Below are 103,742 nucleotides of genomic sequence, written 5' to 3'. Positions count from 1 at the left end.
AGGCCTGTGTTATGTTGCAGCTGTAGCATACCTAACGGCATACTTCACGTGCGTCCGTAGATTATGCTAGAATTATGACTCAAACACTCAGGGTGGAGACCCTTTATCTTCGCGCTTCCTGGTATCAATGCACTTAAAAAAAATTTCACAATAAAAATTTCAATGTCAAAATGGCTGATGGCCTCTAATTTTCAACCGGGTATCGTCTTTCGGGATATAGTGTATATAAATAAATGAAGGTGTACATATATCGCCATATACGTGACCCGGCATAAGGCCGAGGATCTCGTTTCTCGGGGAGTACCACCCTATATGAATGATTCATAAGGCCCAACGATAGCCCCGTGCCAAGAACCATTCTCTTCTCGGTCCCAAGATCAAAACCAACTCCAAGACGCCGTTACTGGTTCACAGTTACCGACAAATGAATTCAGCCGATAATTCTGTTTTTTTCATTATCGATAGAATTCAATCTACATAGACCCATATACGCATGTCTGTAGTATTCGAACTATATTCGTTGTCTGGGACTTTTAAATGGCACATATGCCAATTGAAGGAATAATATTTTGAGCTGGAACGGAAATAAAGGGGGACTTTTAAATGGATACCGGTCGGTGTTGAGACTTGTGCGGTCATGGAAGAATTTTATCCCTGAGATTTTTCTTTCCCTCTTCATTGAATGGCTTTTCACTAGAAGAGATTGCTGACTTTTTTTTTAAATTGCCCTTTTTGTGCTTTCGTCCTAGCGTACCCTCATTACATGACAACAATCCCGCCGCTCTTTTGGAATTCTGTACTACGTTTTAATCAATGGACAGTTAATTTATGACAAGGCTTGTTTTATGATCTTCACCAAATCGTTCATTCAGTTCCCTTGATCTGATTGGAAGGAGTATAGTGGATTCTCTTCAAGGAAGGTAAGATGCTAGATGCTATTGATTTTTTTAGGGTCATGATCAGGGATTTTCTATTGCAAATGCGTAAAAATACCGAAGTATTTTATCTTTATGCACTTAAAAACAGTTTTATTGATCGGGAATTTTCTAATGCTGTGGCTTTTATCTGATATAAACAAACGATTATGACTGCATGTATCAATTTAAATTTGTAATATGCCAGAAATCCAAAACCCTATAATCCGCGTTGCAATATCTGTTTGATATCGCGAGAAATGTCTGAAAGATATGTTTGGGGCATACTTGTACTGAAATTGTTGACCTTTTTATAGAATGTGTATTCAACAGGTGTGTAAATAGATCACACAAACCAGCAAGTGTAAAGATAAAAAGGGTAAATAGTCCACTATTGAAATGGGCGTGTACCTGCGTTCCCACATATGGAGTAAGCCATTTTAGAGGACACTACATGTAATTAAGTTTGCCTGGTCCATATTTAAAAACTAGGTGCTCTAATACCCTTTTTATCTTCCAAATCCACTTGAAATGAAAATTTGGAAGCCAGCCTATCCTCAAAGTTTTGAAAAATCTACATTTGTAGCTGAACTCTAGTAGAAATAGTTTGACACGGTTATCACTGCACGAAATATTTGACCAATTTTTCTTCCTTTTTATGAAAATTGAAAAAGCTCTTCCTGGTGCTATTGTTTAAGGGTATAAAAGGTTGGAAAAATACTCCAACACCCTGTAATTTTAAACCAAAATTTTGATGACTTGGGGATATTTGATATATTTAGACTAGCGCTATTCCTTAAATTATTGGTTAGTGTAAGATAAAGATGGCGACTTTTTTTTTTAAGGAATGCCCCTCCCTTTTTGTGTATGTCGTTAACAAAAATTCATAAATCAGAGTCACGGGTCTAAAAATCACCCATGTATCAAATTAAGTTTTAAGAAACCTTTCAACCGTGAACGGAATTTGAGAAGGGGGCACAGTCAGCTAATAGCGGGAAGAATATAAGATTTCCGCTCTACATACTTCGCACAATAGAAAAGAAAAAGATAATTTTATAAGAACTCTGTGACAAAAACGAAACAGAAATAAAGAATTTGGAATGTGGGCGCAGCACGTTCCTTATTACGAAAATTGAAAAAGTTTTAGTCATTTGTAAACAATATAAGTAATTCATTCTATTACTATCTGTTTGTCATACGGGAATGGTTGTTAAATAGTATTTACCTGGCCAACATTCAATTCATCAATGAAACATTCAGGATCACGTTTTATCTTATAAAGAAGGGACTTTTAGATTGTTACCACAAAACTTCATGACAGACTGAACATAAAACAGTCAAAATTTTAATAAAGAATGAAAACACGCGTCAGCTATTGATCATCTAATGCTATACTAAGAAAAATACATCAGGTACAGTTAAAATTTTTATATTATTTGTATTATTTATTTCTTAAACTACATGTAATAGTGTCAAATTCATTTTGAGTCCCGGGCCCTCTGCCCTATCTAAAATTTATTTTTTACAAGTGCTAATGTCTGAAATTTCATGGTATTCTCTTGGTGGATATTAATAAATGAAAAAAATCCAGACAGTAAGGTTTAAAATGTTTAGCGTGTAAATGGATGACAATAAAATTATCTTAAGATCCTTAAACTTGCCATTTCACAGGAAAAACATGACTGATGTCTGATGTAATAAGAAAAAATCCCATTAACATAGTTTTAATAAACATATAACTTTAACGTTTTTTAAATGGCTTCTAAAAATATTTTACTAAGAAATGTCTTACATGTACAATTAGCTATGTCAGAGAACTGTTCTTCGTTCTACGTATACCCCCCCCCCCCTTTTTGACTTCTACAATACGGCCGCAACTTTAAATTAATACATGGTTGATTAACTTTGTTTTTCAATTATACGTTATTTTTGTAATCATCTATTTGTAATTAAAACTTCTTGATTAATTTTGTTATTTTGAGATACAATATGAATAAAAAAAATCAAATCAGAGAGAGAGAGAGAGAGAGAGAGAGAGAGAGAGAGAGAGAGAGAGAGAGAGAGAGAGAGAGAGAGAGAGAGAGAATATGTTAGAGTGTTTTAGTTGGACTTGGTCTATTCTTTAATCAATTTATCATTAAATATTGAAGATATTGAACGTATTTTTTAAAACCAATATCAAAAAATTGAAAGGCCACTTTAAAATCCTCACACAATGGCCACAGAAACTCCCTTCTAATTTTGTTATTGGATCTGCAATAATGCCATAATCCCCAGGAATAATTCTAGATTAATGGGGAAATCTTACAAACCCTGCTGATGTTCACTGAAGTAAACTTATTAAACCCGTATAAGTATATTTAATGACATTACGATCCGCCATAACGCGTTTGAACATGATGTCAGTTTAAAACATTTTGTAGTGAGAATGTTTAAAACCTTTCTCGCCTGCATAGCAGGTCTCTCTTTTGACGAATTATTACTTAATAAGGAACTTTAAAAATAAAATACTTAAAAGTCAGAAGGCAAAAAAGCCACTTTGGGGTTATGTAACTTGGTCTACAAAGGAATCTGGGTTTATACAAAATGACGAATTAAGCAAGTAAGGTTGTTCCCTTATTGATTGAATTCTTATTGTCTAGTGATTTAAAAGAAGACTTTTGCAGCTTTGTATTGTGATTAACAGTGAGTAAAGTAAATAAACTTATGTTATAGAAATATATATATTTTTTTGATAATCATATTTAATAAGTTTGAACGACAATTGCCTTTATGGCCACCTTTATTTCCACCATAAACAAATTGCAAAGGTGTGTCAGTGATTAAAATGTTGTAAAATTTTCAATCGAAGAGGTTTTGAAATGAGTATCAAGATTAGCACAATGATAATATAGATTATACCATGCTTTATGAACCTTTAGACCGTGGGTATTAATTGGCCCGGGAGGGGCAAAGGGTGGTTCAAGTTTCGGTCAGTGACATCACGTTGATAATGGCTGAATCCATTAGCGGTGACATTTGACCTCGAAAATTACCACGTAAAATGAAATTAAGGACATTCTAAAATAGAGAAGAATAATTAGGGGCGCCGATTCAACCCATTTAATACACCATTTCGGTGACTTGGGTTGAGTAATCGAGAGCTGAAAAATAATCAACCGAACTATTCCTGTTAACATATTTGAACGCAGATTAAATTCTAGAGCAACAATATAAAATAGGTCCAGTTCTCAAGAACCAAAATACCTATCAAGTAGATGACGAGGGAAAGAGAGAGAGAGAGAGAGAGAGAGAGAGAGAGAGAGAGAGAGAGAGAGAGAGAGAACAACGATTTGTAGCTGCCAAAACAATAGCCACTCGCGCGTGAATCACGCGTAATCGTATGCATGTACAGAGCTTTTGATCCTTTGGCGGTATTGTTTACCTTTTATCGAGGGTGATTGCAATAAAAACCTTGCGATGTCGCGGAAAAGGCTTCAATACAACCATGAAGGTCGTTTATCAGATCAAATATTTCAATTATAAAAAATTCATGCGTGTTAATATTTATTCTTGTGAACACAACTTTCATTGATGTTTTGGTTTTCTTTTCTTCCTTAATTCTCTGTATTAAATTAGACTAGAGAGCCATTACAGCAATCTATCGGTAATAGAATCTTGTTGTTCAAGTTAATGGAAAGCTTGTAAAATCTGAGTGAATATTCGTCAAGCTAGTCAGTTTTAAAACTTGTACAAAATGTTTATTTGGACAAAATGTATATCATAATACAACGCGACACACAAACGGGAAAAAAAATCATTATTCCAGCAGTTTGGGCCAAAACGTCGGATATCAATTAATATTTATCCGCCACGCCCAAACTACAAACACGGATCGGTTTTTATGGACCATAATCGATTACACTCGCGGATTGGGGTTAGATGGCCGATCTATAAAAGATCCGTGGGGTACCTGAAGGGTGAATAGGTGAACCATCCAGCCAACCCAGATATAGTCGTTGTTAGGATGCTAAAACACATAACCCCATAAACATTAGTTCCTTAATTCTTCAAGTTGGCCAAGTTAAAGAAAAGGACAAGCGAGTTATATGTATACATGTACATATAGACTGCCATACCATAGGGTGGAAAATCCATAGCATGCAATCTGTTGTTGTTACGCATTCGCAACCCGAGAAAGAGGAAGATGTGGGGTTTCCAATTCATTTGAATATCGATTTTTTTATTGTTCTTTAATGAATTAGAGCTCGATTTTGATCTGGAATGACTTTGCAGATTTTACTGCTCCGCCATATGCTGCGGGTGGTTTTATTCTACATTTGTATTTGGTTTTAGTTTTCTGCTCGGTTTACTTCGGGTGTGATGTACGACTCTCTTTTATGATAACCATAGAAACAGTGAGTAGAAAACAGTCTAACCAACGGTTAGTTTTGGATCAACAACCTATGGAAATGATTATTTTGTTCATGCAGTTTTAAGAAGAAGATACTGGTTGTTAAGAATTCGCAAGTAGTTAACCAATCGAATCATCCGTTACATATTCTTAAAGAGATAACACGCTGCTCTTTGAGAACAGGAAATATATTACAATACTGTACAGACATTAGGTCCAGTCACATGTTTGCTTTTATCAGTAATGAATTTCAAAATTACATTAAAAGACACATAGCATGCCTGTTGATATATGTTTATCAAAATGAATACGTTGTCAATAAATAGTTTAAGATTTTAAAAGGGAAAGCAATTGCACAAAGCATTTCGTTCATTGTTCAATCCTAGTTTTGCATTTCACTTCAAAATGTTTCTTAATCAAGCTGTAATTTTACTAAGATCTTGTTGCCACCCCAAAAATGCAAATATTATTTTTTTGACTTCCAGTAAAATCAAACTCTATGTGTATTGCGATCCAAAATCCCTCTTTTTAAGATCAGAAGGATAACCTCTTCACTATAAATGATTTAGGCATGGGGAAGGCGTCTTGTATTCCTGGAATAGTACATATATACATGTATGTATAGATTATACTGTTATCATTTACAAATCATCAACGGATTGACCCCCCTCAAAATTTGAAACCCACACCCTCATCTTCATCCCTCCCCAAGCATCTGCATCTTATAATAAGTATATTTTTAAAAAGAAATTTTGGCGTGCAGGGTATTGAAATATTCTATTTATTCATATAACAAGTTAAAATAATTGCTACAAAAAATATATATAAACAAAGCTGATTAGCATATTCAGGTATGATGCACCTTAAAGTAGAAATATACAGTGCAGGTCAATATACTCTGGGTCACGAAAATAACCAAAACTTAGATCGTGAAATCAGGCATAAAGTTTTATCGTCTAAACTGCGAGGATAATCCGAACGTATCAATATATTGTATGTTATTTCCCTATGGATACACAACCTTTCTATCTCCGATTACTGGTACTTCGTTCAAGTCCCCAAAGTCATAAACATGGATTTGATGAGATCCTATATAGTACAAGTCGTTGCAATTTTTATGAATATTCATGCATTACTAAAATGCCATCTCATAAAAAACTATACACAGTTTGGTTTCAGTTCTGGTTATTGGCGGTTTTTGTGGTTGCAGTGGTTTTGCATTTGCATTTATGTGTATGGGTTTTTTCGGGGATGAGGCTGTTTTGGTCAGTTTTAGTGAGGATAAAATCAAAATACTACAAAATAGAAATATTATTTCTGAAACCTTTTTAAATTTTCTTTAATGCATTATGAGTTTATGGCTAGATTGTTCCCCCAACAGCGGCCTTTAATCCATTTTTGGACAGATGTCAAAAAGTCAGTCGGTCAGAAGTGAATTTACTTCGATTTGGCTCATCAGGTAGTTCAGGAATTTCGGTATCGAAGGTTTAGAGTAATAAATCGAACGTTGTACACTTACTTTTCAATATGTTTTTATCTATGTTTGATAACATTGGAATGAATTTGAAATAAATCACCGGTAAACAGAGATCTTTGTCTCTCCCTTCGAAATTTGATTAAGCACGCAATATATTTTAAGCGTCATCTTTAATATTATACATGTATCTACTATATGTATTGGAAAAATTAGCTGAAAGTGATTTATTTGCGTCGCATTTTTTCGCTATTTTATTCGGTTGCATTGTAATACCTAATACTAAAGGACTCGGGCGTTCTTAAATTCTATTATATGAAAATAGATAGTGTGTAACATTTCCTCCTTCTTAACAAGTAATATGATCTGAATGAAACTGATCACAATTATTTTATTATATGGTAAGGCGAAAGGGCGTTGGCTTTCGAACAAGCAATTTTATTTAGAACTCTGAGATGAACAGTATTGTTTCGCTAGGCTTTTGCAACACAGCGCCAACATATTGGTGAAAACATCTTTGTATTTACTAAGTCCATATATTATTATATTATTAAAGAATCTGCTAAATCATTGACCCGGCCTTTTATTTTTCATTAATAACAACATGTTCCGGATAACGTTTATAATCAATGTAAACAAATTCCATATATTTGGTCAATGAATGCTTTCATTAATACCATGCATGTGAATGCAAGATTTAATTAACAACACGATTGTATACAATTTTAAAGCTCTACGTACAACTCTGCAAAACGCCATCTTCCCGCTAGAAGCTATGCGAGTCGCGGTTTTGGTCGAGTACGCATGGTTAAATCCTTGTGTTTTTGAATTAGGTTACCAGGTAAATTGCCCTTCTCAGGCAAAGGTGTAAGAGGGCTTTTTGAATTCGGACCCCGCGTGTGTTAGTGTGAGAGCTCGTATTGTAACAGTCCGATAGGGTCAATTACAGATACTAAGGCCTGGACATATTAACTCAGAGGTGGATGAAAATTAACTAGCTTTGTAATCCTTCAGGTGATTCTTACCTGGTTTGTACATGTCCTGTACATCTGTTGCTGTGAAGTTATATTGCACGGAGTAGTTTACATATTTGTATGGAATATCTAGTCACAGGAATAGTGTTTCTGACAAAAAGTGTGGAATTATTCATTCATTGCTTGTAAGTCTCTCTCTCTCTCTCTCTCTCTCTCTCTCTCTGGGTTTTTTTGGTTTTGTTGTTGTTATTTGCATTATGATTGAGTGAAAAGCTATTTTAATCGATTATTCAATTCATGTTTTATCTATGATTACGCTAATTATAATGTTGACGTCATAGTGTTTATTTGTATACATATTGTTAGGACAATACAATTTATCTATGATATGACAATGACAAAGATCCTTTGGCCTTCATCGCCATGATAAGAATATTTGCTGAAATACAATCATTCATATGGCTATCATTTTGAAAACAACTGTCATAAACATGCCAAGGTAAGTTTTGAGTAGACCTATAGGAGGCTAATTACATCTAATTAATGCATTTAATTGCCCCTTTATAGCATTTGGTGTCCTGAATCGATTTCCTAAAGTGCATTTGCATTTCGTCCTTGTCAGGTCATTAAGAGAATTGTCTCTTAAAGTAAATTGGTACAAGTCTGTTATTGGGAAAGTCTTGCTTCACAAAATGTTTGAGTGAAGGGATATTCTAAGTGGTGTTTGTGTTTTAACTTTTCAATGCAATAAAAAAGGAGCCATCTTTAATCCTTTTTGCTTCGATGATCATGGACACACACTAAACGTATTCGACCCTTAGAGAGAAAAAAAAAACATGTCTGCTTAATTTAACAATAAATATATTTTTGTTAACGATTTGTATCCTGAAACAGCGAGATTAAGGACAGGGCTTAAGTTCGATCATACCTGGCAAAGGCTTATCGTCTGTGATAATATTTTCATTATGCCTGAATGAGAAATTAAATTGTTTTTGGGAAATAAATCGTTCGAAAGTTTTAAAGTACAAATATATAAGACATGTGTTTAGAAAGACCCATTCATCCAATGCAAATTTCCACGTTGACATAAAATGCAAATACTGCAAAGGTCTAAATGCCTTTAGAATGTGGTCTTTATAAATGATGTAAACCACTGCCAAAAACATTCAACGAATAATTCAGATGATAATTTTGCTTACGTAAGGGCATTAAATAAAAGAATAAATACCGATTGATTGAAGTGTCAATAACAAATGACTTGAGTGACATTTTTCCGTGCCCCCGTTGAGTGAATCGCTTCCCCCCTTGATTGTGTACTTAGACCAAGAGCCTTAAGTCTCCTCACCTTTATCTATTTTATTTGTTTATTTTAATTAAAGTAGCAAAGATGTGGTGAATTGAGGCAACCATAAAGTAAATATTTGTGTGAGGTGCGTCCCTTCATTTCTATATGCGAGCTAATGCGTCTATAAACATTTCGTGTACCGCCGGGTTAAATGTTGGCCGTGTCGGACATAAATAGATGTAATACCTAGGTAATATACATGGCCCCCAACATTCTTGGCCAATTCTGTCTCTAGGGGTAAGGCACTTTCCGTACTTTAAAAATATTATTTATTCTGTTCAGAACAGTGTATTGAAGATGAAAAACATTTTCTTTTATATTGCACTGTGTATAAAAATAAACAACAGAAATACATGTATTTCTATATGGTGAATTTCAAAGAATTTGATATTAGTCAATAATTATTTGTTTCATTGACCAACAATTATCCATAACAAGCTGCTAGATTTATAAACTCTGCCTTCCAACTCAGGAATAATAATATCCATATGTAAATGTGTTAAAATACTTTATATCCGAAGTGTAATTTATCAATGTCCAAAAATTAATATAATATAAATTTGAAATCATGCATATATAAAGTTACGATTGTATAAAGTGACTTATAGGCCCAAGGGGCCGGGTGCAAATTACGATTATTCGACATATACTTTGAAAAATATAAATGTCATGCACAATGTCACTATAATAAACAATAACCTACTTACTTATTACCGTTTAAATATTACTAACATACTTGGGTTTTATTTTTTTTTTTTCATTACATTGACTTCTTAGTTCGCTCAATTTTAAATTTCAAAATATAAAAAAAATGTACACGAATTATGCAATTAAATAAAAAAAATAAAAAATCAATTTATCAAGTCTCCGTGCATTGGGAAATGATAACTTCTTCCATTGTTTGTAACAATTGAAAATTTATTTTTTAAAAATCAATTCACCCCTACTGCGTGCATTGTGCAATCATGACCATTCCTTCTTGTTTGTCAAAATATTAAAGTATAACAGATAAAAATCGAACCCTCTCCCAATTGAGGACTTATAAAGGGGTGTAGAGTTTACATAAATCGTACAGGTAAATAGGCACGCCTTTCATCTGACGTGTGGGATGAGGTCCCCATTTTACATGTAACGGCGATCGTTGGATCTAAGATGAAAATTATGTTTGCAAAGCCATTAATTTTATTCTAGCGATTTCCATGTGATAAATTTTCTTACTTGCAGTGTTTCGAAGAAAACGATCGAAATTTATTGAAACGATGTACAAATGAATAATTATATTAAAATTTAATATTTTTACATTGCGAGTTTTAATTGCAATGAAAAAATGCATAATACTCAGGATATATTGCAATGGAATGGATAAATGTAGAAAAACTCGTTTGTACACGTAAACATAAGACCGCATGCTGGTATTTTTAAGGCGATTCTGTATTATGCAAGACAATGAATGTCAAAATCATCTTGTAAACAATTACTCACTATACCATCTCTCACTGGAATGCAGACGATGAGCCGAGCTGCGTTCGATTTCTTTGATCAACTCCAGTACTACACTTGTTTTTCATACCATAGGCGGGAAAAAATTGCTAAATCGAAAAAAAAGAATCGACGTTATAGACCAAAGGTGACAAATTTTTGATAATAGAGACATGTTTTAGACACAAAAAATAAAACCACATCATGTCTTTATTATAATTCGCTATGTGTGGCACATATATCAACATTCTTCATGCTTGCATTGCCTTAGCTATACGTGCTATGCATTCTAAATAAGACGAGCAAAGTGCGTCTATATTATGTCTACCAAATGTACCAGATTCTCTTTTTTGGGTCAAATGAAATAAATTAGGTGTTAAATTGATAAATGTCGGTAAATATACAGAGGCAGAAAGTGAGACACGATATACTCGAACTGCGATAATACGAGGTTTTATCATAACTGGTTATTCGGCCTATTGTCATCCTTTAATAGCAGTAATATCTTCGCATGCATGACGCACTATCAGCGTCCCTTATTGATTACATACAATGTCTATCAATAAAAAAAAAAACCCGTCTCCCCATTACATCTGTGACCACAGTATTGAAATATGTATCTTCTGAAATGCGACCGGGGAATACACGAAACAAATTAATCATCAATAACTGACATCGCAGTCTGAAAATTGTTTTCTTCTTTTGACAGAGAGAAGCGAAGTACACTAGATAATGGAAACGAATGAACTAATAGCCATTGTCGGTGGTTCCTTAGCGGGACTGGTGGTCATCTTGATTGTGTTGGCGGTCATAATCTACTGTACATGTGGGTGAGTACAAAGCTACAAGTTTATACTAAAGTGATGTTTCTAAGGTACTTATCTTCATGTATATGTAATTCAAGCTTTTAGATATGACATCATACGTTAAGTCTCGACGCACCTAGAAGAAATTTCTCTTATTACATTTGAATAAAAATAATGTATAATTTTTAAAGGGCATCTTATTGATAGAAATTAAAGCACACTAATATAATTGACTAATTATTCCACAACGTTCCTCGCTGTTCATCATTGTACTCGCCTTCACATAAGTTTTGCACGCTTTCTTGATCAGCTGAAGTGTAAATTTTCGAGACATTAGTAATCCTTAAAAGTGATCAAAAGAAAGGATCCTTACAATTCTTTGACCCTCCATTCTTATCCGAGATCTCTTCTGTGCGCTTTCAATGCCATTTGCAATCTAAATCTCCCCGCATACAAAGGACAGACAAGAAAAGCTACGACCTTATAATCTTTATCCTTATAAGGTCTACTTTTGTCTCTTTAGGCCTCTGCGACAGGAAATGACATTGGCATGAAATTTGTGAATATAATGAAAATGACATTTGAGTAATGTTAGAAATATACACCGTCAGAGAATGCAGAACATGTCATGTGAATTACACAGTGGGTTTCCAAATAGCACGATCTTTCTAGGTCTCTACGCCAGGCAGTGCTTATGTTCTGCAGGACTAGGTTACAGATTTGGGGCGTCTTGTTGCCCATTGCTACATCAAGGCATTGTTGTCTACAACGATACAAAAAATAAACATGTCTTTAATCAGGAAATACCGGCAAATAATTTCATGTGAGCTAAAGTCTAATTACCAGGAATCACATATTTAGTCAAATTAAAGTTTTAAAACTCCTGTATCTAAACAAAGAAAAAAAAATCCACCACGCAATTCATCAAATACAAACGACAGAATATCTTTTTTATCAGTGTTGACAGGGATTTTTACTTGTAATTTTATGTACTGACGAAGACTAACATGAATGGCCCCGGGTTACATATCTGTAGCAAAGATGTAAATTTTTTCACCTGGATATCGTAAAAAAAGCGAAGGTTCTTGTTTTCCGAATGGGTGATAATCAAATTTGTTCAGCTGACTTCGTCGTTTGCCCGAAGGAACAAGGTTGTGGCAACACACGTAGACGCCTGATTTCTTACATATTACTGTGAATTATTACAGTCACAGCGCTTCCCCTTGTTGAACTCCCAACGTAAGATAAAATCAGTGTAAACCCAGAGCTTTTAAAGATGACACGAACGATATTGGATCAAGAACAGTTGTTAGTGTCTATCTGCCTTATCCACCATTACACTGAGTAAAGAATTAAAATCTTTGATAAATAACACAGGTGACAGATAAACTTGAAATAAATTAAATAGACGTGTACTTTGTAGCAAGCCCTTTTCTCAAAAAATTCATGTCTAATTTAAATACATATTTGAGATCGATGACAACAGGTAATATTAAACAATAATCATTTTAGTTTTTAATCTATTTCATTTATCATATTCTTGCAATTTAGAAAAAGAAAAAGACGCGATGACAAACACAGACGCCTTACTCATAACCAAAGCCAAGATACAAGTCTCGGCAAAAGCAGCAAGTATGGCAACGGGATTGACCCGCGAATGGAGCATCCCCCCTCTTTGCCAAAAGTTGGGAGTAATGGTCTGTGGATGGGAGCAAACCCCGCTATGTATGCCCCTGGAAAACCCTACTACAACGACAATCGAAGGCCTCAGAACTCCATGATGAGGGTCACATCGGAGGATAGACTTTCTCCACGTAAGTCAGCAAATCTGAAGAGATAATAGTCATTAAAATGAAAGAGCCAACTTCGCATACATGTACCTGTTTGTTTAACAAAAGAGTTGTCTATTATGATAGAAGCTTTCTTCTTGCTCTATAGTATAATATCTTGATCTAACATGTATATCTTCTGTGCTTTACAGGTTAAAAATGATATGAATTAAAACCATGAATATTTAATACTACTCATATTTGATATTCTTTTTCATGTAATCACACTATTATATCAAATCCTGTGTTTGAACTTGACACCAGGAATTTACATACATGACTCACATTTCCTTATACTTATCTATACCTATATAGTGTGGTGTTTAACAAATCACGTCTACCTTTACCATATATATACATGTACATATATAAGTATTTGTATAATATGTATCACTATCGGGGAGTTTCTCTTCTCTCCCTACTGCTGTGGTAATTTTTTCACTTAGCAGGTCTCTAGTAGACCTTTGTGACATAAGCTTGTCAGGTTGAGTGGGTCTTACGACCTGTTACCGACCGTCAGTCGATCGGCCCGTCCTTGGGCCCATCACTCACGGTCCTTTTACTGTCCGGTACTAATTAACTAATAGCAATGGGACTGCGCCCATCGTGAGAGAAAAAAATGTCCTTGTTACAGTATCCCACTACACACGGCTGAGTTACATAATAAGAGACCAAGTTTATTACGATCTAAAATATTTATCACGATTTCCTTGTTTTATTCATTGTCCTTGAGAATTCACGGAGATCAAAGATTAAGGAAATCATGTTTGCCTGTCTACAACTTCAATTTGGTCCCGCTTTCATGTTTACGTTGTATATTAGATGGAATAAAAGAGCGATATTTCTAAATATTGAGTCGATGGAATAGGAAATACAAATATTTTGATGGAAGTGGGTTAAAGGTATTGTTATTTATAGCGGTCAAAAGCTAAACATAGTACAATGAATGTCTAGCTAAACGTCCCCTTGGGTCTGAAATAAACGCACAAAAGCATCAACTGAAAATATTATAACTCCACACTCAATACTAGCTATGTATTTCGTGGTATACAATTACATATACCAAATAGAAATAGACTGAATTGCTGTCTCCCGTTGTCTATAAGCCTGCAACGTTTCTCTGAAATAAAGCTATCTAGATACACAAAATATAATTTTTTAAGCATTTTGCTGGATTTCTATAAGCAAATCACGTTTTCTCACGCCACATGTAAGAAAAATGAACCCAGTTTATAATTCTATTTCTATGCAGAAAAATAGACCATGATCAATTGCCTTTGAATAGCTTCCATTCAGTTATATTTATTTCTCGACAGGTTTATGTCCAACAAGATCAATTACAGTGATTTATGAATTTTTAAAGAACCGCAAAGTGTTTTTTACATTTGCACGTTGTTTTTATTAATCCTCACACAAAGCAAGAAATTGTGGTGAATATTTTGAACGAATATTGACCTACCAGAATACATTCAAATGTTTTTCCATCTTTTAAAAGCATTTTAGAGAGGTTGAATATTTGGTATTTATATGACGTGTTTGTATAAAACATTGATAATATGCTAGCTACTATGCATTTGAATGAATCGTAAGCCACTTTGTATTAATTAAATTCTTTATTAGACAAAACATAAACACTTACAAGTGCGACCAAAAGGTTAACTAATAAAAAAAGCGTTGTAATCGCCTTTTAAGGGTAATTTGGTCCAGGCCCCTAAAACCGCGTTGACACAGCGAAATAGGGCAAATGTATTGCATGCCTCATGTTTCTGTGCAATTAGAAATCCTATATTCTTATTTGTGTAAAATGAAACAGGTTACAATCGACAGCTGTACAGATTGAACAATAAGGACCGAGAAATCCGAAGTGGTTCGCTACAAAGATACCCGTATTATCATGACAGCTACAAATTTTATTATCGTATGTACCTAACTGCATGGAAAGTGTATATTATAGACTTGGTTTTTGTGGCTTCATACACTCAATAAATGTACTTTATTTTTGCAAGCATTGTAATCTTATATATAGCAATGTAACACATATATATGTAGTCCTTTAGTTGTTAAGTATTTGTGAGTACTCACCGGCAAAGCCGCCATTTTTACGCTGCTTTTTGTGTAGCACGTGTTAGATGTCACTGTGACAGTGTCTTGATGTGAGTTAAAAACCGGTCACTTTTTTTTTAAAAATTTGTTTAATCGCAGATTGTAAAAAATGTGAAGATTGTGTTTTGAAATAGCACTTAATTTCAATTAATACCATGCACGGATTTTTTTTTCGTTGCAGTAACTATACTCATGTTGTTTTCTTTTATTTATTTTTCTCTTTTGTGATTCTTGAGATTATATTTTTTTAAACAAATATTTCACAGTCACTGAGTATCAAACGTGTTATGTTGACTTGTAACATCCTTTTGAAATGATATTTCATGATATGATTTAAGATAATTTTATTAAAAGTAAACTAGTCTAAGAGTATGCATGATGTGCACTAGTAATAAGTAAACAAATTCAAGATTTTGCATGATGTGCACCAATTATGAATGCTGGCTAGTCACTTAACCCCCAAAAATTATATATAAGTAAAAATGGGAATTATGGGACAGGGTTATGATACCCTTATGGTGCGTGCTGAATTATTAATGTTGTATCAACTATAATATACCGGTATTTCCGTAGACCCGCAGTTTTTGGTGCAATGAAATACACTATATAAGTTATATATAGATGTGGTAAGGTATACGAATCCTTAGTTTAATGAATTAATATAATGCAAGACCTGAAATAAAGACATGGTTTAAAAGCACGTGTTATACCATTCTCATACTTTTATTGACCAATAGATTTATCATGAATGATTTTACAAATATCAAGTAAACGCACAACAAAATATTTTATCAAGTGGGAAAAAAATTGTTTCTAATTAAGATCTAATTTGTATATTTGAAAGTGTATTTGAAAACTTAAATTTTATTACAATTCCATTCATGTTATTTTTAGCCTACATGGTCTACCAGGGGAATCCCCACATCTATCACAGTCAGCAGGTGCCCTCGACCTATGAAGCCTTCGGCCGCCTCCCCCGCAGCAATAGCTACATGGAGCTGTACCCCTCGTCACCTTACGCCGGCTACCCGTCAAGTGGATATGGAGGCGTTCGAGGTGCGATTCTTGAAAAAATTTAAAATTCTTTGAACATTTTTTAGTAGCAATTCTATCTGATCTTTCTAAAAATGATACATGTTTATACAAGGTTATGCATATCTTTTTCTACCATTTTTAGAATCTTTAAAACATTATGTTACATCTCATTTTCATAACACAACTTTTTAAATTATATATGTATGTATTTGTTTGTTTATATATATATATTTACATTTATATTTATACACTCGACTCGTCTATATTTCTTTTCCTTGTTTCATAATTATGATAATTTGTTTTGTTTCCTCGTTTGTTACGTCAAAATAATTAGAACTTATTTGAGAGTTTCCACAACAGAATTCGAACGCATTGAATATATATGAACTTAATATAGTAAGTTGTTCTTTCTTTAAGTTTTAATTTACTAAATATACCGGTATTTACAATAATGTAATTTATATAAGAAGTAATGACGAAATATATTTTCCATAAAAGACTTTTATCCGCTGAGGACGTTTCGTAAGTTTAAAACCTGTGTTATTTTCTTCTTTCTTTCTCTCCTATAACACCTGTTTCTGTTACCTTTGAGATCTTTTTTCATTGTGTGTGCGGTTTTTTTTGGTAACAAATCTAATATTTCTAAAGAGTGAGGTGTGGACTACATGTAGATGTCACTGTCTGATTTTCGTAGTTATCTCTACTTCTGAACTTCAGAGGATATATCTAACTTTAAGGAATGGTTAACAAAGATGAAGAATTAACCCAAAAAATAAGAAAGCACGGTTTGATTAAATTAAAAAAAAAAGATAATGGAAACACCAAATTTGTCTTGGCTAGTTTGTCAGTACGTCACCGAGTCAAGGGGAAGAACTCGATTTAATAGCTGTTTACGGATGTAAGTTCTTGAAAACAATCTAAATTCACAATTTATGAGTTTCCGCTGTATTTTCAATAGAGTATTCTTGATTTATTTTCAGGATGGTAATAAAACACATGACTAATGAGTCTGGTCAATTTTTGTGAATTTTAACCACAAATTGTGCAATATGTGAAATTTGTCCATATTCATTTCAATTAAAAGCGTCGATAAAAAGTTAAATTATGCACAATAAATTATCATAAGTGACGAACTGCGTCACAGTCTGTCTGTAAAAAAGGCTTTTGTCATTGCATCTATAGACGCACGTCTGCATGTCAGTTGATTTAATAACAACATAGAAGTGCTCCATTGTTTCCTTTATACGTAAAGTAACGATTTGGTTTATTTATTATTGTTTAGATTCGCGAGCAGTTTTGGTGGAGTATCCGGACGATTCTGACCACGTATACGATCCATATCGGGACGTTTTTGACGACAGAAAACGTGGTGGCAAAAAGGTCCAGAGAACACACAGCGATTTAACGGGAACAAAGCGCAAAAAGAGGGAACGGAAATACGATTCTCCGTACGATTTGGAAAGTCGCCCCTCCAATAGGGATAAAAAGGAAGGAAGCGACCATCGCCAAAAAGGATCCGTCGACGGTCGTCTGCCGCGAACAACTTCCGCGGAGATTCACGAAAAACATCAGTCACGTGATCATAAACATCGTGAGATGCGGCAGAGCATGAATGGTGTCCGAAACGATAATAATAAGGAGACCAAAACGGAAGTGAGCGAACAAGAGTTATCGCAGACAGACAGTGCTAAGTTGAGAGCGATGCAAGATAAAAGCAAGGACCACGTGGATGGTAAACCCGTATCGACTCAGTGGAATAACAATAAGGAGGACTTGAAGCTAAACTTGCCCAAAGACAGTGACGAAGAAGAGGTGGTGGTGAAACATTACGAGTACAATGGACATATTAGGAGGGACAATTCTAGTGACAGGAGGGATTACCCGGGCGGTAAGGTGAACGGTAGCACCTTTGTTAGTGTGACTGTCAGGCCGGAAATGCACGACAGGAACGGTTACGACAATCCAGTGTTCAGTGAGGAAGAACCGGTCTCTTCTAGGGTGTCAGGCAAAGGGAGAGCTAGAAGCGACAGCAACACTGATGGTGAGGCATTCTCTTCGTTTGTTACCTTTAGTCAGGAAAGATATACCTTTTTTTTTAATCTTCTATCATGTGCGCAATTTCTAACTTTTGTCTGTATTTCCATGAATTTTTTTCCCAATACGATCTGTGTGATTGATGATACATGTAAATGAAGTAGGTTAATTCATACAAAAGAAGGGGGATATTGATGTGGAGTAATGCCCTGTGTAGAGAATTGAATAAAGGAAACATCGATACCACAACGTCCTGAACATAGTCAGACTGAGCAAGACAATTTATTCGGTCATGAAGCAATACACGAGCTGCTTATTTGATACAATGTAGACAAATCAAGAAAAAATTATTAAAAATACGAAGTTTTAAGTAAATGAAAATACAAATCTATATTATCCATAAAGATTGCAAATTGCAACAATTGCAAATACCAGATACATATAAAGAAAGGTTGTGTAGACTAAATTTTCAAAGCACTAAAATATCTTGTTTTCTGAGATAAATGAATTACAAAAAGGTTAAAAAAAAATAAGACTGGCATAAGAATTTGATCTGTGAAAAATGGGGTTAATCTGAAAAGCAAGGAAGACGGGGAAAATGTTAAATTAGAAAAATAACAACATTTTGGCTCATGCAATACATTTGACAACTCAAATCAAACAAGCAAAAATAAGGTAGAGCAAACCAACGTGTTCCGGTGGTTAATACCCACAGCAGATGTTGAAAATATACATGTACGTAAACATGTAGATGCTTTACAAATTGAAACAACTCGACACCTATGACGATGGTAGAGTAGATGAAGGGAGTGGATAAGAAAAGGAAACAAACAACTCAAGTGGCTTTATAGGTCATCAGGATTTTGCGTATACATATCATATCAGCAATATACATGTACACTCGGATAATGAGTATTACATTAAGCATGCTGGTTGCATTCTCCCCTTTTCTAGAGTGAAATTTATCTTCATGTGATTTGAAACCAATCCAAAACGACATAAACTGAGTCAAGAGGTTTTAATGTAGGTCTAAACGGGCATTAAACAGAATTAGTGTTAAGAAGAGGAAATCGTGTAGATTTTACAATTGTAGATGTTTAGAAAAGACAGAAGTGCATGTATTTGTGATCCCAAGAGAGAGTGGGCGAGTTCAGAAGTAGATACACTTAGTTAAAAGAGAGTACTAGTATTTATCAGTATGTGATAACAGGATCTGCTGACTGTTTGACCCCTTATGGTTAATAGAGTATATTTATATTTATAGAAAAAATTGTTTTATAGAAATATGGAAATGTATCGAACGTATCAATTTTCCAAAAACGACCGTTTTAGTATTAATTTTTTTTTAAAAAGTCTACCTTGGGGGATTTTTTTTAACCTCATTTGATGGAGATGCAAGTTTAGGCGTTGATTAAATAAAGTTATCAATGATAAATGCAAAGAAGATTTAAGATATTCACATGTAATTTTTTTCCCAATTTTAACAAATTAGATGTATTTGTATATCCAGGTAAACAAGTTTCAGCAGCTTTCGACTTTCTAAACAACTACCTGTCAGATGACGAAGGCACGGAATACCTGGGAAGTCGCTCCCACTCACCTGTACCTCTATAACACAGGTAAGTCATATACTGTAAAGGTATTACATTTGGCTGTGTATTCTTTTTAGTGATTTTTTGCAGAAAGCCGATTCCACTAAATCAAGTACACTGCCAAATGCCATTCTTATATGTATAAAAATAGGCACATTCAGAAATACGCTAATTCAAATCCACGCTAACTTGTTGAAAAATAATTTTCCGCTAAATATCGTACACGCTAAATAAAATACCATATGGCTTCATATATAAAACAATATCTGAACTTAAAAGGATTGACTTTTTTAAATAGGACTATAATTTTCAATTACCATCATTTTACAATATCATACATGTAATTAGTAAGTAATGAGAATAATTAAAGTCATAATTTAGAATGTCTATAATTAATTTATACTGTTGTTCCTTTAAAACATTTCGACAAGTAATGATTGTTTTTATAACAGCAGCTACATTACCGTCTGCTATATAGTTGAAGTTTTGAGACTGTTCAGAACGTTTTTAAGTAGACTTTTCATTGCAAAACCGAGATAATGACTATTAAATCACATTTCAAAACTTTTTAGAGAAAATTATACTGTTATTACATCGGTTCTAAATATTATGTATTCATCTTTTTCAGAATTTGTAAGTAGAGAGTTTTGAAAAAAAATGCGCAGATTGACTTGAAACCTAACCTGTGAACGTGATCTCTGCAGAAGGAACTAAAAATCACAAACCGCAAAACATTGTGAAAAAGGATATATACAGCAATGTGCCAAATGCAGTGGTGTGGATTTGTTTACCTATTTTACAATGGCGACACAAAAAGAGAGATATTTTCTACAAAGTCATGATATAGATCAGATCTTGTTTAGGTTTACAAGCACTCAATTATTACAATTTTTGCCATAAGACAACTCAATTTTCCTTTTTACCTTTTTTTTTTTTACTCTTTTCAATACAGTTAAATGTTCATGCGATTAAAATATGAAGTAAGGATGAGATTTATGAAGTTTAATTTAATTTTTTGGGTTGTTGTTTCGACTTTGGTTTTATAAGTACATTGTATTAGTATGTTGTTTCGGGTGATGAGAAAATAGCTTCCAGTTGTCGTCAAGTAATACTCAAACTGACACAAATCAAAAATAAAATGTGTTATATTCATCTTGATCAAATGCTTTTTTTTGAAATTTTTATTGGTTTTTTTTTGTGTGTATGAGAATTGAATATTCTTTCCATTTGCAACCGTGTTTAAATGGATTTTGTACACAGATTTGAGAGAGAGAGAGAGAGAGAGAGAGAGAGAGAGAGAGAGAGAGAGAGAGAGAGAGAGAGAGAGATGCGCCCCTGTTTCACATTTCGTGAAATAAAATTAACATTTTTATTCAATTTTATTCAAATTGCATTGTATATTTCTCATTATTTCAAATTATTACCATTGTAATAGTTTAGGGATTTCCCCCTTATTCAATATTCCTTCATTTAATCAGTTGTTTATAAGTATTCGAGAGTAATATACAGCAGGACAATTTTTAAAAAAAACATTTCATAAAATTCAGTAGCCATTTTTGACGACTTTTCATACATCATATTGACAATATAAATTTGATTTAATAGTTAATATGATTATTAAGATATATAGAAGTAACATTTACACAGTCATATTATGTCATATTCAAATATATATAAATCATTGTATATTTTGTACTATCAAAAGTTTGCCATATTTGTATTTATTTTTCAAATAAACATGACTAAAATAACTTGGGTGTTTTGATGTTTTTTTCCGTTTAATTTTATTGATTGATAGTTACGTTAAATACTTTGATTAGCATAAACTAACAATTAAATGTTGAATTATCGCAATCAAAATTTTGAAATGAAATCTAATTCCATTTTTCAAGTAATCACCTTTTCATGAAAAGACGTGGTCATGATTTGAGCTTACAATATTCAAATTTTATTTTTGAGTTTTAATGTTTACAATTTTCAATGGTCATCTAATGTGTCGGGGTTCGATTAACAAGCAAGATACAAAGTTTACCAATTGTCGCATGTTCATTTGCTACATAGAAAAAAAACATTTTAAGTGACTATTTCCATAAAATGTTAATAACTCTTTATTATATAATTAATCTTATTGTAATTGAATATACCAGTTGTCATGATGTATTTAATTTGTTTTATACATGCCACCAGGTAAATTTAAAATTCACATGACATTAGGCCTAACTTACAGAAAGTAGAAACCTCAATGACTGCTGAAACCAGAATAAACATTCAGCTTAAGTTTGTATTTTGTTAGAAAAAAATTGGCACGAACATTGTTTATAAAAAAACAAAACAACAGTCTAGTATGAAATGTATCACGTTGTTAACTGACAACTCGCATATACAGTATATGTTTAGCCTAACCATAAGAAACACCATAGCTTATATATTAAGTATTGTCATAATCAAGAATCGAAACACAAATCTCAATATTTTCATCTCAAAAAGAGACCATGGATAACACTTCAATAAGCGTATGTTTTTAGAATTAAATCAATTGAAAATTTCAATAATTCATAAGATTATAATACATCAATAAACAGCCCCTAAAGTTTGAAACTTTCAAGGTGATATTGAGACACATTTTAATAGCATTTCAATTTTTCGGTGTTTTCAATCGAAAGACAATAAGACAGTGTACAAATTTTGACTTTATAGTCTAAGACTGATTCCTGATCCTGGGACTTGAGCTTATTGTCACGACTTTTTTATATTGTAATCGGTATATAATGTTATACATTACCTGTATTGTTTTATAGGGCCAGATTTACAAAAAGCATCATAAAGTAAAGTCATCACTCAGAAAAATAAAAAAGTACAATCAGACATTTTCATTCTGTCGACATCATATCTAAATAAACACTAACCTATCCAATATACATTCAAAATACGTGCACTATTTATGATTAATAGAAAGACGTTGATTTCAAAGTAAATGAAACCATGTAATAATGCAGTATAATAGAAAAATGTATCCAATGATGTTGATGTAAGTATGTTAATGATATACAAGAAAGTACTGTGGAAGCTGTACAGAGAAAATGAGTATTTTTTATAAAGAAAAGACTCTAACAAGATTTAAGAAAACGCCTAAGTTTTCAAGTTATATAAGCGAATTGTGTAAAAAAAACATTCTTGTTGATCCATTTTAAATAGCCAGTGTTAACACTTACAGATATGCTTATTCCTAAATAAAGAATGCTAGTTACACTAACAGATATGCTTACTCCTAAATTAAAAATGTTAGTTAAGAATTCCAAATTTTATGTTTTTCTATATCATACGGTATATTCCAAATGGAATACAACAGTCACATGCAGTGGCAAGTAGGATTTAGAATGAAGAAATGTGGAACTTTTGAACTAATTTCAGTGGAACTTGTGTTTTCTTAAAAATCTCGGCGGACAGAAGAAGCGATGATAAAGGCAAAAATTTCTGAATGAACTACAACAATCCCATTAAGGATTGAGCATCGTCATTCCTAAACCACTTCCCGGTCATCCATACCCGCCCCCCCCCCCCCTCAACAAATGCTTGTTGGGGGGGGGGAACCCACCCATCTACCACACCCTTTACTAAGAAACCACTTAAACTATCTTGCGAAAAGAAACTTAATTCGTGGAGGGATAGGACAAATCATCCAGTCATTCTTTTCACGTGATAAACTTATAAACTGATGATTGATGGATAGTTCATGGCTTTCATATTTCATATTTTCAGTCCGGATCGGACAGTCCGGAAATTATATTCAATACTTTTAAATGCGTTTGAATTAAAATTCATAAGTTGCAGAAAGTTTATGCAGCTTAATAAAAAACACAAACATTTCTATATTTATAAACATTTATTGAATACGGCATATATAGAGCACAGAAACAAAAAATTCTTCATTTTTAATGCAGTTCAAAGTTCAAAGACTTTGTCCGTAATAATAGAAATTCTCGTCATAAAAGGAAATAAATTTAATTTAATAGCTTCGCTCAATTTTAAGACCTCAAATCAATTCAATTCAATTTATTTCACTCAAACCGTCAACATGACCGTACATGAGGTGCGTGTATATATATATATATATATATATATATATATATATATATATATATATATATATATATATATATATATATATATATATATATACACACACACACAAATGTAGGTATAGAGTCAGAGGTACATGAGAAAAAAGTACAAATGTTCAAAGAGGACAGACTGATTCAAAAATTTCATGTATAAATAAACAGTTTTTTTTTTGTTTTTTTAAGTATTCACAAAATTTTAAAGTGTAATTGGTCTTTCACAAAATCTAGATTCCAAAGTATTTTTGTCTCATACATGAAAGAGCATTACATTCTAATATAAAGTGCATTTCATCAGCAACTTGATTGTTATTACATAATGTGCAGCATCTTTTTTTTCTTCTTTTTTTTCCCCATGCTTTTTTTCTATTATTACCATTCAATACAATGTGCAGCATCTTTCTTTTAGAGGAATGCCTAACAATCTATCAGTTTCTACAGGAAGTCGATGATTCGACGTTCGAAATTTTACAAGTATTTAACAAGTGTTTTTCGAAGTTTTGATGGAAGAATACTCAAATATTTTGCATATCCAAAAGTTAATTTGAGAGTTTTACATATATGACCTTTTGAAGAATTTGCAATATCAGCCGACCACTTCTGCACATACTGGTATTTAAGCCTTTGCTTGGCAGCATTTATAATCCAATTAACATTTACAATACATTGTTCATTCCAAATGTTTGAAAAACCAAAATTATCAAAAATAGAATGTATACAATCAATCCATGGGTTCTTAGAAATGTCATTATTACTTTGAATCAATAAGTATTTGTAAAGTATATGAACAATTTTATTTTCTGTCCCGGTGAACAATTTTGCCCAGTATGAAACCATTGTAGTATATATATTAACAGATAACGGAAACCTTCCGATTTCTCCATAAACCATGTACAATGGGGTACAGCTTTTTAAATTCAGTATATGTTTCAAAAAGTTCGAATGAATACGTTCTATAATTTCTATGTTTTCAAAGCCCCATACTTCACAACCGTATAATAATACCGGCATTACTACTTTATCGAAAAGGTTTAACTGACAATCGACAGGTAAATTAAATTGCCTTATTTTCCTAATGACCCCATACATAGCCTTCTGTGCCTGTTCACATAGATGTGTTTTTGCTTTCCTGAAAGACCCTGAACGTGAAAAAATAATTCTAAGGTATTTAAACTCTTTTACATTTTCAATTATTTCATTTCTGAAGTAAAAATCCCTTTTTATCATTGGACCTTTAGAAAATACTTATATTTTTGTCTTATTTATATTAATCGTTAACTGCCATTGCTCACAATATAAATAAAATTCGTTCAGAGCATGTTGTAAATTATCAGGCGTTTCAGCAAGAATTACAGTGTCGTCAGCATAAAAAATAATACATAGTTTAAAATACATAAACGGTTCATCCTCTATAGTTTTGGTAACACTGTGTAACCCAATTATGTTTTTAACAATCAAGAACTTTTCTAAGTCATTAATATATATAACGAAAATAAAAATGGCGACAAATTTTCACCTTAGGGTACTCCAACATTACAGCTAAAAAATTCGGAAGATAAGCCATTCATACTGATTTTTGATTTAACTTCCATATACATGTTTTTGATATAATGAAAACATTTCCCGTCTATTCCATTTTTGATTAACTTGCTCCAAAGAGCATTTCTCCAGACAGTGTCGAATGCCTGTTTAAAATCAACAAAAGCACAAAAAAGTTTTTTTCTTCATTGACATAAGAGTATGGGATAAAAATTGTAGCATTATTATATGGTCTAGAGTTGAATATTTTTCTCTAAAACCTGCCTGGCTTTCGCTGATAACGTCAATCTCTGATGCATATATCTCTAATCTATTGCTTAATATACAAGTAAAAAGTTTTCCTAGGCAACTTAATAATGTTATCGGTCTATAGTTCTCAGGATGTTTTGGGTCGCCTTTGTTTTTTTTTTTATACCTTATCTTATAGGTTATGAAGTGTCCCGACGCAATAATTGATAGTACAAATAATTTGGTAGCTATTAAATTCATTCTAACCAAGTATTTATTATAGTAAATAATTTGGTATAATTTTTCTTTTGATAACATTTGTCAACACCACATTTTGAAATAATAGAAAAAAACAACACACAAACGAAAATAAGGAATAAGGAATCATTCTTTGAGTATTATGAGGTGATAATTTTAGTCGGGGTGTGATCAAATCCAATAAAGCCCGAAGGGCTTTATGATAGATTTGATCACGCCCCGACCAAAATTATCACCTCATAATATTCAAAGAATGATTGCTTATTACTTATATTTAAATAATTTTGTGCCATTGTACGATGAAATATTTTAAAAATATATATAAGCAAACCCCGCTGGCGCCTCAATTTGGCGTCATTTGAAGTTATTGGTTTTATAGTACAAAATCGATACGTAGTGTTATCACAGGCAATGACACTGGAAAATGTAAATATATTAATTTATATAGCATCCTAAGATTATAAAAATGCACTAAAATTTTTACTAAAAGAACACTGCTCATGATAGTTTTAATTAGATGTAATTAATTCTAAAAATAAAAAAAAGTCAACAAAGATGCCAGTGATTCCATTAAAACTACCATTGACAAAAAACAAGAATATAGCTCATTCTTTTCAGACTGTACACACTTTTCTATAAGTTATCTCAATTTACACAGGAAAAGATTGAGCCATTCAGATAACTGAAAGGGATATAAATGATTGAAAGTTAGCGTGATTAAGGTCAGACATGACTTAGGTAGCAAGGGACAGTTTCGAATAAAGTAAAATTGAGAGTTGCTGTACTTGAAGGCTTATGAGTGTTGCTAAAATTCATGAAATGATTTTAAATGATTATCATTAGTTAGAGGGGTGTCTCTTGTTGAAATTAATATGCAATATGTAGGCCCCTTATGTAAGGTACATGAGAATCAGAAGTAAAATGCGAAACCTGCGGCTATGACTGTTGTGCTGACTTTACACAGTGAAATTGCAAGTTACAGACGGGAGGTAAAATAACACGAAAAGTAGGTGGATGGGACATTGTAAACTATACACCGGTAAGTTTGTGACATGTGATAGTGCAACATGCACGCGGTACGGAAGGTCAACCCTCTGCAGGGAATTAGCTGGGGGTGGTCTAAAAAGCTGAAAAATCATGAAAAATTAGCAAAATATGAAAGGGTCAAAATCTCATAAAAACCAGTATGTAGAGGATTTTACAGGTTTTGATTAGTAATTTTCTTCAGAAATTGGTGATTGGCCTTATAAAGAGTGAATTAAAGGTATTTGTGCTAAATGGGAACCGAGGAAATTCTAGTTACAGAGTTCCAAAGACATGCATCCCTTGGCTACAATGAATTGTATAAAAAAAAACTGTCCCCTTAGTTTCAATTATTTTCCAATTTCTACCTTCGCTAGGCAACATTTTTCACTACGCAATTTCGTAATATAAGACACTTTTTAATATTTAGTTTCATTGGAAAATATATACTATTAATTTTTTTATAAGAGTTCTATTGTATTTGCTTGCTATTACAAAGAAACTTCAACATATTCTCGCTACAAAATAGCCTGATAATTTGCAATAGATATGTTTAAATGCAAATAAATAAGGAATAAATTTTCGTGAAAATTTATCTAAAATTGATAAACGTCTCATGTGTCATTGAATGACAAAACACTGCCATTAAGTCACTATTCAAGACCCTCCAGTAAGCAGCCACTAATCTATGGCAACATTTCAGCTTGTTTGTTTCTATATTTCATCCTGGAATATAAATGGAGAATTTCCAAAAAGAGTTTCAATATACTTCTTAGAGTTCATATTTCCAGATATTGGTACTAGTGTCCCAACTCCTTAGTATGTCGAACTTAATCAAAACAAAGCACTTATCCTCACATTGTGGCCATGTTGCCTAACTCAGGTCGGTATGCTTACTCATGAGTTCTCCATACATATTTTTAAAAGGTTTTTATTTGATATTTGTAACTAACTGAGTTTCATAAGAAATAAATCATTTTCTCCAATAATTATAAACTTGATCCCCTACATAAAGCTCGGTTAGTACTTGAATGGGTGACAGCCTGGGGATACTAGGTGTCAAAGACTTTCTCTGTTTCAAATCAATATAAACTGTCATTAATTTTTTTCTTAAAATGAAAAAATGACAATAACAAACCGTGAACCATCTCAAAAATCCATAAAACGAAATACAAATTCAAAGCAGAGCAACACGGACCTCCAAATAGATAGAGGTACATTGTAGGTGCCTAGAAGGAGTGAGCATCCTCTGCTGAACGGTCACACCCGCCTTGTGCTCTTTGTCAAAAAAAATAAATAAATAAATTCATAATTCGGCCTCATGATTTTTCATATTCTTACACTACTTAATACGGCGTTTCCTATTCACTTCTGACACACTGAGGATCTTCCTTACTTTGTGTCTGTTGATTCCATAAGAATAAGGTCTCCTTTGAATAGTACTTATATGTAATTTTTTTTTTGGGGGGGGGGGCGGGTTGTTTGACTTTATCCATTTCTACTCACTGTCAAATCAAAATTTTGTCACCCCTCTCATTAATAAAACTTTTTCTTCCACCGTTAGAGCTCTTTTTCATACTTCCTCCATCATTATATTTATCACAAGCCTAGAAATTGTAGACTGGGAGGGGGGGGGGGGTAAGTGTAGTATACATATAACTAAAAAAAAAACAACCCACCTACCAAAAAAAATTCCTAGCTCCAATTTTCAATATCACTATTAATACCTGAAATAAGGGGGGGGGGGGCAGCTTCCTGATACTTCAATTTTATGTAAAATTAGGAACAATTATGTTTGATGCGAGAAAAAGCCGAGGGAGGAGGAGAGGCTGGCCCCTCCCTGATGCTATGTGCCTGATGGTTAGGTCTAACTTTGCAAAAAAGTGGGGGGAGGACAGAGGGGCTAAGCCCTTCCCCGGTTCCGACGCCTATGCATCTTACGATTACTAAAGTATATTTAATGTGATTCTATCCAGTTGGTCAGAATGAATTCCCGCTATTGACTAAATGTCCAATATATACTGCACCTTTTAATGATGCATCTGTGTAAAATGTCATGACACGATTTTTTGCAAAATATTTTCTCACAGCATTTTGGACGATGTCACTCTCCGATAATAGTCCAGTCAAAAGAATGGCTTCCACATCTGACATTTCAGATGCAAGCAGTGCCCTGATTTGTCCTATTATTTTTCCAATGACTTTATCAGCGAATTGAACAAACTTGTCTTTTTTCCAGCATAATTTGTCACCTATCAATATTATATTATTTGCATGTTTTGACAATTTGATAGCCTTTCTAAGAGTTGTAAATGAATTTTCTGAAACACAATCCATCATTGAAACTGGAATAGAGGTTTTAACATCATCATAATTACTGCTTTGTAAAGTTAGAAACTTTCGTTTAACCGTTTCTACAAGGTCTAAGTAGTCAAACCAATATTTAGATTTAAACATTTGCATTTGTTTAATGCCAATGATTTCTGTTAGGCAAGTTTCAAATTCATTAAATGTAGTTTGCAATCCCCATGGTCCAGTGCTAATTTTCAACAACTGGATCGAAGATTCGTTTTCAGAAATACAATGAACTGAGACAGTTGAAAGTTCATCTGAAATATGAAATAGTTTATACATTAGTGCATTGTATACGCATATGAAAAGAAACATTCGGCACTGAATCAGGAATTTGGAATCATTCTTGGACTTTTATGGGGAGATCCTTACGGTCGGACACGTGAACAAATCCAAAAAAGCACAAAGGCTATATATGTTAATTTATTCACACACTGTATTTTTTAAATTTGCAAAAACATTTACTTACCCCCTAAATTAGCGACAAGATACTTTTTCCCAACGGTCATTTTCGTTTGCTCATATTTTCTTGCAAAGCACTGGTAACCAAAGAAAGCCGCCTCTGATTCCAAAACAATTGATATGGATGATTTAGGAATACCATTCTGAAACAAATTGTTTTATTATTTAACTGTAATGCAATTAATTTACAATGCCATTTAAATTAACTTATATTTTCCCTACCATAACGCAAGCTTTACCTTGAAACATATGTTTTTACCATATTTGTTCGTTCAAAAATAAAATAGTATGAGCCATAACCTTTTTAAACAAGAGGCAATGGGTCACATCGCTTACCTTTTTTTTTGTATCATTCTATTTCAAAATGTTAAAAAGAGCTCGATGGTTGTGGCCATGTTTTGACTTATTGATTTCCATAGAAAGAAGAGCTCCATATCAAATAGGAAAATACCCACATTTTAAAACTAAAATATTTCTTTCTATAGCTTAAAATTATCTGAAAATTCTAGAAAGATCTGATGGTTAATTTGTTGACCACCTAGTATCCTTAATTGTGAAACTTTCTGAAAATATTGCAAAACTCACATATATTCTAAGTTTTAACAATACATTAAAGAAGCATACTTTTCTTAAGATCTAAGGTGCATTATTATTATTATCCTAGGCCTCAATGTATTTAAGATAACACAATTCTAAAATGAGCAATAAATAATTATAACAAAAGGCATATGGGTCACATTGCTCACCTGAGCAACAATTATGGGCATGATAAAATCAGCTTAATGGTGTCATAATACAAATATCTGGACATTGTAGAATGATACATATAGATCCTGTATAAATAAACATCTATTTTCCCCTTGGATATTTTTATGTTACAATCAAGACCTAACAGGATAATTTAATGATTTTATAGTTATATTACATGTTAAGCTTTGCATTTCTCAACAAGATCCTAATTAATTGTATATCTATGGGATATAAACCTACATCAAACTCTGAACCCTTTGTAGGGCCAAAGAATCGTTGGGGCCAAAGTTTAAAGAATTTAACAATTTAGAATCTACACTATTTGAAGATGTTTGCATAGATATCTCACAAATTGTAGCATCGTAGTTCTTGAGAAGAAGATTTCTAAACATTTTCGCTAGATATTTCCATGTTAAACTCTCTTGGGGCCTCAGTATTGGTCCGAGGATCATAATTTTAACAATTTAGAATATATACTATCTGATGATGCTTGCATAGATATCTTAAAACTTGTAGCATTGTAGTTTTTTAGAAGAAAATTTCTTAAACATTTCCCTATATATTTCTATGTTAAAATTTGAACCCCTAATGGGGCCTCAGTATTGGTCTGTGTGTCACGGTTTTAACAATTAAGAATCTAACCTATCTGAGAATGCTTGTATAGTAACCTCACAAATTGTAGCATTGTACATGTAGTTCTTGAGAAGGAGATTTTTAAACTTTTTCCCAAAATATTTCCATGTTAAACTTTGAACCCTTCTTTAGGACCCAGTATTGGTCTCGGGATCACGATCCAAACCATTTCTAATCTACACTATCTGAGAATGGTTGCATAGTAATCTTACACATTGTAGCTTTGTAGTTCTCGGAAGAAAATTTCTAAAACATTTCCCTATATATTTCTATGTTAAATTTTGATCCTTTCATGGGACCTCAGTATTGGTCTGAGTGTCACGGTATTAACATTTTAGAATCTAAACTATCTAAAGATGCTTGCATAGATATCCCACAATTTGTAGCATTGTAGTTCTTTTATTGCATTGTATATTGTAGATTCTTCTACCCCTTTTGTGACCCAGTATATGTCTGGGGGTCACGATTTGAACAATCTAAAAATTTCACTATATATACAAGTTTTGATGTAAATATTGACATTTCTGGTGCAGCGGTTCTTGAGATGAAAATTTTTAAAGACACACACACACACCATATTTTTACTGTTTCGTAATTATCTCCATTTTAAAAGGGTCCCGCCCTTTATTTTAATAATTTCAATCCATTTCCCATAGTATGCTTTGTACCAAGTTAAGTTAAATTTGACCAAGTGGTTTTAGAGAAGAAGTAAAGAATGTGAAAAGTTTACAGACGGACGACGGACAACAGGTAATCAGAAAAGTGCGCATGAACCTTTGGTTCATGTGAGTTAACAAAAGGGTTATTTCTCTCGATCTTCGTCCAAGTTAAACAGGGGATTGGATGGGGTGGGAAAAGGTTTAGTCATGTTGCCTAAGAGTTTTATCTCCATCTGCTAGTCCATTTTGTCCCACTTGGTTTTTCCGCACCTTTTTTTTTCAATAGGGCTTTGAGAATTGATTAAAAGACTGTGGTGCTTCATTTTGAGAAACTATATATCTATAAAATTTGAAGTTGTTAATGTAATAAAGTATTTGATTTTGAACAACTTAATTTCTGAAAAGACTTTACCTTCACTTAGTTATTCCGCGAGAAGTATGATTATTATCCATTAGCTTTTTGGACCTCCCACAGCTACTTGTAATATTAAAGCATTTGAGAGACTAACGGTACAGTTTGGACTGTGAATTTTCCTTGCAAAGTAGTCTTGTCACATTGACTTGATAGTTTATTTAGACCAACTAGACTTTGACACGTGCGTGCACGGTTTGACTTTGCATATTGGACATTTACAAAATAGATACATCGACACACCGTATTGTTGACATTTACATAACAAAGTTATAAGCCTACAATAATGCTCTTAATTTCACTACACTTTCCTTAGTTAGAATACTCTCATTGTGTCATCGGGAAAGGCCCTCACCACAGTTAGAATGTTTCTCATATACCCGTAATGTAACAGAAAATTGCAGAATCACTCAGAAACAATTTTGGAAAAAAATAATGAAGCTGCATTGAATATAACAGTCAAATTAATCATAATTAACCTTTTTGAGACTGTAAATACCTTTTATCTAAAAATTTAATCCATATAATGGAAGAATTCAACACTTTCAACAATTCTCCTAAGAAATATAATGTGATTTTTTTGCATTGAATCAAATATTTTTTTTTTTGCCATCACGAAGATAAAAGTTAGAACTAAGTTGATATGTATATTTGTTATTTTATAATTTCTCTCATAAGAAATCATAAATATATATAAACAGAATATATAGCAAATTTCCAATGAAAATTTACACGTATTTGTATTATCGTTTCTGAGTTTATTCATACAAATATGATATTGAAGAAACATAAACTAACGATCACGTTAGCGTAAATGTATTGCGCACGCGCAAGATTGTAAAATCCAAAAAATTCAGATGATTTTCGGGATATTTTGAAAAATTTTCGTTGATTATTAATTAGCGAAGCTTAATTGAGAAAATTTTTAAACAAATCGGTAATCTTCAAATACCAATGATGTTTAAAATATATAAAACAAAAGACAGTACTCTTCCAATTCATTGATATTAAAGCCCAAAAATTCGAGGCTATTATTTTAACATAGTAGTTTAGAGTATATTTACAGTTTGGTTGGTGGATTGTCTTGCAACGATGGCTTGACACACTGAGCTGGTAGTTTATTTAGACCTACTATGATATTAATAACGGTTAGGTAGCCAGGTGGTTTGCCTTGAACGTAGGCTTGTCATATTTACCTTATAGTTTAATTAGACCGTCTGTATTTAGAGGCCGACTTAGTTATTTTAAGTTTACTTTAAGTTTATTTGAATATGAATTATACTTTCTGTTACTTTCTGTAAACTGCAGTAAAATTACAATATTGTAAAGTGTATTTCATTAATAATAACAAGAGGCCCACATCGCTCACCTGAGCAACACTGGCTTTATATGGGCGTTCAAAGGAGATTGTGCCATGTTTCCCCTCGGTAGATTAACCAAAAAGGAATATCCGAATTTAACACTTATTTTTGCATATACTTAATCTTTGACATATTTACCTTTATGAGAAAACCATTATTACCGAAAATAAGATTATATGCAATATAAATAACTAAATTTTCAGTTGGTGTTCACGGTTAACTCCCAGTTCCCTTTATTTTAGCCTCCCAATCACTTTATAAAACAAACGATTAAAATACATGGGAGCATAAAGGTACATTTTCTTCCTTTCACTTACTACTACTTAATTCTAGTTATTGTATTTTTAAAAAAAAAAGAGAAAAAGTGTACCTCAATGCACCAGAATGAATGCACTCAACTCCTCAAATTAAAAACATTGAAAAATTTAATTGGTCTTCTCAATTATAAACGATTGTCGTTTACCAGGCATGAATTCATTTCGTATGACGTTTCATATACTTACTCACTTGATTGAAGAATAAACTTAACTGAAAAATGGTGTCACATGTGTTAAAGAGCTATAACTCAAATTTATGCATTGGCAGGCATGTCACTCTATTGTACCAATTATTTTCATTTTTATTAAAAACAACAAATGTCCATAAACAAAGATGATTTTCCGTCGGAATAAATTTTCAAGAACACCGATAATGCCTTTATCATCATAATAATAATGTGTCAGGACTATGAAAACTGTTTAAAAGACGTCGTTTTCATTTACTTGTGTCCGAAAAACTATCAAAAATTTGTGTAGATTTTATGCAATTCATCGTTGAAAAAGGGCACCACAACTAGTTTAGCATATCATCCTTTTAGCTAGACATTTCTATTGATCAACCAAAATTTCAGCGTCAATCGTAGAATTATAAGCAAGATGCATAACTTAGTTTGAGTCATGTTTTTTGATCACATGAGTTTATTACTTTCAACTTAAGATTTTTAAAGTTGGTATTTCCTATTCAGCATAGCTGCATTTAAAATATAATCGAACTAAAGCATGACCTCAGCTTTGTGTACAAACATACAGTAGCATTGTGCGCAAAGCTCTGTATCTTGCTTATAACTCGAAGCTTGACCTCAGGTTAGTAAATAGAAGTTTGTAAATAATTAAAACAAGAGAAAAATGCACTAAAACAAAGAAAAACTCAATTTTTTTTTCATCATATATATACTTATATATTTTTAGCAGCGGAATAATCTCCGTTAACGTTTAGATTGAAATTGCTGAGTATCTTAATAAAACAAGTTGCATTAATCAACCATTACCTAGAGATCGTACCGAATTACATGTACCTGTCCGATATAGTGAATAGTATTCCATAAAATGTTAATAGTGCATCAGATTTTGCGCAAGTACATGGAAACAATCAGCTGTTTGATTTACCGGTCTACACGTAAACATTTTAAATTCTAAAATAAAGACGATGGTCCCTCTCAAGTTAAAATAAAAAGAAACCAAACATGCTAAACGAAAATCAAAACGAGCTAAAACCACCGTCACAAATGAAAATGTCAACGCATTGAGATATTTACCCTCAATTTATTTCACATAAACGGCACAAACATATTTTGGATGTTAAAGATATTCCCTTCGCACGTAAACTGTTGCACACCAACCAAATTAAATTCATCTCCGTTCAACTTCAAGATGGCTGCTTCTAACATAGACTGGTCCTCTAAACTGGTTTTCGATATATGAAATATCAAGCCCGAAGTTAAACTTATTGACCCCCATTTGCTATGTCTTATTATTATTTTCGTAAAACACTCAAATTTGAAACAGAATTAGACCTTAATTTTTGCAATTTATATTTTCCTTCCCATGAGGATGATTTACGCTAAATAACGTTGAATTTGACTCAGTAGTTCTTGAGAAGAAGATTTTTAAAAATGCACCCCTTTTCCTACAGTTTCGAGGTTTTCTCCGCTGTGAATAAAGATCAGCCTTTTATTTCTGCAATTTATATTCGCCTTTCAGGTGAGCTAAAAATTATACTGAACAACTTTAATCTAAAAGGGCATCGAAATTTTTTATACAAGGGTCACTTTTCTTCATGCAGGGTATGCTCATTTTTATGAAAATGACACTTATTCTTCTGGCAAAAAGGTCATTTGTCTACGTACAATAATGCCCGGGGGGGGGGTCATTTTTCTACGTCGAAAAATGACCCCTAGTCATTATTCTACGGGGTCATTATTCTACTTCACACCTGCACAATAGTTACTTTTTTCTCTTTTGATAATTCAAGACTTCTGAGATGATGTCCGTAAACAAGGTTGAATTTTATCTGATCAGTAATCATTTTGAAATTCATTAAAAACATCCTTCATTTTCGATTTACTGCCCAGAAATAACAAAAATGAGAGTAAGGAGGTGGACACGTTTGGTGGATCTGTCAGTGGAAGTTTTTATCAGAATATGTACTTGCAATGATATAATATTAAATAATTACCGAAGAGTGAATAAAGTTTTTAAATAGAAAATTTATTTCAAGAATACATTGGTATTAAGATTTGACAAATGTTAAATTCACGATTTTAGCTTTTGATACAAAGAACTTTCCAGATGATGCTCTGTGAGAACGAGATAACCATGCAAGAACGCTGAATGACCAATACACATTATAGAAAAAAGTGCAGGGCGAGTTCATCAGGCATTGGGGAGATACTAGTATCTTGGATTAGACAACTTTGATTTAAAATATACAAATAAATATGCATACACTGTGTTTAGATTACATACACTTTTTAGACTAATGATAGATTAGAAGTAAATCTTATATATTTATAAACAGATTGTGTCGAAAACTCTACGGTATATTACATGTACATATTATATGTATATGAAATCTTTCTGAATAAACAATATACGCTTTAAAACGGGGACGTTGCATCAAGAGGAGGCTTGACCCCACCCCTTTTTTAATATTAGAATTTTATCTGAAATTTGTATATAGACAACTTATTTGGGACAGTGTTAAAAACTATCTTGAAATTTGACATAACGAACAACATTAGAAAAGAAAAACTAGGCACTACACCCACCACCCCCGTTTTGAAATAAAATCCTTATGCATACATAATTACATATGCAAACGAGTGTTGACATTTAATACGATAGATAATGCAAAAAAGTGAAAACATTTCCAGTTGCAACAATAAACTGCATACGGAAAACACCCAAAAGCTGACGTTTTTTGTGAATTTTCAGTCAGCTGCAACAAAAAGAATTTAGGCCACATATAATAATTTTAATTTAGATTTTCATCCCTGACCAGTCTTAAAAATATCCAGCCAGTTGCTTTGTTATTTAAATTTTTTCAACATACAAAGCTCAATAAATGTAAAGAGTTATTTCTCGCGCTTCTAGTACAAAATATGATTTTAAAAATACTTACCCTCAGAGCTGCATCAATGACCAGTTGATGTACAGTCTCGTTGGAATGTGTGGGCACTGTGAACACAAATTGTACGTCAGATTCTTTTCTGCATTGTATTCGCTTGTTTACAATGCTCGAAAACTCTTCCACTTGAGACCTTATAGACTGTTCAAAAACCTCTATGGCCTTCATTTCTTTATCAGTATTGTCCTTTAGTACAGTGTGTTGAGTTATTGCCTAAAATATGGATAGATTACTCAATCTCACGACGTAATATTACTTTAACTAAAACTTGGGATCGTCAAAGACCCTTGCTCACATAAAGGACATCAAGATGAAAAGCATTTATGAGAACTTGACCAACTTATGACTATGAAATTTTCCAGATTGTAAAGAACTTAATTCAAGCTCATTGCAAACCTCTAAGGCATTCGTCTGGTTCTATTCTAAACAAGATTAAGCCGAGCAAGTGGGTAAAATTTTCAGTCCAAAACTGGAATTTAAAGTATAAACTATGACATTCGCATTGACCTAAAACGGTGTTCAAGGTCACTGCAAACTCTTCACATACAAGCTCTGTTTATATGAGCCATATATGACCATGTTTACACCAGATGTAACAACACTATTACCAACCAAATGCTTCGACAAAGCGCTACCTTTGATGTATTGTGATTTCTTAAATTTAGATTTCTTTGATGTGTGACTGTACAAATTTTGTGGAAGAAGAATGATAAATTTTCTTTAAAGATTCAAATTCTAAATCATCCTTATTTAGTGAAGATCAGTTTTTACGCAGCAAGCATTAACACGACAGATACTAGTATATATATATATATAAATGTAGGGCGAAAGCGCCATAGCATATGTTAAGAATACTAATTAGTATTTCTTAACCAAGAAAATCACCAAAGTCAAAGGTTTAACTGAAATTGCCTTAGTATTCCGCGCGTTCATGTAAGAAATAATTTCAAATAAACAGGAATTTAAAAAGTTCATCGGGATAATAACTTGGTTGGTCACGTGATCAAATCCTCTGAAGCCCGATAGGTAACATTTGATCACATACCAACCAAGTTCATATCCCAGTGAACTTTTTCACATTGCTGTTTACATATATTTACGTTTGAAAATGACAAATAGTTAAAATAGCGAGATTTTATGTTCATAATAATCCAACCGATAAGTGTGTGCTATGGTCATCGTGACGTCATGAAAAAGTTCATACAGAATTGAACGTTTTCACTATTCCATAGGTTCATATATATTTATAATTGTAAATATATAGAATTGATTTTTCAAAACTGAATGGCATATTTTTAATTCTGCAATTGACCTTTAAATTGAACAATAGTTTGTCACTTGAGTTTTTTTTTCAATGAAAATCGTGTAAAATTACTTGCAATGGAAGAGCTGAATACTAGTTTACGAGTGCATTTCGAATGACTTACCAAATTTAAACGGTAAAAGTCAAGATACAAGCAAGATACAGAGTAGAGAAATCATTGTTATGTAAACAAAGTTCGAGTCTTAGGCCTATATTTGTTAAAAAATAAAATGTTAAGTAGACTTAACTACCATTTTTTGACAAAAGACTCGTGGAAAACAAGATAAACCGATTCAATGTGTTCATAAGTAATATATTATAAACAAAAGAAATCAACGTTTGTTTAAAATTTATACCAATAACAACACATACATGTATGTAAACAATAACAAGATTCTAGCTTTGTTTACATAACAATTTATGATATAATTTAACCTCTTAATCTATGCTGTAACTTGATATTTGACTTCCAACATTCGACAAAACATTAAAGGGACTTAAACACGATTCAAGATCAAACATTTTCTTTTTCTTTTTTATGTATTAAATGGTTAATTGGTGCATTTTAAATGATTGACCAAAAAATTGAATGTTAAAGTCAAGTTACAGGCGAGATACAGAGTTAAGAATTGATTATTATGTAAACAAAGCTCGAGTCTTATGGTTGTTTACAAAAATGTAATGTAGAAAATTACCATTTTTTGAGACAAAATGACATGTAAAAAACAATTAAAACTAATTCAATATCTTCATTAATACTATTATCAACAAAAAAAAAGATAAATTTGATTGAAACTTGCACCAATACAACATGTATGTAAAAAATGAAAACATTGAGCTTTGTTTACAAAACAAAGAATTATGAACTCTGTATCTTGCTTATAATTTGATATTTGACTTTCAAATTTTGACATAGCATTTTAAACTTCTGTATTTATCAGTATAAACATTGAAAATGGAAAAATGAAATTTGAAAATTTTAAGTCAAATCGTGTCCAAGTCCCTTTAAAATACCAATATTAACTATTCTAGATGTTAAAAATGTATGAAAACTTAAAAGTATAAAATTTACAGATTAAAGTGTGAATTTTACAGATTAAAGTGTAACATTTACAGATTAAAGTGTTATATTTACAGATTAAAGTGTAAAAATAAAAAAAATGTGAAGTGCATATGTTGCACTTAACAAGTTTGAATCATTTTAATTAAACTAGTTAAATATGTATTGCTCGATTACCAATGAAAAGAACATGAACCAATTCACCTGACTGAAAACATATAAGAAGCCGGTCATTGTAAACAATAACATGATTTTAGCTTTGTTTACATAACAATTCTATAATTTAATTTAAACTCTTAATCTATGCTGTAACTTGATATTTGACTTCCAACTTTTGACAGAACATTAAAATACAAATATTAACTATTCTAGATGTGAAAAATGTTTAAAAACTTAAAATAGTAAAATGTACAGATTAAAGTGTGAATTTTACAGATTAAAGTGTGGAAAATAAAAAAAAATGTGAAGTGCATATGTGGCACTAAACAAGTTTGAATCATTTTAATTTAAACATGTTAAATTTGTATTGCTAGATTAACAATGAAAGTAAAACGAACCAAATTCACATGATTGAAAACATATAAGAAGCCGGTCATTTTCATATTGTCAAAATATCAAAAAAATCATTCATTTTACACTGTATTTTATATTTTGATAGAGAGAAAGTTTATAAATGTAATAACAAAGAGAGTTTTACGAATTTTAAGTTACTTTTACGATATCTTGATAATAGATAAGTTGCCCATAGACTTCATTGCATAATTTGGACCATAATCAAAATTGTTGTTAATATATCATAGTTTATAGGACTCGATCTCGAGCCTCAATATTATCGGATTATCGATTCTTCGCGTTATCGACTAATTTGCTTGTTGATTCTTTTCAAACACGTAAATTGTTGACATCAGCAACTGGTTTACAATCATCAATGGCTACTTACACCGGCAAATTTTATATTTAAATTAGATATTTTGTTTTGAAAATTTTAAAAATTGGCGACACGCCCATTTTATTTCACCTGAGCTGAAAGCTCAAGTGAGCTTTTCTAATCAAAATTTGTCCGTTGTCTGTCGTCGTTGGTGTTGGCGTTGTCGTTGTTGTAAACTTTTCACATTTTCATCTTCTTCTCCAAAACCACTGGGCAGATTTCAACCAAACTAGGCACAAGGCATCACTGGGTAAAGGGGATTAAATTTTGTTCAAAGGAAGGGCCACACCCTCTTTAAAGGGGAGATATTTTATAATTATTGAAAATTCGTTGCTATTTTTCAAAAATCTTCTTCTCAAAAACTATTAGGCCAGAAAAGCTGTAACTTGTTTAAACACATCGTCAGGTAGTGTAGATTTAAGTTTGTTCAAATCATGGCCCACGGGGGTAGGACGGGGCCACAATGGGAGATAATTTTTTTTACATAGGAACATATAGAGAAAATCTTCTCAAAAACTATTTGGCCAGAAAAGCTTAAACTTGTGTGGAGGCATCCTCAGGTAGGGAAGATTCAAATATGTTGAAATCATGGCCCACGGGGGTAGGACGGGGCCACAATGGGAGATAATTTTTTTTACATAGGAATATATAGAGAAAATCTTCTCAAAAACTATTTGGCCAGAAAAGCTTAAACTTGTGTGGAGGCATCCACAGGTAGTGTAGAGTAGGCCACAATGGAGGGATCAAGTTTTACATGGGAATTAAAGAGAAAATCTTTAAAATTCTTCTTCTCTTAAACTATTTGGCCAGAAAGGCTTAAACTTGTGTGGAGGCATCCTCAGGTAGTGTAGATTCAAATTCGTTCAAATCATGGTCCACGGGGGAAGGGTGGGGCCACAATGGGAGGATCAAGTTTTACATAGGGATATAAAGAAAACATCTTTATAAATCTTTTTCTGAAAAATTTTTGGCCAGAAAAGCTTAAACTTGTGTGGAAGCATTTTCAGATAGTGTAGATTCAAGTTTGTTCAAATCATGGTCCCTGGGGGTAGGACAGGGCCACAATGGGGGGATGAATTTTTATATTGGAATATATAGAAAAAATCTTTTAAAATCTTCTTCTTAAAACAATTAGGCAAGAGAAGCTCCAATTGAAATGGAAGCATCCTAAGTTAGTGTATTTTTTTAAAATCATGGTCCCTGGGGGTAGGACGGGCCACAGTGGGAGGTGAATTTATACATAGGAATACATGTATATAGAGAAACTCTTTAAAAATATTCTGGGAATGTTCTCAGTCCAAAAAGCTGTAACTTGTGTGAAAGCACGGGTTGTGCAGAATAAAGTTTGATCAAACCATGATTCCTTAGAGAGAAGTGGGGCCATAAAGTTGGGGGGTATATAGGAATGAAGAAAAATCTTCTTACTGGTACAACAACAAAAGGGGCTTGATATTTACCATAAAAATATGGATAAAAAAAGATTTTTCAAACTTTTGGAACAAGATCTAGTGTGTACTTAGTTGTCAAAATATTTTGATTTGGATACTGTAATGCTTATTTGATCAGAGTTAAGGCAATTGTTGCTCAGGTTAGCAATGTGGCCCATGAGATTCTTGTTCCATTCTGTTTGACCATCACAATATTGTACATATATTAATATGTTTTTTTGTTTATGAACCTCACATACCATTTCATGATTTTAAGTGGCATGAACTGAATCGAACTGACACTTCCGAGAGACATGCGCGATGGTTCGAAATACTCTTAATTACTGTACATTTAATAGAATTATCTTTCAAGTCAGTTCACTTAGAAGGTAGGGATACCTCATAATACAGTTTTCCCGCTATACGTTATTTACGTGAAAAGAAACGCAAGTGACAAAACAATTTTCAATTCAAAATAGAAGTCAACTGCACAATAAAAAATGCCATACATCCTGAAATTTCCCTTCCATTTGAACGCGCACAACACTCAGGTAATTGCGCATAGTGTTATAATACTTACATTCGGTGTTCATTTCTCCTGATGTTTGCATTAGAAATCTGCGATGTTCAATTTCCTATGAATACACTTTGCTAATTCACGCGCCATGAGCACATATTCAAACTTCTTCACGTGTTTTGAGAATATTTATTTTTGTAAGATTAAATGTAACTTTCAATCTTACAAAACCAATTTGATATATACTTTTGAAAAACAATCATTAATCAAAGTACTGAATAACTGACGGGAGTTGATTTTATCGATTAATATTTATTTTAGAATCAACGATATATTATTTTGCATGGCAAGTAGTTTCCTATATGTATTTGAATTATGCACATTTTTTAAAATAAGAATTATTCTCCGACAAGAATTTCGCGAAAACCCCACATGAATCATGTTGGGTAGTATTCAAAGAATTAATTCGATCAAACTACGTATCAGTAATCGATATTTCAAAGAAATAGTATGGATCCAAGCAATATTAAACTCTAGTCTCGTTCAACCAGACGCTCGACTGTCTCCGTTAATCTACGATAAGCAAGAGAGACTCTCTGCTTGTTGGAGATTTACGGATATATTGAACTCTGGCGTAGGAATACATATAATGTACGACTACAGAAAATATCTGAATTGTTTGTACCATTTAAAATTTGACTATTTACAAGGCATCTATAAATAAGTTTCCTTGAAAAACAATGTTTTAGAATACATTACATCGAATTTATCGATTATTTTCAAGGACTAAATGTTATCAGCGGTATTGGTTTGTGCTTTGGTCCAAACACTGTTTCCCTTTCGGCTTGCCTGAGTAAATGCATAGGAGAGTTGATTTAAAATCAACTCCCAATACATATCTACTCATTAATAAAAAAAGATTTTTCTCAACAAAGTCCTTAACTATATTTTTTGTCGCGGAAGCTACTGAATAACATGTTAATATGTCTGTTCCATGTATGTTTCACATTTCTGACTAATAGCGCAAATATTGGCTTTACAGCGGCGATACACAATATTTTATACAATAGACATCAGTAGGAAAATATAAATATAAGCATTAAATGCTTATTTTTGGCTGTCGTCGGTCCTATCATATGACACACCAAGCGGTGCAGACAATTTATCATAACACGCTAATGCGCGTTATTAAATTTGTCTGCACCGCTTGGTATGTCATAGGACCGACGACATCCAAAAAATGTGCATTCAATGCTTAAATGTAGGTGGACCGTTCGTCTTCACTTTGGGTGACATAGTTGAAAAGATAAGAAATAATACCTAGGATTCTTGCGATGAAATCTGGTATGTATCATTGGCATTGCATATTTTCATTAAAATGACCGACATTTTCATATCTAGTTAACTACCTGGGACGAAGTCTTTACAATGTACTATGATACTGTGAGTTCATCAATATTCGTTAGTTACCAATTTTCGTGGATTTTCTTCTTCTTTTTTTTAAATTTGATCCACGAAGAAATTAAATGTTCATTCAAGTGCAACTTCAAATAAAGCATTGTAATGCTAGAATCATTGCACACAACTTTACGTATCTATGAAACTGTGAATTTCATTACATGAATGCCCAAGAATCTTGATGAAACGGCAGTACCACTGATTCAAGGAAATGATCAAATTAATACCATAAATGTAGACTGCCTCTTCATTATCAATCACAGTAAATTTTTTTCATGCGCTCTGCGTTATAAAGAACAATCACTAAATAAAGATGATTCAGTGTGAATCTTTAAAGTGATTTTTTAATCTTGTTCCTCAAAAGTTACACCGAAAAAGTCCGTATTTTAGTACTATCCATATTATGATTCATCATATATAGCGCTTTGACAAAGCACTTGGTTGCGTACTAGTTTTGGTTACATTTAAACATGCGTTTAGTGCATACGCTCCTCAACAAAAATTTCTACGTTCGCAAGCACTTTTTAACGCTTATAAAACTAATATACTGACCTTTTCAAAGTCAAAGACATTCGACATTTGTTGGAAGAAGTAACAATCTTCAAGGTCCCCTGTGCTGAATTCATATATTGCCTTATCTCCAAACGCTCGGACTGATTTGTCCGCATTTAATAGTAATGATGCGGTGAAATCGTCTCTTAAGACAGAGTGTTTAGGGGTGAAAACCTCAAACCAATCACTACGCAGTGAGAAGGCGTAACGCCATTTGGAATATCCTATCATGAAAGCTGCTACAATGTCCTTATCGCAAGTGGAATTGTCATCTTGTTGTTAAAAATGTAAAAAAAAAGAAAACATGTGATAAAGCATAGCGAAGTTTGATGTATAGGGATAAGCTAATTCAACAGAATTACCATTACATAATAGGACTCTCAAGTAATTGTTTTGGGCTAAAAACAAATATTTTATACGATTTTCTCAAAACATAATTAGAATAAAAGTAAACATATTAACTCAATCATCAACAAAATATATTTCAGATAAATTAAACATTGGTTAAGAGTTCATAAAATCAATAATTTAGATGTTTGCTAGCTAGTCACCTCCAGACAGTTTGTAAGCGCCGCTTCTCTTCAACCGATGCATAAGCATTTTAACAGGAAGTTCCGATTCCATAATTTTTCGAGAAATATTGGCCTTTGAACATAGCATTTTTTTATGCGATGTTGCAACCACTATTGAAATAAAACCACTATTGAAATAAATTATTTCAATAGTGGTTGGGAATGTATTTCATTAGAAAAATCACTTTGCAACCACTATTGAAATAAAACCACTATTGAAATAAATTATTTCAATTCTGGTTGGGAATATATTTCATTTGAAAAAAAACACTTTGCAACCACTATTGAAATTCAACCACTATTAAAATAAAATATTTAAATAGTGTTCCGGGGTGTATTCCATTTTGAAAATCAATTTACAGACTCTGTTGAAGTACAACTACAATTAAAATTAGTTTTTCAATCGTAGCTTAGAATGAATTTCTTTATTAATATTTCTTTGAAAATTTAAAATTTCCTTTATTTAGATTTCTCATTCTACAAACATATCATGTCCTATGATATTATTGTGAACATCTTGTAAATTGCCAGAACTATTATTTAAACCCCCTGTATATTGAATAATTATTTATTGATAAATATTATTATAAATATCACTATTAATATAAATTATTTCAATAGGGGTTTGGGGTGTACTTCACTACGACCACTATTGAAATAAATTATTTCAATAGTGGTTAAGAATGCGATTTATTTTAACCACTATTGAAATAATTTATTTCAATAGTGGTTGGGGATACCTTTCATTTCAACCACTATTGAAATAAAGTATTTCAGTAGTGGTTCATGATTCATTTCAGTTTTATGTCTGTTTGTAACACTTTCCATTCTGCTAGGGGAGAAGTATGTCTTATGAGATGATGAATTCCTTTTTGATTATGATGTTCTTTGATTTACCTCTATATGGTCATGTTTCCCATACCACATGTCATCTGGAACCGAAAGTGTTATACACAGTCGGAATAATAGGCATTAAATTACATCCTACAACTATTGAACTATTTTATTTCAATAATGGTTGTAATGAACCGCATCCTTAACCACAATTGAAATAAATTATTCCAATAGTGGTTGTAATGAAATGCATACCTAACCACTATTGAAATAATTTATTTCATTCAATATTGGTCTTAATGAAGTACATCCCCAACTATTATTGAAATTATTTATCTTAATAGTGATATTCATTATTACATAAATCTATAATTTTATATAAGTTATAAATTATTTTTTAAATATGCAGGGGTTTTGAATAGAAGTTCTGGCAATTTACAACGCTGTCTTATAGTACAAATAATTTACAATTTCCATAAAACATAATATATCTATAGAAAGAGAAAGGTAAAGAAAAAATGTGTAAAGAATTCTATATGTTAATCTGCGATGATTGGTTATTTCTGCACAACAGTGAAAATCCTAAAATAAGTACATTTTTATCATAGTCTTGATTACTATTACCGTAAAATATGCAAGTCTTTAGTACCTTAATTGTGTATTTGAAATTGTTTGTTAGATAAAAACAAATGTATATGCATGTTTATCTGCGAGAATTGGTCACAGCAGTGAAAATTGAAACATAATTGTGTATTTGATATTATTCGTTAGATTTCTTGCATTTCAAAATAGTTTGCAAATATGATATACAACTTCTTTCTTTCCAAATGTGTTACATAATATTGATTACATAGTTATGATTATAAGTAATGCATTCCCATCTACGATTAAAAAAAATAAATTTAAAAGTAGTTGAACTTTAATTGTGTCTGTAAAGTAGTTTTTTATCATGAAATACATCCCCAACCTCTATTAAAATCATAACTTCAATAGAGGTTGTGTTTCAATAGTGGTTGCAAAGTGATTTTTCTAATGAAATACGTCCCCAACTACTATTGAAATAATTTATTTCAATAGTGGTTTTATTTCAATAGTGGTTGCAAGGTGATTTTTCTAATGAAATACATTCCCAACCACTATTGAAATAATTTATTTCAATAGTGGTTTTATTTCAATACACCACGCTTACAGTAAAATTTAGATGGTTTTGCGCTACGCGTACAATATGAAATAATCAAAGCTCATGGATTCTATGGAATTTTCACACTTCTATTTGCAAACGCAATAAACACCAGGTCAAACTATTTTCTTGATATATATATATATATATATATATATATATATATATATATATATATATATATATATATATATATATATCAACCTCTATTTATCATCAATTTGATCATTATAATTGTATTTTTTACGTAAGAAAAATTTGACATTGATTATAAAAAATTTCACATGAAAATTATATTACAAAAAAAAACATACAACTTTTCATACTGAAGCCATTGTTTTACCAAAACGTATTTAATTGTTCCAGAAGCTTTTTAAATCCATTGATCATTTAATTTTATTGTAATTACGCTGACTCTGTCTTCGACTGTACGCAGAGCTACGTGTTCAATTTGTTTACTCGCTTCCACGAACAGCGCTACCCTAATCGGTAAGCATCCGTTCCTACATTGTGAAAGTGGTATATATAATTATTTTTTAATTTCTTTTCAAAAACTAAAAACGTAAGATGGATTTTTAAATTTTAGGGAAAATGTTACTAATATCATAGCGTACCATTCAAAATTTATCAGAAATTAACGCAGTTTGGTGCATTAAAAATGTCCCTCATTCAGTTTTGAAAAAAAAATCCTTTTCAGTGCATAATATCAAACTAAATGTACGTATTAAGACCTCTCTCCCCCCCCCCTCTCTCTCTCTCTCTCTCTCTCTCTCTCTCTCTCTCTCTCTCTCTCTCTCTCTCTCTATATATATATATATAATGTATGTATATTCTTATGTTTTCCCTTTGTTAACATGACAACAGATAAGATATTACATTGTAATAAGGTTTATTTGCAACTGCAGAGGAATGTGAAATACAGGTCTCAGTAATGCCAATCTTTGATATATGTATCCTGATAGAAAATATATTTATTCAATATCCAATTATGACATAGAATATAACAATTTTTAAAAAATTTTTATTGGGCTTAAGCATTTACATACAATCTCCGTAGACGTTTTACTCCGCCCCACATTTTAAAGCCCTCAAACTTGTACAAAGGCGCAATGGTAGTTTTTTTTACCTTCAGCTTGTCCATGTATTTATCAAACAAATTTACATGTGAAAGGAGAAAATGAGTGATCTTTGGATTTTCCAAATCTGTAGATATTGCATGATCTATTATCCGTTGAAGTTAACATTGAAGTATAAGCATATTCCATACAAACATTTAAAAAAAATGAATGTGATTTCCTTACACTTCTCTAAATGAATAAATTTCTTTTTCTCTTTAAAAAAAAATGCCAAACAATACGACCCTTGTAAATTGACCAAAAAAAAACCCCCAAAATTTTTGAAATTTCTGTTTCGTTTTGCATAGTTTGCATGTACTTAATCTTTCATATATGTAACCTTATGAAATTAAAATACAATGTTTACGTGCAATCTCCTTACAATAAACGATTTGCATTGGCGAACACATGATACATGGACCACAGCTCATTTACTCACGTGACATTGTTTTATGCCAAAATTTCATCTCCCGATCGAACATTTTGCAATTAGAAATGACATAATATGTCTAAAAACAACTTAAATATAATGTATTCGAATAAATGAAGAAAAATAGAATAATTAAAAAGTTATGTCGAACATGCTTATCATGTAAGACGCTTGATACAGACGAGTAATTTTTTTTTTATCATATAACAGGTTAATCAAGTTTACAGAACGTAAACATCCCATTTTATACGGAGTTTGCCATATTGTGAAAATTTACATAATTATAAGCGCAATGGGGCACAGTTTCTTCCTTCTGAATACATTTATTGTTTTTTAAATACATTGACCAGCTGAAGAATATTGCGCTCATGCTTAAAGGGTTTCTAACTATGGACCGGAGCTTAAAGTCTATACAGAGATTGTATGTAAACAGTGTTTTGCTACCATTAATAAAGGTATATTTATGTGATTGTTTTATACTGAATAAAAGATGCCGTCTTTGAGGGGAAAGATGTAAGAGAATTTGCATATTTCAAATGAATAAGAAATTCTGATATTCATTTTTGTCGATTTAATGGGGGCCGTATTTACCAACTTTCAAATGATCAAATCATGGTCATTTGTCAATTTTCTTCTATTTAAACAGTTCTTATTTTGCAATTTATAGCATTTTAGTTTTTTCATGAATAAACGTTCTTTTTAGAAAAAATATTCTAAATTACACGAGAATGAAATGAAAGTTTTGGTATCAAGAATAGATAAAATTTAAAAAATGAATAACTTAAGTTAATACTCACCAGTTGAAATCCCTCTTATTTTTCTATCAGAAAATACCATGTTTATCATTTGAGCGCCTGATTCTGCAAGATAATTTTTAAGTAAACTTTGAATATGTCTTAACAACAAGCTATTCATATTTAATTACCTATTATGCGTAAATGTCATAGATTATAGGATTAAATGATACTTTTAAAGAGATCTAAAGTATCCTAAATGTGTTTGATATTACAACAACGTATTTTTTAATAACATCGATTCTTTGTTTATTAATATAAAGTAATCCTGCATAGTTATTGATGTTTATACTGCTTATATTGATACACAATAAAAGAAAAGCAAGGCAAAATAAATTAATAAATAAGGGTATCCGTTGTCGTGGTACTGATGATTGAAGCCAGAAAATTTAAATTCAAGCTACTTAAAACTTGTATACAATAAAAATACATACATGTTGACACGTAAAATCTGAAAAATATAAAACTGTCTTTTTTCTAATTGTCAATGGTTCAAATTTAAGAAAAAAGTAACTGAACATTTTAATAATAACATCATGGAGGGTACTCGCAATTTTCAATTATTATTTTTTTTGGGGGGGGGGGGGTGTTTTATTTTTCAGCTATATCTTGCTTCTTGATATAACAAAACATATCAATTTTTATTTACATTTTAATTGTCTTTGTGTTTGATAGAGCTACAAATCATATTTCGTTTCCAATTGAAATTGGCGCGTTTTTTAATACGTGGCAATGCTTGTCTTGCGTGGTTATACAGTCAGCATTACTTGAAAGAATCGATATGAGTCAATGACGTTAACAGTAATGGGGCAAGGACGATGTTTGTATGATCAAAATGATGTAAAAAAGTCACTAATTTTAACTGTATTAAAATACTGTAAATATAAGTAATAAGGAATCATTCTTTGAACTTAAAAACGAGATCAATGATAAAGTCCTAATTTTATTTCATTTGATTACAACCCTGACCGTAATTGATTTCCTCAAAAAAGTCAAAGGTAGATTCTTTATTATTTAAATGAAATTCAATAAAATTACATGTAGATAACTATCCATAGCAATCGCATGTTAGTATTTACAGTTACTTTATCCTAAATGTATGAAATACATCTATCTATACTACTATATTAAAATAATAGATTCGAATTTTTGGGCTTTGATACCGAGAAATCGGAAGAGTACTGTCTTTTGTTTTATATATTTTAAACATCATTGGTACTTGACAATTACCAATTTGTTTTTATTCTTGTTCAATCAAGCTTCACCAATTAATAATCAACGGAAATTCCTTTTAATAATTCGGAAATCATCTGGATTTTTGGGATTTTACAATATTGCGCATGCGCATTACATTAACGCTAACTCTTTAGGCTCCTTAGCTTTACACAGACTTTTGTATTAATTTGAACACATGAAAATAGTTTGAGATTAGCGAAACATTAGCGAAACATCGATATAATAGTATATATACAGCAAACATTATTTAAAAGCAGATGAATATTAAATACCTGATTCTGTGTCTTGTCGAACATTTTCTATGGCAATGTAATGTGTTTCTATTGATGTTACAATGTCAAAATTCTCGACGATGTACTCAAAATCACCTAGTTTTGTCAAAGTATTCAATTTGTTTACTGCATCAGCCAGTGTCCATCTTAGTAATGACCTCTTCATTTGTTTCCTCTTTCTTTTCATATTTCTTACGTGGTCATATATTTGCTGTTTAATTTTTTCCGTTGCAATGAACATGTTTTTTCTGTCTCTTTTTCCAGTAACAGAAGACACAATGTTCTGTCTTTGTTCAAGAGTCGCATTAAAATCTTCGAGTGTTTTCAAGACAATAGTCAAATCAGATGTTTCCTTTTCGTGGGAACGTCTCAAAGAATGCCTAAACTCTGAATGTAAGGAATCTAGTCGTTGTTTTATGTGTTCGATGGTTTCTTCAACGTTTTTAAGAATTTCGACGTTTTGATGATTGAGTTCTGCTATATTTTTCTTTGTGTCTTTAATAGTCCTGGTGGTCAAATCACTCATATATTTTGTTTCTTTAATAAAACTCTTCGTTACGTTTTCTAAATTATTATCAGCAATTTCATCCAATGATAGCACAATTTTGCACTCTTTGTGCACTGTGGTCAAACAGAAGCAGCAACCAAGTTGTTCGTGATCAAAGCAATACAATTCTATTGGTTTATCTATATGAACTCCGCAATTTCCGGGCACGTCTTTTGGATCGACTTTTGTATTTTCTGCTCCTAATTCAACAATCGCATGTGATGCAAATGCCTTCACCCTGTTGTGAATAAACTTACAGCAAGTCTTGCATAGGTTATTGCCACATTGTTTGCATCGAAATTTTGCAATAATCTGCTCGCCATTTTGTTTACAAGAATCACATAAAACTCCACGTCCTGAAACGATTTCTTTTTTATGCGAATCCATAATGGCCAATAGCTGATAGTTTTTCGGCAATTGTTTTGCCCATTCTTTGGCTGAGATGTTTTGAACTGGTGGAGAATTGACACGTCGACACACTGGGCAATCGAACGATATTGTTTTATGGTTTTTAGCACAGTCCGATATTGATGAATCAATAAATGATTGTATACACAACTGACAAAACGTATGCAGACAAGGTAGGTATTTCGGTTCCCTTAATTTTTCCAAACAAATTGGACAATCATAAACACTTCCGCCTTCACTTGAAGCAGCCATCTTTATACCTCGTACCCAAGAAAATTCGTAGCCTGGTTAAATTGTACCCTTGCTTATATCAAGGAACGCTCTCTTCGCGAGAATTACTATGACTTTACAGTAAGAATTGTCCTGTGTACAAACACCTCTGATTCCCTCTGTACCTTCTTACTAGAAATCTCAGTCATGGTTTCTGAACGCATGCAATACTGCACAGCATATGATATTTCTTTCCAAAAAATACAATGATATTATCTTTTATGATTTAAACTCCTTGTCTGTAAAGGCAAGCATTGGATTTCGAAAACTTTTGATATATAATCATATATACAAATGTTTATTGTAATTGGCAGCTTAAATAAAGATTTCTACATAAAAAATTGTATATAAACAATATTCGCAGTCCGATAAATAAGGCACACTCAAATGCTTGGGCGATATTTTCATAACACTCGGAACCTGATACGAAAGGTATTTAAACACCAGTCTGACAAAGGTGATATACTGGTCCTCTGTCTCTAATGTAAGATGTATATAGTGCATATCAGACAGGCATTGTCAGTCAACCAAAGGTGAATGATCCGATAAAAAAAAAACTTAATACTTTATAATTCTGATAAGATTTCAGTTGTGTTTTACGATTGTTTAAATGTAAAAATTATTTAAAATTTCTACAACACAAAGGAAAGATGTCTTCATAGTTTTTACAATCAAATAATACGTTCACTCACGATGACTCACATGGAAGTTGAGTATAACATGCATATGACTTTGAGTCATTAAAAAATTCATCCATAATTGCTAGTTTAAACTAAAGAATATTATCAGTTAATACCTAATTAAACAAAGAAACAGAGATGTATCAGCATCCATGGTCAATTGTGGTATGAAGCAAAAATGCTAATACGGGGTATTTATACTAGTGGCAGAGCATGGCATATTGAAGCTTAGTAATCGTGCAATGATGCTGAAACGTTGCAAGATTACATGAGACACGTTGATCAAATGTCTCATGGTATGAAAACACATGCATAGACAGTTGAGGGTCATCTTACGACCTTTTAAAATCGTGCATCACCCTTGCGAGTACACAAAACGTTGTAAGACGTTCATACAAATGTTCGTGCGCTGCATTGCGATAATTTGGATCGCATTCGGTGGGGGTCGCGTCAGAATAGTTTGCATATTCACTATTTTGAGGAGACTTGAGGCAACCACTAAAACGCATGCATTTCATTGACTTTTTGAAATAGGGGAGAGGGTTTCGGCTCTAAAATTGACACTGAGCTACACAAATTCTATTTTTTAGATTTTATATTGCTGCAAATACCTACTATAATGATAATTCTGCATGTAACTAAATATCTTTATAATGAATTATTAAATTTTATTAAAAACTAGACGTTATACCCAAATCGTTCCTTCGTGTTTTTTTTTACTTTGGCAAATAGTTGATCTGTATTGATATGAAGAAGATCTTAAAATTGCAAAAATATAAAATAATAATAATTAATTGTACCAATCATTGAGAATATTTTTTGATCAGCCCTGAAAGCATCAATTATCTAATAGTGTTTGTGTTTCTGATTGATATACTATATATATTGTTGAATAGAAGTTATCTTTTACAGCAAATGAAATCGTATTAGACTAGCGACACTTTTGATTGTGGAAAGTACACGATATAAATAATGCACTACTCTCTGCATCCACCCAGCTAATTCCGTTTATTTAACGACAGTTTCCGGATGTTGGTGGACGGATTTACATGTAGTCTACGACCATTGTTGCACAAAGTCGTGTTTAATAAGTTAAACAGATTTCATGTTAAGAGATGGGCTTTGTTTTAAAGATTGAGAAATGTATTTCAGGTGGATTCTAATCTTTATCGTCATAGTTGAGGAAATCTGCCATGTATTTGTTCAAGGTTAGTGAACAATTGCATAAAATGAAAATTATCAATTAATCAACACTTTTTTTAACATTCTAATGAACACGGTTAAAATTGTAATTATTGTAAATCTACAGATAGAGAAATATTGTCTGTCAATGCTGCAGTTTAAGACAGCAACGCAATTATTAATAATAGCCCTTATAAGAAATTACTCGAGATTTAACATTTCCGTAACAGCCATAAATATTACAACTACTTTTGTTTCCTTTGATTAAGATTTTTATAAATCAGGGGTTTATTTTCTTCCTATTATTTTAAGAAACAAGGGTGAGTTTAGAAATACCTAGTGAAACATCGACATGGAGCCAGGCTGTGACCAATCAAAGCAGTGCTTGTTCTGTTTTCGGTGGAGCTATCCTTCAAAATATAAGTGACGCACGCGCATCAGTCCATTCCACAGAACTAAACCGCCCAGCCTGGGTCGGTGCATATGTTCGCTACACACCATGGATAAAAATCATAGGTAAGTTGAGCATTCCGAATTTTAATGATTATAATCATATGGGCACAATCACAGTGATGAAACCAAAATTAAATTACACTAGACAAGTATAAGATTTTGAGTTTCCTCTTGGAAGCATAGTCGATTTGAACAGCCAACATGAGAGTTTGATAATTTTTGGTCGGAATTTATCCATGAATAAATATTTTTTTTTAAATCTCAAATTAAAAACGGACATATTTTCAAAAAGAAAACTAAATTTTCCAAAGAACATACTTTGTATTCATATTTTGTCACTGTTTGTTTAGAATCATTGATTTGTGCATAGGATGTAGACTAGTAAAACCAAGTGATCTGCAGACAGTTTCCAGAGCAGTACATACAAAAGATCAAGATAACAGCGTGGTATCATGTGAAAGTAAATGCCAGACTTTGTTTGCTCTTAGTGTAAGTTGACAATGACTTATTTATTGCTACCTTATTATTATATGTGTACCAAGCATCAATCTTATTTTTAGCTTCGTAATATATTGGCTGATTAAACATTTTGGTGTGTGATTCAAAGCACCGATTTTAAAGAATTCTTTGATTCGTTAACCAATAGCAAACAAAATCAAAACTTAAACAGAGGCACCAAATTTACCCTTTTCATGGTTTTCTGTAAGACTGGTTTTGACAATGCAAAGATAATGATTCATGTTATCCAATCAAGAAAAAAGGAAAAAAATATATCGGCTTTTGCTTGCAAGGATTTGATTATTTTCCCAGGAGTTTCACTGTTTCTGTCTGTCCAATTTTCCTGTTTCCACGGGGAACTGTATTCCAACACATTGCCCTGGAAACCTGAATGATTTCTGTGGTAGCAATGGTGACAACTATCTGAGCAATGGAGTAACTGACGTCATGATTTATGAAACAGGTAAAAAATTATCCTTTCACAATCTTTTAAAGTTTAAAAAGGATATTAAACATATCATTTAAAAAATAAATGAAAAAAAAAACATTTTTTTTTGCATCGTACACAATCTAATATAAAGCACACAACGGTAGTGGTGTCGCTTTTCTGTTAGGTTGGCCGTTGACTTGTATGATTTTTTATTTAGAATTTCAAAGGATAAACGTGTACTTGGAAGTCTTGCAGTATAACGTGGCACCTATATGACCCGTTTAACTGCCTAACTTATAATACTAGTACATAAGTCTAACTGGCTACGAAGGTTTTTAGTTGTTTTCATTCTAGATGCTAGCATCCCACCTAACACAACAGGAGCGGAAGAATGCCTTGTCCTGGAGTACACACGGGATGTTGTATTGGGTGCTTACAATAAAATAGTCCGAGGCTTCCAGAACCCAAACGATATGTCATGCAGTACCGAGAATGGCTTCATCTGTAAACTAGGTACTATCACAGATCCACTCATTAAAGCCTCTTCAGATAGTTCATATTAATCATTTCATCAAGATTTGCTCATATCTCTATAACTACTTTATAAGTATTCTTTCTGGAATGAGAAAAATCACAATTCCTTAATTATTTCATCCTAAAGATTAAACGTAACACATTTTAAAAGCATATCAATGCGGCTTTAAGAAACACGAGTGTCTTAAATTAATCGTGATGTAACCAATCCGTCAATGAGCTCATCAAACATTGTCCAATTTATATAACAGAAGGGGCGGTCATCGTTGACCTGTCAAGGCAGCACTATAATCGCCCTACACGGACATGGAACGACGCTGTTCGCCAGTGTTATAAACAGAATGGGTACCAAATTTCCACAGATGTCGACAGCGTTGTGCAGCACAACAGTGAACTAAGTTATTTTGAAAAAGCTTGGATAGGGGCATTTCGCAGACACCATGGTTTCACCATATCAACAAAAACAGGTGTGTTGATCATGTTAACAAGCAATGATATTGACAAAGTTTTACGGTCTTCAACCAAAAATTGTGTTTAAATCACATTCACAAGTAATGGTATTATATTTTTTTGAAAAGTGTTTATTTCTAGTGCAATAGTGATAATAATAACAGCAAAGGCAAGGATGATAAAAATAAAAGTGATTCTTTTTAAGGTTTATCAAGAATTTCTTTATTTTTTAGTAAATACAATAAAATCAAAGCAAGCAGTTTTAAATTTTCCCTTTTCTTTTTCAAATATAGATAGCTCATCGAATATTCACTGTGTGGCTGCTACTGTCGATGTTTCTGGAGGAATAACATTGAGTTACCGTAACTGTAACGACAAACTCCCAGTTTGGTGTTTAGAGTCCAATCAATCTTCTGCAATACCCGTTACCTCTCTCATCACGACGGAGACTACATCATCATTGATATCATCAAAATCGACGTCATATTCGAAACTGCTAACTACTGAATCGAACTCAGCCAGTATTAAAACTGCAATAGGTATTATTCACCATAACAGTATTATTAATGGACTTATTTTGACCTATTGCTTATTAATAAATTACTAAAAGATCAACATTATTTGATATATCATTGCTTTTATAAAACTCGCCATTAACCAACACTAATTCGCAACGACTTTATTTCGCGATCAAACGACACACTGCTTTCGGTAACTGTTCTTTTTTAATTTTAATTGATCGTATTTCATTTTACTGTTTGCGACAACACAGCTATCACTAACCTTATAAAATTTTCTTGCTTGCGAGTAAATATTTTCAAATAGTTTCTCTTATAAGATTTTGGACTTTTATATGCATTTTCAGTTGGAGCAACCAGTGATGAGGATTTGGTCATCACCACAAGCATTTTGGCCACGTTACTTGGTTTAGGGATTCTTATTACAATTGCTATCTTCCTAAGGTATATGAGGCTTTCTCGTCATGATCATGCAAGATCTTGAATAAAAACATTTTACCTTTGAGAGATACGTCGAATCTTTTATCTTAAACCTTCGTACCTTAATCATATTTTTATTTTACCTTTTTTTAAACACAGGAAAGTTTACATCAAAGCAATAGAAAAAAAGAATGGAAGATCTTACCGACCATCTAGGTCAAATCGAAAGGTGAAACATGATCACTTACATTACGAACAACAACTTTCAACAATAGGCGATGAACCAGTTTATTCTGTTATATTCGACAAAAACTTAGAGGCACCAAGATATTCAGAGGTGGTAGAGAGTGACATTTTGAGAGCAAAGAGGTCAAATGATTCTCCATATGCGTATGTTAACACACGAAATTTGAGCGAATCATCTACCACACAAACCCAACAAAGACGTTCGGTCTATTTTGAAATGCGTCCAAAGAAAACATCTAGAAACCGTATCGAACTGTCCTGGTTGAAATTCCTTGAAAGGGAACAAGAAAGGCTGAACAGGATGTCTGTCGGAAGGTTATCAACGACGACTGAACGCCAGAGTTACGTTGATATGTCACTAGAGAATCCAACTCTTAGAAAAAGTCAAGCTAGCATGAGAGCATTAATGGTCGATTTATCAAATAGAAACAGTGTAACTGGTATAGAAAAGTCATCAAATAAAGCATCACTCAGAAAAAGTACTGATTACATAGAGATACCACCAGATATTTCACTATCTACGAAAAATCAAACTTATAATGAAATATTATTAGACATATTACCTAGAAAGAGCTTGGGTTATACAGATATGTCATTCGACAATGTAGGTTTTTCAGCAATGAAATCAAAAGGTCATTCAAAAATTTCACTAGATGATCTATCGGAAAGGCAAAATCAAGGTTATTCAAGTATTGTGATGTCATCAGGAGAAGCATCACATTCAGAAATGCTGCATGGTACAAACGAGATCACTTCAAATCAACTTCCAGTTGAACAAGGAGAGCATTGTAAAGATTTTCAATAAGACGATATTAATATTATGTGGATTTACCATGTAGAATTGTACAGAAGACTTCAAAGGAGGTCACTCAAGACAATATGCCATTGCCAATTATTATAGAAGAAAGAATAGATTGTCAGTGATGAGAAAATTTTCACGTAATATTATAATAAAGCAATTGAAATGTCAGTAACTTCATCAGATATTGAAAGAAGAATAAACTAGCTATAGTTTGAAACATAAAGAAAAAATATTTGATATTTTATCTGATTGTTCTAAATTGATCACTGTTGATTGACAGATGAAGAATAATGCTGGTGCTCAATGTTTAAACGATATTTTTAATTAAAATTTTATATTTTAGTAAACTTTTGTATTAAATCCCTAGTGGGTTGTGCAAACATAAGTACGGTTACATATTCAAGATTGTGGAACTTTTGGTCTCTTGTTATGTTTGGAGGGGGGGTGTCAACTAGGTACAATTTGGTATCTTGTTCAGTTTTGAAATACACTAAGAAACTAATGAACTATAGCTGCTGAAATGCATTGAATTTGAGTTTTAACCACCTAAGAAATAAAATTAAAGATGATTTGACTAATGATCGAATAAACCTTCTTATTTATAAAATTATTGTCATTACCTAGAAAAATATTCAAGTATTATCGTTAAAAGATCAGAAATGTATTAATGTCTGTATAAGAGAAAACCCTTTTTTAAACCCGCCGACTTACTGCTGCAAACGTAGAAAGGGAAATAACTCTTAATGGGTTTAAGTATCTTAAAGGGGCATAGTTATGATTTTGGTCAAAAATCGTTTTTCCAATTTTAATGTTTACAATGCTTCAGTAAGGTATTTTAAATAGTCAACAAAATTTTGATTGTCATTTGTAGGGAGTTACAGAGCTTACAATTTTTGCTATGTAAACAAAGCCTTTGTTTACCTTTTGAATGTTGAAGTAAAATTTCCAGTTTAAGACCTAAAATGAATGTGTTATATGTTAGGAACTGTTTATTCATGCTTAAAATGAATAAGAAGTTTGAAAAATTGGCTAGAAATTTTTTTTACTGGTGTATTGAACCTATGTAAACAAAAACAAAAACATGGCACGAGCTTTGTTCACAAAACAAAGAATTGGGAGCCCTGAATCTTGCTTATAACTCTACGACTGACTCTCAAATTTCATTTGATCATTAGATATGCCTTCTTAAAGTAATCTAAATGATAAAAACAGAAAAATAGAATTTGACTAAAATCGTGACCGTGACCCTTTAATCTCAATTATGCAAAATGGATGGTCAGATAAATTATTAATGTAAATTAAACAACAGAAACAGTATTTTGAACGTAAAGGAACTTAACTTAGACACGTTTGAGTTAAAACATTTAATTTTTTTCTTCTCATTTTGTAATCTAGAACATTTAAATGAAGAATTTGTATTTTTTAACAAAATATATACTTACACGTGAAACATAGAGCAAAGAATTATTTGTTATGTAAATAATGCACGAAAATAACTTTACACTGCCTTACGTGTACAAACTTTAAAAAAAATCATCCGTTATGACATATTGAAAACGCTTCACAAATTTACATCAGGGTTATTTTTCTATATCATTAGCTAATTACAAATAAAAAAAGAGGTAAACTTTCAAGGTTTATGCTTTTGTACGAATGTGAAAATTTTTTTGCTGCAACTGAATTAAAAAAAACCCAATGTTACTGATATCGTACCTACAAAATAAAAAAAATCTTACAACTTGAATACAATTATGCATACAAACTTTTAAAAGCTCAAACTCCATTTGACAATAACATACCAATTTGAAACCAAAAATAATCAATACAGTAATCTTCAAAGATGATATTACATCGACGGGGAGACATTCTTTATTAAAAAGTACAAATTATGGGGTGCAGAGGAATTTTAATCAAGTTCTAAATGGCGTATTCGCAATCAGACTTAGAAATTAAATTGTCAGCTGATGTCATTTGTTCATCCATATTAATTGGAAGTACAAATAAATAAGGAAATAAACAAATTTTGCACCTTGTATTGTCAAAGAAAGTCTTCAGGAATCAGATTTTGAAATTTTTAAATAAATTGATTTATGTGGTGAAGATTTAGTTTTTCCATAAAGAAAAAGTTCAAAATATTTGAAAATACTGGTACATTGTATGATAGAGTTTTCTTTACATCCTTTGCAATTTATATCTTAATCAATACAAATAAATGAAATAATATCATGAAATAACAGTTATATAGCAAGCACTTTATCCAGTGTTCTTGTTCTGGTAACTCTGACTAATATCACTAATCAGAAGGTCCCCGTCAATCTGCAATACAGTGTCGGGGTTCGTCGTTGCAGTTTCATGAATCCATTGAAGACGTCCTCTGACTTCAGGGTAATAGTGTATTTTGCTGAAATTACGTACAGTTCTATTGTAAAGTCATAAGTCACAGGTTGATACCATGTAATTGAACATTTTTCCTACAAGCAAAATAGAATTAAACATGAATTAAAGTTATGTCAAAATAAGATAATTTTGACTCCACCCGAGAAAACTTTCTTTAACCTCAAGAAACAAATCTTTAAATTACTTACTAATGCCAGTATCTGCCATCTACATGTCAATTCAAGATGGATAAAAATTATGTTGACTTGCGATTTTCTCATGTCAACACGCAGGCTACTTCCCAGTGGGCACACAACGTTGTTTCAACGTTGAGAAATGGTTGAAATCAAGTTGCAACGTTGATCAACCATTATTCAACATTGAATCAACGTTGAGGTTTAAACGTTGAAACCCAAACCATAACTCAACGTTGATTCCACGTTGAAGACCCAACTTAGTTTCAACGTTGAAGACATCAACCACTTTTCAACGTTGAAGCAACGTTTTAATATATTAATGAAACTGAACACATATTTTCAAATTTAAACCTCTTTATCATTTGTTTAATTTAGGTTTTACTTATATTTTGAAAAGTGGAAGCATTAAATGACGTGTTTTTACAAATATTAAATGTTAATTTGAATACAATTTTATCTTATATATATTCCAATAAAATTAACATTTTATTGTCTTATCCAATTAAAATATCAATTTTCTTTTAAATGAAAATTTAAATTAATATTTCACATTTCATTTTTAGACGGTGGCTGTTCAACAGACTCCGTATATTGTGATTGTCTTGTCCGTGACGTCAAATAATGAGGATTCCTTAAGCACCATCTAGCGGTGGTCGAAATAATGAATAATTATGAGATTCAATGAATAAACATGGTGTGCTTCTTTGTCTCTGTCGTATTTCGTTCGCATATTATCAATTAATCTCCCGCGGAGACGTATCTCTCTTTACAGCTGCCCCCTCCCCGCAAGTGATTTGGGAAGTCGGTGTATTTAAAAAAAAAAAAAAAAAAAAAAAAAAAAATATATATATATATATATATATATATATATATATATATATATATATATATATATATATATATATATATCATTAAAACTGGAACCATACTACTGAACTTGAGTTCTCTGCAAATTCAAAATAAATAGCAAAATTAAGTTCATGTGTTTATTGTGTCCATAGGCTTAATGAGAGAGAGAGAGAGAGAGAGAGAGAGAGAGATTTCTTTTGAGAAAAAAGAAGTATACGAACTTCACAAACACTGTCACAGTATATCATTCTTTAAATTAAACATCACAAACAGTGTATAATACTTCATTGTTAAGTATGCTTCCTTTCTCTTTACTTAAAATCACACATCACAAACAGTGTAGAATACATGTACTTCATTGTTAGACATATTTTTTTTCTCTTTACTAGAAATCAAAACATCACAAACAGTGTATAATACTTCATTGTTAAGTATGCTTCCTTTCTCTTTCCTTGAAATCAAACATCACAAACAGTGTAAAATACATGTACTTCTTTGTTAGACATACTTTTTTTCTCTTAGCTAGAAATCAAAACATCACAAACAGTGTAGAATACTTTATTGTTAGGCATAATTCAGTTCTCCTCACTTGAAACGAAACGTTTTTCCTTTATCTTGGAAGGAGCACGTGGTGACCTCGCGCGTTGATTTGATTAACAGGGGTAACACGTGGACTTTGACTGAAAATGCATGCTGGATTCAATCACAATGTACTATATTCTTTTGTGGATACTAATTTTATAAATATATAATATTAGTATATATTTTAAATGAATGTACGTAAAATTACGCCTAAAACGCTCTCTCTCTCTCTCTCTCTCTCTCTCTCTCTCTCCGATCGTAATACGAGAATATCTGGATCGACGACACTCATTAATGAAGAAACTCCTTTTGCAAGATAGAAAGGGGGGGGGGGTGTTGTACAGTTAGACAAAGTAGTTTGCAATTTAGAGGTTATCTTTTGTCTTGAGCAGGTGTGGAAACCTCTAAAATATACCGTTTTCAACCTTTCGTTTGCAAATCACTATACACAGGAAATAATATCAACTTAAACTAAATATACACAAGAAAAGAAATGTGTACATAAATAGTTTGCGTTGTATTTTTTGAGTTCGAGTTGTATGCATTTAATAACATGTACAGTAAAATGAGTTTCCAATGTTGTTTTGTGATGCAAAATAATTTCCTCCTTCCTTTTTTGTAAAGATTAAACACATTTAAGTAGTAATATATTAGCAAGCTTATAAGGTTAAGATAAGAGAACAACACAATTTTTTTTAATATTATCTACCTAACTCTGATGTCAACCTGAAAAATATCCTCGCGACCTTAAAATGCCATAATAATAAACCGCTTTGCGATTATCCTAACATGATAAGGGTAAGCGCGCTGTTTTTCCTTAAATAAAAAAAATCATATATTGTCATTAGTATAATTTCCTCCGAAATGATGCCTCCGTCTATCAGTACTTTCAGTATTTTGAATATAAAAAAGATTGTTTTCATACAAGAAATTTGAGATTGAGCTGTGAGCACTGCAAGTGGCTAATTGCATTTTAACTGGGTCAGTGAGAAGGGGATGCGCGGACCTATCACTACTGCAAGCACTGCTGATCAAGGGAGTTATGCAATTTACCAGGCTGCTCTATGTCAGCTTGACCGCTAAAGACGCTATTGGTGAACAAAGTCAGTTCTTAGGTACACCTCGTGCAGTCACTACACATATTTTATGTACAGTAAAATGCCGGGATTTTAGCTTTTGGACGATTAATTTGTGACTATTTTATATTTTACTCTGGAGTATCTTGGGAGTTATTTTTTAAATCAGTCTGCAGAATGCATATGATGAACTGACTATTGTGGATTCTACGTTTTTGTGTTGACATCCTTTGTTTCATGTCATGGAAAACAAGCATGGCTACCATTTGGCGGAATGTACGTGGTTTCTCCTACAGCCTTATTTAAAACATTTTGAAATGCCAAGTTCAACTTTTTAACGAGGACTTAATACACAAGTTGTTTAGCAAAGGATATACTCAAATACTTCTAGGATTTAAATAAAGGTCGACTTTATACATTTGGATTTTTTAAATAAATTGTCAAAACACATAAAACAGCACAACGTATTAAAAGACGATATGTTTATAAACAACTTTTTACATAAATCACTTAATTTTAACTTTTTTTCATTGTCATATCTATATATTTTAAACCAGATTTCAACACATTTTCTACGTTGAATCAACGTTGAATTTTGACGTTGAAACAACGTTACATTTTCAACGTTGCCTCAACTTTCATATGCAACCTTATTTCAACGTTGATTCAACGTTGATGCCTGACGTTGAAACAACGTTGTTTCAACGTTGAAATGCCCGCTGGGTTAGTTTAAATGCAAAATATTTCTGTCAATTGTTACTGTATGTTGCAACGTGCTCGTATGATGTCAGATACTGGCATTAGTCAATTAAAAAAATTATACATTGGGGTATCTATACATATTATTTTGTAACTTGCTTGTTAAAAATGTAATTATCTTGCACGTATATAGAATATCCTGTCAACATACATTTTGCATACTGATATATTTTATCTTGCATGTAGGTAGCAGAAAAAATCCACAACATTAAACAAAATAACCAATGTATTTTTGTGTAAGAACATTTAATGCAATAACTATAAGCCGAAAACATTCTAACATTGTACATGTAGTCCGAGGCGTGCAGCGCCAAGGACAGTACACTATCTAACAGAATGGGCAGCTTGAGGCTTATCACTAGCTAAACACATCTTTTTGCCTGGTTGCTTGTGAACAGATTTTTCTATCGGTCTCCTTCATTTTATTTACATATCAAATAAGTTAATAACAAAAAGCATTAGGCAAAAAAACAGATCATTTTGCGTTTAGACAAGTAAAATAAAACCTTAATATTGAATAAAGAAACACTTGTTAAAACACACAATCATATTTAGAATAGATAAACAAAATGTTTTTTTTTTTTGCATTGGTCATTTTAGTCCATATTGTATCATTAAAACACACTAGCAAAGGTGAGCATATTTCGAAATTTCTGCACATTGGACATTTTTGTAAAACAACACACAGATGATGATGTGATTCTGGAGGGGTCAAATTTTAAAACATTGACACATGAATGCCTATTTCATTTAAAATTCTTTTCAAACTTAAATTCATATAAAAGAACGATCTCAATCGAGCGCTTCCAACTCTTTTAAAATTCGTGCAATAAAATTTTGATTTTGCTACAATTTTCTCTTCGTTTTTTGGATCTAGAAATTCATTTCTTGTGGATATTCTGTGCAGTTTGCACGTGAAAGCTAATACATTCCCGTGAGATTAGAAGAACCAGTAGTTGTGGTTTTTTTTATCTACTATTTTTTTTAGTGTTTCCGAGAGTTTGTGTTCACCCCAATTATCTGCAGGAGTCTAATACATGTAATACATGACATGGCGCCATCTATTAAGTAGACACTTATAGGACCGCTATATGGAGCTTACTGGCGGGTTGCAGGACAATAAGAGATTTACTAGACTCGGTTTAACAAAAGATGCCGTCACAAAATGTTTTAAGTCATGAAATAAAAAAAGTTTTTGTTTTGTATAATTTTATCAACTTGTTGTGTTTTGAAGTAACTTGGCTTTTTTAATATTGCATATTTTTTTAGCAACTCCACCAAAATGTCCTGAATTAGTATTGATTGAGTTGCATTAACATATCAGATACTTCACTGTAGTAGCAGAACAGTCCTTCTATCGTGTAAATCTAATTTTGCGTATTTCTGACCCTAGTCGATACTGCAGTATATGATCATAAATCCCTACAAGAAGAATACCAACGGGTTGCGTATATACTATAGTATTTTATTCCAGGGATACTAAGTATTACTTTACAGAATGCGGAAATTAAAAATCAGATTTTTATTTAAAACAGCAATAAACGACACCATTTTTCTTCTGACGCAGATTTTTGACTTCCACAAACTGTACAGCACTGTAACATTTCATATCAAAGATATTACCATATGCTTTCCTGTTGCTGTGTTAACTGTTAAAAATTTATCATTTTGAATATCAGGATAAAAAAAATATACGCCAATTAAATCAATTAAATCAATGACACCCACTTTAAAATGAATGATATGCATAGATAAACCTTTTATTTTTTAATAAGATTTTTATTGGGAAAAACAAAAATTTTCACAAATTTTTTTTTTATACTATATTAATCTCCACCAAGTCTGATTTCATCTATTTCTTACGAAAATTTATTGTAGAAACTGACAGAACTGAAATCTATCAAGTGGTAAAAACCTTCATCGGCCTAAAAAGAATTAACGGACTGCACGAAGTAATCATGATGATGTCAGACTCAAATTCCCACAGTAGTTGATTTGACTGTTTCTTAAAGCTAAATTACTGATGTTTATAAGCAGTAATTCATTTTACTTACTTTTCCCTATCTATTTATTAATTTGTAAAAAGAAAGATGTTGATACAAGCAATAAAATGCTCTCTTTGATGACGCATGCGTGTTATGAAGGTAGCGACAATTGCATTAGTGGGTTTATGTATTTTTTCTGAATAATATCCGCCTTCATATTCCGTAAACAAATCAATAAAGAAAGTGTTTTATCATTTATATAATGCAGTCACTGTTTTAGGATTCGTGCATGTGTTTCCGATTCCGGTTGTACCCAAATTCTCCTATTTCTTATCCTTGTGATATAAAGAAAAGAGATCAGTAAATAATGGAATGGCGTCTTTTTATTTGTGCATCGTATATTGTTGCAGTTGGTTTTGTTGAAATTGGACTTTGCAATGGAAACGGTCAGTATAATTAACTTTATTTACTAAACAGGTTAATTTTATCGGTGACACTATTTAAGTTATTTATACAATAGATTTATATATTAGTTGGAGAAAACCACAATATAAATGTTTTTGACAAAGTCCTTTACAAAATCAAAATCAATAACAATACATAGAATTATAAACGTCCGACAATTAGGTAATATTAATGCATTTGATCCTACGTTCAATGTTTTAGTTATCCTGGCGAATATCAGCCAATCCGAAGGTGACTGGCAATCCGCTATGCAGTTTTGTGGATCGCCATTTGGATCAAGGAATTCACTGAACACGTCTTCCGACATCAGCGTAAACGTGTCGTCGTCCGGCGAAGTTAACCAGTCATCATGGATTGCAGCCTATGCCTTGTATACCCCGTGGATTAAAATGCTAGGTGTGTATGTCTTTCATTGCTAGAAGTGGGTAACATCAATCATTCAAACAATCGTTAAATGTTTTTATCGGTAATGCAAAATAAACCTTTATCGTCAGGAGAGTATTTGATATTGTAGTTATCATTATAGGATGTGTCAATATCACTGGTGAAACACTTTCGGGCCTCATCGAAAGGCAGGTCACTTTGGAGCAAGTTAATATCTTCAATTGTTTTCAGTTTTGTGATGGACTGAAATACTTTTCACTTAGTGTAAGTACTATATTTTAAAAAAAACTTGAACTTCAAGATAGACTCCTCAACAACTTAAGAAATGTGAAAGCCTCATAAACTAATTTTGATTAGTCAAGATCATAATTGTAACTTCGATTAACATTTTTACCTGTAAATTTATATTCATGTGTATCATAAAAGTAATTTCAATAAATATCAAACACATTGAATATTTACTATTTCCTAACTACAATCTCTCTTTTTTTTCAATTCAGCAAACTGAATGCTACTGCTTTAATCTCTCGGTTTCATCCGTAAGCGCCGAAAAATGTTATCCTCAGAGATGCTTAGGAAATAATGAAGATTTTTGTGGAGAAAATTTAACAAGCAGTACGGTATCCATAATGAATTATCAAATAGGTACTGTTGAATGATTACAGACGCTTGATCTACATTTCTTTTATTAGTTTCTTTCCTACCGCTAATGGTAGTAATCTTCGACAATATATTTTCTTTTATTCATAATCATATGCACATTTGAATTTTAAAATGTTCAATATATTTTGCTGTATATCTTTAGATAATATCTCATATTTTAATATTTCTATTTGTGGATTTTTTCTAATCCTGAGATAGTCACTTCAGAGTTTGTGGGTGAAGAGGAATGTCTAGCTTCCATGTTTACGGGAATCTTCACCGAAAACAACACAAGCTACTATGGTTTTCGAGCACCCGTTGTTTTACCTTGCAGTACTCCAAACTTGGGGTATACTTATCGAACACGTGAGAACATGTCCGCATCATAAAATAGTTATATTTCATTCACATTATTATGATCAAGTTTAAGAAAATGTCAAGCTTTGTTATGATGACCAATTGATAATTGTATAGTATATATTTAATTCGTTTCTAAAGTAGAGATACAATTCAAAGTCAATTACAGGCACATGTATATAGGTAATAATGTGTAAGTATAGATTAAGCAAAACAAATTTTTACGAATCCAACTTTTAATTTTAATATTTCTCTGTAGATGAACGTAGAAAAAAAAACAATCGAATTTTTATTCAACTAGGTCTGGCATTTCCAGCTTCTCATAGTTTTCGCTTGAATACAGTACCTGTTGATTCGTGGCAGGAAGCTGTAGAAAATAGCTATGGAAATCAGTCTGATGGAAATCAGTCTGGACTGCTTGAATTTGTTATTTTTCGAGTTCCATTGACGGACCTTGATCAACCTTTAGAAGGAGATCGTTACTGGGTTGGATTTCTTCGCAGACACAAGATTGAATTTTCGTCAGGTATATGTAATAAACGTTTCAACATATATTTCGATGCGTTGATCTGCAGAACTTTTTTGTATTCTTAATTATTTGTCTTTTTTCTTAGAAATTCCACCAGGAAGTGACGTACACTGTGTGGCCGGAAGGATAAGCAACAAAGGACAACTGGTTCTGTCATATCGCAACTGCAGTGAGAGTTTACCGGTTCTCTGTGACGAAACCTTGACGAAAACAACGACACGAAATTTAATAGACAATGATGGTATGATGGTAATGATAATTTATGAATGCCAATTAAGCTCATTTCCGTAAAAAAATTCGTGAATAAACGAGAAACTTTCGCGATATGCAACGTTTGCGAAAAAAGCAAGACCCCCGAGAATTGAGGTATCCCACTCCTCAAAGTTCTTGTATCAAGAATTTCTTGAGCAGTATATTATTGAAATCTGTAGACAAAGCATACTTGAAAAATACAAATATATTGGGAGGTCAGTGTTCATCCCTCTGAGTTATGGCCAATTTAATTTGACCTTTTTATACCTTAAATGCGATTTCAGCCTGATTATAATGTGCTGTCAGTATCTTTGATTAAGCAAACTTTTTTCTTGAAATATCGTTATTATACGCAAAAGTCACACTGAATAGAGGGATTAATTACGAAAAAAAATTGTACAAAACTGCATACATTTTTGGTGACATTTTTGCAATTGAAATAGAAAATTTCTATAATGCATGTAGTTACCATTTGATTAGAAATAAAAACATTTTGAATATCAAGAATTTTATAAAATTATCCACTTTGCCTAGATATGTATTCAGTATCATTTTGACATAATAAAACATGCTGGTCAGTGATGTCAAATTTTATATATATGGATTCAAAGGTAAAAATCTCGCAAAATTTGACCTAAAAAAATTCAGACGTTTTCTGTATATTTGCATGAATTTTTGCGTAACGTCTATCATTTTCTCAAAATTAAGTTTTGTACAAGTCACACAGGACCTGTAGAACATGCCACAAACGTATCAAATGTTAAAAATGTGAATAATGTGATTGCTTGTATCTGTCATTTTCGTCTAAAACCCTTCTGCACGAGAAAATAGTTGCCAAAAAAAACTTGTTTGTTTCTTGAATTCAAATGTATTTTCTGAATGAATGTTTTGTTATAATGTAATGATGATCTTTCTGTGAGAATTAGATTAATAAAATCATATTTATATAAAATATAACGAACACATGCGCAATAAAAACAAAACATTAGAAGTGAGATACCTCTATAAGAAACTTTTGCACATAAATGCGTAGTTTTCGTGAATAAACGCGCATTTAGTAGCGTTTATAGTAAACATTTGCAAATTGCATACGGCACGGGTTCATTTAGCACATTTTCAAACAATACCAGTTCGATGATACGGTCACTGATTCATTTCGCTGGTACTTTATTTTTTTCACAGTATATATAAATAAATTATTTAACTATTTATACTTTTAAGTATAGATATTCCAAAGTAATGATATCTAAATATGTTAATCTATGAAATAGAACGTATACCGGTATGTATTCGACTTTTATTTACCAATATGTAAATGTCATGCATATATAAGATGTAATGTTCATATTTTTAAATTCACATTAAGAATTACGTTTACTCAGAATGAAAAAAATTCCACTGATGATAATGAAAAACCAATTATTTTGTTAAAGACCTTACATGGTAGTGTTATTCTTTACTTTCAAAAAAGTAGGTCAATGACCTACTTTTTGAGTTAATTGAATATTTTTTAAAAATTTAAGAAAAATCCATAAAAAATTTACATTATGATTGAGATTTTCTTAATTGTGAAAATGATACAAATTGCTTAACCCTTTAACAAATGAAATACAGTTTATGAATGGTAGTGCCATTAAATAGATACAAAGCATTGAGTTTTCATTCACAATTTTTATGGATATTCTAGTCCGAATTTCCTTTATCAGTTTTCAAATTACAACCCACATTTTATTCAATATAACAAAAAACTGAATGATGATAATGCTAAAAACAATTATAGTATTAAACTAAGTATATTGACCTTTCTCTGCTGGCATAAAATTTTTATGAGGTCAATGATCAAAATTTTGAGATATGGTGTCTTTTATTTTTAAGCATTTTTCAATATTTTTGAAGTGTGTGCCATACGATTATCTAAACGAAAAAGCAAGAGAAAACCAACAGAAAATATGCAAAATTATGTTGACTAACAAATAAAATCTTAACTTTAAATATTATAGTACTACCAAAAATCTTTCAGTGGAAAACAAAATTTGAAAAATTTAGTTCAAATTTCCTCAGTTTTGCTAAAAGTCAAACTTTGTCAGAGCTTATTCCATAATTTAAGACAAATATCGATTATTATGCCAATAATAATTCATTTCATAAATACTTTTTGTATTCAAAACAAATTTTACTCTTAAAATTAAACTTTTTGACAATCCGGATTTGAGAACTCAAACCCTGAGTAAACGACGTCCTTAATACTAAACTAATTAATTCAAAAGTTATGTCACATAATGTATTGCGATTGTCATGAACTGATCTTTTCTCAATATACGAAAAAAAAAATCTTCCTTCAGTGAGATATATAAGTGATGACACGCACTTCGTGAAATTTTTTGGCCGCAAATAAAAATTGGTGTCGAGTATGCTGTGAAAAATTTGGACTTTAATATATTTTCAGTTGGAACGTCAAGTGACAAGGAATTGATCATCACCACAAGTACACTGGCCACGCTACTGGGTTTAGGGAGTATTGTTGCAATTGTTTTCTTCATAAGGTAAATGAGAATTTCTCGTCATGATTATGCTAAATTTTTGGAAAAGTATACAAAAATCTAAAAAGGTATATTAACCATTTCTATAAAAACATGATTTTTTTTATTTAAGCAAAGGGATTTTTCCGTCATGATTTTTAAACTTTTTAAAAAGTATGCAAAATCTAAAAAGGTATGTTTTACCTTCTCTTTAAAAGCCAGTTTTTCCAATTTTCTAGGTCAACTCGAAAGCAAAAATTACAACATGATTATTCACATTATGAACAGCAACCATCAACAATCAACGATAAACCAGTCTATTCTGTATTATTTAACAAAAACGTGGAGGCATCCATATATTCAGAGGTGCTAGCGAGTGACATTACACCAAATTTAACTGAAATACCTTCCACGGATACCCAACAAAGGATATCGGGCTATTTTGAAATGCGTCCAAAGGCCTGGTTGAAATCCCCTAAAAGGGACCAAGAGAAGAGGCTGAATAGGATGTCTGTTGAAATGTTATCAACGACGACTGAACGCCAGAGTTATGTTGATATGTCACTAGAGAATCCAACTCCCGATCCATAATAGCCCAGCTTCAATGAATCTGGATGCATGACATATATGTATGGACCTAATGCTCAGTTACTTTGACGTCATTTTCATGTTTAAGTAACAATGTGTTTAAGTATCAGCGTGAGTTTCCACTTTGCTTTTAATCTATAAAATTCAATGCTAAAAATTTATATTTGGTATAAAATTTGTTTCAAATAGTTTTTCCATTTCAAATGATAAATCACATCTTTCCACCTGAGCATGTATTGATATTCTTAGTATTTACATGTACTTCTTTCAAATGCGCTTGTCCCCATAGACCCTTATTCTCTACAATAATTTATTACTGCTTTGTTAATAATATTCATGAACATTTCTCTCAGTAAATCTTTTCCTACTCTAAAATGCTTTGAATTAATTTAAGAGGATTTAATTAATACCTGATGTTCAAGGTTAAATAAAATTAGGACTTAATATGGATTGGATACCCTATAGGTCAATTTATCAGAGAGAAACAGTGAAAGTGGTATCAAAACTTCATAAAGTAACACATCAGTGAGAAAAGATCAGGGTTATATTGGAACAATTCCTTGTAAATTTCTGAAAGAAATAATCAGCTTCGTGTAGAAATGCCACTTTATGATATATCAACCAGAAAAAAAATAGAGATTGTAAAGAGATGCCACCAAATATTTCCCGATCCACGAACTTTTAATGAAATATTAATAGACATATTACCAAGAAAGAGCTTGGGTTATACAGATATGTCATTCGACAATGTAGGTTTTTCAGCAATGAAATCAAAAGGTCATTCAAAAATTTCACTAGATGATCTATCGGAAAGACAAAATAAAGGTTATTCAAGTATTGTGCTGTCATCAGGAGAAGCATTACAGTCAGAAAGGCTGCATGGTACATGTATAGACGAAGTCACGTCAAAACAGCTTCCGGTTGAACAAGGAGAGCATTGTAAAGACGATACAGAATAATCAATGATTTCGTAGATACTCCATCCTTAGAATAACAAATTTATGACGGTTCATGGCAAATAATCTGTTAAATAACATTAATTTATTCTAGAATATTAAAGAGAAGAAGGAAATACTTTTGATATACCGTTTTGGTCGAGAGAAATTGACGCTAGCTCATTTAAAAAAAGATGAAGAAAAAACATTATGTGGATGTACCATGTAGAATTGTACACAAGAATGTTAAAAGGAAGTCACTCATGGCAATGCATTATTGCTAATGACCTGTATTATAGAAGAAAGAATAAATCGTCAATAATGGAGACAATTCTTGCGTGATCGTACAATAAAACAATTGACATGTCAATCAATTTGTCCGATATTAAAAGTAGAATAAGCAATTTTAAAACAAAAAAGAGAGAATATTAGATATTCATTTGATTGTCCTTAATCCATCATTTTTGAATGACGGAGGAAGAACAATGCATGTGCGCAATGTTTCAACTATATTTTTATTAGAAAATTTTCATTTTAGGAAACTTTGTAAAGTAAAATCCTAAATGTTTGTGCACATATAAGTTGGGTAACAATTTAAAGATTATGGCACTGCTTTTTATGTTTAAGAGGATTTTTTTGGAAGGGGGTAACTAGGTAAAATTTTATATCTTTGTTTAGTTTTGAAATACTCACAGTATATTTAGAAACTAATTAGCTATAACTGCAAAAATGGATTGAAATTGAGTTCCAGCCATGTAAGAAACAAAAGTAAAGATGATTTAACCAAGGAGGGAATAAACCTTCATATTTATAAAAAAGTGTTGGTATTACCAAGGAGAATATTCAAGTATTTTCTTTTAAAGATCAGATATGGCTAAACGTCTGTATAGGAAAAAAAGCCAACTTTAACTCGTAGGCTAACTGCTACATATGAAGGGAAATAACTCTTAGTCGATATAAGCACCTTAATCTTTATGCAAATCGGATGGTCAAATAGATAATTGATGTACATTATACAACAGAAACAGTATTTTAACTTGCAGGAATTTACACACGATTTGAGATTAAACTTTTTTAATTTTTTCTTTTTATTTCTTAAGTAGAACATATAAATGATGCATTTGTAATGCAATCAACTTACAATGAGATATAGAGCAATGTTTACAAGATCTATAGTGATATAATGTCAGAAACAATGTACACTAATGCTATCAAACAAAGACACTATACATGCACCAAAAACAGAAAAGACTTCAATTATTTTATCTCTTAAAAAATCTTCTAAAAATGCAACCTTTTTAAAAAAGAATTTCATCACAAGCTTTTAACAAAACAGCTTTAAATGCACTTGGTTACAAAATGCAGAGTTAAACGTGCTTTTTAGTAAAGGGGTGGGCGTTTCATGTTTATTGGGAAAAAACTTTACAGTGCTTTTCAAATTTTAAAAAAGAAAACAATACTTGTTATGACTTAATGAAAACGCTTTACGAATTTACATCAGGGTTATTTCTGTATGTACTTAACTTATCACATATAGTCGCACACTTGGTACTTAGAAACAACCAATACTTCAAGAGGAGTGATCATGATTCGGAGTCAAATCCTTTAATCAAATAATCAAACGTTTCTAAATCATATGCTAAATGCAGTCAAATGAAGGCGAGGAAAACATTCAAAGTTTTGAATTTTGCATTTTGAATTCAAAAAGGAAATTTTCTGCAATAAATTTTTTTTTTAAAAATGTCACTGATATCTTTTAAAATAAAAACTTACAACTTGACTACAGTTTTGAACAAAGAAACTTTGAAAAGTTCAATCTCAATTTGACAATAACATGCCAATTTTAAACCTTAAAGAATCAATACAGTAGTCTTGAAATATAGTATAACATCAATGCTGTGACGTTCCATCATTAATAGTACAAAATATGGGATGAAGAAGAATATTAATCAAGATCAAAATGGCGTATTCGCGATCAGTCTTAGAAACTAAACTGCCGGCTTACATGTACGTCATTCATTTACTCCACATTACTGATTATAATACAACCAAATTAAGAATAAATGAATTTTGCACCATGCATTGTAAATGAGTCAAAGATAGTTTTCTTGGAATCGGGTGATAAAAATATTATTCAAGATCAAAATGGCGTATTCGCGACCAGTATTAGAAATTAAATTAAATATCGGCTGAAGCCATTCGTTTCTCTATATTACTGTAGAAGCAGAAATATTCGTTAAGAATTTATTTCGTTATTTTCGTTGGCAGGATATATCAACGAAATTAAATCCCTTACGAATTTTTAACCCAAGTATTAATAAATACAAAGAGATTACGTTATGACGAAATTAAATGCCAACGAAATTTTAATTGGTTAAAAAACAACGAAATTTTGACCTAACGAAAATATGTGCTTCTACATTAATTGGAAGTACAAATAAGTGCGGAATCGGATTTTGCCATGGGCACTGTAAAAGTATTTGTGTGGAGAAAATTTAATGTTCCTATAAAGATAGATTTGTTCAAAATATTTGAAGATATTAGTATGATAAAGTTTATTTATATCCTTTGCAATGTATTTCTTAATCAAACAAATGTTAAAATGTTATCATGAAAAAACAGTTATATAACAAGTTATTTTTAATCCAGTGTTTAATGTTTGGTGACTTGGTCAGATATCGCTCATCAGAAGGTGCCCGGCAATCTGCGATACAGTGTTGGATTTAAATTTTTTTATTGAAAAAAAATAATAAAAGCGACGGGCAAATGATATCAAAATATTGCGTATTCTATAATTATAAGTGAAACAAACCCGAATAAGACTGTGTGTAGTATCAACAAGTATATATGCATCACTGTCTGAAGATAATAATTTCCTCTTCTTAATAATATAATGCGGACATCGTGTTAAAATTTGTACTGCGTTTCCGATCACTACCGAAACACAGCTTCCGGCTGTACACAAATTCTCTTATTTCGTATCCTTGTGAAATGAAGAAAAGAGAATAGTAAATAATGGAATGGCGTCTTTTTATTTGTGCATCGTGTATTGTTGCCGTTGGTTTCATTAAATTTGGAATTTGCAATGAGAACGGTTAGTACATTAATGTATGTTAGTCATTTGTCCGATGTTCCTTTTCTTAGTTTGTCATTTATTATATTAAATGGTGATGTTAGTATATCAGTATAAGTAATTAGTATAATATAGTGTATTTTTCAAAAGTTTCGTAAGAGAATTACAGTCAATCAAAAACGTAGATTTCAGAATGTCGGACAAATTAGGTTATGTGTTTGATTCTATTTCAATGTTTTAGTTATCCAGGCAAATATCACCCAATCAGAGGGTGACTGGCAATCTGCTATGCAGTTTTGTGGTTCGCCATTGGGATCCAGGAATCCTCTGAACACGTCTTCCGACATTGCCGTGAATGTGTCGTCGTCCGGCGATATTAACCGGTTATCATGGATTGCAGCCTATGCTTTCTATACCCCCTGGATAAAAATGCTAGGTTTGTGTCACAGGCACATGACGTTATCATTTTTTTGTAATGAATAAAAATAATTACCTTCTATCTAGGTATAGACTGTTTATTGATATTATGAGAAAATTTATGACGTCAGGTTCCTGTGCTTTGTTTTGATATTGTGTATGTCTTTCATTGATAAAAAAAAAAAGTATTTCATTCTGTCTCTTGGTCGAAATGTTTTATACCCAAAATGTTTCAATGTAAAAGTTTTCTGTTACAAAGTTGATAGAGAATTTATATGTGACGATTACTGTTCTCCCTATAGGATGTGTAAGGGTCACAGGGGAAACACTTTCGAGTCTCACCGAAAGGCAGGCTACTTTGGAGCAAGTTAATGTATTCAATTGTTTTCAGTTTTGTGATGGACTGACATACTTTTCACTGAGTGTAAGTACTATATTTACAAGTACTCTTAAACATTGTTTCATTGTTCATTCAAAAGTGCGTGAAAATATAAAAGGAAAGATTCATTCTTTAAATTGCAAAATAGACTCTTCAACCGCTTTATAGATTTAAAAACATAATGCACTTGTTTGAAGAAGACCATAATTGTAAATAAAAATGAATTTTTTGTGTTTACTAACTTTCAAGGTTATCATAAAAATGAATTAATAAATATCGAACAAATTGAAATATTCACTATGCACGAACTATCATCTCTTATCTATTTATTCAGCACAATGGATGCTACTGCCTCAATAACTCGTTTCCATCTGAAAGCACTGGGAGATGCTATCCTCAGAGATGTTCAGGAAATAATGAGGACTTCTGTGGAGAAAATTTAACAAACAACCTAATATCCATAATGAATTATCAACTAGGTAATATACATGTATTGTATGTTTGTATAATAACTGACGTTTGATCGACATATCCCTTCCTACTTTTTCAACTTCTTTGGCAATAAATTTCAAAAACATTAATTTTTAATTTATCTTAATATGTACATTAAAATTAAGGAAGCTCCAGTATGAAATGGAATTTTTGTTGTGTATGTAAAAACAAAATTTCTTAACTTACTGTACTGTTATTAAACATGTAATAATATTTCCCTTTGTGGTTTTTCTTTCTCTTCCTGACAGTCACTGCAGAGTTTGGGGGTGTAGAGGAATGCCTAGCTTCCATGTATACTGGGATCTTCACCGAGGACAGCACAAGCTACTACGGCTTCCGGGCACCTGTTGTTTTACCTTGCAGTACACCAGGCTTGGGGTATACTTATCGAACACGTAAGAAATACCAAGATTCTCACATAATTATCTTTCATTCACATCATTATGGTCAAGTACAAAGGCTTTCATCATTATGATATGTTATACAAAATGTATGTAATTTTTTTTTACAAGTTGACATACAATTCAACAAAATAAGGGTATTTTCCAACTAGGTCTGGCATTTCCAGCTTCTCATAGTTTTCGCTTGTATACTTTACCTGTTGATTCCTGGTACGAAGCTGTAGACAATAGTTATGGAAACCAGTTTGGACTGCTTGAATTTGTTATTTTTCGATTTCGATTGGCGGACCTTAATCAGCCAATAGTAGGAGATCGGTTTTGGGTTGGATATCTTCGCAGGCACAAGATGGAGTTTGGAGCAGGTACATGAATATGTAGAATATTTTTTAAAATCATATTTATACATGTTAATGCACATGTAAGATCTACCTGCAAAAATATTGAATTCTGTATTATTTGTAATTTTCCTTAGCTAAACCCGCGGGAAATGACGTACATTGTGTGGCCGGAAGAGTAAACATCCTTGGACAACTTGTTCTGTCATATCGCAACTGTAATGAGAGTTTACCTGTTCTCTGTGAAGTACAAAGTACTGAGGTTACTACTCTGTCGTCGTCCATATCATCTACTAATACTCACACAGTTGGGTCAACCTCAACGATAACATCAATAGGAAATATAATAGACAATGCTGGTAAAGACAATGAGAAATTAACCCAACATATTTTTTATACAAAAATATTTTTTAACAGATTAAAGAGAAACGTCAAGCATACATTTTGAACTGAAATAGTTAAATTGATCAAATGTTTGCACCATAGTGCAGTAGATTTTAATTTGATTTTTAATTTTTCAATGTAATGATACATTATTTTAATTTACGCATAACTGTTGAAATTACAATTGGCATGGGCTTTTGCATAAAACAAAAGGCTACAAAAGAATTAATCGACACAAAAAGGATTAAAATATGTAATAAATTCTTTTAAGATACATATACATAATGGCATATAATTTTTATCATGCCTTTTTCTTTATTTTGTTTAACAGATGTTACATCGGTGAGCTTTGATTGGTTCATTATCATTGCAATTTTTGCCATCATCCTCGTAGCTCTAATAATACTTGGAGTATGCTGGATAGTTCTGTAAGTGTATCATAATATAGTAATTATGTAAATTTCAGGATTGAAGTACAGAATTTCATATTTATCAACTTAATTAATTAATAAAACTTTTAATTCTATTTGAAAAAAAATAATATATTATAAAGATATATTTATTAATCAGTCTTCTTTTTTCCTTTGCAGAACATTAAGGAAAAAACGAAGAGCCATTCTAAATGCCTCAAACACTGACACCATAGATTCTGATGGCGTTTACACGGAGATTGGGAACGTATACAATGCTTTCCCAGAGGGAGATACAATTTCAACTCTTTCCGATCGGCCATTGTATACCGAACCCATTTCACTCCCTGAAAGAAAGAAAAAACGAAGCTCAAGGAGGAAAGAAGAAAAAGAGAAGAAAAGAAGTTTGCCACGCGTACCTGTTGGAGATTCACCGAATGGGACAATAGGTGCTTCAAGATTATCTGATCTTCCGGTTAGGAGAAAATCCGATTTTAATGTGATCGAAAGTGTCATACAAATGTATGATGAAGCAACACCAGCTGTTTCACAACCAAAAACCTCACAGAATATTCCAGACGTGGTTCCACAACATGAGTATCATATTCTCGAAAAACTCAAGAATAGCGAAAAAGTAAAGGATGATTATGAAGATGTCGAAAAATCTAATGACAATGTGTACCATGTGTTAGAACCTAATCCGTCTCCAAGCGAAACATTTGGGAATAGGCACGGTTCAGCAACAATGCGTGTTAGCAACAGAATTCCTTTGTCAAAATGGGTTGGCGGGAGGGCTGCAAATTATGAACCTTCGAGAATATCGCGTATTATTCATTCACAGGAGGGAAATTTACAAACTGTCCAAGAGGGATTTGAGGTCGACTTGAATAAGAAAAGAACTGCAGTGAGTTTACGGAGCAAGCCTCGTAGAGCAACAGGTAGTAATCGATCGAGTCATTCCGCTCTTAAAGCAACAGTATCTGCCCCGCAAATAAAATCAAGAAATAGTGATCATTCCAAAGGACAGGAAACCTCAAAGCAGCCTGCACCTGTGTATGACTCTAGTGGGTATATTGCTCCATTTTTGACAGAAACTAAAGAATCTGATAAACGCGAATCTTTATATGACCATACGAGAAGAAATCGCAGAAGTTCAAGAAAATCCGAGCAAGGTTATTATGATACGTTGGGCAGTATACGTGACTATGTGGAAACGTCGACAGATGACACAGAAAACGGTTTAAATAAATGAACGGTTGTTTCTTTACTGATTACAAACGATATCATAATTTAGTATCATTGACAAAGGATAAGAAATTCAGACACATATATTTGCATACGTACAACATGTTTTATGTTTAATTACTGTAAACATATCATACTTACATGTAGCCTGCATGATCATTTGAGGAATTTTGAGATTTGATTTACTGCCCCTCTGAATTAATATCTTGACACACAGTAGAATTTACAGCCAATAGTACTAATAAGTTTACCGTAACTTTTTAAGTTGGCTTAGCGAAACTATTTTGTTGGATCTATGAAATATTTAGGAAAAAAAGGCCGACAAAAAGTCTTAATCTTTTAGCAAGATTTTTTTCTGAAAAAAAAAATGGGTAAAATAATTGTTTGTTGCAAATTAAAATTAAAAATTGAAGACCAAAAGTTGCTATTATTAAAAAGTTGCGTATATGTATTAACATATTTATGAAAAAAATCATGAAAAACAATATTAGATTATATGCTTCGAAATCAATAAATTAAAAAAAAATGAAATGAAAAACATAATCTTATATTAAAATAAAAAACTAACATAAGTGTTTGATATTTTTTAGCAATCAAGACTTCGTGACTTTACTTCAAAGATTTTGATAAAAATTCTTGCAAACATGTTTCGTCACAAAATAAAATGAAATGTTTTTCTAGCTATTGTCGATATTTTATTAGTTATTCATTTTTTGATATGACCAACAACAAACTTTGGGATCTTAAAGTGCAGAATTTGCAAACTAAGACAGAAAAAAATAAATATATACGTTCGATTAAAACCGATTTAAGCTTTAAAATATTTGTTGTAATTGTAAGTTTTATATTTTATAGAAATTCTTAATAGTGCGAGTAAAAATTACGATGGGCCAATATACTAGAAATTATTTGTGAATTATGAAAAAATTCAACATATCCATTTATTCAAGTTACCATCGTGATTTTTATTTAACTTCTGTTATCAAATTTTTATAGACATAGATGCTTAAACTCATGAAAAGCATTATTGGTACAGTGTATTTATGAACAAGTAATTTTGTTATGAACGATTTTCTTGATCAAAGATGTTTAGATTAAGGGGATCATGTAGAATGTTAAAATTACACCAAATGCACACTCTTGCCAATTTTATTTTAAAATAGATATTGCATACATTGCAAACATTGGTTTTCAATATTAAATAAAATTTGATAACTAAAATCAACAAGTGAGGTTTGTGTTTTTATTTGATTAATAAATAATAAATTAAACGTACTTCCATGCATTTCTACAGGCGTTGTTTTCAAATCCATGGATTCGTCGACAATTGTAAATACTGTTGATAAAAGCGTTGCAGTGCTAATATTTAAAATTGTTTTTAACTTAATCCCTGTAGTTTATCCTTACAAGCTGTACAGTAACTCCTTACATAACGTTTTGTGGGGGGGGGGGGGGTTGTCGCATGGGATGACTATCAAAAATTCAGGATTTCGATTAAAACCCCATTATCACTTTTGGCTGCTTAGTTTCTGAAATATAGTTGGTGGTAGTCAAAAGTCATTAAAATCAGTTTTAGATGAAGAACTATACTTTTAACTTTTTTCCAACAGTCCAGATTTTACTTTCAAATTCCTAGCAATGCACATCCACTCTATTTGAGTGGAAACCATTTTCATGGCTTTAAAAAAAATGTTTGAACTGATCATGATTAGCTTTTTTCAAGATTCTGCTAGTACCCAGAAGAGGATATTTAGGCAAAAGCTAAAATAAATCTCATATTGCATGTACCAATGATGTTTATATAATAAGAGGCTGATTCTATGAATTTGCATTTCATGATTTTGTTAAATGTTGTTTTTTGATGAAGCTGCTGAGGTCTTAAGCAACAAAAGACAGTTTAAATTATAGGTTTGGGCAAACATTGCAGTTCAGATGATACATGTAATGGTTTTTAGCTAATTATATTTAGGTTCATTGCCTAAAAACTTTATTTAACAATAAAGATATATATTATACTCTTCACTAATGTATTGACTATAATAGTAAATTATGTTTAAAATGATATAATGATGTAGAAAAAAAATATTAAAATGGTACGTTGCCAAAAGTATCATGTTACTTTAATAATTGTTTTGCTTTCCCTCCCTGACACAGCGTTTATATTCTAAGGAACAACTTTTTTCAAATTGTGCCAATATTTTGATTTGAAAGCATTAAAAAATATTATTCTTTTGAAGAGGAAAAAACGAACAAATATCATTAAATACATATTGTAACGAAATATATATTTCATTATCTGTGTTATGTTTCGTATTACAAATTAATTTGTAATATTTATTTTATATCAAAATATTTTTCTTATAGTAAATTATTGTTATAGTGTGGTTGCTGTGCGATATTAGTTTCATAATATTGGTACATATTTCAGTGCAGATTTTTTCAAATAATAAGTAGTATATTTTTTTTCATGTTGTAAACGTTTTATAGTGTTTAGAAGTTATTTAAATATTGATTATTTCTGAAATACAATTTGATAGATTTATAATTCTTGAATTAGAAATTGTAGTGTTTTCATTTTTATGTATTCTTCACATCAATTAAGTTCTAATTTTAAAAAAAAACTGCAGATGAAAACCATTTTAACATTTATTATTAAGTAGTTAAGATCCACTTGATTTTATCGTAATTTTTTACTAATATTTTTCTTATAACTTCTTACACTTTTTTACATTCTGAGCAAAATTAAAATATAATGACATTGTTCGTCGAAATGATCACATTGATTATTGTATGAAAGTTGTGACGTTTCTAAATAACAATAATCATAATCCTTTGATGCATAGTACGTTTCTTAATGATGATTATCCTCTTAAGAAATATGTCGCAATTTTCAGTAAGTTTTGACTGAGATGTTCTAGCGTCCGTTTACGAAGGATGCGTTACATTGGACAAGGATGTCTATTTTTCCTTGTAGTGGGGAGGTTTGTGTGTGGTTGTATACGTCAATGATTCAACTCGGGATGTAAAATGCTTCTTAAAGTTTCTGTTGTTTTCATGTACATATTCATTCCAGTTACCAAAGTATGTGAAGGGAAAGGTAAGTTTGAAATTCTAGTGCGGTGTGAAACTTTTCTGTTCCCATCCATATTTTGATTCCATGTGTCAAAATCAGTAAATGAAAACAATTCTATTGAGGGTGACTGTCAGAGTTGTTAGCGTTGCTACATGTATTATAAGGTTGATGAACATGTCATGTAAATACGTGAACTGCAGATAATGTTGAGTTGAAAACTGTGATCAACAGATATCAATGCAAGCTACAGCCAATTGGCAACCACATGGACACGGGCCAACGAACAATGCATTCCTTTTGGGTCCAAAACCACTTTTAATGTCTCCAATGACAAAGTGATTGTCAATTCTACTAGTAACGAAGCGTTCTGGATCGGAGCATATGCAGAATACACCAAATGGACAAAAATTCTTGGTAAATATGTTTGACAATTAAATTGAAAATAAAGTTTAGATATTTAAAGAAATAAACAAAACTCATTCATACATTTTAGTAGAATATAGCAAGATAGATAACATACCGTTGTAAAATATGTTGAAGCACGAAATCTGTACCATTATTTAGTGTAATGTATTTATTCAGTCCTTGATATAGTAAGGCATCACTCTTTTAGGTTGTTACGAAGTGACAACAGTCGTGTCAGCATCTGGTGTGAATAACACGGCGTTGGAGATCCACGATGTCAAGTCATGCCTCGAGTACTGCGCGGGGTCCACCTACTTTGGGTTGACTGTAAGTAGAAGAACAAATCGTTGTGCCTACCAAGTTTGCGCCGTTTTGTAATTAAAATACGAAATCCCTATGCCATTTTGTACTTAAACGAACGGAAAGGAAGTCATTGCCCCTGAAACTTGGGGTCTAAGTATTACAGGAGACTGGTTTGGGTTTAAAAGAATAGGGTTCAGACTTATTAAAAAATTATATGAAATATATTTAAAAATGAGTTAATTCGTCGGACTCCAATTTATTCTAATATAAAAATGAGGAAAAGGGTGTTTGACAGCAAAGTTTTTAAATATACTTTCTCAGATTAGTGAATGAACTGTTGCTAGATTATTTTCTACTTTATTATTTAGTTTGCCTTCACAGTGGTTTCCTATTTATCTGACATTTAATTTTTGACTTATACACCCTTAAATAATATAATAGGCTTAATTTTTTTTAAAAATAAAATCCTAAAGATAACGACCGAAAGTAGAGCCTATATTTTACCATGTAATGTCAATTGCTATAGCACAGTAAACGAGATTGAGATCTCGTGTGTTCACGCTGCCTAGAAAACTCTCTTCCAAGGAGAAAAAATGAAAGAACAGTAATCCAAAGTGGATATTTCGTGCTGCGTCATTTGAAAAACTAACACCCGGCTACTCCTTGAAACATTTACAGGGGCGTGTCATTATTTCATAAGATGTGGGGTATGGTTGGTGGTAGGAGCCAGACCCCAAAATCATTTTGTCAGTCAAAAAAAGAATAAGAAACACTGTGCCCGATAATTATGCCAGTGTCAAGATGGCATTTATTTCCCCGCTTAAGATGCATTTCGTAAAAATCCATATATATATAGAGAGAGAGAGAGAGAGAGAGAGAGAGAGAGAGAGAGAGAGAGAGAGAGAGAGAGAGAACCATTGTTTAGAGAGTATATAACCACTTTTGCTTTAGTGTGTCTCGTCTGACATGTGAGATACGAGTTATATTTACCTTTAAAAATAAATATCCCATAGGAAAATACTATATCCCAAAGGGAATATTTTTTTCTACAGGAAATATTGAAAAGCATATAGGATTTTTTGAATATCCTATAAAAATTATATTTCTTTTCGGATAAAAGTATTTCCTGTTAGAATTTGATTTGGACAGAAAGTTTTCCTTTAGGAAATTATAATTTTCTATCGGATTTTAAAATCTTTTGGAAGATTTGTTCTTCAAATCCTATCAAAATTCAAATTCCTATTGGAATTATTTGATTACGATAGATATCATGATGGATAAGAAGTATTTAAGTCAAATAGACAAAAAATATGCAATTTTGGATGAAAATTTAATTGAGTAATCACGAACAAAAGCTCCAGACGAATTCGAACTCATGATCTGTGGTTCAGAAGCCCTAACCTTTAACCACTGAGCGACGATGATATAGAACGGAACCGAACGATATAAACAGTTTAACAAAACATTTAACGAGGCCGAGTACAGAACGAGTACGCACGCTTTCGCGCAGCGTTTCATTTGTATTGTGACGTCATCTTTTTGCTTTGTTGACGCCATGGCGTGATAGTTTCAACTGCAGATATTCAGCAAAATTTGTTGAAAATAACTCGTTTGATGTGTAAAATGGATATTATATTGTGGAATAAACATAAATGTCTCGAAGTATAAGCTATATTTGGGCTCGGGTCGAAAACGTGAAGAGGGTTCAGCAAGCCTAACCCTCTGTCACGTTTTCTTAACCCGCCTAAATATCGCTAAATTTATTTATTTCAAGACATTAACCATGTATTTTATATCATTTACCCTTAATATGTGATGTTATATATTTATTTATTACCGAAATATGTCTTAATGTTTTAATAATACAATAAAGGTCACCATTTCCGTCTTTGTCAAATACAAAATAGCCATTATCTGACAAACTGGGAAATTGGGCGTACAAAAAATAACTTTGATAAGACCCCTGGAACAAACCAGGAGGTAAAAGTTTTTTTTTATTTGACAATTTGATGCCTTTTAGCAATAACTTTAATTTGTAGAACAGAAAAAGAAATCCCTAGGGCAGAAGTTTAAAAAATGTGCAAATTTGGTACATTTCAAGCAAAATCCCATAGAGTCCTATGTTAAAAATTAACAAACTTTGAGATGACCCCATAAACAAACGGTGTGGTAAATGTCTTATTTTTTTAACTTAAAATAATAATTATATCAGTAGAAATTCTTGTTAAAAATTTCATTCAAAAATCTAGGGCAGAAAAAATTAGACCCAGCCTCGTTAAATCTCCATCTTGTGACGAAGTGTCTTAAAAAGTATAAGTCTGGGTGTGGTAAGATACCTTAAAATTTTTCCATTGAATTGAATTTATCTTTTTGTTTTTATTATCATTAGTATTTTATTAACATACTTGTACTTCTGATTTGCATAAATTTTGAATTAAAATTTAATAAAAGTATAAACGGATGCTAAATAAAAGGCATCCCTATACCTCTATAGGTATCACTAATCGTTTTACTCATGTGAAAAAAGGATTGCAGCAATTTACCCACAAATCAAGTGAATAACTACTAAGAATTTGCTTTATAAAAACAAAAATCACACTTTTGAGTTACCAACAATTCCACAGAATGATAGGTGCATCTGCTATGGAGGCAGCTTCACCCTTTCCAACATTGGAAGATGTCTACCCCAGAGGTGTTCAGGCTCGGGACAGGACTTCTGTGGCGGACCAGGGGAGGCCATCGTGTACCAGACGGGTAAGAAAACATCAATGCTCGCTAGTGAATTCTTCCTGAATTAGCCTTAAAACGGTATATTACAACGAAATTAACAACAAATGAAAAGTAGTTCTTAAAGTTAAAAACAGGATTGGTAATTTTCAATAATGAATACGAATGATATATCGTAATAAATTAGTCATTTATATGTTTAGTTCGAAATTTCCTTACTTAAATGGTTTTTTGTTTTGTTTTTTAAGGTCTTCCGTTTCCAACGGAAGACCTTTCTATTATTGTGCGGGTTAAGATTATTCTTATTTTTCTTTTTTTTTTTTTCTTCCTAGACGCGAACTTTGAGGCTTCATATCTTGCTCATTTCTGAACGGATTTTGCTCAAATTTTCAGGGCTAATGGACTTTACAAAACACTATCTTCATCAATTCATAAAAGTTAGAATTCCCTTTCCGTTAACGAGTTATTTCCCTTTTAAAAATTTTTAGGGCCTTTGGTTTCCAGACAAAGGCTCCGAGACTATGATAGCAGGGAATGGGAATCCAACGAATTTGAATAACAAAGACATTGAAGTTGTATACATCGGTTTTTGTTTTTGGATTACGTTCCTTATTTAGGAAAAGGTAGGGGGTCAAAAAACAGGATTCCAAAAAGTGCAAAAATTAAGACATATTTTCCTTTATATCTTTTTAACGAAAAATATTTTGTTAAGACATGTAGAATAAAAGTTGTGCAGAATATCAAGGGCTTTCATTTGACACCAATAAAAAAAGGGCTGGCCCCTTAAATTAAGGGCCAATAGCCCCTAAAAGTTTTTGCTTAATAACTAAAAAACGGTTTGGATTTTGATATGGATGTCGCTGGAAAAGTTGTTTGTTGGGATCTCCTAAAGGTCGTAACAATATTTTTTTGTAAGTGAGTTGTGTAGTATGAGTGTAAAAAGCTTTACATGTTGACATGTACCTGTTTTCATTTGACAAGTTAACGAAAGTCTTTGTGCGTACAACTGGCATAAAGTTGCCGCAGAAAGTATGCTGGTTTATACAGGAGGCATTAATTTATAAGAATTTTTTTTTTTGTTGGAGTACATGCTTTTTTTTAGGAGTTTAAGTCATTGTTGTTAAGTTCTTATAGTGCACAATCATTAAAAACGGCAATTGGAAAACAAAACATTCTTTTTCTTTTCTTTTTAACCACAAAATATGGAATTAAAAAACTCTATGCATTACATTTTATTTATTAACTCCATGCATTTAAAATCTTCCTTGAATCAGAGCTGTGTGTGTGTGTACCATTACGTAAGCTCTCCCTCGCCCGCGGCCGAGAAAATCGGTCACCATGCTCGCGGCTGGACTACCTAGCGGTCAGCGGTTATCTAATACACGAGAGTTGCGTCTCTCATTTATGAGTTTATTTAGCCGCGAACTCAAGAATTGTTTTAGTTTTGATTACACAAAATCTTTTGTGGATTAAACGATTGGATGTCAAGTTAGAAATAGTTCATTTAATTAATAAAAGCAATGTCATTCTCTAAAGCAATAATAGACATAGATCAATTGTGGGGTTTAAGTTTAAAATATATAACTTCTATTTGATAGAGTAAGGTCATTATATTGCAAACTTTTCAAATCTTCCTTGGTTGTGAGCTGTGCGTTGTACCTTTACGAAATATATTCTTTGCCCACGGCCGAGGAGATCAGCGACGGCTGCATTACCTAGCGGTAAGCGGTTATTTAATACACAAGATTCGCACACCGCGACTTACACTTACATGCATATGAACGTGTTTGAGTTAATATAGCCGTATATACAAGAACTGTTTTAATTTTATGTTATAAAAGTTTGTCCTACTTGTATATATTTAATTAAATATTTGAGAGTAAATGAATATTAATGAACGATATTACTCCAAATCGGAAAAATCGTTAGACATAAACTAATTGTTGGTTTGTTTATGTAAACTACTTTAAAAACTGTACAATTAATGTTTTAAATCAACACCCCCCCCCCCCTCAAATATTAAACATTTAAATGATGATAATCCCTCGCACATGGCTGAGGAGATCTGGCGCGAGTGGATAAGTGATCCGCGGTCGGTTCGTGTTCTTCTACATGTACCTTATGACGCGTTTATGTTTCATATTTTGCACGGACACAACTATATTTTATTATGTTTTCAACTATTATATTGGTTTAAGATGAAAAGATAAATTTATTTTACTTGTACAGTTGATTAAGCATTGATTTATACGATAGCGTATAAGGTAGTTTAAAAATCAAATCAAATTATAATCAAAGTTCCATGTTACATGTTTGCGGTAGGTGCTAGCACGATAAAGGAATGCCCTGAATTGAGGCATTCGATGATTATTTAAAAAAATATTCACATGAGTTTAAACAACTTTAGATTAGATTCTATCGGTCACATATTAATCACTACTGTAGTTTCATTGTGGAAGCGAACTCATTGCTGCCTCCCCCCTCCTCCCGCCCCGCTGACTGGTGCTTTTTAATTGGAGAAGTCATTAATTTTCCATTGGCTTTTGACAAAAGAGAGACGCCTGACCATCCAATGAAAACAAATACACAGAGTTTGATTGACAGGTTTAGCCAGGAGCAGGTCTCACCCGATGTACGAGGTTATGTGTGCTGCTTGTACACAGCCGAATTGTCTCAGTAAGAGTTATCGATATAAATAAATAATAAAAATACATGCTTATCAAAACATGATCGTGCAAGTTAAAGTTGATTTAGGTTTGTTCCAATAGAAATCATGTTTCACTACATGTAACTGTATTTAATATTTTTTATGTATAGCGAATTTAAATATTGTTTCAGTACTGAAACATCGCATGAAAACGTTAAATATACATGTAATTATATCTGTTACTAGTCGTCTTTTAATATATATACCTTTCTTTTGTTTGTTAAAAATTCGCTCAATTTTGTTAAAGTAATGTAAAACACGGGCGCCATTTTGAAACAATTAACTTGTCAGAGAGTTCCGAATGAAATCTGATGAGCGTTTCACACGGTTCTCGCACGCTTTGCTCGAAACGATTTACACGCTTTGCCCGAAACGCTAAACGGTTTACATGAAACTCTAAAAGGTTTACACGAAACGTTTCTCGCACGTAGGCCGCACGCTTTTTTGGTGTAGTAGTACGTTTTAGGGTCTGTAAATTTTGTCAGCACGCAATTCTAAACTTGCACATAGTCTTCAAAAATTTAGAAATATTTTAATATAGAAGTTATCTTTGAGAAAGGTTTACGTGTTTTGTAGGCGGGTTCAGTTTAAAAAAGAAATACAATTCCTGACATGAATCATGAGTACATACTGTTAATAACAATGCTTGCTACCCTTGAAAATTTAACTCGCCATTAAACATCTCACTTTTTAAAGAACGTTTGAAACGATTACATAAACTCTGCTCGACAAATAGTTTTCCTAAAATATTTTCTTCCTTTCTTTGTTTCAAAACACGTTTTATATACAGGCTTTCAATCACATCACGTTTTTATAACAAAAGCAGAACTGAAAGTATAGTCATTATAATCGTTTGACACCATATAACATATATTTTCAACTCGCAGCAACAACGGAAGACCTACTCGGGGCTTTGCCACGAGCTCTGCTCTAGTTAACTTGTTATATTTATATATAATGACATAGAATTAGCGATACTTTTCAAGAAAAAAATTCGAATGAAAAAACTGTTTTTGTATTAATTTATTAAATAAATCTAATTGAGCAAACTTTAATTGTTTAGTTCCTGACCAGTTTTCGGGTGTTGGTGAATGTCTGGCTTCCGGTTACAGGGGAGAATACAACTACACCGGGGCCCAGTTCCACCTGTTCAATCAAGCTGTTGTTTTACCTTGTGACAATAAGGAATTGGGGTACATATATCGGACAGGTATATAAATCATACATGTAACCTATCTGTAATATCGGGATCTTTGATAAAATTTCAATCAGATAGTTCTGTTTTCTTTGATGTATGTCTGTTAGAAATCTTTTAAAAAGTCTGCAATATATTCTTCACAGTTTATCAAAATGAGTATGCATTATACTATTATAATAGCAGAACCAATATATTCTTCATGACCTATTTGAATATGTTTGTTATCAAGTACTGGGGTTTCCACAAAGCCACCATCTGTTTGTGTACACTCTACCCGTGGACTCTTGGCAAAATGCAGTTCTTGGCAGCTACCAGACAGCCGTTGGTATTCTAGAGTTCGTTAATTTTCTTCTCGCCAAACAGTCTCTAGCAACACCCATTGTAGGCGATAAATACTGGGTCGGACTTTTTCGAAGACATCAAGTGAAGTTTGGTTCTGGTAAGAATATAACTGTTACAGATGATGTACATGTAAATCATATGAAACATGAAAAAACACCAAGTATTTTAAATGAGAAGACAATGTGTTCAGGAGTACTAAACAGATTTGCAATGAATCGCTGTTGTTTGGTTCTTTTTACTTTAAAGCTGCATTTTAATGTCGTTGTATATTATTTGAATATTTGATAAATCATTTTGCTGTCACTAGCTTATTGATTAATATTCATTTCTTAGAATTGCCCTTGTCTGGGGATGTTTCTTGTGTTGCTGGGAAAATAAACATCAATGGAACAATGACCACAGTACTACGTTCTTGTACGGATCAACTCAGGGTTCTGTGTGAGCCCAACGGTGTTGATGTCACTGTTGATGCGACTACATCTTCTACAGTAACAGCGCAATCTGGAAATAATAATGCAACTAAAACCAACCATAAAATCACAAATTTGGGAATAGGTAATCAAACATCTTGAATTAATGATTCAAAGTACATTTACATGTATTTGTACATGGTCAAATTTTTATCTGTGAGTTACAGTTTTAAATCAAAACGTATGTGCTTATTGGTCCATTGTGTTGAAAGAAGCATAAGTATTCCCTTTTGAGTTAAGCTGTATGCATAGGTATTCTGAAATAACTTTTTAAAAATCTTAGACGTTTGATTGCAGGATTCAATCACTTTAAGAGTTCATGTGCTCTCATGTTTAATATGATGAAAACTGGAGAAACAGCAGGAATCAATCTTAATTTGCTCTACCCAAGGCATTATTCCAAGCAAAATTTATAAATTTATAATTTGAATTACCTTTTTCAACAAACAAAGAAGAAACAAGATTTTAACGGGATACATTGTCTTTTTGTGAAAAAGAATACAAGTAATACATTTCTAAGTGCGTTTTGTTTTACTTTCAGAAGATTCCGAACAGTTTCTTGGGACCACTGTATGGTACATCGTCCTAGGAGTACTATCCTTTCTATTGTTGGTGGTCATAATCATTACTATTGCCTGGTCCTTAAAGTAAGTACAATGTTTACTTCTACCGTGAACTTAATTATTAAATATATACACTTACATGTAATTGATCAGTTGTTCTTTTAACAGCCCGATATATTATAATATGTCAACTGATACTGCTTTTAATGAAGCACTGACCGAGTCCGAGTTTAAGATGATTTATCAATAAACGATTTCACTGATTACATGTAAGTGTATATGTAGATGGCGCTTGACCTGAAATCAATACCAGATAAGCATTATTACAAGCAATGACATTACTTTTTTAGGTAAACAAAAATAAAAACAAATTGCATTTTGTCTTCATTCTATGTTTATACGATTTAATAAGCTGTTAATATATATGTAAATTGTTTTTGTTAAATTTTCGGTCGAAGTTAAATCTTAGTTACTGAGACATTCTTTATCAATGTCATACATGTACATTTAACCCCTTCCATGGCAAAGATTTTAAGCATTTCTGATACTTTTGACATCAGTTTTTTTAATGAAATCAACATAGCTATTATATCGAGTAATCTTTCTTTGTATGAATCTCTCTCTCTCTCTCTCTCTCTCTCTCTCTCTCTCTCTCTCTCTCACATGATCTATAACATGTAACTGCAGTCAATGTAAACACAGTCATAGAAGTCGGTTCTTTCTTTACATGAGACGGAGAAGATTCACACCCTTGGCCGATCACTTTACCAGCATGTCTCTAGAAAATCCCCCCTTAATATGGTTACAAAAGTTCAACGAACGTCTTGTCGACCCTGATTGGAAAATAATCGGATAAACGCTTAAACAGATTCAAAGTCGGCTCGTGTCATTGTATTTCGGGACAGGTTTATGCATTTCATGACAGCGAACAGTCGGCCTGTTCTGAGTTTTATCTAAGGATATCGATGATCTTTATCGCGTGCATTTTGTGGTGTTTTTCTGGCCTCGGGTGCTGGCATTCACATTAATTATATAGTTATGTAACCATTCAAATGTCTTTTAAACAGTACAGCGTTTTATTAAAACTTATGGTGTTTGTTACCAGGTGTATCTCTTTAACAATCCTTTTTCTATGAATAAATAGAAACAATCAATGTGTCCAGGTTCATCTTTCAGTTTTAAAATAACAACAACAAAATCAAATCGTAATCATATATTTGTTTATGAATCTTTGCTAGAATCGAAATGATTAAATTCGAAAATATTCAAAAAATACTTAAATATTTTATTGCTTTCTTTATTTTGCTCTATAGTAGACTTAAAAAACAAAAAGCCAATTTACCTGTGGAAAGCACTCCCAACAATTACACGGACTTCCGAAGCATGCTTGAAAGGAACACAAATCGTGGAAACGCCACAAGCTCAAGAGAAGAACTGTATTTAACAATACCGGAACAGGAAATGGCTGCGGACCCAATGGAGAACAGGCCTCGTTTATCACTTCCGGAAAGAGAATTAAGTTCAGAATTTCACGGTGCAAGACCATTTAACGAGAATAAATATAATGAAATTGAGGGTGAGTATAGCGACATCAAAGACGAGAATCAAAGCTCTAGCGGTAGTTTATCGGATGAATTACTTAGCGAGGCTAACAGAGCAGACAATGAAACGACAGATGGACAGTATTTTCTTTTGGAGAAAAATCTGAATGATTTTGAACAAGAGAAAAGTAACAAGGCCAGCGGAATTAAAGCAGACAATGATGTAGGTGACTTGTACTATGAAGTTGAAAATGTAGACACTGGGTTAAGCACAGTTATATATCATGGACTGGAGAAGGAAGGAGTAAATGATTCTACGAATATTGATGGCGATTTGGGCACGCCTGATGTGATTAATAATGTTTATCATGAATTAGAGAGACCTACGGAAACATGTAAGCTGAATTTAAGTAAAAAGGTGTCGTTCTCTCAAAATACAACTGACCTTCTTAATAGAAATAACTTGATATATGAAAAAGTGTGGGACAATGGATACAAGCAACATAAAACGAAAAGTATGAAAACGAGAACTGAAGGAGATGACAGACAAGCTCACATCAAATTGAAATCCTGTGTCTCGGCACCAATAACGAAATCTACTCGCCCAAAAAAGTCTTTGAAATTAAGAAAGAAGGACTCTGAACGACGGAACGTGATTAGAAACAGGGTGAGAATTAGTGGTCTTCCTGAAGTCTCGGCTCCAAGAAATTCGACATATGACATGCTGAAACACTCAACGAAAGTCTCTGGGGCTCGTGCACCAGAAGCTGGTCTCGAAGACTACGATACGATGGCAAGTGTTCGAGCCTTCTTAGAAGAACCTCCTTCCTCCTGTGAAAATTGAAAAGTTTGCTTTTGTAGACATTGATCTTTAATGAGTTTTTAAATACTTACCAGATTCATGAGCGTCAAAGTAGCTCAAGCTGTCGCTGCAATATAGTTTACATAAATAGTTTGAATTTGTTCATGTCCATATTACGGTTCAAAACATGGTATTTGTTCATAGGAATAAAATAAATTTAGTGTCGTTTTTGAATGTTAGAAAGACCTACTTGGTATTTCTCTTCTTTTTTTCTTTCATAAAAAGGTTTAAAGGGTTTGATTTTTTATTGTTCGGAAAATATTCTAATCAACCACATTAATTAAAGTGGACCTACCTTGTTGTTAATACGCTAATTAAGGTTCTGTGTGTAATAATTACGCAATACATTCCTTTGAATTCAGAATTTTTTTTCCATTTTGTTTTGGAAATAAGATTAATCATCAATTTTGATTATTTTCTGTCGTTGCAAATCACCTGAGGATGAGGAATAACAATGATATGATATCTATGATTAATTACAAAGTGTTACATTATGGTTTCAGAAATTGCAATAATTCAGTGAACAATCTTGTTGTGCATTGTTTTCCTAAGTGTGTGTTTTCTCTCTTTTTTTTAAGAGGTAAGGGTTAAAGTTTCTCTTCTTCTTTCAGGATCTGTTATGATGTATTTCTTATTTACTCCGGATGTAATGATAAGAAATTAATTAATCTTAACATAATGAAATATCATTGATAGAAAGAACTGGCAATGCTCCGCGCTGTTACATAAATCAATACTCATAAAAAACCTTATCTAGTATAACTAACAGCCTTTTTTGTAAATATTAAGAATAAGTATAAAGAAAACATAATTAAAATTAATCTGGAATGACGCCATAAGCATTGTCTGTCGCCTGACGGTGAGTCACGCTCGCTACTACACCTGTTACATTATGTCGTGTGCATAAAATTAATCCTATTTCTGCAAAATATAGATAAATCATGGCCATACCATAATGTACCGGTAATCAACACTAATTTCCATATACCATCACCTTGCTTGGTATGGTACGTATATGTCATAACAAGCAAAAAGTCAGACGATATATTTGAACATTGTTGCTTTTATCGTTAATTTTTTTGTTGTCGATGTTATTTTCACAAAAACCAAAGATATGTTGAATGTCAGAACGATAGTTTTACTTTTCAAGGATATTGGTTCATGTATGCTTTGTAAATTGTTATAAAGCTATCTTTATAATGAATTCTAAGATAGTCACTACTACAATGTACATGTAGTTAAATCATGTATAACAACCGACTTCAAACCCTGCTTGAATACCTCCGCCATTTTCTTGTAGATTCTAAAAGAATCATATATCTGAAGTGTATTTTAGATGTTTACACGTGGGTCGCCCCATTATCATTTTATATTGAACTTGCTCTCAGATTACATGTATATATAGCGTAATTGATGGATCATTGACTCGCAATATTTTTACATGATTACATTAACTACCTCACCAATTATACCAACCGCGCCCATAACCCACATGTGACCTGTTCTTGCATCAAAGAGCCTATATTAATAAGATACCATGCTAGCATTTGAATTTAATACATGTAGTTGTTAGGTAGTATATACAGCATGTGTTTAACGTTAGTACAGACATAAGTATCATTTTTGCATTCGTAACTTGCAATTTTCTGTATTGATCGTGGCCCTCCCTAATAGAATCAGGACATTCAGGTAATAATAGATCTTCTTGAATATTATGTGTAAGGTTATCGACACGGAAAGCCGGATGTCGCTCGGAAGTCGTGCGCATCATAGATCACGATATCTATACGACATCTCTCGTCACCATGTTACACGGCCATTTTTTGGTGGCTGAATGGTAGAGTAAACCCGATGGTATAAAAAGAAAAGGAAAAATCGTTTGCTTGTATATCTTACAAATACTAGTAACTAAAGAAAAACGGTAAAGTCGGCAAAAAGCACCTTTTAAATAATAAAAATAAAAGAGTTCGTTTAGTGTTGATACTTTTAGAAGCTAAAAAGTTTTTATATTAAATAAATATTTCACTTACCTAGAGTATGGTGGCACCGTGCAGTAATAATAATGACTAATTAATTGTTAATGATTAAACAGTTTATGTCAAAACCAGATTAACTTTGCGTCATATCTTACATGTAACTATTCTCTACTAGAGATAATGATTGTTCTTACATGTAAATACATTTTTGTGATTAATTCCAATATTTTCACTATTGATATCAATGTTATCCTTCCTTGGTTAAAAAACATAGCAGAAGATATTGATATTATGACATAAAACATACCCATGGACTTGCATTAAACTTAATAGCATGTATACACATAAACATTAACATATGAAGCAACGGTCCTAAGCTTTAAGATTTTATTCTTCATATTATCTATATCTCCTCTCTGTTGGATAAGCATCTGAAAACTTAATTTTAATTTAAATCGGCAAATCTCCGGTTACGTAACTAACATATTCTTTGAAAATAATATTACATGATTTATATAATTTAAGGATTGTGTGTAATTGTGTATGTAATATTTGGGAAGTACTTTTTCTGAAATACATGTCCGTATCCCATCAATTTCAATTAGAAATCCTTTCTTTAAGAAGATAGAGCAATCACTTATTTGCGGATTTTTATGTATTTTATTTGTTTTCCCCTTAACCATATATCATTATTCATAAGATTATTATGATTTTCGATTGAACGCAAACAACGCCAAACAATACAATCCAATGCCATCTAAAAGAGAGAAATACGTTTTCTGTAATAAAACTTCGCCCATTCTGAGTCCGTCAACGGATATTTATGTCAGGTGATCGTCCCTTAAAATCTGACAATTTTGGTCATAATCGACCATATCTCCAGTGAAGTAAAATAATCTATGATATCGTATGATTACCTTCATTGCCGCAAAAACAGCACCCAAACAATCCTCGCCGACACGAATTTAGTTTCAAACGCTATTAGGCTATATATTTAACTCTAACGCTATTAGGCTATATATTTAACTCAGACATGATATGAATAATAAATTCAGGTTTTAATGACAATATTTACTCTCGTTGAATATTTTTTTCAACAGAAAAACCAAAATCAAAACCTCCATTAATTGTTAAAAGATTTAATTTGTTTTGAGAATTATACGTGTATGTAAGGATCTCTTTCGTTGATAATTACAATTGTAATTTATTATAGAGAAAATGACTTCCGATTTGAAAAGAATTGAGAAACATGTTTTTTTTGTATTTTCGAAAAAAGAGTTACTTTAACACTTTAACAATTTATTGTGCCATTGATTATTTTAGCGATTTAAAGACATGCACGGATCCAGAAATTTTTTCAAAGGGGGAGGGGTGGAGTCCAAGGCATATTTTCGGTAATTTAATTAGGAAAATTTTAAGAAAAATTTTCAGGGGGGGGGGGTGTTTCCGGATGCACCCGATCCCCTCTAGATCCGGGCATGAAAGAAAATAACTGAACTACATATGTTTATGTATAGGACTAACGTACTTTTAGCTTACCTGTAAATTTAAGTGAGCTTTTCTGTTCCATAGTCGTCCGTCGTTTGTCCGTTCGCCTGTCCACCTGTCTGTTCACTTTTAACATTTAAGACTTTTGACTTCGGCGAATCGTTTATCGAAATTATTGAATTTCAAATAAACTTGACACAAACCACGTAAATGTGAAAAGATTTTTAAGTTTAGTCAAATAAAAGGTCAGGTTTCCTACCAGGGTGAAAAAAATAAATAAATTAATTAAAAAACTGGATTGAGAGTCACAAAAACTTTCCTCTAGAGAATCTTTGAGATTATCTACACATACTAGACTAAGTGTACATAAACTTTTACAAAAGCTGAATTTACTATGGTAGAGTAGTATTTGTTGAAAGCGTGACTCCCAGGAACGGGAAAGAGAATTTGCTGGCGTTAAAAATTATTGTAAATATTATAAAATTAAAAATATGATAAAAAATTTAAAATTATTTTATCATTTTTTAATAAAAAGTATGGGGCAACCACTGATTGGTGATTTGATCAGAAAAATTGCATTCCAATGCGTTTTTTATATAGTGTCTTTTACTAATTAACAATTTTTAATTGTCAATGAGTCCATGACTAATTATAATTAGTCATGGACTCATTGACAATTAAAAATTGTTAATTAGTAAAAGACAATAGTGTTTGCCTCATTGAATAACCACTCCCACTTAAATGAAGTACTCTCCATCTTTATCAATTAGTAAAAACTTGCATCAATTTACTATAAAAAAAACCAATAAGACATGGGACTACCGCCATTTCAATCTGTTTTATCTCGGTCGGAAGTTGTCAAAGTTATACGGCGTGCTCGGACTTTCAAATACCTGTGGTTGATTCATATATGGTATACTACTTACTGATCGTCCGGCAACTTTATAAGGATAAATCCTTTTGTGGTTAAAACAGGATATTGAAGTTAGCGATAATTGCAGATAAAGGTTATGTAATCCTCTGACGTGGATTATTATTTTTTTTTCTATTAATACACGTCATTCAGTAAATCTTTGAACTGTTTTGTTCAATGTAAATTTCTTCCTTTTATGTGACTCTTGTTTACTTAAATAAAAAAAAACAAAATAGTATAGTACTACAAATGCTATATAGTATTAAAAATGATGTAAAATTGTCAAAAAAAAACATATGCATGGTACTGGCATAATTTTCTTGCATTGTTTTCGTTATGATAGAAACAGTAATCCCAACACGAAATGTATTAAAATAAAGTCACTTTTTAAAAGCTAATATTAATGTCCAGAATTCTGGGTTTTTAAGTAAAATTAACCCGATTTAGACGATAGAGACGGAAAACATTCAATCATGGACACGATCGGATCAAGAACGTTTTAAGGGTAGGGGGATTACAGTTGTTAACCACATCATTTTTATTAGCCAGGGATTAAATTAAAAAAAACCGGGAAAACGAGGCGTTGACAGGGTTTTATCCATTTTTTTCCAATGAACTTACTATTATGCTCATTCTGATTAAAAGATTTGATTGATTGATTGATTGATTGATTGATTGATTGATTGATTGATTGAAAGAGAGAGACAGACAGACAGACAGAATGAGAGAGAGATATTTGATTGCAAACGTTCTATTTATATATTTTTGCCTTATTCTGAGAGACTCTCGTAAAGAAGTGCGGAAATAAAACGGTTTAATTCTCGTGAGGTTTGTCACTTTCCTTCCTTGCTGATCATTGTTCCGTAATGAAATCAACGTCGGCCATATCTTGCAGTATACAAGACAGGGAAAGATTTGATTAAATAATCAATATACACTTCCGGTATATCACAGTATAGATGATAAAACTGCAGCGTCCTAAAACAATTCGTTTAATGGTTTTGTTTGTCCATGCCATGGAAGAGAGAGAGATAAAGAGAGAGAGACACAGAGAGAGAGAGAGAGAGAGAGAGAGAGAGAGACACACACACACACACACACACAGACAGACAGACTAGCAAAAAAGTAGTACATGTACATTATAGTTGTAAACTTTTCACAAATTTTAGTAAATCTTGTCAAAATGATGAGTATTCTTAATTCTAAAGTTTTTATGTGCACTATCCAACACATTATTGAAATTTTAAAAAGAAGCGTGGATTTCTTTAAAATTCTTTCGAGAACATTTGCCCCAAAATACTTACATCAATTTAGAAACAAATATAATAGCTTAAAGTATTTATTACTTGTCACGTAATGCTGTCATATTGGATATGCTTAATTATATGTGGAATATCAAAATGGGACCAGTTACAACAGCACATTTAGTTATAAAACTATTCAAGCATTCCGATATTTTGTCGATGTCCAAACATTGAGCCTTGGCTCCTAAATTAGGTCATCAGATTGGGATTTCAAATTTCATCATGGCAACATCTGCTGAAAATATTTCAAATTCATCTCAAGAACTATAGTTTTCATGATGTAATACCAACAAATGCAGGCATTATGGTGAGATAATGTAAATAGAATAATACTAAAATTAACTATAAAGGGAGTACAATAATTTCGTTGTCTGAACAATAAAGTAGAATTAGGGTAAATAAAGTCATGGATAATTATACACGAATACTTTTTAAAAATATAACATAGTTTCAAAATTTGTTTAGATATTGAATCTGACCCTTATCGGCGGTTACTATAGTGAAAGTCCATAATATCATACACGTAACTATAGAGAGGAACTCGGATGAGCAATGTGACCCGTAGGCCTCTTGTTTTTGGTTCTATTTAAAATCAAGATATTAGATATATTAGAAATAAATGATTCAAATTATAAACATATCCCATTATTACGTACTTATAGGTTAAGTTAATGTACAAGATATTACGTAGCATCCGGTAAAGTATCCGTCGAATGTTATTGAAAGGTTTACGCAAGCGAGACAACAATTAAGCGTTGGTTTACATTTGAATTAGCATATGTTAACCCCCATCTCCCAAGATGTTAAACCGGAAGATGAAATTAGGATTAAAATCTTCACATAACACACGACTCAATAATAAATAAATTGTATTGATGTATAGAACTTCATGATCTTACTATTAAACAAACATCTTTCGTGAAAATGTCAGATCTCAAACTTAAACGAAACACGTTGTGTTATCTTACAACTAAATAATACGTAATAGAATGGTTAAATAGAATAAAACTGCAAAAATTCCTGAAGAATTTATTTATCTACACAAGTGTGTTATTATAAAAAAATTAATGCATGACTGATGTACAATAATATCGCTGCATTTGTGCATTATTTTACAGAATATGGGATTTGCATGTTTATCAGACTTTTTTTTTGTTAGTTTTATGAATTTTTTTAAGTATAGCATAAACATTTAGGGAAAGTGTATATAACAATTTTTAATCTCATGAACACCTTATTGTTGGAAATGAATTTCCATATGCACACAGCCAATTCAAAAGGTTTTTTAAATTATTAATATTCGTAGATGTGTGTACAAAGATGTGTTTTACGTCATCGCGGTGGGGTTGTTCACAGGTCACATGAATCATTTTTTTTAAAGATTATTCTATACAGGATGTGTTGACGGTTTGCTTTCGATTCTAATAGGTTCAATCGATACAACGATATTAACAACATCCATATGTTAAGTAATGACAATTGCGTAACTATATAGAATTTTGATTTTTATTTCATGATTTAAACATTTTTTATTAAATATTCCCATATATATTATAAGATTAATAAAAAATATAATGTTGTTTCAGAGTTTAATAAATGATGTTGTTATACTTTCATGTTAAATACTGAAATCTGATTGGTTAAGACGCAGTTAATAATATTTACTATTACCCTCAGCGTTAGCAACGCACTTAGCAACGGGTAACATTAAAAAATGTTACATGCGCGAAAATTATGCGCGTACGGTTCGCTGTAGAATTCACGTTATTCCTATATAAAAGCAGTAAAATTTTCTTAAAAATTTTAAAAAAGACATTCAGTATAACAAAATAAATAGTGCCTGTTTAAGAGGGTAACAGTTTAAATTGACACCCCTCGAAAACCATTGTCAACCTCCGCTTCGCGTCGGTTGACAATGGTTTTCTCGGGGTGTCAATTTCAACTGTTACCCTCCCAAACAGGCACTATTTATATATTATCGACTGCGTTTCACAAAAAGGTCGGCTCAATTTTATACTAGACTCAGAGAGTGTTCCTCGAAGCATAAGTCAATGAAGCCATTTACTTCCAGTTGTTCCAATTTCGTTAAAAAAAGAGTGTTCCTCAAATATACGCTCTAAAAATTATCAATTTATATCATACGTTATCATTTGTATTTCTTAAATGCCTCTATGATTAGAAATGGTTAAAATTGACCGTTTCCCACGTTTGCATTACGTCTTGTGTTCACATGTACATGATATCAAAGTGTGATTTGCATGAAAGTAAAATAAAAAGTCAAATATAGAGAAAGACGAATGAAAAGGTACCTGTATTTCTCCCAGAATTGTCAAATTTTAGAAATTCCCCATTTCATGCATGAGCGGATCCAGAAATTTTTTCCAGGGGGGTCCGAATCGAAAGTCGGAGGGGGAAGGGGCTACACTAATCATCAGAAATCAAACAAAAAAAAACCCTTATTCCCAAAATCATATATATATATATATATATATATATATATATATATATATATATATATATATATATATATATATATATATATATATATATATATATATATATATATATTTCATTTTGATAATGTCGTGAAATACGTATACTACGCGCGTGTTTATTGATTATCTTTAAGGGACCTTGAAAACATCTGTGCTATTGTTATCATAAGTGTATTCTTGTTAATTTTTTTTCGGGGGGGGGGGGGGGGGCTTGTAACTTTTTTGGCTGAATACTACGTCAGATTTTGTTTTCTAAATTGTTATCACATATTAATTTTTCGATAACGAAAATAAACTGATCTGCTGCCGCATCAAACGACGGAATGTGACCTTTAAGATAAATAAAGAGGCCACATATTTCTTTCTAGATCTTTTTATCTTTGTATTGATCGGGGTTCCTGACTTAATTGTACTTTTATTATAGATTTCCTTCTATATATAGATACATATGATAGACTTTTGCACAAATTCACGTCATTCAAGGTATCATCTGCAACCCAAATCACGTGTTTGTATTGACAATGTTTTCTATTTCAGAGACACGGTGCGCAAATATGTTATTATAATATTTAAAAGCAATATAAGCTGCAATTATCATATTGAAAATTGTGCTGTTAAAAATGTAATTTTCCACTTTAAAAAGGACATAAAATAATACGATGATAGTCACGTCACTCACGTGTTTTGTGGGAAATGCTTTTTTTTGCATTTTTTTTTATCGTCCTATACAAAAAGAGGTTTGCTAATATAGATATTTCCATAGTACAGAAATATTTTCTTTGGTATATTTTAACGATTTATTTTATCTCATTTACCCTAAAGGCTTAAGTTATTGCATCTAGTTATTATTATAGCACGATTTTACAGGAAAAAATAGAATGCTGCTAATAATTGCTTTAAAACTGCCTCCGTGTTCTAACATCGAACTATTGCATCATTCTGCAGCCGACGTCTGTGATATGAGTTGCAGCGTGTTAATTTTCACTATCTTGTTTTTCTTTTAAGGTGGAAGTTAAACTTGTAAGGTTCACTTATATTTGTATCATCGAAAATACAATGTGCAATATTCTGCACTTCTGTTTTATCTTTTATTTATCTGTAGATATTTGTTTTGCATTTATTTTTAGAAAAAAATGTGATGTGCTCATTATCTGTTGATGCATTATTCATAACTCTTGTTATGAATCTACGCAAATGTCTTTTTAGTGCGCTGAACACCTATGCATATTCTTAATATTATTTGATAATTTTTTTCAGATATTTTGTTTGCCAAAACAATTTGACATATTTACACCCCACCCATCCACACCCCCACAAAAAAAAATGAAAATAAAAAAAATTAATGGTATGCGAGAGAAGGCCAAAATTTGACATTATTTAATAAATGAATATATTATTTAATAAAGACTGT

General features: G+C 32.1%; 6 protein-coding genes and 1 long non-coding RNA gene across 18 annotated transcripts; 5 read left to right on the top strand and 2 right to left on the bottom strand.

Annotated features, from left to right (window-relative positions):
- Positions 1–252: 252 nt before the first annotated feature.
- On the top strand, positions 253–21,150 carry LOC105341834 (uncharacterized). 7 transcript variants are annotated; one of them, XM_011448565.4, is made up of 9 exons: positions 253–920; positions 11,289–11,409; positions 12,937–13,199; positions 15,028–15,132; positions 16,212–16,373; positions 16,851–16,874; positions 17,635–18,393; positions 19,897–20,005; positions 20,607–21,150. In XM_011448565.4, exons 2-8 carry the CDS (start codon positions 11,312–11,314, stop codon positions 19,998–20,000), a joined length of 1,515 nt encoding a protein of 504 aa, XP_011446867.3. In that variant the 5' UTR covers positions 253–920; positions 11,289–11,311; the 3' UTR covers positions 20,001–20,005; positions 20,607–21,150. The 7 variants fall into 7 exon arrangements, with proteins under 7 accessions (XP_011446867.3, XP_011446872.3, XP_011446873.3 ...); XM_011448567.4 differs by lacking the exon at positions 253–920 and adding an exon at positions 2,192–2,326; XM_066065390.1 differs by lacking the exon at positions 253–920 and adding an exon at positions 5,293–5,311.
- A 7,719-nt stretch (positions 21,151–28,869) lies between these two features.
- On the bottom strand, positions 28,870–52,297 carry LOC105341840 (uncharacterized). Its single transcript, XM_066067686.1, has 6 exons — positions 50,896–52,297; positions 49,391–49,453; positions 44,463–44,734; positions 37,212–37,430; positions 29,966–30,101; positions 28,870–29,753 (listed from the first exon to the last, which is right to left on the bottom strand). Exons 1-6 carry the CDS (start codon positions 52,100–52,102, stop codon positions 29,125–29,127), a joined length of 2,526 nt encoding a protein of 841 aa, XP_065923758.1. The 5' UTR covers positions 52,103–52,297; the 3' UTR covers positions 28,870–29,124.
- Positions 52,298–53,882: 1,585 nt separating this feature from the next.
- On the top strand, positions 53,883–58,494 carry LOC105341833 (uncharacterized). Its single transcript, XM_034457600.2, has 9 exons — positions 53,883–54,008; positions 54,295–54,498; positions 54,806–54,924; positions 55,246–55,396; positions 55,718–55,876; positions 56,149–56,364; positions 56,641–56,886; positions 57,213–57,309; positions 57,445–58,494. The coding sequence occupies exons 1-9, from the start codon at positions 53,942–53,944 to the stop codon at positions 58,334–58,336; spliced, it is 2,151 nt and encodes a 716-aa protein (XP_034313491.2). The 5' UTR covers positions 53,883–53,941; the 3' UTR covers positions 58,337–58,494.
- A 7,950-nt stretch (positions 58,495–66,444) lies between these two features.
- Positions 66,445–73,442, top strand: LOC136270084 (uncharacterized). 4 transcript variants are annotated; one of them, XM_066066513.1, is made up of 9 exons: positions 66,445–66,603; positions 66,824–67,018; positions 67,149–67,270; positions 67,507–67,621; positions 67,877–68,014; positions 68,307–68,531; positions 68,620–68,775; positions 71,233–71,329; positions 71,545–73,442. In XM_066066513.1, the coding sequence occupies exons 1-9, from the start codon at positions 66,525–66,527 to the stop codon at positions 71,894–71,896; spliced, it is 1,479 nt and encodes a 492-aa protein (XP_065922585.1). In that variant the 5' UTR covers positions 66,445–66,524; the 3' UTR covers positions 71,897–73,442. The 4 variants fall into 4 exon arrangements, with proteins under 4 accessions (XP_065922585.1, XP_065922584.1, XP_065922583.1 ...); XM_066066512.1 differs by having other exon boundaries at positions 67,868–68,014; XM_066066511.1 differs by having other exon boundaries at positions 67,507–67,651.
- Positions 73,443–75,562: 2,120 nt separating this feature from the next.
- On the top strand, positions 75,563–81,249 carry LOC105341831 (uncharacterized). Of its 2 annotated transcripts, none has more exons than XM_066066509.1 (9): positions 75,563–75,922; positions 76,151–76,337; positions 76,621–76,742; positions 77,032–77,176; positions 77,438–77,584; positions 77,743–77,952; positions 78,063–78,284; positions 78,641–78,737; positions 78,900–81,249. In XM_066066509.1, exons 1-9 carry the CDS (start codon positions 75,914–75,916, stop codon positions 79,969–79,971), a joined length of 2,211 nt encoding a protein of 736 aa, XP_065922581.1. In that variant the 5' UTR covers positions 75,563–75,913; the 3' UTR covers positions 79,972–81,249. The 2 variants fall into 2 exon arrangements, with proteins under 2 accessions (XP_065922581.1, XP_011446863.3); XM_011448561.4 differs by having other exon boundaries at positions 75,566–75,922; positions 76,143–76,337; positions 78,900–81,247.
- Positions 81,250–82,925: 1,676 nt separating this feature from the next.
- LOC117684228 (uncharacterized) lies at positions 82,926–94,682 on the top strand. 2 transcript variants are annotated; one of them, XM_066067171.1, is made up of 9 exons: positions 82,926–83,061; positions 83,269–83,451; positions 83,651–83,769; positions 86,370–86,499; positions 90,243–90,389; positions 90,607–90,816; positions 91,053–91,274; positions 91,731–91,836; positions 93,069–94,682. In XM_066067171.1, exons 1-9 carry the CDS (start codon positions 82,992–82,994, stop codon positions 94,135–94,137), a joined length of 2,256 nt encoding a protein of 751 aa, XP_065923243.1. In that variant the 5' UTR covers positions 82,926–82,991; the 3' UTR covers positions 94,138–94,682. The 2 variants fall into 2 exon arrangements, with proteins under 2 accessions (XP_065923243.1, XP_065923242.1); XM_066067170.1 differs by having other exon boundaries at positions 93,066–94,682.
- Positions 83,447–93,187, bottom strand: LOC136270224 (uncharacterized). Its single transcript, XR_010707971.1, has 5 exons — positions 93,095–93,187; positions 90,582–91,220; positions 90,251–90,325; positions 86,356–86,544; positions 83,447–83,767 (listed from the first exon to the last, which is right to left on the bottom strand). It is a non-coding gene; the product is annotated as an uncharacterized lncRNA (long non-coding RNA).
- Positions 94,683–103,742: the final 9,060 nt, after the last annotated feature.

Source organism: Magallana gigas, chromosome 7 (genome assembly GCF_963853765.1).
Source record: "Magallana gigas chromosome 7, xbMagGiga1.1, whole genome shotgun sequence".
NCBI lineage: Eukaryota > Metazoa > Mollusca > Bivalvia > Ostreida > Ostreidae > Magallana > Magallana gigas.
Note: the sequence above shows the minus strand (reverse complement) of the source record. Positions and strands in the feature narration are given on the sequence as shown.

Excerpts from the sequence above, each read along its gene's own strand:
- LOC136270084 (XM_066066510.1), top strand. The coding sequence starts at position 66,525 with ATGGAATGGCGTCTTTTTATTTGTGCATCGTATATTGTTGCAGTTGGT. Across the intron at positions 66,604-66,823 it reads TGGACTTTGCAATGGAAACG|TTATCCTGGCGAATATCAGC; the intron begins GTCAGTATAATT and ends TCAATGTTTTAG. Across the intron at positions 68,776-71,232 it reads AAATTTAATAGACAATGATG|TTGGAACGTCAAGTGACAAG; the intron begins GTATGATGGTAA and ends ATATATTTTCAG.
- LOC117684228 (XM_066067170.1), top strand. The coding sequence starts at position 82,992 with ATGCTTCTTAAAGTTTCTGTTGTTTTCATGTACATATTCATTCCAGTT. Across the intron at positions 86,500-90,242 it reads GGCCATCGTGTACCAGACGG|TTCCTGACCAGTTTTCGGGT; the intron begins GTAAGAAAACAT and ends TTAATTGTTTAG. Across the intron at positions 91,275-91,730 it reads AATCACAAATTTGGGAATAG|AAGATTCCGAACAGTTTCTT; the intron begins GTAATCAAACAT and ends TTTTACTTTCAG.
- LOC105341833 (XM_034457600.2), top strand. The coding sequence starts at position 53,942 with ATGTATTTCAGGTGGATTCTAATCTTTATCGTCATAGTTGAGGAAATC. Across the intron at positions 54,499-54,805 it reads ACCATGGATAAAAATCATAG|GATGTAGACTAGTAAAACCA; the intron begins GTAAGTTGAGCA and ends ATTTGTGCATAG. Across the intron at positions 54,925-55,245 it reads AGACTTTGTTTGCTCTTAGT|GAGTTTCACTGTTTCTGTCT; the intron begins GTAAGTTGACAA and ends TTATTTTCCCAG.
- LOC105341834 (XM_011448565.4), top strand. The coding sequence starts at position 11,312 with ATGGAAACGAATGAACTAATAGCCATTGTCGGTGGTTCCTTAGCGGGA. Across the intron at positions 13,200-15,027 it reads GGAGGATAGACTTTCTCCAC|GTTACAATCGACAGCTGTAC; the intron begins GTAAGTCAGCAA and ends AAAATGAAACAG. Across the intron at positions 18,394-19,896 it reads AAGCGACAGCAACACTGATG|GTAAACAAGTTTCAGCAGCT; the intron begins GTGAGGCATTCT and ends TTGTATATCCAG.
- LOC105341840 (XM_066067686.1), bottom strand. The coding sequence starts at position 52,102 with ATGGCTGCTTCAAGTGAAGGCGGAAGTGTTTATGATTGTCCAATTTGT. Across the intron at positions 44,735-49,390 it reads AATAAGAGGGATTTCAACTG|ATGACAATTCCACTTGCGAT; the intron begins GTGAGTATTAAC and ends TTTAACAACAAG. Across the intron at positions 37,431-44,462 it reads ATGTCTTTGACTTTGAAAAG|GCAATAACTCAACACACTGT; the intron begins GTCAGTATATTA and ends TCCATATTTTAG.
- LOC105341831 (XM_011448561.4), top strand. The coding sequence starts at position 75,844 with ATGGAATGGCGTCTTTTTATTTGTGCATCGTGTATTGTTGCCGTTGGT. Across the intron at positions 77,177-77,437 it reads CATAATGAATTATCAACTAG|TCACTGCAGAGTTTGGGGGT; the intron begins GTAATATACATG and ends TCTTCCTGACAG. Across the intron at positions 77,953-78,062 it reads CAAGATGGAGTTTGGAGCAG|CTAAACCCGCGGGAAATGAC; the intron begins GTACATGAATAT and ends AATTTTCCTTAG.